Below are 144,179 nucleotides of genomic sequence, written 5' to 3'. Positions count from 1 at the left end.
ATCTGAAGTTACAACTTCAGATCTTGGCTTATACCCTAGAAAATGACTTTATAATCCAACCAAGAACCCTAATCTCCAACCAAGGAGGTCTAGAACGAAATAGAAAGAGGATAATAGCTGGATACCTTCCAAAGAGATGAAAAATGGAGTAGATCCGGATTTCCCCCAAGCTCCTTGCTTCAAACCACTTGCTTCCAAGCTCTTTTCACCAAAATCCCTTTCCAAGGCTTCAAACACACAATGCACACGCACACACACGTATTAGGGTTTGATAAGAGACTGCAAAGAGGCTAAAAGAGGCTTGTGTTCCCTTAAATAGGGTGCACAACCCCGGAATTTAGGGTTTTAGCTGCCAACTCCTACTCGCCGAGTCCCAATATGGACTCGTCGAGTAGGTCACTTAACCCGTGATCCTTCCCACTGCTACTCGACGATCAGATCCACCGACTCGTCGAGTAGGGATTAACCCTAAAACTCGCATTTAGACAATACCTGAGAATTTGGGGCGTTACAGATGAGACTAAGAAAAATGTAAGCCTGAAATATAAAATATAAAGTGGTGTGTGACTAAAGGAAAATATAAGTACAAGCGATAAATTGAAAGTAAATATAGGCAACAGTAATTAGTTAAATATTGTATAGACACAAAAGTGGTGAAAGCATACATTAGAAATAAAGTAGGTAGCAAATACTAGAAATATAAGCTGAAAGTAAAGGGGAGAGTAAGTAAAAACTACGAGGCTAACTCGAGCTATGTAAAAGAAGGTAGTATTTATACAAGTCCATTACATTGATTTCAAGCCTCCAAACCCTCCGTTATGCTATTGGTAAGAGCCAACTTCTTCAAAAGAACCTATCTTTATCTTTTCATCTCCTTCTTCGACATCTGCTCCTCCTCGTATGATCAAAAATTACCATCTCCACCCTCTAATTGTAGTATTGGTTGTCTCATATGGACATGCCAAAATACCACGATCTTCATCCCTTTATTTCTCTTGTGACTAGTGCCACCCCTACCTACATTACTCCATTACCCTTAATTTATTTCATAAACCAATCATAAAATAGGTGTCATATCCTTAACGTATAACCTCAAACGACATTTCCACTTCCTCCTAGAATGGTCTCTCCTCCTTTCCTCAAGGACCCTAATAGTCTCCACCTTCCTAACTGTAGCATTTCAATTATGCATATTATAATCTTTATTACCTTATTTTTCAGTGACTCATGTCACTCTCTAACTTATTTTATATAATTTTATTTGTTGTTCAACATTTTCTTACTTTCATTCGTCTTAACATTCTCATTTATGCAACCTTCATATTTATGTCACGTCCATTCTTTGTCGACAAACAATCGAATCAACATAACATAGTTGGACTAACTTCTATCATGTAGAATTTACCTTTCAAGGGTTTATCCACTTTAAGAATCCCGCTCTCCACCTTCTTGCCACTTTTTACTCTAGTTGGTGCCTTTTACATTAAACACTCTAATTCATAAAACATAGTTTCCCCTACATAAAAGTCAAGGTATGCCCATGCATGCCCTAAAATAAGTTATTGTAGTGTAAAAAATGGATAACTATATTAAAATTTGTTATATTAGTAATCTCTTAAAAAAGCTGAAAGTAGTTTGTCACATGGGTTTTATGTATAATCCAACAAAATAAAGTAATAAAATTGGACCAAATATAAAAACAAAGGATGTATAGATGGTAGTAAGGTTTGTGTCCTCTGCGATAATACGGATGAATCTATCACATGCCAACCGTATGACATCTTAAGATCAAATATAGGAAAGATATAACATGAGATGTTCATCAAATTAAAATAGTAAGAGCAATATTCGACTTCAAGTCTTTTTTATCTTGATGTGTTTGTTACACTTTGATAAAATATTAGAATTGTCAAGTCTCGGATTTGAACCGGTACTAAGACATGGTGATAAGTTTAAACAAATCTATTATTTGCCAAATTGTTTAACCAAAATAATATCTTTAGTCAAACCTAATATTGTCAATCAAATTCAAACATACTCTTAAATTCATTTACAAGAAATTGCCTTAAGTTTTGCAAGTTTTCCAATAGTGCTCGACCCTTTCATAAGATTGAAGGGTTTTTAAACACCCAATACATGTTTACAATGAAAAAAATACTCAATATTGGATTCACATTCATCATTTGTTGTTATTTTGGTCCTAAAGTAATTACGACTTTTAGAAGCACAATAACATTGCATGATAATTTCCTACTATAAATGGTTAATTCATGTTGAGAGTCAAATTTATTGTGTCTGTCTTTGCGAATGTCTATATACGAGTATATGTTGATTTTCAAAAAACACATTATATCTATTTAAGTAATATTTTATTTCACATTATATTTTGTATATGTTTCGAAGTAATTAAGCCCCATACTAAGTTGCTCCTTCGTAAACCTTCATTACATGTGTTATAGCATGAATGTGTGGTTGATACTTTAATCTCCAAAAATATTTTTCCAGTTGAGATAATATGGAGTAATATGCTCCACATGCCTTCTCATGATAATGAAATTTGTCACAGCTAGCTCCTTTTTCTAACTATGTATATAGGTGGTGTGACCTTAGGATCATGTGTACAAAAAACCGTTATTCCTTGCACTATAATACTTTGTTGTCTCTGGTTTCCTTTGTTCATATTCATCATGAATATTATAGCATGCTGAAATAAGAGAATTATTGAAAAGGTATATCTTCTTGTTGATTATTATTTAGTAATTCATTTGCCATTGTTAACTGGTTTGTGTCCCATCAATTGGTATCAAAGCATGAATCAAATTTTCTTATGGGAATTCTGATCTGTTTGTAATCCTTGAATACCAAGTTTCATTCCGATTTCATTTCATCTATTCCCTGAAACGGTTATTGATTACTCAAACATCATGTTCAATTATGGAAAATTTTAATCAACAAGTTATTCACCTCAACTACTCCAACAAATGTCGGGTGACTATGGTGACTCGGTAGAAAGAATGGAAGACTATCTCTACGCCATTGATGAAGATGTATGGATATCAGTGAAGCATGGTCCTAAGTCCTCACATTCCTGTAATTGTAACTCGATTTGGTATTGGTGATGTTGATACTGAAGCTGAAAAATCTCTCACATCTGCAAATAAGAAGAGATTGAAAACGAACTTAAAACTAAGCATGAACTTTGTTATGGTATACCTCCAAACATCAATTCTAAATTGAAAATTTGTGTTTTTGATTATGATATGTCGAATAAGCTTAAGGATCTATATGAAGGAACTAAGAAACATAAGAAATCACGAATGGCTAGTTATTTAACTGAATTTCGTGAGTTTCGTAAAATACCAAACGAATCACTTGAAAGTGCTTATAAATGTTTCACTCTCATGGTAACTAATATGGAATCTCATGAAGTTATCAAAAGTTAGCAGGAGATTAACATAACCTTTATGTCATCAATACATAAAGGAATGGAAACTTACAACCTCTATTATCAAGAGTCGTGAAAGAGTTGATTCCTACACTCTAACTGATTTATTTGATGTTTTGAAAACTCATGAAGAATATATCATAGAGCCTAAGAAACATGAAATCATTCGGTGGACCACCCATTGCTTTCAAAAACATGTGCCCTTTGGATTTGATGGCACTTCAACCGGGGGTCGAAACAAAATCTTTCTAGTTCTGCTAGCCTCTTACTTAAGCTGTGAAAAAAGAATTGTTTTTTGCTAGCTTTAGTCTAAAACTAGACTATCTCATTAAACGTCGAATATCCCTATGATGCTAGCCAGTGAAAAAGGAAGGAACTTTGGGCAGGTTCGGATCACTTACAATACATGGCTCTACAAAGGAAGGACTTGGGTTAGGAGCGTTTTCAATATGATTCTTTTCCTATATTTGTTCGATGAGAAATGCGAGTTTGTTTTGTCCACTTTCTCCATCCCCCTCTATAAAAATGAAAAAAAAAAGTAATGGAATTACTTCTTATTTGTGTTAGATGAAGAAGTCGTGAATGTAGTCTCTGATGATGAAGAACACGCACTCTATGTCAACAATAACAAAGCGAAAAAAGTTTTACAAGAAACCATCCTTAAAATTTTGTGAAGCTAATTAATACTAATGGTGAAAAGTCCTTCGCAAAAGAATGGATGCCAAATCCAACTTAAAAAGCAAAAACTCAAGGAGTTAAGTTTGAAAGCGAAAAGAAGAAATTGGTTAGTGACTCTAGTTTTGATTGTAGTTGTTACAATGGGAAAAATTGTTTCGCAAAAGATTCTATGCTCAAGAAAAGATAAACAAAATAGGAACATTCAAGGATGAAGTTAACAATGTTGAAAAGTTAACTGAAATTCGTTAGTTGAAGAAAAAAGCTAAAGATTTTTCTCTTCTTGCACGAGAAGATGATTGCAAAGGTACTCAAGTATGGTCTTCAGGTTTTGATGATAAAGAAATGCAACGACCAACTCATGGAGCGTTCACGGAAACTCATGATGGAAATGTCGCATCAGACAAAGGTGGATCGTTCTGCAAAAACCAAAGGAACAATCACTTAATAGATAATCTATATTCTCATTGCAAATAATATTCCTATTCCTAAATATAAATATGATACTTCTAAATTTGAAAAAGATTGCACAGTCTTGAGTCAGGAACTAATATTTGCGAATAAGAAGACTTATAAGGCACAAGAGAGATTAGAAGAGTTTCAAGCTGCGATTGATAAAAGGGATCTGAAAATTAAAAGTCTAAAGAGAGATGTAGTAAAATTAGATAGTGATAAAATCTTAGTGAGGAGGGAAAATCTTAAGTTGATAAAATAGAGAAATGTTTTTTGTAATACAACTAACAGATTGTACTCTCTTTTAAAATATTTTTATCATTCAAATGAGATTGTTGGGGTGTAAAGCTTTCCATGGAGGATGGTAGGAAGATTCCATTTCCATTTGGAGATTCCTTTAGGGCTTGGAGCGACCATTATATATATATATATATATATATATATATATATATATATGTGGTTAAGTTCAAATAAGAACACTATTTAATGTGAGAACGTGAGAACATTATTTTATGTTACTATTCAACTATGAATTTTGTATATATACAACGATATGGTATTATTCTGTAACGCCTGTAGATCCGGGCTAGTTATTTTAGAGGCAATAAGTGTCGCAAAATGAATTTTCGGCAAAAAAATTATTTATAATAAATAGTCTTAACCAAGTTGTAGAATATGTCTCAAGGTTTCCGTACGTATAAAGAACGCCGAAATCCGAGTTATAACGAAGAAGTTATGGCCCGTCGAAGTTTTACGGCAAAACCGGCACGACACCGGGAAGCGTAAATAGTAAATTTACGATGGAGCGATTTCTATCCTTAGTGATCTAAACCATAGTTGTAGTATACGTTAAACCGAGAATATCCATAAAAAGAACGCCCAAATCTGACTTCGTATGACGAAGTTATGATTTTTTTAAGATTTGGCTTAGCAGTGCACGGCCCGAAACTTGAATTTTAGTTTGAGCGGTTTTTGAGTTGAATATCTAATTAATAGGAACTCAACGATAAAAAGATAGACGAAAACGGATTTCGTATGAAGAAGTTACGAATTCTTCGCGGTTATTTAACAGTCTAAACGCCTCCTACTGTTAAATTTGAGATCGGTCGAGAATTACCCAACGGAGTCTAAATGAAAGTTGTAGATCTTGATTTTACCGACGCGTTGAGAAAAACAACGTCGAAAACGGAGCACGTATGCGAGAGTTATGATTTTTCTAAGTTTGAAGGCTGATACGCGATAGGGGTGACGTGGCACCACCAGAATTGGACACGTGGCACCACCAGAAGGCTGCCACATGCCCCAACTCGGTGAGTAGGTCCTCTTACTCAGTGAGTCCATCAGGAATTCAGCCTATAAATAGAGGTTTCGGGTTCCTCCATTTCCCACACCTTTCCCCACTTCTTTCTCTCTCTAAACTCTCTCTCTCTCTCTCTCTCTATCTAAGCCTCCCTAACCCCCCCCCCCCCCCAAGCCTAGGGTAACTCCCTAGCACGAGGCGGAAGCCCCGGAGCGCCCGATGGATCCGAGAAAAGATCCTTTTGGCTGAGGAACGCTTCTCCAGCGAAGTCTGGTTTTGCGAAAAACCCGTTGTAAGTGAGTTACGTCTAAGTTATTTTTAATATAGCTTCTAATTAGTTATAGTAATGTTATTAGGACCTTATAATAAGTATTTGGGCTATTATTATGGGTTATATAAGTATCATTTAATGCTTATATAATAGTAATAATAGCTAGACTATTAATTAGTCTCGGTGAATATTAGACTAAACTCTAGTGGTAATGATACTAGGTTTGTCCGAGGAAAATATTTTAAGAGTAACGAAGTGCTGTCCGAGTACCGAGTCACCACCTTACCAAGTGAGTGCATAGTTACTTTCATCTTACACATAGATATGAAGTATTTAATATAAATTACGTGCTATGTGTGCATATTGTCTGAATACTTGCTGTCTATGCTGGGTGAGAGATTTTTATACATGTTTTAAATGTTTTAAACTGTATACGTATTTTTATATCTACAAAATATGTTGGGTAAAACATGGGTAGATGAAGGACGAGGGGTGAAAGCTGAAATAGAGGAATATTAGTGGTATGGACCTAGTTCCCTATAGGTGAACATTGGCAGCAATGGACCTAGTACCCTATAGATGAGCACTGGCAGCTGCGCCACAACCTGTAGATGTTGTTGATCTACGATAAACATCCTAGCAGTTGCGCTCTAAGGATAATATCAGCAGCTGCGCCTAATAGTGAACATTATAACCTTGACAGCAGCGTCTAAAGGACAATACCGGCAGAAGCGCCTCATATAGAATGTCACAACTATGGCAGGTGCGCCTATGTGATAGAACTAGCAGCTGTGTCATTGACAACGATGGACTTCGTACCTATTCCTTAGGAAAATCCTTAGGAATGAATGAACGAGAAATAACCGATTCTTAGGGTAGATCCTTAAGATTAAAGAAGATAATGGGGATGGGTAATTGGGTTAAATGTTTGATGATTAAACATAATAATTATATTATTGTGGGTTGAAAACCCTATGTACTCACCAGGTTTCCCAACCTGACCCACTTAGTTTATTTGTATCACAGGTGTCGATACGAAGCTACTTTACACTGAGAGATTTAAAAGAGATGTAGATCACTAGTGTAAATAAATGTAAGTTCTTTTTATGCTTATGTTTCTGTATTGACGATGACATCCCAAATGTTTTAAATGAATAAAAATACATTTCTTCGGAAATGCTTTGATAATGAAATTATCATGTTTTTCTGGGAACAAATTCTGCAGCGTTTTTATTGAAAGAGTTACTCTGATTTTTATAAAGCATAAACAAAAATCGGTCTTTTCTAGCCGTGAAAATGGGGATGTCACAGTTGGTATCAGAGCATTAGTTTAAGCGAACTAGGAATATGGATTTATTTCTAGACTTAAACTTAGAATGCTAAGCAATGATGGTGAGGAGTGTGTCTTAGGTAATACACCTGAATAGACACAAGCACTAGCTTATTTAGGGAAAATGTCTAACATGCTTTTATGTGCTAAATGATTTATGATGCTTTATGATGCTAAATGTATAATCGGATCTATGGTCTGTTGCCGACCGGATCTGGAAATTTTATGTGCTCAGGTTTCTAAACGTTTAATTACGATATTAGAATTGGCATGTAACCTTTCGGAGTAATAAGGAGGATTACACGTCTAAATCTTCTCTATCTATATTCTCGTCTTGATGCACTGAACGCATGCTTCTGTGAACGTAACATCATGGTGAAGGCTGGTAGCAAATTGTGTAAATGGTGGAAATGAAAAGGCTTATGATAGTATATGACATCTATCGGAAGATATCGTAAGAGTGGTATCTTTCCTTTAAAATATGTATGGTAAAATAACAGTGTGTTTAGAAGAGTACGGTACGTCCAAAGTACACCTTCAATCGGCGGGATGATGGAACGATTGGTGTAATTCCTGAAGTTGTCCCATCGTATGGAGTTTCCACAGCCAACCGAGTTGAAGTAGAATTAATGATTGAACGTACGCATGGAAGAAGTCCTAGTAGAGTCTAGGGAAATTTTTATGATTGTTTGGACTCATTTATATGTGTTAAAAAATGTTTTTTTGTGATAGTGACTTGGAAAACTGCGAGACAATACTTGGGACGAGTATGAGTAGGTGTGAATGGTAGTAGAGGCCTATACTACCGGAAGCACAGGACTCGCACTTGGATCAGGGAAAGTCACAAGGTTACCAAGAAGCTAGTAATTGATTTCATTTTATTCAAGTATGTCGTTACCATTGTTTCGGTAATGACTAAGAAGATTATTGTTATCCCGACCCTAGTGGTCATATCACATTGAGTCCGACTACGATGAGTAGGTTACGTGGTTCAGAGAACCAAGTTTGATGTAGCGTCCGACTTAAACCAAACGATTGAAATCAAAGCGATCAATAGAAGTATCGTGCTCGTTGTTAAAGAAGTTGGTAGCTAGAAATGCTACATGTTAAAATGTGATTATATCACATTAGACCATGAAGGAAGGCATATTCCATTCCGGAATTTGACTCTAAGAGACATGAGTCTAAGCGTTGCTACATACGATGATAGGTCATTAGAATATGACACATCGGTCAATTGTAGTAATCAAATTAACTTATCCTAAGTTTGTTAAGAAGAAGAAGGAGTCTCTGATAAAGAATGAGGTTGTGACACGAAGGTCATGATTGAAAGTCTAACAAGCAGGTGCAAGACCGAGCACCGCCTGCAGTCAAGGAGTCCAAGAGTTAAATACTCGTTCGAAGCAACATAGAAGTTACAATTATTACCTAGGATGAAGAGATAACGTATGGAGTCATTATACTGCCCTGTTTCGTTGATGATTCCGGGACGTAATCATCCTAAGGGGAGATAATTGTAACGCCCGCAGATCCGGGCTAGTTATTTTAGAGGCAATAAGTGTCGCAAAACGACTTTTCGGAAAAATATTATTTATAATAAATAGTCTTAACCAAATTTTAGAATATGTCTCAAGGTTTCCGTACGTATAAAGAACGCCAAAATCCGAGTTATAACGAAGAAGTTATGGCCCGTTGAAGTTTTACGGCAAAACCGGCACGACACCGGGAAGCGTAAATAGTAAATTTACGATGGAGCGATTTCTAGCCTTAGTGATCTAAACCAAAGTTGTAGTATACGTTAAACTGAGAATATCCATAAAAAGAACGCCCAAATCTGACTTCGTATGACGAAGTTATGATTTTTTTAAGATTTAGCTTAGCAGTGCACGACCCGAAACTCGAATTTTAGTTCTAGTGGTTTTTGGCTTACGAGACCTAAATGAGAGTTGAATATCTCATTAATAGGAACTCAACGGTAAAAAGATAGACGAAAACGGATTCCGTATGAAGAAGTTACGAATTCTTCGCGGTTATTTAACAGTCTAAACGCCTCCTACTATTAAATTTGAGATCGGTCGAGAATTAGCCGACGGAGTCTAAATGAAAGTTGTAGATCTTGATTTTGCCTACGCGTTGAGAAAAAGAACATCGAAAACGGAGCTCGTATGCGAGAGTTATGATTTTTCTAAGTTTGAAGGCTGATACGCGATAGGGGTGACGTGGCACCACCAGAAGGCTGCCACATGCCCCAACTCGGCGAGTAGGTCCTCCTACTCGGTGAGTCCATCAGGAATTCAGCCTATAAATAGAGGTTTCGGGTTCCTCCATTTCCCACACCTTTCCCCACTTCTTTCTCTCTCTAAACTCTCTCTCTAAGCCTCCCTAACCCCCCAAAGCCTAGGGTAACTCCCTAGCACGAGGCAGAAGCCCCGGAGCGCCCGACGGCTCCGAGAAAAGAGCCTTTCGGCTTAGGAACGCTTCTCCAGCGAATCCTGGTTTTGCGAAAAACTCGTTGTAAGTGAGTTACGTCTAAGTTATTTTTAATATAACTTCTAATTAATTATAGTAATGTTATTAGGACCTTATACTAAGTAATTGGGCTATTATTATGAGTTATATAAGTATCATTTAATGCTTATATAATAGTAATAATAGCTAGACTATTAATTAGTCTCGGTGAATATTAGACTAAACTCTAGTGGTAATGATACTAGGTTTGTCCGAGGAAAATATTTTAAGAGTAACGAAGTGTTGTCCGAGTACCGAGTCACCACCTTACCAAGTGAGTGCATAGTTACTTTCATCTTACACATAGATATGAAGTATTTAATATAAATTACGTGCTATGTGTGCATATTGTCTGAATACTTGCTGTCTATGCTGGGTGAGAGATTTTTATACATGTTTTAAATGTTTTAAACTGTATACGTATTTTTATATCTACAAAATATGTTGGGTAAAACATGGGTAGATGAAGGACGAGGGGTGAAAGCTGAAATAGAGGAATATTAGTGGTATAGACCTAGTTCCCTATAGGTGAACATTGGCAGCAATGGACCTAGTACCCTATAGATGAGCACTGGCAGCTGCACCACAACCTGTAGATGTTGTTGATCTACGATAAACATCCTAGCAGTTGCGCTCTAAGGATAATATCAGCAGTTGCGCCTAATAGTGAACATTATAACCTTGACAGCAGCGTCTAAAGGACAATACCGGCAGAAGCGCCTCATATAGAATGTCACAACTATGGCAGGTGCGCCTATGTGATAGAACTAGCAGCTGTGTCATTGACAACGATGGACTTCGTACCTATTCCTTAGGAAAATCCTTAGGAATGAATGAACGAGAAATAACCGATTCTTAGGGTAGATCCTTAAGATTAAAGAAGATAATGGGGATGGGTAATTGGGTTAAATGTTTGATGATTAAACATAATAATTATATTATTGTGGGTTGAAAACCCTATGTACTCACCAGGTTTCCCAACCTGACCCACTTAGTTTATTTGTATCACAGGTGTCGATACGAAGCTACTTTACACTGAGAGATTTAAAAGAGATGTAGATCACTAGTGTAAATAAATGTAAGTTCTTTTTATGTTTATGTTTCTGTATTGACGATGACATCCCAAATGTTTTAAATGAATAAAAATACATTTCTTCGGAAATGCTTTGATAATGAAATTATCATGTTTTTCTGGGAACAAATTCTGCAACGTTTTTATTGAAAGAAATACTCTGATTTTTATAAAGCATAAACAAAAATCGGTCTTTTCTGGCTGTGAAAATGGGGATGTCACATATTCATCAACAAATATACGAACAATCACACATTAATATTCACATTAAAATTTTGTATGTACAACTTTATGACATTATTCATCACCGAATATATGAACAATCACATATTTAACATTCACATTAGAATTTACTAAATTACTACATATATATATATATATATATATATATATATATATATATATATTTTATAGTAGAATAGCAATATAAAATTGAATATATTCATATTATAATTACTACAATACTATACATATTAAATTCATAGTAGAATAGTAACATAAAATAGCGTTCTCACATTCTCACATTAAATAGTATTCTTATTTGAACTTAACTATATATATATATATATATATATATATATATATATATATATATATATATATATATATATATATATATATCTCATTAGAGGAGGTGTGCACATATATGTAGTCATTGTGAGTTGAGAGTTGAGCATTGTAAATAGCTAGGATCATATTTTTATTCTTTTTCTCCTCTTAATAAACGACTATCATGTTTAGCACCAAAACTCATCTTGTTGATTTGTGATTATTCTTATTTTGCATTATGCCAAACCCGAATTTCTCGATCCAACAACTCATGTACGCAAATAATCATTGATTTTAATTGAAACAAACATGCATTACCAATTCCAACAATAATCCAAGAACATAAACATAAAAATAAAAACAAACAAGAAGAAATTTAGACCTATAGTCGAATTTCTAGGGTTTTAGTTGATCATGATCTGCTAAACCCAATTACAAGATAAAATAAGGATTAAAACAAGAATTTAAGATTTATAGAGCATAAATTACTTCCTCTAAGTGTTTCTAATAAAAACATTTTGTAAGAAGAATTCCCTTACTTCTTCACAATTACCCCTAAAAATAACACCTCATTTTCTTTTTGGACGTCTGAGAAACTTCCCTAAGGAGGTACTAGGAAGATGATGTGATGAGAAAGATCGAAGGAATAAAGGTTGTGATGGTTTTGACATATCCAAACGAGTCGACCAACATATAAAATCAGGAGGGTGAAGTTAACTCTTTCTGAGGACGTCGCACTAAATAATAGTGGTTAGACACTTAAGATTTGAGTAGCAAAGAAGCATAAATGAATAGTTGCATATAAATAGGGTAGCGGATTAGCACATGTTACAATTTTCTTTTTTATGTATGAGTTTTGAGTATATCATCTGTTTGCACATGTGTCCCTCTTTACTTTTTTGCTCTCTTGTTGTTATATTTGTCTTGTTGTTCTATTGTTTATATTTGTATAGCACACATGAGTTTTGTTGCTTTTTTTTCTTTATTTCTTGTTTTTTGCGCAAACATTTTTATTGTTAGATGTCTTCAATGGAAATAGGTTACCCTCAGTTGGAAGTAAGACTATAAATCTAAGGGATTTTGTTGGATTTAGATATTTTTTGGGGTTGAATTCTAAAAAATAGACAAAAAAATTGAATTTTCAGGTATAGACATGGATTCCAAAAAAATAAACAAAAAAAATCGAATTTTCAGTTATAGACATGGATTCCACGGAGGTGGGCTCCAAAGGATCCACAGAATGAGTATAAGTTCTGAGGAATCGATATGGCAAAAAAAATTATCTTAAGAACAATTCCGCAGAGCTACCTCTGAGGAATGAACTTTTGCTCACCGGAATGAGTATAAACTCCGAAGAGTCAATGTGGAAAAAAAAACTTGAAGAACCATTCTGTGGAGCTACCTCCGAAGAATGATAACTCATTCCTCGGAGGTAGCTCTGCGGAATGGTTCTTCAGATTTTATTTTTTTCCCACATCGATTCCTCAGAGATTAAGTCGATTACTCGAAGCCCTCGGAGCTCACCTCCACGGAATTCATGTTTATACCTAAAAATTCGATTAGCTCACCTCCACAAAATTCATGTTTATACCTAAAAATTCAATTTTTATGTCTATTTTTTGGAATTAACCCAAAAAAAATATCTATATCCGGCAAAATCATTAAATCTAACGTTCCCTTATCATGTTTCTAATACGGGAATTGCATATTATTATTGTATTTTTTAGGATAAAAGGAGTATTATGAAACGAATGATAAATATAGGGGGTATTTATGTCCTTATTTTAAATTAGAAGGGTATATCGGAGAAAGTGAATATAGGTTTTAGCCTCTTTCCCCAAACAACTTTTAACGAGCACGGTTGATTTTGCCCTCTTTGCCGCTCGCTCCGTTGTGCTCCGGTGCGGTAGTTTCCGGTGGCCGCTTAGGAAAATAGTAGTATAGTTTCAATGGCGAAGATAACGTTAGGCTGCGAACCAGTTATCGGATCACTGATCCCGTCGAAGAAGAGGGATTATAGAGTCACCAACAGGCTACAAGAAGGCAAGCGCCCAATTTACGCCGTCGTTTTCAACTTCATCGACTCTCGTTATTACAATGTATTCGCCACTGTCGGTGGTAATCGCGTAAGAGTTTCATGTGTCCTTTCTCTGTTATCGTTAGTTTACTGAAAACTTTCCAATTAGATTGCGACTTTCAGTTTTTTCCTTTAGAAATCGACACTGAAGCTAGGTGGATGAAAATGTGATTAATTCACGATTATTTGGTAAAGTAGGCTTTCGATTAGGTCTAAATTGCGGAATGAGCATAGATTAGCTGAAAGGGATCCATTAAACGAAACAGACAAACAGTTAACTAAATCTATAGTCGTTGTGATGTTATACATTTCCAGCTACTTCTGATTTCTTCTGTACTTGTTATATGATTAAACGAAGATGTTTATATTTTTAGGTTACTGTATACCAATGCCTTGAAGGTGGCGTTATTGCTGTACTACAATCCTACATTGATGAAGATGTAAGATTAAACATATTCTATATTAAAATCTTATCTTTTTAGTGGGAGGTATTTAAGCATATATGAACAAAACCTGGATTTCCATGTGCATTCTAGATCAGAAGGACGAGTCTTTCTACACTGTGAGCTGGGCATGTGATGCTGATGGGACACCATTGTTAGTTGCTGGAGGAATCAATGGTATAATCCGTGTCATTGATGCTGGCAATGAGAAGATACACAAGGTTAACTTCTTTCAATTTGATAATGATGGCATTTTTTTCTTTATTCTGTAATTGTAATTTGTGACCCTATAATCATTGTTATTTCCCGCAGAGTTTTGTTGGCCATGGAGATTCAGTAAATGAAATCAGAACACAAGCATTAAGACCTTCTCTTGTGCTTTCTGCAAGTAAAGTAAGCATGATTCCAAATTTACAGTTTGGGTCCTCTAAAGTATATTCAAAACTGATTTTTATTTTCTGAGTTTGAATAGGATGAATCTGTTCGCTTGTGGAATGTTCAAACTGGAATATGTATTTTGATATTTGCTGGAGCTGGTGGTCATCGCAATGAAGTGTTAAGTGTGGTTAGTGTAGACTTGTTATCTCATTTCCATTCAATGAACACTTCAAATCATTTATTAAGTATATATTTTTTTTTAATATTTGTTTCAGGATTTTCATCCTTCAGATATATATCGTATTGCCAGTTGTGGTATGGATAACACTGTAAAGATCTGGTCAATGAAAGGTAGAGTCTTTTGTTAATTGTGTTTTTCTACAAAATGTGTGAAGTAGTAAATGTTTATCTTTTATTGAGTTTGTTGCAGAGTTTTGGACATATGTTGAGAGGTCTTTTACATGGGAGGGATCTCCTTCACAATTTCCTACAAAATATGTGCAGTTTCCGGTTAGATTTTTTTTTTTTAATTTTTTTATTGATTAGTTTCTTTTGTGAAATGAACATTTGTCCCTTTTTTAATCCAAGGTCAACATTTCTTTAGGTGTTAATTGCTTCAATCCATACAAATTATGTCGACTGCAATAGGTGGCTAGGTGATTTCATATTATCTAAGGTAACTGTCTATACCTCATACATATTTATTGTTTCTATATAAAGTTGATTTATTTATTTATTGTTTTTTTGTAGAGTGTTGATAATGAGTTTGTATTGTGGGAGCCAAAGATGAAAGAGCAATCTCCAGGAGAGGTTTGATACCATATAATTTACTTATATTACTTGATTTTTAAGGGTGAAGAAAGAAAAAATGGTGATAAATTATAATTAATTTTCAGGGCACAGTAGATATCCTTCAGAAATATCCTGTCCCTGAATGTGACATTTGGTTTATAAAGCTTTCGTGTGATTTCCATTACAATGCAGCAGCAATAGGTAACTATGAATTAAATTATGATGTCTCTAAAAAATAAGAATTGATCATGTAATAATATAAAAAGTTCATTCTAGTAATGGTGTATGTAATGAATGTTGAACAGGCAACAGAGAAGGGAAAATTTTTGTATGGGAATTGCAGACTAGTCCACCTTCTCTCATTGCAAGGTTTGCTTTCTTAGTTTCTAAAATCATCATCTAAAGAGTAAAGAGTAAAGATTGATTTGATTAATTTTCAGGTTATCCCATGTTCAATCCAAATCTCCAATCAGGCAAACTGCCATGTCCTTTGATGGCAGGTATAAAACTATAAATCTTTCTTCCTGTTTTTTTTTTTTTTACTTTTAACTTTTAAGTGATGTGTAGAGCATTATTATTTATTACCTTTGATGATGTTGAGATATGTTTATGTTTCAGCACAATACTGAGTTGCTGTGAAGATGGCACCATTTGGCGGTGGGATACAGTTGCGACATCATAACCTTATTTAAATCTATCCGGCTATACTGTTTGTACCTTGTCTTGTATAGTGATTGCTTGTGCTTCATCGAGTTATGTAGAAGAATGCATCATCTATTTTTTGTATTTGGTTTCTTCAACAATCATAGAGTTGGACTTGGATCTGTAGCGGACTATATATACATAAATAGAATAGAGAAAACTGCAAATTTGGTCCCTTAACTTTCAATTTTGCATAGAAGGTCCTTATGGGCATGTTTCATTGTGGTTTTGGTATCTAGTTTTAACCCCCATCTAATTTCTCTGTTAAATGTTATGAAATGACGAATTTGCCGGCTTTTGGTAACCATGAGAGAGGGAAGAGATGAGTTTCTTAAAGGGCAGCATGATATCTTTTGGTGACCACTAGAAGTTGGTACTCGGAGAAATCTTCAATAAAGAGAAGTTTAACCCATCTTCCAAAACACCATCAAATCCCCTGTTAAAAGCTCAGTGAACTATAACCTAATTTTTCTTTAGCATTTGCTGAAACCCAAAAATTGAAGATGGAATCAGGTTAATAAAACCTTCAGAAACTATTCTAACCTATTGTAGGGATCCAATGCTAAACTGATTTCCCTAAATCTGAAAACAGAAACTAAGCAACGTCCTAGAAATTCCACCAAGACAACAAATCAATGTTGCTCTATAAGGTCTTTTTCTTTTCCTCTTTATTCTGATTAAGAAACAACCTCAAACTTCAAATTCAAACATCCATATGAGAAGAATGATGGATGAACTCGAGCCTCTAGGGAAATTCATTTGGGTCAAGAATGGAGCAAGGAGAAACCTGAAGGGGATGCATGGATGAAAAAACAATTGATGGGTATTGTTGATTTGAGGTTTTAGCGATTCTTAGAGAACAAGAGCTTTCATAAGATCTTTATATAGTGATGATGTGCATGGGTCATCTTCATCTTGTTCTGGGTACTCTCCAGTCTCCACATCATTTTATTTGTCACATCATATGATATGTCATCTCAACATCATTCCATATTTGCTAGTAAATACCCACCATATCACCACTGCTTTAATTTATAGGATAAGTTTGCATTAAATATTGTATAACCATGACATTACTCCTCCACGGGGTGTTACTTTATGTTGTCATCTCCACATTCTGGCCACATCTGAGGTGGTGTTTTGGCATTGAGGGTGGCTGAGGATTATGTATCCATATCTATAGTCTTATTAATAAAGTGATGTGACTCAAGGTAAGTAGAAGGGAGATGTGGGGTGGGTCCCACTTAGTAATTCTACCTAATAAATAAAAGTTTTTTTTGTCGTTATCATCTAATTGAATATGCCACATGTCATTTTTTAAATTTTTTCAATTTCATTTAAATCCATTTCGCAAATTGTGGTTTTTTCGGCTTTGTTATTAAATTATAAAAAAAAATTTAATCCAAAAATACAATAAAGAAAATAAGGAAATTTAAATGTCTATAAATTCTCATGTAATTTGTCAATTAATATATTAAATTCAATTTAAATTCAAATCAACCTTCTTAATTGAAAAACATAATTTTCAACCAATTCATTTTTAATTCACAATAATTTACAGAATCCTTGCAAAAATTGATTCATTCACGGCTAATATTGATATTCTTTCTAAATTTAGTTTTGTAAATTATTAAACATGTAATGCTTAACAAAATATATTAATTTTAGAAAAAAAAAACCATGTATTATACAGGCCTCACACCTAGTAGACAAATAAATTATATATATATATATATATATATATATATATATATATATATATATATATATATATATATATATATATATATATATATATATATATATATATATGTGTGTGTGTGGGTGTGTGTGTGTGCACGTGCGTGCGAGCGACCGACGGTAAAATCCTCATTTCATAAAATTTGACAAACAAATTAGATGAGAGTTAAAACCATGGACCCAAAACCACAACACAACATACCCATAAGGACCTTCTATGCAAAATTGAAAGTTTAGGGACTTGAACGCCATATTTTTGACAAAAACATAGACCAAATTTGTAGTTTTTTCTCTGTATAATATAAACACATAGTAAACAACTTTATCCAGTAGTGCGCAAATGCAAGCAACTATGTGGTGAATAAAGTGTTTTTTTCATACAAAATTTCGGACCAGCTGACTTTGGTACATGTGCTGGTAAATAATAATAATAATAATATATGTAAAGACTATTATATACACAAAAGAATGCATATATCTAGGAAGAGGGAGAGGGAGAGACCATACAATACCGAAATTGTACAACCACGGCAATAATGTAGAAGGTGGAATTAGAGTTGAGTCTGCAACTTGGCCAATAATTTCTGCATACTCTCGAGTTTCAGAGTGAGTTCTTGTACACTGTGAAGGTGTGGCTTGGTGGACTCAGAAGTGCTTAAGTTAGCAGCAAGAGCTGTGCAATTGGTGTGTGTATCTAATAATGCCACTTCAAGTGAACTTAAAGTTGAACCCAAGGATGTACTACGTTTGTCATCTGAAGCCAATAAGGAAGATGGACTCAAGCCAACAACACTAGAAGAGCCATTACTATTTGCTGAAAAGATCTTGTCAAACCCTTCACTTCCTACAAGTTTTCAGTTGGATAAGTTCCACATCATATATATAGCTAATAAGGCCATGTTTCTTTGTAAAAAAGGACTTAATGGGAAAAAGTGACTTTTCCCGGACTTTCTCTATTAAGTCCATGTCAACTTAATAGATTAAGGGGTTGCTTCTTTTTGACTTAATGATATAAATAGGTTAAGCACTTAACACGTGGCTTAATGTGTCAAGAGACTTTAACCGTTTAGCTATTTGTCTTTTTTATTTTATTTTTCCACCTGATTCATCTCATGTTAGAATTGATGAATATTGCGAAAAAAGAATTTGGAATATAAAGATAAAATGGTCATTTGACTCATCCAGACATGTATTCAGACTAGAAAAGAAAGAAATATTTACCAAGATTACTTAGTTGATCCATTGCTGTCTGACCAATCGATCCTTCTAACTTCAACACACGCAAAACCCCAGCAGTTATTCGCCCCATGGAATCAACTTCTGACTTGCATAACTTAGCAACATGTTGCAACTCATCCTTGGTTACAATTGCCTCGACCTACAATTATAAATTACCAAATTACCCACCCATCATCAATATAGATATATGCTCTTGATTGTACAAACTAGAAATTATAGCTACAAGTAAAATTACCGGATGTTTCACAGAAAATTTCAAACTTTCCACCACCCAATTAATCACCCCATTAACACCATCATCTTCAGATAACACTATGTCAGCTTCAAGATCCACCCCACCATGTGGCTCAACCCTTTCCTTGTGCCCATTTGAAGGTACAACTCCTTTATGCTGCTGCTGTGGTTTCAACGTCTTTAACCCTTCCACACCAACCTACATCAATTTCCAATTTTATATATAATATCTGTGAGCAAACAACATAATTATAGTAAATAGCAAATTAGATTTTTGGTCCTTGAGTTTAGTTAGTTTTTTTTTTCAATTTTTTTGGTCCCTTAAGGTTGTCTCTTGCAATTTGGTTCCTTATCTGAGGTTTTTGTAAAGTTTTTAGTCCCTATTCCAAGCAAAACGACTATACCAGTTTTTGGACCAAAATTGTGAAATCAACTTTGAGACCAAAAAGTCATTTTACTTGGAACAGGGACCAATATTGTAAGAGAACTTTTTGAGACCAAATTTGTAGATATCACCTATAGACAAATTACATTTTTAGGCCCTTGAATATAGCTGATTTTTTCAATTTTGATCCCTAAAAGTTGTCTTGGCATTTTGGTCCTACCTTGAGGTTTTTGTAACGTTTTTGCTCCCTCAAATAAGTACGAAAACTGAAATATAAACTTTTTGGGACCAAAAATGCAAAAACTACCTATACTCAGGTACCAAAAATGTAATTTACTGTTACAATAATGACAAAAATACCCACCGTCACTGACTCAATAGGATGTTTCGAGTTATTCTTCCCATTTACTAAGCGACTTTTCCTGCTGTTTGCTTTAACTTTAAAACTCTCGAAAGTTGTATGCCATGATCCCTCTTCTCTATTGAAAAACAAACTTTCTGCCACGTCAGCACCCTCCAACGCAAATAACCAGTCCTTCAATTCCAGCAATACGTCCACGTCATCAGGCGTACCCAACTGCAAATAACCGCTATCCTTCTCCTCTATGCTTTTATGCGATGATGGTTTGAAAAGTTTTGAAAATGGGCCCGCAGACAAACGGTCCAAACCTTCAGAAAGCCCAACCCCCGGCCCACCATCCGGTCCTAAAATCCCAAACCGGTGGAGTAGCGATTCGGTGTAATTCATCCCACCGGCTAAACGTACACCCGCGACACAAGCGGATAAACTTACACTATGACACTCTGTGTCTTGTGCGTTATATGGAATAACATGCACCATTCGTAAATTCAAAAACGGTTGATTATTCCTTCCTTTTTGCACCCAAAAAACAGGTCTTAATTTAGGGAGACAAAATTCTTTACCATTTGAATTTATTAAATTCGTCTCAAAAGTTTCAGCACAGTCCACCTGGACTTTGTCCCAGCGTAAAATTGACGAAATTGCCATTGCACCACCGAGGGTTCTATGTGTAACTTCCATGAAAAGATCTTCTCCAAAAAACTGAACCAAGGGCATTATTTCTTGAATGGAAGATTCTAGAAAAGTTAGCTTTAGGTTTTTAACAGCTAAACTAACAGCAGTATCACCAGGAACTTTTTCGATTAAATTTCCATCACTTTTCACCGCTTTTTTCCGTTTACTTTTTCCAACCATGGCCATCTTCTCACTGACTATACCGAAATACGTGTATAGATCCAATACAAAAAACAGTTGGTCAACAGAAGTGTTTGACTGATATTGTTCACACGCGATTCCTACTCTAACAACGCCACCTGGCGGCGGGACGTCTGTTAAAGGGGTCCCGTCTGCTGTTACCATTGCAACCTGAATGCAAGCGTCTTTCACTTCTACACATGTCAATTCCGAAGATTGGAGACCGGAATCGTTGATTACATTCCTGTTACGTGTTTCTAGAGATAAATTAAGAACGGAAGCGCCACCTGTCCATTTTTTCTGGCTGGCATCGATTGGTTGGCCTTTCCATAGACAGAAACATGCAGGATCTTTGTCGAGATTGAGTAGCTTGAGGCGCAAGGAAGGTGACTCGTGAAAAAATAGGTTTTCAATATGAAGTTTTGCTCCAGTGAAGGAGTTATCAAATGAAGGATTATTAGATTTTTGATTTTCGAGTGGAATTGTGATGTCTATTCCTTTGATGTTTAGTTCAAGGGAGTTGATAGAGAAATCCAGTGAAATGTCACCGGAATTAACCATGATTCCATCAGCTAGTAAAGATGATATTCTTAGACACGACTCCTCTTGAAGATGTATCTAAAAACAAGACATAGTAAAGTAAAAAGAAACAATTCAGAGAGTAGCAATGCATTTGCATTTCCTTAAAAATAATAGCAATGTATTTTATCTTTTACTATAATAGCAACATACTTACATTTTGCTACCAATATGGGCATTGTAATTTATTTGCTACATATTGTCATTATTGGGAAGAAATGTAAGTACGTTGCTATTATGAGTTTTAAATTGTTTCTACATTGCTATCATCAGTTGCATATTGCTATTATGGGTAAAGAAATGTTAATATTTATATTTAAATTATCAATTGGAAGTACCATAAGAGGCTGGCAATCAATGACAGTTTGTGTAGAAAAGGAAGGTGGGGTGGGTGAGGGCAAAAACTGGAGGCAATGGAGGGAAATTAATGGAACACGATCGCTTAATTTCCATTGGTCATCTCCTAATGGATATATTGGAGGACAGAAATTCTTTCCTGGTTAAATAAAAATGGGAGATATCAAATTTTATATAGTGTATGAATATGAGAATATCAATAAATAATACGTTTTGTTTTTCTATTATTTATACCAAAATCTGGAATGCTTAGTGGTTCCTCTGCAGCATCATTCATTGATGGTTGTACTAATGCACATGGTGGGCGAGAGGAAGTATCCCTGAATTTTATCCCAGATAAATAAAATTGTAAGGTTTTTTTTCTGACAATTGTATGAAAATAACTATAAAAAAACAAACCATAGTATAACTATACCGCAGAAATAGTCCACCTATCATGACCCGCGTTAAACATTTGGTGATTTCTCCATCAGAAAGGCTTGACTGAAAGACCAAATTGAATTTAAAATGTGAATGAGGGAGATAGAACAGAGAGAGAAACAGCAAAGAACATAATCTTTTTGAGTGTCATTGAGAGATACCCGAGAAAAGAGAAGTGATTGCATCAAAAGGTCTAACTGGAAATCTGCAAAGTAAATTAGAATCATTAGCCAGCTATTTATCATCATGTACATCTTTTTTTCTAGTTGAGTTGGAAATTAAAAACTTTGTCCTTGTGGTTTGTTAAAAGTTACGAATTGTGTCCCTTGTAAGAATTTTAAGCTTTTTGTCCCTAAAAAAGATGCGTTTGTATCCCTTTTCTTCTCTGGCCAATGTAAAATGACTATTTTGCACTTATGTGACATTGTTTTTTATTATTATTTGTATATTATTTACATTATAAAAAGTTTTAGAAAAAATTTAAAAATCATATAAGGGCAACTTAATCATTTTATATTGAAGGGACGAGACGGGATACAAATGCATCTTTTAGGGATGAAAAAGGTTAAAAATTCTGGCAAGGGACCCAATCCTTAACCACAGGAAAATTTAGCAAGTTACTCAAGTTATTATCAGAGATTGACAATGGTTGGGTTTAGGTTGATATAAACATGTTGAAAATTTTCCAACACAACCAAACTTGCTAAAACAAACAGGTTGATATTTTCAACCCAACCAGTCTATTAGATAAACGGGTTGACCCATTTACTTTTTCTTTCCAACCACATATATTATATCATATATGTTAGATAAACAAGTTAGCCAGGGACCTGGGTTGACCCATTTAGATATCAAACTTTACATAAAAATAAAAAATAAAAAGTTCAAACTTTGTTAAATAAGTTAGAAGCCCAAACATTCTATAAAATTTAAAAAGAAACACAACTCGAGATTACTTGTCCAAAGTGGGGTAATTGGTTTAGGGTTTTGTAATTGTTAAATTTTATATATATATATATATATATATATATATATATATATATATATATATATATATATATATATAGGGTTAGGTTATTTTGTTTTCACTATTTATTGTGTGCATGTATGATTGATTCTGGACCAATCATTTTAGTTATTTTAAGAAAGTAATTAATGCATATTACATGTTGAAGATATAACAGATATTAATTACATCTTCAGCATTTAATATACATTAACTACTTTCTTAAAATAACTAAAATGATTGGTCCATAATTAATCATACATGCACACAATAGATAGTGAAAACATTTGAACCTAAATCTATATATATATATATATATATATATATATATATATATATATATATATATATATATATATATATATATATATATAAACAGATTGGCGGGTAGATTTCAGAAAGGAAAAAAAAAAGAACCCTAACCCAACCTATTTAATTAAATAGGTTTAAAATCTCAACCCAACATGCTAATTTCAGGCTGTGTCGATTTTATCCAGCTCTAGTTATTCTACAATGAAGGGTTGTATATAAGTGTAAGAAGTCAACAAACCAGTATCTTTGATGCAAAAGAATATATGGTCCACCATAATGGAGACTAGCGTACGCCCTGCAGCTTCAGCTGATCGCTGCCATAAGAGAGAGTTGCTTGTAAACAATTTGTAAACTATGTAACAAGGTTAACAATTGAAGAAAAAAAAATCAAACCTCTTGAGCATTTGGATTCACGTCTCCTCTATTCAGACAAACATACAATCCCGTAAAAAAACGAAGAAGAGCGCGAAGTCCTGTTCAAGTTAAATTGTTTTATTCAAAATATGGTTCAAAACATAGTAACAGATTATCAACAAAGACTAAAACCAACCTGGTTCACTCAAAGCTGGGCACACGGCTTCAGGGATATGTAGTTGGAGTTCCAATCCTAATGGACTGTTAAGGTCTGTTCTTTGTATGGTAATCTGAATATAGAATCAAAGATTAGCCACATCTCAAATGCAATTCATAGATAATCAGCTAAGAAGATTAAGTTTGTATTACATAAGCTTCTCCAGAAATTCCTTCAAGAAACCGCTCCCCACCAAAAAAAACTCGCTTTGCACCATCATCATCTTTAAATGCACCTTCAGAAAATGCTGCAAACATATCAGGGTGAGGCAGGAGGTCGATTGATAGATGCTCCCATTCAAGCTTCTGGTAAACCAAAAAACAAGTATCATAAGTACTAATATGAGCAATTGAACATCACCTAAAATATCAAAAACAATACAAATGAACAACAGTTTGAAAAGAAATGGTAAAAGGAGAAATTACTTTGAACACGTAGATGAATTTCTTGTCATTTGAGAAGTCTCTGGCTTCCTTAAGGTTTACAGCCTGATACACGGGTAATCTCCAATCAATTATTTAATGTATCAAAGAAACTAAATCATCAAAATGAATTGGGTTTATAAGATAACCTGCCAGTTCTCATTTGTGGTATAAAGCAAGAGGTTGCGGATAGTAATAGATGCCATTGGTGATGCCCTGGTTAGTGAGAACACATATACAGAAGAAGAAATGATAATGTGTAAGCAAGTAAGCAACAAGCAGATTATCATAGAAATTAGAAAGGATATTAGTGAGAGGGATGCTTAAATTGGAAATGTACCAAGTTGCCCCTCCACGACGTCTAGCACCTCCATGAGTTTCAAGTAAAAGGTTGACAGTCCTTATTTCTAATGTCATTCCATCTGCAATCTGATAAAAGCAAGTTGTCACTTGTCAGTGCTAGAATCCATGAAGTCTTAAAGAAATAGTTAAGAGCTACAACTTAACCCTACAAAGATGAAACCCAGATTACAAGTATGACCCAAGCTCATAAACCAGGGTTGTTAAGTGCAAAGCATAATAGTTGAATGCAAAAGACAAGAGATTTTTCAAAAAAGCTAACAGACAATGGAAAATAATGTGATAGCTGTCAATATTGCAGTAAGAAAGCACAAAGGCACACGTACAATTCACTACCAGCTAGAAGAAAGTAGCTTCCTACCATTGAAAGAATGACCTCTGCAAACCAACACCCACATATTTAAAACTGGAACCTCCTTTACTATGTTGGAAATTAAAAAAATAATAATAATAAGCTTCATGAAGATAGTGGTTGCAAGTCTTTATCAACTGGTTCTCAAATAGTAACATTCTCAAGATACAATATTTTGTGCAGCTCCATGTAGCTAGAAGTCATTTACTTTTACTTATATTCACTTGACTTCCTATATGTTCTTCCTTTGACTGCTTCACTTAATTAGCATGGGATATGAAAGCTTAAATAACACAATCAAATTGCTCCATTGAAGTGACATACTACTATTTTTTGGTTTTGCTAATCTCAGGAGTAGATGGATATTCTTTTCCCCTCTAATTAGCCATAACATTCTATTATGCAAGCCTATGTTCAGATATCATGTTAATTCAAACTGTCTAAAAACATAATTCAATTAGCTCACAACCCCAGTAAAGAGCTACAAACTGCATTGTAAGAAGAGACTAACCTTGTCTGCGAATCCATATCCACTGCCTTTTGCAGGACTGGATGGTGTTTGTGCACTTCAAGAAATAAACAGAGAGATTAGCAAGTTAGGAATTGTAGTGGTACTTAAAACAACTTTGTTGTGACTTTTAGGTTCCAAACTAATAGTTACCTGTCTGTGCTCTTATATGCATCCAAATCATCATTTTCTTCCAATACCAAATCAAGCTTATCGATTTGCACAACAATAGGATCAACTTGTACATTGCTCAAATAAGGAAGCTTAGAAACAAATCACCAGATAAAATTAGATAGTGTACAGAAATCAAATCTAGCAGAAGATATCACCAACAGCAATCCTTCCAAATAAATTCAGATGGCAAGTTATTAAATATAAGTTGAAGAACAAGCTACGTACTATAATTTCTAACTTCCCGACTTTCGCGGTTGTAACATTCAAAGCCGGAGGCAATCCAAGACTCGCGTGTAACGCATCACCGTTTATATCTATCAAAATCAAATTCGTCACTCAAATTGTACCACATTCTCGGATCGAAGCACCAAAATTACTAACATAATACCGAAATCGAAGTACCAAACCTACTAATACAACACGGAATTCTCTGATCAGAGCATCAAAAAAGCTTATACAACCTTAATACATTTGCGTCCAAATCAAGCAAGTTGCTAAATGCTAACCTAAATTGGAGAGCTGAACAGTCCGTCCTTGTAACTTGAACTGATCTCTAGTGAAGGATTTAAGCCAGTACTTAAGAGTATACTCCAGCGCCCTCGCGAGTATCGACTCCATGTATTTCTATAGGAAGAACTTCCACAGATCGGATGATACGCCGTCGACGCCGCCGTAATAGAGCGTGACAAAGCCACAGATGTGGTTCAAAGGTGGTGAGGAATGAGGGGAAAGTGAAAAGTGAATCTCATGGATTGTGGTGATGATGAATGGGAATTAAAGGTGATGAAATGAAGTGAGAATGATGGGTTTAAAGGACGTGCGTTACGGGATCTCGGGGTGCCGTCAGCAGCTGGTATTTGACAGTCAGGAGATGGATGATCTGTCGACGTCTTTGGTCTCTTGGGGGTCTAAATCACTTTTTTCATCCTACGATTTTTTTTTTAATTTATTTATTTTACATGTAGTAAAAAGTAAAAACTTATATTTTATTAACATATATTTCAAAGTATGTATTTTTTGGTAGTATTATATTCTCCTCTAGATTTTATAGGTTTTTTTATAAATTTTATTTTTAATCATATATATATAATTATATCTAACATCACATCATACGTATAATAAACATAGATTTTGTAGATTTTTTTGTAAATTTATGAATTTATTTTCTAGAGGCATTTAAGATAGTTTAAAACATGAAAACAATTATTAATAAGAGTTATCTTAGCAAATACGAAATGTAAGAAAAAGAAATGAAAAGTTATGATTGTTTATAAATGTGTATGAACACATGATTGATAAATCGTTTTCCAATGTGTAGCAAATACGTTGATTAGTTGTATTACCGGAAGATGTACTATTTTTTCTTCATTTTAGAAGAGTCTACACACACTACTCTACTCCTAAATTTATATTTTTCTACTTGAACCCCTAACCTATTGATGAGGTTCAGTTATCTGTCAACTTATGATACCATTATGATAAATAACATTTAAGAGAGGAGAGTGATTGCAGCTGGCTCACGATAGTTTAAGGGGTTTACGAAATAATGGCCTCAAACACTATAGGACAGAATAATGGCCTCGAACAATAAGGCAAAGTGGTGATTAATTTTTTGGATGCCAAACGGTTCTTTTCGGCCTTTTGACAGACGAAATAATGGCGTCAAACCTTTATCTCAGAAGCATCATTTCTGATTTTTTTTTTCTTTTCTTTCAAAATTTTATCGTTTTATTAATTTTCTAAAATTACATTATATAAAAGTCCACTTTTACTTATTATTTCATATATAAAAGTCGGCCAGTCTATAATTTATTATTTCATTGTATAAAAACCATTGCAACGGACGACCAACAGTTTATTTCGGTGAACATTCTCCGACAGTGATTATTTTTTCTTTTGATTGATGGTTTCGGATTAAGAACAAAAATGTTGCAACATAGGTTTTTAAAAGAAACTCACAAAAGAGTAAATATACCAAATTGTCCATCATTTGATCCCAAACGATCATCACCGTGAAGCATAATTTTATTATTTTGAATGCTAAAAAAATTATTTTCTATGTGTATGCATAAAATTAATATGATATATGTACAAAGGATTAAAACAAAAGAAAAAACTAAAGGCAAAACATAAAAAACCATAATATATTTTTAGTTTGTCATCCTAATATTTCTCAAGTCTTTGTACTTTTTACCTCTAATAATTACACACTTATGTTTTTTTATCCTAGTAAGTGTATAAATGGATACAATACAATGGGATAACATCCTATAAATTGAGGAATGAGCTCATAAAGCTATAGTATCACTATATTATACCTGAAAATAGACAAAAAAGAAAACAACTGATAATTAGAACAATCTCATATGCTTATAAATATAATTATAACAGATTTGATATCACAAAGTGCTCTATCTACGTGGGAAAACTTTCATTTTATTGTACTATCCTAAAGCAATGACTGCAATTCATGGTTCTGATTCTAAAGATACATGAATTTTACTTCATTAGTTTTCAAGGGACTCTACTTGTTGGAAAACTTGGCAACATGTCAAGTTACCTGCATAAAGTATCAAAGATGGACTTAAAGAAGACATGATTACTTTTTTAAAGCCAACAACTAAAAAAAGCCCTAAAGAACAATGGTGATAGAAAACTACATACAATAAAGTGGTTTTCGGTTGTTGTTCGATCACATTTAACCAAAGATTATTTCAGCCATTTCGTTTGAACACCTAGAGTGCATGCATGTTCAGTAACCTACCAAAAAAATAACAAATCAAAGGTTCTTAATCCCATAAAACCACTAAAAAGGCATAAATGAATCAATGAGGTTACCAGTTAAATTGTAAAGAAAACAAAAACTAAAAGGGCATCTTGAACTTTTTAACAACCTTGTAAAAAAAGCATCCCTTAAAATTTTTAGCAGCCCTTTTCGAAGTTTTTAGGTTAGATTTAGAATCAAATCCCAAACAAATTATATTTGTAGTTCATAACAAAGGAAAATCTCATGGTGGTGGTAGTGATATACATGATAAAGAAAAATGAAGCTCATTGATAATAAATTTGAGAAGAATATTGAAAGAATTCACTAAATGTAACCGTAATTAAAGAGGTCAGTTACATTCGTTGCAGTCCTTTCTGCACCATCTTCAAGCCATAACCTATAACTGTAACGTAACATAATTATAGAAAAAAATTAAACTGTAAAATCAAGCTACAAATATAATTCGTTTAGGAGATGGTGACCAGCACAAACCCGTCTTCTATATGATAAGAGAAAGTTGAACTTTGAAGCAAAATTATTAAAAAAATAAAAAATAAAAAAAATAAAAAAAAAACTGTAAACATGAGACCCAACTTCTAAATTTTGAACTTTGAAACACATAAAAGTTATCTTAGAGAAAATTGAAGCTATGACACTGGAGATAATAGGTAGAGATGGTGATCGGCATAGACTCGTCTTCTATATGATCAGATAAGAGATATAAATGGTAACGGGTTCTGCAAAACCAAAACATATACATGAGTGATGAAAGCTTGATGAAGATTTGATGACTTTAAACCAGAAAACATGTTTGCATATTTTAATCTTCATCTTCATTTAGGAAATCAAAACACAAAAAAGCAATGGAAAAAAGAAAGGAAAAAATGAAGTTCCAACCAGGCAAATCAAAAACCAAAATCGATGAGAAATAAAAAATAAATAAAACAGAAAGACACTTACACGTTTAACTTTTGGTCTTCACTTGTACCTATATAATCGAATTATCTGCATCAAATCTGCAACAATTGAAATGGTGTTAATACAACAAATAAGTTAACAAAATTTTAAAATAATTATAGAGATTTAGTGTGTATCACCTATATCCACCTAAAATGACAATCAAATGTTTCTTAAAGATGAAACATGACAAATCCATCTAAAGTGGTGCATTGTAGTGGTAAAGGATAGGGTTTCTACAGGTAAGTTGATGATGCAATGGTAGTAGTGATCGCTTTACGGTGGTGGTGCACGGAGAGAGACGCTGGCTTTGGGTGGGAGGCATCGACCAATTCCATCTAAAGTCTAATGGTTAAGGTACATTTTGTAAACATAGTGTATTTTAAATTAGAGATAGATGACAATAAAAAAAGAAAAATCAAACCTTTTATGAAGAAAGGAGGAGAGGTGGGCGGTACGTTAGTAGTGGCGAGCATTGACGGTCAGGTGGTGCGCTGGTTGTGGCGACTGTCGATGGTGGTGAGAAGTGGTGGTTCAAGGATTAATTTGAGAGAAGAAGGTCGGCAGAAGTATTGAGTTGTGATCAGTGGTTGTTTTAGGTAGATGGGAGAGGATAATCTTGGTTTTACCTTTTGAATTATGGAAATAGGGATGAGAAAGACTACAGGGGAGAATTTGTGTATTTGAGGGGGTGGAGGGGCGGTGAAAAGAGAAGGAAAATAGTGGTGGTAGTGGTAGTTGCGTTAGTTTATGAAGAGAATGATGAAAAGCAGTGAATTAGACTGTTTATGTCTAAGGTGTTTGGAGAGGCGATGTCGGTTTTTTATATGTAAGTTTAGTTCGATTAAGATGAGATGACAGCGGATAAGCTGTGAATCTGGCAAGGTAGGTATATAATACCCAATCCCTGACGGTAAACTTTGACTGATTCATGAATGTGAGTTAGATGGAATAAGGATTGTTGACCGATAAGATTTCAATGCATAAATTTATTGTACATATTGCAGAAAGGTTTGTACGATTTAAAATTTAGCATTTGACCAAAAATGTTTTATAAGGTAATATATATATATATATATATATATATATATATATATATATATATATAACATCATATCTTTGCTCACAAAAAAATTATATATTAAGACAAATAAAAATAAAATCATACATATTTAATTATTTTTAAAACAATATATGTCATATATCTTAGCATCCACTATATGAGCTCTATAAGATTTATTTTAAACAATAAACTTTTAAATTTTGATAAAGCTATAAGAAAAGTTTTTTGCAAATTATTTGTTAATTAAAAAGTTCTTTTCATGAGTTTTTCAATAATTATGTGGGTATGATATGTTTTTAACCAATTATAAATCGATAACTTATAAAAACAAGTGGAATCCCTACAAACTTTTGATTTTTTTTAAATGTCTCTTACCTCTCTTTTTAGTATTTTAGGAGCTTAAAGTCCACTTTTATCAGGTGACAAAAAACATTTCTGACAAAATAAAAGAGTAAATCGCTAATCTTTTGGCTAGTTACAAAAGTTATGTGCCACATTCGGTAAGGACGGTGCCATCTCATTAATAGAGAGTGGGATGTGAAATCTATAAGATAATAAATTTTCATGATCTATTAATAATCTCCTATTACTCATCTGAAACAAAACCCTTCTCATCTCCTTCTTTTAGCTTGTTAAGCTTTCAGGATGGCACAATAACTTAAGGTCGATCTTCATTTCCAAGGGATGTTAATCGGGAACCTATTTTGTTACTTTGATTGTATATGTAATGTATTCGAGGATGTCGATTTTGTTGAGATGGTCCTAAAAAAATGCATTGGATTTCTTGAACGATTTAATCAATAGACGTGTGAGAAGTTGTATTATTGTTTGACAGAAGTAAGGCGCGTGAATGATTGAGGTTAATTGTAACACTCGAAATTCAGGTATGTTACCTTTTAGCCCTTGGGTTAAAATTTATTTTGCATGAGAGGCCCTTCCATACGTTGGCCGTACATATGTGTAAGCTTAATGTACATGGGTGTTATGAACACGGACTTCAACCATTTACGCTGGGCGTACTAAGGTGTACGCGGGGCGTACGTGGCTAGAGACAAAAACCTTATCTTATAGAATGAGCCCTATTTAGGCTCACTTATGACATTTGGACCTCACCCTTATCAGCCTCCATTTCTTGTTATCGTCCCTTAAACCCTAATTTGCTAGTGAGTGTGATCTTTGAGCTTTAAAGTGTCTTTGGTGGCCATTTTAGTGAGTTTATAAGAAGAAGAGCTTGGTGTGCAAAACTTGGACGTGGTTGAGCTTCTAGACCCTGCATCTACATCATCTTAGAGAGCTTTTGGATGTAAAAATTTCAGAACTTGCTAATCTTTTTGCTAATTTGAGTTAGGGTTTAGTAGTGAGTTCATTTTTGGTCCATGGATCCTTTTTTGTGAGTTTGAGAAACTCTATAGGCTAGAAACGTTAGATTTGGGTCCCTTTGGTGTGTTAGAAGCATAAAAATGCTATCTTGATGGTTGTTATGGCACCATGCATGGGTTTAAGTTCTTAAAGTGAGTCTTAATGGACAAACTGGGATGTTGGGCTCCCATGAAGCATGCAAAGGCATAAAGTTGCCAAGTATATGTCCTATGACCTTTAAAATGTCCAAGATATGGAATTTAACGAAGTAGCTACATGGATTAAGCTCTTAATGGTTGGTTATGCTTAGCAGCCTTGTACGCTGGGCGTACTAGGATGTACGTTGCGCGTATTGCCTTTAGACCGAGTACACTAAGCGTACCGATGGTGTACGTCCTCTAGGCTGATGGGTCAAGTTTTGTGTAACATCCGGATTCCCAGGTATCCTATTTTGTTCTTTATTTTTGGGAATTGTGAGGAGACTCGGTGAGTTGGCGTCTAAACTCGCCGAGTATGGTCGCGGATTCGTATGCGAGTTCATAGCTGGACTCGGCGAGTTCATGAGTGGACTCGGCGAGTCCATGTTGTTTAATGAAACCCTAATTTCTAGGGTTTGAGACCTATTTAAAGGCCCTTAGGGCCGTCATTTGTGGCCATCAACCCCCAGAGAGAAACCCTAAGAGATCTAGAGCGTTTGTGAGGAAGGGGAGGCCATTCTTGATCCTTTTGTGGGTGTTTTTGCAAGAAGGAAGTGACCAAGGCAAGAGGAGGCTGAAGGAGGTGCGATTTTGGTGATTTTTGAGTTCATAAAGATCGTATTGAGGTCTTTTTCTCGGACCTTCTTCAGTTTTGGTGTTGATTTTTAGTGTTAGGGTTTTCTAACCCTTTTAGAGGTTGAATAAGTGGAGCATGTGGTCCCTTCTCGAGTTTATGTCTTGGATCTGGACCCAAAGAGGTCCAGAGACCTTAACCCTTGAAGCTTTATGAGTCATTTTGGGAGCCATGAGCTTGGGATGTCATTTTTGGGGCTAAATCACCAAGTTAGGCCATTTTGATGTTGTATGAGTGTCAAGGTCTGAACTTTACGTGATTATCATGCTTGGGAAGGCCAGATCTATGAATGTATGGAACAGATTTGACCTCGGGGGGCCTACGGAGTTTGTGCATGGCATGAACTCGCCGAGTCCGAAGAACAGACTCGGCGAGTAGGATGAGGGTTTCCCGTAAGTCACTCGGTGAGTAGACTTGCCGAGTTGGGGAATAACTCGGTGAGTCAAGGAGAGTTAGGGGGACTGGAGTTTGAGGCGGAACTCGCCGAGTTGTTCTTGAGACTCGGCAAGTTGAGTCGAGGTGGCCCCACGATTCATGACAGGTGTGGCTCGTCGATTCAGGGGAAGTACTCGACGTGCCAAGAAAGGGTCTAAGAGAGTCAGTGGACACATGTAGACTCGCCGAGTCGCCTTAGTGCACTCGACGAGTCAGGTCAAAGTTTGACCGTTGACTTTGCTGACTTTTAGGGTTGAGTATAGTTGTATTTATGAGAGTATTTACTTATGTGATTAGGCGAAAGCTAGATCACATTTCTACCGAGTCAGAGAATTACCGAGACACCGAGGTGAGTCTTCTCACTATACGTTACCTAGAGTGGTATTATGTGTGGAACAGAGGGTCTTAGGTGTTATGTATGAGATTATGTGCTATGTGTTATATGTATGTTGTATGATGTTATAGACCGGACCGAAGGGTCCAACGATACAGACCGGACCTGTGGGCCCAACGAGCTATGACCGGACCAGAGGATTGAATGAGCTACGGGACTGAAGGGTCCCGCTGAGACACATCGACCGGGGGGTCGTATTATAGCCTCGAGTGGCGTATGTGATGTATGCGGTATTTTAGGGAACTCACTAAGCATTTATGCTTACAGTTGTTGTGTTATGTGTTTCAGGTACCAGTGATGAACGCGGGAAGGCGCCGGCATGATTCGTACACACACATTGGAGTTTATATATATTATGATCTTGGGGTTTTGTACCGATACAATGTTGATACAATGTTTTTAAAATGATTGTGAACGATATTTATGGTTTTTCAAAAGTGAAAAATTATTCAAATTTTTACGGTGTTACATTTTGGGATTTTGGGACTCTTGGGCGTTATCTAGTGTTGGGCCATGGCCCGTTTAGGATAGGTGAGCTCAATTTTCTTTCGTGGACCTTTTGTGTCATGGATTGGACCTTAGGTGGCATTGTTGTACCTTTTAGGCCTTATAGCCTGTTATTGATTTTATACCAAGGGTAGTTGGGCCCATTAAAGGAGAAAGACCTTTGGGCCTTATTTGAAGAGTTTGGACTTAGGGATTTTGGGCTCATGATTGGGTTTGTATCATAAATTTAATTAGGGTAAATTGTATATTTACAATGTGAGATATTTGGACCGGTAGTCGAGCAGTTATTATTTATCAGTATTATGAGGTGAGTCTTCTCACTATATCAATGGGTCGAAGGCACTAATGTCGGCCCATTACTTGACATATGGATTGACAGTTGTTTATATATTTAATTGTCTGAAGACCCCGGGGTAGCCAGTAGCACTTGTACGAAGACCATTAGGGTAGCCCATGGTATTCCAGGTAAAGACCATGGGGGTAGCCCATGGCAACTACATGTATATCATATGGTATTCTGTGGTTGTATGTTATGTGGTATTTTGGGAACTCACAAGGCTTTTGCTTACAGTTTATTTAGGTGTTTTCATGTTGCAACATCCCAAAATCATGACCAAAAATCTCATTTTTAATTATTAAATAAACCATAGTTATCAAAATCATTTCATCCAAAAACATAAATCATCGTATCAAATCAGAGTATCATATCGAAACACATGTCAAAATATCAGAGTAAAACATCCCAGGCTAAACAAATGGTGTATGCACTGCAGTCATCCCGAGCTCTTCCCCTTGCTACCGGAAGTACCTAAAACCAAAACTGAAAACTGTAAGCACGAAGCTTAGTGAGTTCTCCATACTGCCACATACCACACATATAATCACATATATTGGGCCCCTGCCCCCTTCATCGGGCCCCACCCGACAAGGTGATAGTGTCCAACATCAGGCCCAACTGGCATTGAGCTCCGTTCAATGTACATATATGTTTCTCCCACGCCCCGCCTGTCATTGGGCCCCGCTCGCTATACACATACAAATAATATCATATAATCTTACTAGAACATAAAGAATCATACGCAGTACTACATGTTCCAGTCCTAAGGCCTCGCCCCTACTCTACTAATGATGAGATATGGAACCCAGTCCACACTTAGCTAGTGATGAGATACGATATCCCGTCCACACTCACCTCCCTACCAGGCACATACAAGTATCACATAGACCACAAGTATAACTAAATATACATACATTCCTTGGGTACCACCCAACATCAAACCGTAGTCTAAAAACATACATATAAGCATTCCTCGGGCCCCGCCTGGCAGCGGATAGTAATCCGGAACATAAAAATGCAAACACATGCAAGAATCACGAAGACATCAAGCATACAAACATTCCTCGGGCACCGCCCGACATCAGACCAAAATCTGAAAAACTTATAAACGTACATCAGGCATCGCCCAACATCGAACCTTGGTTCGGAACATACTAACATAATATACGGGCCAACATTGGTGCCTTCGACCAGTTCACACAGGAGGAAACTCACCTCAAATGTCGGATGATAGCTAAACCGTTTATGCCCATAATCAGGTCTACTCACTCCCTGAATCACAACAACCCCTTAGCTACCATTTCATGCTCATACCCTTTTTTAGGGTCTACTATGGTCAAAAATTCAAGTCCAGGTCAAGGTCAAATTCAATGCTCCGAGTTGACTTGTAACGCCCGTAGATCAGGGCTAGTCAATTTAGAGACGATAAGCGTCAAAAACGAATTTTGATGGAAGATTATTTAGAAGGAGTAATCTTAACTAAGTTTTAGTATATGTTACAAGGATTCTCTAGATAAAAAGAGCGCCAAAATTCGAGTTGTAACGAAGAAGTTATGATCTGTCGAAGTTTCAAGACAGAAACGGCGCGACATAGCGCGACTTAAATAGTGAATTTATGTTAGAGCGATATTTGACCTTAGCGATCTAAATGAAAGTCGTAGAATACGTTAAACCGAGAGTGTGCATAAAAAGAACATCCAAATCTAACTTCGTATGAGGAAGTTATGATTTTTCTAAGTTTCAGCTTAGCAGTATGCAGCTTGAAGTTCGATTTTGCGATAGAGTGAGTTCTAGCTGAAACAATCTAAACGAGAATCGAAGATCTCATTTATAGTAGTGCAACGGTGAAAAGACAGTCGAAAACGGACGTCGGATGAAGGAGTTATGAATTTCTAACGGAGTCATTCTGTCCCGGCCTACTAAAAATAATATATTAAAAATAAAGTCAAAATTAGTCAATGTATTCTAAACGAGAGTTGTAGATCACAATCTTACCTACGCGTGGATATAAATAACATCGAAAACAGAGTTCGTATGCAAAAGTTATGAATTTCTGAAGTTCGGGGCGCGAAACCCCAAGACTGTCGGAGACCACGACGTGGCATGAATTCTGACACTTTCTGAAGCCTGACAGAGAAAGTGTACCGATGACTCATGCAATGACGTTTATGCCCAAGATGTGGGAGTACTATTCACGAAGTGAAAATCAAGAAAACAACCCTATAAATAGATTTGAAGGGGGTAGCCGTTTGTGGTTGCCAAATCTCTTCTCTCTCACCTGTATTACATCGATTTACGTGCAAAGAAGTACCCCCAAAGCCCCGGTATCATCTCGAGACCCGAAGCGAGTCCCGAAGCCCAAAAATCCGAGAAGAAAAGAGTTTCCGAGCCGAAGCTCTACCCACGAGAAGCCCGGTGTGTGAAGATATCCCAGTTTCATAAGAGAATTTCTACTCGAAGAATCGTAGTGTTGCCCGAGCATCGTCTAATCAAGTGAGTGTATAGTCCCTTTCATAAACACAATTTAATACAAGTATTGTCTTAATGTATTAAGTTTATGTTTTGGGTGAGTGTGTAGTCACTCTCTTCTAACACATAAATATGAAGTATTTGCTATGAAATACATGTTATGTGTTTATATATTGTTGTTTATTTAAGATGAGTGTGGAATGGATGTTTTATATAGTTTTTAAATGAGTAAAACTGTATATGTATTTTATATCTACAAATATGTTGGGTAAAACATGGGTAAATGAGATAGTTGGTATGTGATAAAATGATGATGTAAATGTTGATGTATGAAAGATGATTAAGAATGATATTGGCAGATGCACCAATTAGAGAATGTCATAATACTAGCAGACGCGCTTAAGAATAATATTGGTAGATGCACCAAATAGAGAATATCATAATACTAGCAGATGTGCTTATAGGATAATCCTGGCAGATGCGCTTATAGAATAATGTCGGTAGATGCGCCTAAAAGAGAATGTCATAAACCTGGCAGTCGCGCCTCATAGTGTATGACGCAATCCTGGCAGAGGCGCTTAAATGATGATGTTGGTAGATGCGCCTTATGTAGCAATGGGTTTTGTGCCAATTCCTTAGGTAAATCCTTAGGAATGAATGAATGAAGGATAGTTGATTCATAGGTTAAAACCTTAAGAAATAAAGAAGATAGTGAGGATGGGTAATCGGGTTGATTGTTTGATAATTAAATATAATAATTATATTATTGCGGGTTGAAAACCCTATATGCTCACCAGGCTCCCAAGCCTGACCCACTAAGTTTTCTTTGCATTACAGGTAATGGCACCAGACTATAAGTTGGTGGACTTGACGAGAGATTTTGGATTATAGATCAGTAGTTATAAATAACTGTTGTAAGGTCTATTTTATACTGTTTATGCTTTTGGTCTATATCGGAACATGACATCCCGAGATTTTGTTATTTAATGAAAATACATTTCTTTAAAGAAATGCTTTGATAAATTCTTATCACGTTTTGTTTTGTGGAACAAATTCCATAATTGTTTTCTTTAAAAGATTACTCTGATTTATAAAACAAAGCATAAACAAATCGATCTTTTCTGGCCGTGAAATTGGGGATGTCACAGTTGGCGGTCTTGATCCATTAAGCCCCTAAACTTCTACTAAAACACACCAACATACATATATGATGTCCTAAGGTGGACAAATAACGTAATTTTCCAACTTTACGTACATGCATGCTAGAAACACCCTCAAATGTCCATTTTTGGCTTCACAATGAATATATTGCAAGAATCAAGGTTGTCAAGATCGGGATCCTACCTAGGATCGTTTTTGAGTTTGCAACATCGGAATCGTAAGATCGGGATCGGGATCCTAAGATCCCACAAAATAAAATATAATTTTAATTTATAATTTTTAATCATGAAAAATATTTCAAACATTTAATTTTTTGTTCAAAAGTTATAAAAACTTCAAAATATTAGTAATAAGCCACAATACAAAATGAGAAATGATAAATTGGTAAATCATAATAGACATAAAGTGGTAAAACAATTCATACGCAAAAAAAAATCAAGGGAAGGTAGGATCAGATCGGATCTCGATCCTATGATCCTACCTACGATCTTACGATCCTACCCCAAATATGATCTTTTTACGATTTGGATCGTTTTAAATACCTAGGATCATAGGATCGTATGATCCTACGATCAGGATCGCGATTTTGACAACCATGGCATGAATAGGACATGGAGGCCATTAAAGTTTACAACTTTAAACCTCGACAGGTCATATAGGGGTCAGATCTACCTCGTTAAGCCCTAGAAACCTCTTCTTTTCGGACCATTTGATCAAATCCCCAAAACTCAAGCTAAAACTTTAAGAAAAGAGATCTAGTAAGCTATATGCCAAGGTGACGACTTTATACCTCAAAGGTGCAACTCTTGATGAAGGGTTTCTGGATCTGTAGTCACTACTCCAAGCTAAGTGCTTCCCTCTTCAAGTCTCCTTCAATAATCACCAACAAATACTCTTTATGAACTTACAACACTCAAAATGGCCTTAAGTTTTCGAGATTTAGGGTTAGGGCCTTGGAGTCTGGAAATGAGGCCAAAACCCTAGAGCTTAAGTTGTTTAAATAAGGTGCAAATCCCGGAAATTAGGGTTTCCCAAAACCCGTCCAACTCGTCGAGTTGTGCCTCTCCAACTCGTCGAGTTGATTCCCAAATGCACGTTGAGTTCTCCCACTGAACTCGACGAGTTGTCCTGATTTCTTTTTCCTTATTTGGCCTTTTAGGTTATGGGTGTTACACAAGTACTTCTGGTACTAAAGGGAATGACCCGACTTGATGGCGCAACAGTCACACTCCAAAATTTTCCGCAATTATTGATATTGATACTCTGATATTTTGACATCATATGATGTAATGTATTTTTGGAAACAAATTATGATTGTAATCCTATTTTAAAAGTGAAAAATTTTATCAGGTTTTGGGGCTGTCACATTAATTTCTATTGAGCTTGAATATGTTAAGTTCATCGACATTCTGTATGGTTGTAGAGTTCAACTGCTGATGTATATGGATCATTTGGGAACTAATTTGCAAGTATGGTTTGATGAAGACAAAAGAGGAAGTTATTAGTTACGAGGACAACATTTAGGTGTAGTACATATGTATGGAGAAATGCATGACGTGTAACACTCGTTTTCCAGAGCGGGACAGCTAAAGACTTAACGAGATCAAAGATGGGATTTTTGGGAAAAACCTTGTGTCACGATGGGGGACATGGGTTACCACGACGTGGCAATATCTGTATAAGCACACATCAATCTTGATCGCCATGACGTGATAAGCTTATAGTCACAACGTGGTGGCCGTCTAATGGCTTAACCCTAATTTTGGGGTTTGTACCCTATATTTAAGGAAAGTAAGGGATATGGTTTGCACACCCTTAGTCTCCACCACTCCCCTCCCTACCTCTAAGGAACCCTAGCTTTCATTTTGACCTTGTGATCTCTTTGTAGAGATTTTATCCCTTGAAGGAGAAGGAGATGGTGTGTTTGTTAGTTGGAAGAGTGTATCCCTTTAGATCTTGCACCTCCTACATATTGTGGAGTCTGAGAAGGTATAAAGCTTCCATATTTTTGGTTATCTCTTCATAAATCTAGGATTTATTGCATTTATTGGCTCATTTTCAAGTTGGGTTAGTTAAATGAGATCAAGTTTTTAACTTTATAACTTATCTTGGTCCCTATATCTTTTGGATCTGAAGTTTGATTATTGAGCTCCATGCGTGAGATTTTGGTTGTATTTCTCCATTTTGACTTAGTTTAAGTTCTATAATTTTAAAACAAAAATCAAAAGTTTGTAGGGATATAACCTTGTACCTAGTTTGCCCACTATGCTCCTCATTTTCCAGTCCCAACACAATGAAGGAGTGAGCTCAAGCTTTTATTAGGATAATAATCTTAAAAATAGAAGTTTAATCGTCTGGCTCAAACCTCACCCTAAGAAACAAATTCTTATGTCAGATCGAACCAAGTGTCTCGATTTCAGATTTAATGGTATTATGCGAACAACTTCAACTACTGATTTAAAATTTTGAAACAATTGTATTATGTGAAAATTTTCAACAAATTAGATGGTCAAACGTGAACATAAAATATTTGTCTAGATGTGAACAAAACCAATAGTTCGTTATCCTCCTAGTTAGTTATCGTTGTCACGTATATATCATGCAAGCTGTAACTTTGCTACAACAAGTTATAATGGTCATATATGAACACTGATGGGTTTTGAGCAATACATCATTACTATGGTGTACATGAAAACCCTAATAACTTTGGATCTAGTTTGTCTAATGAACATGCCATTGATTATCCAAAGCCATAAACCCTAGATCTAATAAACTATAACTGAAATTAGGGTTTAGATCTTACATTTGATTGATATATAGCAATAACAATCAATCATTGGCTTCAGAAAGCTTAGTGCCTCAAGTGTTGCACCTCTAATGGAGTCACAAACACCACTAAGCAATTGGATGAAGGAGAGAATAGAGGAGAGGCACCAAAAACGGCTGGAAACCCTAATCCAAGTGTTCACCACGTTTTTGGGTCTCAAGGGGTCTTTATATAGGTAGACAATTAGGGTTATCTAACAAGGAAACCCTAATTTGACTGCTTAAGCACTAAGCAGCCCATGGACCCCTTCTGGAACATGCCTTGGACGATTTCTAATGGGCTTCCCCATAAAATTCATCCAACCTATTATTCCAAGGTGACCCATAGTCCAATTGCAATTATCTTATAATTACAATTCTAGTCCCATAATTTTAATTAATCTCTTTTAGCCACAAAATTATTTCTTAACTAATATTAATTAAACATTATGATTTCTACTTTAGTATATTATTCTCATAATATATTAATAAATCATAATTAAACATTTCTCTCCTTAATTCATCCTACATATTGTTATGGTGAAGGCAACCCAAAAGGACCATGCTCATAATCGGGTCAAGTACATACCAAAATAGTTTTGGGATTAGACACTAATCCAACAATCACCCACTTGGATAAGTCTAATAACTATTTTGTATAACTTCAGAACCTGATTAGAAATCATAGTTTTCAAAAGCCGATGTCAACTCTGATCTTATCAGATATGTGTGTCCTTTAGATAAGTGATCATATATTCCTCCATTCTCAAGATATCGTATAGACACAAGACATGAATTTCGATCATTCTCTCTATACTATTTCCCGACTTCCGATTTAAGACGACTTACAACATACTACAATTGAACACATCAACTTAGTCCTGGATTGGCCAAGCGCTTAGGTATCATCATTAAATCATCGAGGGGCCCATAAATATCGCTTTTATCCCACTTTGGGCAAAAGGAATGGATAAAATTCGACTCAAATGCTCGCTTGCATTTACTAATCAAATCACACACAACAATAAGTTTTATAACATCAAGTTACTGATGCATCTACTTATTATCAACGTGCAACCGACCAACAAATAACAAATTATACGTCTCGGTTTCAAGAATATACAATATTATCGACTCACAATCACTCGCGATATAAACCATGAAGTGATTCACGTGAGCGTGGGTTTAATCCAATACTCTAATCTTATCAAAGCACTCATGAACTCTGCAACAAACTTGTGCTATGTCTAAACTCTTCAGACAATCTACATACTCTTCATGACAGTCTTCCTTCATACCTATTTCCAACGTATGACCGACTGTGGAGGTTCAAATAACCCAGTTATTCTGGAAGTCAAAACATGCAAAACTAAAACACAATAATAATACTTAATCCTTTATGGCCCTCAAACTTTTGAGTGTAAATAAATCGCTTTTATTTAAACACCATATTGATTACTTATTATTTATCATTTAATGTTTCGGATAATCAACTTATTACTTGAATTACAACAACAATTGTCCCATGCTCCAAGCATGCACACTTTGTTTCCTATGGCCCATGCTTTGTGTAATATATCAATTGAAAACATTTCCAATGAAACTCATTTCACAATTCCCAATTCTTATCATTAGTGTAAGAATACAAGGTTCATGCCACTATTATAATATGCTAGATTCTAACATTTTATGCAACAACCCTTCCGTAAAGTCATAGCACAAAAGTCACCAAGACTTGGCCAATCAAATCATAAGGGTCTCTGTAACGCTCTGAAAATTTCAACCAATTTAAACTTTTCAAAAACAACTCATATTCATTAAGTTATTACAAAAAGGTTTTCAATACTTTTATTATCAGAGTATTCCCCAGAACCATATCATAAAACATAAACATGAGGAGTGGTACGATTACGCCTTTGCCTTGCCACGGTCTCCTGAAGTACCTGAAACATAAAACCACAACTGTAAGCCCAAAAGCTTAGTGAGATACCCCCAATATACCAACCACAATACCACACATAACATCTCATAACAAGAACAGAACAGCCAAGCACTTCGGGTCTACTGTGTGATTGGTCCGCCACACCGGGCGTACAGTCCACCTGGTCCTCCCTCCGAGTCTAGCCATATACATCGAGTCTGCAGTGTGGTTGGTCTGCCCGCACAGGGCCTTCAACCCACCTGGTCCACTCTCTGAGTCTACAGTATGACTGGTCCGTCCGCACCGGGCCTTCAGTCGGCCTGGTCCACTCTCCGAGCCTCGGCACGTCTGGTCCGCCCTCTTGGGGCCTGCAGCCTATTTGGACCGCTTTCTGGCCCTTCGGAATATATGGTCTTCCCTGGGTATGTTGGCCTACAACACAAAGTAGGACCCGCCTCAACCCAACCCCAGTCAACCAACCATGTGCACATAAACATATAATCATATAGCAATTCACAATTAATCAACCAATCTAGCAGATCACATATATAACACATCCCTACCAGGATACCGACCTAACCGGTCACTAGCATAGCATCATCCTATTACCCAGGATACCGACCCTAACCAGGTCTCGAACATATACCATCCTAACTTCCAGGATGCAACATGGCAAAGCAATAACATAACAAACATCTACCCGAATTTCCATCCGATAAAGGGCCGGTCTTGGTGTCGTAGACCCTGTCGATATAGTGAGGATGACTCACCTCGCAACTGCTGACTGAAGAGATAAGATCATGCTGCTCCAACCTCTGACACGAACTTCACCACTTGTCAATACCAAATAACCAAAACCAATAATTACCAAAATACCCCTGGAAGTCAAACTGGTCAACCCTTGGTCAAAGTCAAAGTCCTCAGTCAAAGTCAAACTTCCTGACTGACTCTACTCGCCGAGTCAACACACTGACTCGTCAAGTCCCCATGCTCTGAAAACTCCCATATCGCGATTCAACTCGCCGAGTCGCCCCAAGACTCGCCGAGTCCAACAACTCTGAATCCCTTCACGCTCAACTCACCGAGTCATCCCTCGACTCGCCGATTCACCGTTCAACCCGAAAAGGTTAGGACTCCTCGACCAGACTCGCCGAGTCCAAGGCAACATTCAACAGACTCCCCGAGTTGTTCTTCCAACTCCTCGAGTTCCTGCCTATCTTCATCCAACTCGCCGAGTCCACCTATGCGACTTGCCGAGTATCTCCAGCTCTTAACCCATGCAGTGGCTTTCTAAGCCATGTTGGGGCTCAAATCCATAGATCTATCCTTCTACAAGCTATCCCTCACGTAAAGTTGCAAACTTTACGTGATATCAAGGAGATATAAACTCGAAACCCACTAGGGCTTGGTTTTAGACAAAAGGGGCTTCACCAATCATCCAAGGACTGAAACTTTATGAACTTAGGACTCAAAAGAGGTTCAGATCTGAAGTTTCGGCTTCAGATCTAGCTTCTATAACAATTCCCTTAACCAAGGAAAACCCTAGCCTCCACATATGAATGATTCTAAAAGAAAAGGTCAAGGTAACAACTTAATACCACACAAATGTGCCCCAAACTGGAGTGGGTTCTGGATCCACACGAAATCCTTGGTGGTTGCCTCTTGCTCTTTAAGTCTCCTCCACCAAATTCACTTCTTAAAGCTCCAAACACTCTCCAAGATCTCACTCACGACTATTAGGGTTTCTAAGACTCAAAGGGAATGTAAAGAGGCTGAAGAGAGGGTATTATGTTCTTTATAAATGCCACAAACTCCGGATTAGGGTTTTTCTCATTCAACACCAACTCGCCGAGTCCAGCCTCCGACTCGCCGAGTTGGTCACTTAACGAGTGACCAGAATCGCGACTCGACTCGCTGAGTCTATCCATCGACTCGCCGAGTCGCCCTTCCTTATTTACACTAAGAACCCTGAACTTGCACTTCTAAACTCGGGGTGTTACAATTCTCCCCCACTTAAATTAGGCTTCGTCCTCGAAGCCTGCTGTAACACACAATTCCCGATAATACTCCCACAATGCACCTCCTGGTATCGACCGACCTAGGTTCCTCCGATCGCTGCTATCGAACCTCTATAAAGTCCAACTCTTCCCTCCCAGAGTTTCGACAACTGATTCAAGCCGACCACCGGCTTCTTTCTCTGATAAAAACCCTCATTAACGAATGATCACCCGATGATACTTTCATCACTCCAAAACACCACAATCACTTGACTCTTACTAAGCTAGACATCACCCTGAATCACCGGGTCCTGACTCGGTACCAAGCTGCTACCCCTTTACTCAACTGGCATATCCTTTATCAAATTCACTTTTGGGACTTATCCCGCTTTCCTTTCCGAATCCAACTTATTTCTTTTCGATCTGATAGGATGGCACATCCTTCAACTCCTGAGCAACTCTCATGAGCTCCCCTTGCAATCACATACGCATGTTGAATCTGCTCTAACATCCTCGGGGTGGAAAACCCGACACACTGACGATACCTCTAGACATTCCTGGGATGAATTACGACTACATACATCACCTCCTGATCACAACCATACAGAAAATCCAAGGCTCCCTCCTTGCATCCCTTCCGAACTCCTCTGGTTCTATACTACCGGAAATCCTTCCACAACCTCAACAGACACCCAACCCGTATGTGTTTCCATACCATTGGTACAATCCCAATACTTACTACCAGTAGCTGAAGCACCATCAATAATCCACTTATTCCACTTCCTCCTCTTTTTGAAGTAACCACGATCCTTCCGGAGTTACATGCCTTTCCTTTCCAGGAAATCCACTCATCAACCCTTACCGTGTCGGCACGTGCCACTAAGCTACACTTCACTCTACATTATCCATGTAGAGCAACTGCTATCCTCGAACTTCCATATACTCTAAATCTGCTCGCAATGACTCTCAGGTCCATGCACTACTTTCCACTAACATGATCAATACTTGGGGCCAGACCATATCAATTATCACCCCCTGGTAACGCTTTTCCTCATTCTCCTCGTACCGAACCACTAACACATACAGAGTCTTCAACATGACTAGACCGCCTTACCAGGCCTTCAGCCTATCTGGACCACTCTTGGAACCTTCAGCATATCTGGACCGCCCTCCTGGGCCTTCAGCATGTCTGGACCGTTCCCCGAGCCTTCGATCTGACTGGTACGCCCACATGCCTTCAGTCTCCCCGAACCGCTCAGACTATCATACATCATCCCAAACTATCCTTCCTAGGAATCTCTCCCGTACATACTGTTCTATCCCTCTAGGGGTTCCGAACTCTAACTTCATCCTACCTACTCAGATCCCAGCCTAATCCTAGGCCTTACAACAACCAATCACCTTTTCCGCAAACCTTGGTCTGTATCCCGCCCTATTTGCCTGTCACTCACTCATACCAGCCCACACTCTTGGCTGACTGAAACACTGCCGAATCTCAATGGCTAATCAACCTCTAATGCTTGTCGGTCCTCCTGAGAAATTTCCAATTCTCCCCACTTAGAACACTGACTTCCAACCACCAGTGACTTAACTGGCATAAAACAATCATCCTTGCTCAACATACTCCTCGTATCCACGAACTGGTTTCCTCCGAAACGAGCAATCTCCACAAAAATCATTTTCCGGCATCGCACCTCATGAACTCTAAAGGAGTTCGACTTTCTGCTGAACACTTCTCAAAACACAATTGCTATAACCCGAAAACAAGACCGTATAACCAAAATCTGACTATCAATCCCTTGGATGCTAACCGCCTACAACTCCTAGTTACTAACACTCCCAATACCAAAACCCTCGATCATACGATAACTGATGGGTTTTGGCCATAAGAACATCCTATGTGCTCATGCAAACCCTAATGCTTGGATCTAGGTTTCTTTATTGTACATGCAATTCATCCAAGACTTTAAAACCCTAGATCTAGCATACAATTAATCATATTAACTTATGAATGGGGTTTAGATCTTACCTTGATTGTTATGTAGCAATAACAATCTCAAATTCTCCTTGTACTGACTTTAGAAAGCTTAGAGTCACAAATGTCACTCCTCTAATGGCTTACAAACACCAAGAGCAAGAGGATGAAGAATAAGGAGAGAGGAGACACCCAAAAACGGCTGGAAACCCTAATCAATTAGTTCACCACGTTTTTGAGTCTCAAGGGTCCTTTAAATAGTGAGTCTATTATGGTTATCAAACAAGGAAACCCTAATTTGACTGCTTACGCCCTAAGCAACCCATGGACTCCCTCCTTAGAGGCCTAGGATGATTTCTAATGGGTTTCCCCATAGAATTCGTCCACCCCTCTAATATGGAGTCCATTAGCCCAATATTCAACTATCACACAATTGGCAGTTCTAGTCCCTTAAGTTTAATTAATGTCTTTTAGCCACAAACTTAATTCTTATTAATTCTTGACTAATATTAATTAAACAATATGATTTCTCATTTAATATATTATTCTCATAATATATTAATAAATCATAATTAATCCTCTCTCTCCATCATTCATCCTATCAAGTTGCTTTGGTGATGGCAACCCAAAAGGACCATGCACCATCAGGTCAAGTACATACCAAAATAGTTATGAACTTAGACACTAATCCAACAGTCTCCCACTTGGATAAGTCTAATAACTATTATGCGTATGACTTCAGATCCAGATCTGCAATCGTAGTTTTCAAAAGTCGCTGTCAACTCTGATCTTATCAGATATGCGTGTCCTTTAGATAAGGGATCATATATTCCTCCATTCTAGATATCGTATAGATATAAGACATGAATTCTAATCATTCTCTCTATACTATTTCCCGACTTCCAATTTATGACGACTAACAACAGATTACAATTGATCACATCAAATTAGTCCTGGCTTGGCCAAGCGCTTAGGTGCCATCACTAAATCATCGAGGGGCCTAAAGATATCGCTTTTATCCTACTTTGGATAAAAGGAACGGATAAACTTTGACGCAATGCTCACTTGCACTCACTTACCGAATCACACACAACAATATGTTTTACAACACCAAGTTACTGGTGTGTTTACATATTATCAATGTGCAACCGACTCGCAAGATACAACTCACACATCTCGGTTTCAAGAATATAAGATATTATCGTCTCACCAATCATTCGTGATATAATTCATGAAGTGATCCAAGTGAGGTGGGTTTAATTCAATGCTCAAATCATATTCATAAGCACTCATGAACGTTGTAGCAAACATTTGCTTATGTCTAATACACTTTAGACAATCCACACACCAATTCATGACAGTCTTCATTCATACCTACTTCCAAAATATGAACGACTGTGGTCCGTTCGAATAATTTGATTGTTCTGAACCAATTTAATTATTCAGGAAGTCAAAACATGCAAAGTGAAACACAAGAATAATACTAATCCTATATGGTCCCAAACCCTTGAGTATAAATAAAACACCTTTTATTTATCACCATATCGATTACCCATTATTTGTTGTTTCAGGTAATCAACTTCTTACTTGAATTTTTTTACTACACTTGTCCCATGCTCTTAGCATGCACACAATGTTTGCCTATGGTCCTTACTTTGTGAAATAGATCAAATGAACACATTTCCAATCATACTCATTTCACAACTCCCAATCCCTATCACAAGTGTAAGAATATCAAATTCTTGTTACTTATGCTAGATTCTAACATTTTATGCAATGATTCTTTTGTAAAGTCATAGCTCAAAATCATCAAGACTTGGCCAATCTCTATAAGAAACAATTCTATAGATATGATGTCTCTCACTCAAAGTACATTCCTTTTAACATCCTTTCTTGCATAAAAGTTTCTAATCTAGATATAGATTCTCAATATCCAACTCCCAATATGGAACCATTTACATATTTTCCATATGACAACTCATTCTTAATAGAATCTTATCTATTCAAAATAATGTCAATATGGTCCATCCAATACCATACTTCCAACTACCCACAAGCGACCAATCCTCAGCGAGCTTTGGATCGTCCTTTGATAGTTGTTTAATTATCTTAGTCAAAACCGATTGTTGTCATTTTTCCCTCTAAATGCGTCAGACATTTGGAAAATTTTAGAATGGTCAAATATTATAGCACTTGCAATCGATCCTATACCCGAAGCATATGGGACACGATGCATAATGTCTTACATAAAGATACGATACTTTATCAATCTTCTGCCATAATATTTAATGTGTCACGTTCTCACAATTCGAACTATGAAGAGGGATGCCATAATCATAATCGAAATTTTGAGAACGCACTATGTATCCTTGACTAAATTTATTAACATTTCACAACCTAAGCCTTTATATTTGAAATGAAGCATAATATTCTCTCCCTTAATTATAGCAAAACAACTTTTCAAACCTTACGACTTTGCAAGGTATAACTCTTGTTTTCTATAATTAATATTGCTAACTTGCAATACTTACCTTAGTAATCATACAAGCACAACATTTATGCTCCCATTGTCATGATGATTATTGTCATATAAGCATAACACTTATGCTCCCACTAGCTTTGACATGTATTCAGAAACAACTTAACTTCCGGAAAACAATACCTATTGAATTTCTTAAGTTCATATTTCTAATACCTAATGCTTTGATAATCTTTTATCTAAGCTTCTCAAGCTTATACACCTTTGACTTAGATAGTTCATATGTGTGTCTAAACAATTTAGACTAATTGCCAAATCTCACAATTCGAATCATGGAAAGGGATACCGTAACCATAATCGAATTTAAGAATGCAGTTTTCACAATCACTATCTTCTTAAAATCTCTCTTAGTGAAAGCATTTCCTCACAATCATTTTCATGAAGGACGGAATCTTATGACACTTATATTTTAATGGTGTATGTGTTCCTATCCATGAGAATTTGTCAAAACAAAAGTTTGCGACAAATCCAAACTCATATGGACCGAACTCTTAATCTTGATTTCTTGCCTTATGGTAACACGAGTGCCCACCATGTCTTCCAAGCAGTTAAGCAGCTCACCCTTTCCTATCAATGTACTTTTCATTGATCAGGGTGCTTGCCTTTTATGCGTTCAAATGAGAACTCATAGAACTCATATGCATAATTAACTCGATTGGAACAGCACAAAAACAAGATAGTGTCAACACGATAGGTCGTAAACCTCAAGTCGTGTGCTAGTGATGATTGATAAGGTTTATTATTGATTAGTTCTTGAACTTTTCAAGATCATTAAGACTCCCACTGACTCCTTGACATATAAGATTCTCTTGTCAAGAAACATTTCTTGACAAACAAATATTCAAGAGTTAGTGTAGCTTTTATCAAGACAAAACACTTCACAAATTGGTCCTCGTTGGTCTTTGTCTAATCCAAGACATCACAACTTACCAATTTCAAATATGCAAGAATAAGAAAGCCTTTTTTCCAAATCTACATTTGATGAATGTTATAAACCTTCTTAAGACTTGTCACTCAATGTCATAATCTTTACTCTAAGACTTGTTTTGGAACGAAGTATGATTGACTTTTTGATTTAACCATTTCTTCAATTCTTGATTCCTCTTCTCAGACATACAATTGTACTAAGACTCACTTAGAGGATCAATTGAGATATTCTTCTTAATCATTAAGACTTATCATAAAACATAATAAATGGTACTCTCCCTTCTTCTTAGAATAGAGAAACTTTTATCTTTCTGCCTACTTGATTCTTCTTATTCGTTCTGTTATTGACTTAAACTCTTTCAATAAATTAAGAATTACACTTAATCTTATAAGTATAATCATATTTACTAAAACTTTTAGTAAATCATGACAAATATCTTTGTTACTCTTGTGGTGGACTTGATCAATACATAACTTTGTGTACTAGATCTCTTAGTCCTTCACTTGACACTTTATCAATGAATTAGTCTAATTTCCAAATATGAAATTTCTCATTCATCGTGCAACCAAGTTGCATGATTCCAAGAAACTCTCCCTATTTGGTAAACTCTCGACATTTCCACAAATAACATAATTAAGAATCAAATCCATTATTGCTAATAATAAAAACCTTCAAACATCAATTTTTCATGCATGCCATTGTAAGGATAAATAAACAAAATTTTATTTTATTGCGGAAGAATTTGTCCTTACAATGCAATTCTTTGAAAAACTATGCTAATACATATTTCTTAGCAATCTTATTCTAACTCCAAGTAGTAGCTCAAGAATCTAATCTTCAAGTAATACGAACGAAATCCATTTCTTCACGATTAGATTCCGCTCACTTCTTCCCTTAAGCTTCCTCTCTTTTCTTTGATCCTACAAAACATCGAAATGTAATCTTATCACATCATGTATTAAGAATCTAGAATAGGAACTTAAAAGAGTTAGCTAATGGATTTTACCTAAAGTAGAGCCATATGCTTCGACTCTCCCATCTCTTAGATATCTTAGGTAAATAGGGAAGCTTCGTCTCTAATGCCCCTTCTCTTGGCAATAAAAGCAAATTGACTCTTTTGGAATAGCACATGGAACTACTTCAGACTTTGCCTTTCTCTTATGATCAAACTCTTCGATCATGGCATGTCTTTTGTTGCCATTGCCTATATCCATAGAGGTCTGGAAGGCAGATTCACCAATCAACTTTGCTTTTCCAGTACGCCAAACCATCACTGATTCAGCAGCAATAAGCATATAGGTGAGATCTATAAGGGTCACGTCGTGGTTCATCATATAGTACTCTCTTATGAACTCACTATATGAGTTAGGAAGCGACTGAAGAACCCAGTCAACAGCCAGCTCCTCACAGACAACGGATCCCAACATTCTTAACCTATCAATGTGTGACTTCATCTCTAGGACGTGTGCACACACCGACTTTCCTTCTTCATGTTTACTTGCCAAAAGGGCTTGAGTGAGCTTGAACTTTTCAAGCCATCGAACTTGTGGGTTAGGGAGAATAATTGGAGGAGGTGGAGGAAGTGAAGCATGATCTCTTGTTCCTTGATCGAATCCTAATGGGTTTTGGCCATAAGAACATCCTATGTGCTCATGCAAACCCTAATGCTTGGATATAGGTTTCTCTATTGTACATGCAATTCATCTAAGACTTTAAAACCCTAGATCTAGCATACAATTAATCATATTAACTTATGAATGGGGTTTAGATCTTACCTTGATTGTTATGTAGCAATAACAATCTCAAATCCTCCTTGTAATGACTTTAGAGAGCTTAGAGTCACAAGTGTCACTCCTCTAATGGCTTACAAACACCAAGAGCAAGAGGATGAAGAATAAGGAGAGAAGAGACACCCAAAAATGGCTGGAAACCCTAATCAATTAGTTCACCATGTTTTTGAGTCTCAAGGGTCCTTTAAATAGTGAGTCTATTAGGGTTATCAAACAAGGAAACCCTAATTTGACTGCTTAGGCCCTAAGCAACCCATTGACTCCCTCCTTAGAGGCCTAGGACGATTTCTAATGGGTTTCCCCATAGAATTCGTCCACCCCTCTAATATGGAGTCCATTAGCCCAATATTCAACTATCACACAATTGACAGTTCTAGTCCCTTAAGTTTAATTAATGTCTTTTAGCCACAAACTTAATTCTTATTAATTCTTGACTAATATTAATTAAACAACATGATTTCTCCTTTAATATACTATTCTCATAATATATTAATAAATCATAATTAATCCTCTTTATCCATAATTCATCCTATCAAGTTGCTTTGGTGAAGGCAACCCAAAAGGACCATGCACAATTGGGTCAAGTACATACCAAAATAGTTATGAACTTAGACACTAATCCAACAATAACCAACAAAAAGGACGAACGAATACAATACCATGAATCATGCGAACAAGACTAGCCGATATACAATGCTCTATCATAACCACAAGGTAACAAGATATCAAGAAGGAAACATACTCGCAGCTGCATCTGGCTCTGTCCTGGCCTCCCCTGCTGTGAGCTGAAAAACATGCCCCTGAGCCCTCGGGGGCTCCGCTCCACCCTGACCTCCACCCGTAATCCTCAAAGTGGCCGGTGCTGGAGCCTGCACCGGTCCTACAGTAAGCTGCGGACAGTTGGCCCTCATGTGACCAACCTGATGGCACTGATAACAAATCCTCATATCCTGAACTAGGGTTGACTGACGACAATCCCTCGCATAATGCCCCTCCCTCCCGCACTTACGGCACGTACCACCGGACCTACAAACTCCGGTGTGACCCTTCCCGCACTTCCCACAAGTGCGGCTGCTCTGATCTCCCAACCTAGAATCAACGGTCTTGGACCATTTCGCCGCCTGCTGCGACTGCGCTGGGGCCTGCCTCTGCTCCTTCCACTGCAACTCAATCTCAGACTCACACCGCCTGGCGGCTTCCTGTAACTCTAACAAGGTATCACGTCTCTGAGTGGACACAAACTGCCTGATGTCCCTCTTGAGCATACTCAGATATCGGGACATCTAAGCCTGCTCTGAAGCAAACTCCGGGCAAAACATCGCCCTCTCAGTGAACATCCTGGTGATCTCCGTCACCGACTCTGTATCCTGCTTTAGCTCCAAAAACTCCTGAGCCAATCTTTCCCGCTCCACCCGCGGAACATAACGAGTATTGAACATGTCTCGGAACCGATCCCAAGTAACCGCAGCCCGCTACGCATCAGAATAAGATCTCGTAGTCAACCTCCACCAATACTTCGCCCCGAGCCTTAACAGGTTCATAGCACACCTCACCCTTTGATCAGCAGGGCATGAACACGTGAAGAAACACACCTCCACGTCTGACAACCATCTCATAGCAACAACCGGATCCTGAACTCCATCGAAGGTAGGGGGCTTCGTATTATCGAAGTCCCGATACTGAAAACCTCCTCCTGCCGTTGCTAGATTCAAAAAATTTATGCAACGATCCTTTCGTAAAGTCATAGCACAAAAGTCACCAAGACTTGGCCAATCAAATCATAAGGGTCTCTAAAACGCTCTAAAAATTTCAACTAATTTAAACTTTTCAAAAACAACTCATATTCATTAATTTATTACAAAAAGGTTTTCAATACTTTTATTATCAGAGTATTCCCCAGAACTATATCATAAAACATAAACATGAGGAGCGGTATGATTACGCCTTTGCCTTGCCACGGTCTCCTGAAGTACCTGAAACATAAAACCACAACTATAAGCCCAAAAGCTTAGTGAGATACCCCCAATATACCAACCACAATACCACACATATCATATCATAACCAGAACAGAACAACCAATCACTTCGGGTCTACTATGTGACTGGTCCGCCACACCGGGCGTACAGTCTACCTGGTCCTCCCTCCCAGTCTAGCCATATACATCGAGTCTGCAGTGTGGTTGGTCCGTCCGCATAGGGCCTTCAACCCACCTGGTCCACTCTCTGAGTCTACAGTATGATTGGTCCGTCCGCACCAGGCCTTCAGTCGGCCTGGTCCACTCTCCGAGCCTCGGCACGTCTGGTCCGCCCTCTTGGGGCCTGCAGCTTATCCGGACCGCTCTCTGGCCCTTCGGAATATATGGTCCGCCCTGGGTATGTTGGCCTACAACACAAAGCAGGACCCGCCTCAACCCAACCCCAGTCAACCAACCATGTGCACATAAACATATAATCATATAGCAATTCACAATTAATCAACCAATCTAGCAGATCACATATATAGCACATCCCTACCAGGATACCGACCTAACCGGTCACTAGCATAGCATCATCCTATTACCCAGGATACCGACCCTAACCAGGTCTCGAACATATACCATCCTAACTTCCAGGATGCAACATGGCAAAACAATAACATAACAAACATCTACCCGGATTTCCATCCGATAAAGGGCTGGTCTTGGTGTCGTAGACCCTGTCGATATAGTGAGGATGACTCACCTCGCAACTGCTGACTGAAGAGATAAGATCACGCTGCTCCAACCTCCGACACGAACTTCACCACTGGTCAATACCAAATAACCAAAACCAATAATTACCAAAATACCCCTGGAAGTCAAATTGGTCAACCCTTGATCAAAGTCAAAGTCCTCAGTCAAAGTCAAACTTCATGACCGACTCTACTCGCCGAGTCAACACGCTGACTCATCGAGTCCCCATGCTCTGAAAACTCCCATATCGCGACTCAACTCGCCGACTCGCCCCAAGACTCACCGAGTCATCCCTCAACTCGCCGATTTACCGTTCAACCCGAAAAGGTTAGGACTCCTCGACCAGACTCGTCGAGTTGTTCTTCCAACTCGTCGAGTTCCTGCCTATCTTCATCCAACTCGCCGAGTCCACCCATGCGACTCGCCGAGTATCTCCAGCTCTTAACCCATGCAGTGACTTTCTAAGCCATGCTGGGGCTCAAATCCATAGATCTATCCTTCTACAAGCTATCCCTCACGTAAAGTTGCAAACTTTACGTGATATCAAGGAGATATAAACTCAAAACACACTAGGGCTTGGGTTTTAGAAAAAAGGGGCTTCACCAATCTTCCAAGGACTGAAACTTTATGAACTTAGGACTCAAAAGAAGTTCAGATATGAAGTTTCAGCTTCAGATCTAGCTTCTACAACAATTCCCTTAACCAAGGAAAACCCTAGCCCCCACATATGAATGATTCTACAAGAAAAGGTCAAGTTAACAGCTTAATACCTCACAAATGTGCCCCAAACTGGAGTGGGTTCTGGATCCACACGAAATCCTTGATGGTTGCCTCTTGCTCTTCTAGTCTCCTCCACCAAATTCACTTTTCAAAGCTCCAAACACTCTCTAAGCTCTCACTAACGGCTATTAGGGTTTCTGGGACTCAACGAGAATGTAAAGAGGCTGAAGAGAGGGTATTATGTTCTTTATATATGGCACAAACTCCGGATTAGGGTTTTTCTCATTCCAGCACCAATTCGCCGAGTCCAGCCTCCGACTTGCCGAGTTGGTCACTTAACGCGTGACCAGAATCGCGACTCGAATCGTCGAGTCTATCCATCGACTCGCCGAGTCGCCCTTCCTTATTTACACTAAGAACCCTGAACTTGCACTTCTGAACTCGGGGTGTTACAATCTCTATCATAAACTGTTACAAAACAATTCTATAGATATAATGTCTCTCACTCAAAGTACATTCCTTTGAACATCCTTTTTGCATAAAATTTTCTAACCTAGACATAGACTCTCAATATTCAACTCCCAATATGGAAACATTTCCATATTTGCCATATGACAACTCATTCTTAACAGATTCTTATCTATTCATAATAATGTCGATATGGTCTATCCAATACCATACTTCCAACTACTCACAAGCAACCAATCGTCAGTGAAATTTGGATCGTCCTTTGATAGTTGTTTAATTATTTTAGCCAAAAGCGATTCTAGTCCTTTTTCCCTCTTAATCCTTTGGAAAATTTTAGAATCATCAAATATTATAGCATTTGCAATCGAACCTATACCCGAAGCGTATGGGACACGATGCATAATGTCTTACATAAAGATACAATACTTTATCAATCTTCTCTCATAATATTTTATGTGTCACGTTCTCACAATTTGAACTATGAAGAGGGATGCCGTAATCATAATCGAAATTTGAGAACACACTATGTATCCTTTGACTAAATTTATTAAAATTTCTCAATCTTAGCTTTAGATTTTGAAACGAAGTATAATATTCTCTCCCTTAATTATAGCAAAACAACTTTTCAACCCCTACAACTTTGCAAAGTGAATCTTTGTTTTCTATAATTAATATTGCTAACTTGCAATACTTGCCTTAATAATCATATAAGCATAACATTTATGCTCCCACTATCATGATGATTATTATCATACAAGCATAACACTTATGCTCCCACTAGCTTTGACATATATTCAGAAAACAGTTGAACTTCCATAAAACAATACCTATTGAATTTCTGAAGTTCATATTTCTAATAGCAGATGTTTCGATAAGCCTTTATCTAAGCTTCTGAAACTTATACACCTTTGCCTTAGAAAGCTCACATGTGTGTCTTGACAAATTCAGAACTTATGTTACTAAGTCCCAAATGTTTAGACTAATTGCTAAATCTCATAATTTGAATTATGGAAAGGGATGTCATAACCATAATCGAATTTGAAGATACAATTTTCACAATTGCTATCTTCTTAAAATCTCTCTTAGTGAAAGCATTTCATCACAGTCATTTTCATGAAGGAGGGAATCTTATGACACTTAGATTTTATGGTGTATGTGTTCCTATCCCTGTGAATTTGCCAAAACCAAAGTTTGCGACAAATCCAAACTCATATGGAATGAACTTTCTTAATCATGATTTCTTGCCTCATGGTAACATGAATGCCCACCATGTCTTCTAAGCAACTCACCCTTTCATATCAATGTACTTTCGATTGATCAAGGTGCTTTGTCTTTATGCATTCAAATGAGAACTCATAGAACTCACATGCATAATTAACTCAAATTGGAATGGCACATAAACAAAATAATGTCAACACGATGGTTGTAAACCTCAAGTCGTGTGCTAGTGATGATCGATAAGGTTTATTCTTGAAACCTTTTTCAAGATCATTAAAACTCCCACTAACTCCTTGACATATAAGATTCTCTTGTCAATAAACTTTTCTAGACAAAACAAATATTCAAGAGTTAGTGTAGTTCTTATCAAGACAAAACACTTCACATAATTGGTCCTCGTTGGTAGTTGGTCTTTGTCTTATCCAAGACAACACAACTTACCAATTTTAAATGTGCAAGAATAAGAAAACTTTTCCAAATTCCACATTTGTTGAGTGTTATAAACCTTCTCAAGACTTGTCACTCAATTCATAATCTTGGAATATAACTCTAAGACTTGATATTAGAATGAAGTATGATTGACTTCTTGATTTTAACCATTTCCACAGTTCTTGATTCCTCTTCCTAGACATACAAATGCACTAAGACTCACTTAGAGGATCAATTGAGATATGTTTCTTAATCATTAAGACTTATCATAAAACACAATAAAATGCACTCTCACTTCTTCTTTGAATGGAGAAACTTTTATCTTTCTGCCTACTTGATTCTTCTTATTCGTTCTGCTATTCATTGAAACTCTTTCAATCAACTCATAATTACATTTAATCTTATAGGTATAATCATATTTACTAAACTTTAGTAAATCACGACGAATATCTTTATCACTCTTGTGGTGGACTTGATCAACGTACAATCTTGTGTACTCGATCTCCTAGTCCTTCACTTGACATTCTGTCAAATAATTAGTCTAATTTCCAAATATGAAATTTCTCATTCATCACACAACCAAGTTGTATGATTCTAAGTTTCTATCCAATTGAAACTTGGGCGATGAGTGTGACATCCCCAAAATCACGGCCAGAAAAGACCGGTTTGTTTATGCTTTGTTTAAAAATCAGAGTTACATTTTAAATGAAAGTATTGCGGAATTTGTCCCAAAACAAAAATATGATAAAGATTTATCAAAAGCATTTCCATAGAAATGTATTTCATTAAAAGACTCGGGATGTCATGTTCGTACAGATCAAAAGCATAAACAGTACAATATAAGCCTTACTACATTGTTTCATATCTACAGGCCTATATCCGTAATCCCTAGTCCAAAACATCACACCTATGCTCATGCGCCACTACCTGTAATACATAAAACTGAGTGGGTCAGGCTTGGGAGCCTGGTGAGCACATAGGGTTTTCAACCCACAATAAATAAGTTTATTAATTTCATCGATCAACAATAACCCGATTACCCGTTCCCGTTATCCTCACTTTACGTCCCTAAACACCTATCATAAGGGACCTAGCCTAAGGATCATCATCGGAACGGACACTACTGCTAAGGGGATTCCTCAGCAATAAATGTCCTAAAGGCAACCATGTGGGGGATGGAGTACACCGGTGAACATATCGTTCACAAACACCTACAGGTTGCGAGCCTGCTAGTGTTCCACTGGACTGTCTAGAAGAGTCCGTGGTCGTCATCCATACTCCGCTAGATGACAGAATCAACAACATCAACATCGAGGCCTCTCATCATTTTATCACACATCACCTATTGCATCTACCCATGTTTTACCCCAACATTTTTGTAGATATAAAATACATATACAGTTTAAATCATTGAAAACATGTATAACAACGTTCATCTAGCATAGATAGCAAGTATTCAGATAATATGCACACATAGCACGTAATTTATATAAAATACTTCATATCTATGTGTAAGTTGAAAGTAACTATGCACTCACCTGTTAAGGTGATGATTCCAAAATCGGGCAGCGCTTGCTTCTAACGATTCTATTTTCCTTCGACGAAACCTAGCATTATTATCGCTAAATTTTAGTCTAATATTTACCGTGACCAACTATTAGTCTTAGTATTATTATTATTATATAAGCGTTAAACAATATTTTCCAACCACTATGTACAGACAGGGGCCAGACATAAAACACCGGAGGGCAGGACCATTTTGGCATATAGCACTTCTGAAATCCAACAACCCTATGCGGCCCTTTAAACCAGATTCCCCGTACCGCGAGTAGTTAAAAAAATATTATAACGACACTTATATAAGTTATAATAATAGCTCAAATATTTATTATAAGTTCATAATAACAATACTAATTTTAAATATAAGCTATATTAAAATAAGATAAACATAACTTACTTACAAGGGGGTTTTAGCTAGGAGTCGGGCTCTGCAGGGGCAGAACTTCGTCGCTGAATCTTTCTAAGAAAGATTCGTGCAGCGCTTCAGCGCTCACCTTACTATACTAAGCTACAGAAAGAGAAGTCGAATCACGAGGGACCGAAATGTTCGGGGGATAAGGAGAGAAAGACTCTTGAATCAAGAGAATGGTGCAAGAAATATGAGAGCCCAAGGCTCTTATTTATACTAATTGAATTTTCAAAAACTACCCTCCATAATTACTTAATGACCTTTTAGTTATATAAAAAACTAAACACCCCTCTATAATACTATTATAAATGGATTTAATGATATTTGTACTAAACTAATGTCGAAAGAACTCAACATTAGTCTTATAATGACTGCATCGTCGATACCTTTCTAATGATATATACATATGTATATATATGTGTACGTATACATGATTTATACTTTATTTTAATACGTAAATATGCTATTATAATTTGTAACTCGTTCATACGAACTCCGTTTTTGACGTTCTTTATATCCACGCGTAGGTGAAGACGTACTCTACAACTTTCGTTTAGACTCCGTCGGCTAATTTTGACTTTATTTTTAAAGTTATATTTTTAACAAGCCGGGACAGGATTGGTCTGTTTAAAATCTCATAACTTCTTCATACGAAGTCAGATTTGGGCGTTCTTTTTATCGATGTTCTTAGTTTAACATATTCTACGACTTTCGTTTAGATCATTAAGGCTAAATCTCGCTCTAACGTAAATTCACTATTCACGCTTCCCGGTGCCGTGCCGGTTTTGCCGTAAAACTTCGACGGGTCATAACTTCTTCGTTATAACTCGGATTTCGGCGTTCTTTATATGTACGGAAACCTTGAGACATATTCTACAACTTTATGTAGAGATATCGGGTTTATCTCACACTTTAATTTTGACGCTTATTTTTATTATTTATTAATTATACATTTATAATTAAATTATAAGCACATAAATACACATAATTCACATAATACTCAAATATTTCATCTTTATTACTTCAAAAGAGTTACAAGAGTTGACCTAGACTATTACATTGACAAAAATGCTTAGCCCTGAAACCCGGACGTTACAATGAGAAACTCTCCCTGTTTGGTAAATTCTCGACATTTCCACAAATAACATAATTAAGAATCAAATCTATTATTGTTAATAATAGAAACATTCAAACATCAATTTTTCATACACACCATTGCAAGGATAAATAAATAAGATAAAATCAAAATTCATTTCATTGTGGAAAAATTTGTCATTACAATGCAATTCAATTGAAAAACTATGTTATTACATATTTCTTAGCAATCTATTATAACTCCAAGTAGTAGCTTAAGAATCTAATCTTCAAGCAATGCGATCGAAATCCATTTCTTCATGATTAGATTCATCTCACTTCTTCCCTTAAGCTTCCTCTCTTTTCTTCGATCCTACAAAACATCAAAATATAATCTTATCACATCATGTATTAAGAATCTAGAATAGGAACTTAAAAAGAGTTAGTTAATGGATTTTACCTGAAGTAGAGCCATACGTCTTGACTCTGTCATCTCTTAGATCTCTCAGGTCAATAGGGCAGCTTCGTCTCCAATGCCCCTTCTCTTGGCAATAAAAGCAAATGGACTCCTTTGGAATGACACAAGGAACTATCTCAGAATTTAGCTTTTCTGGATCTCCAATGTCACCATTTTCAATGTCCATTGAAGTTTGAGAGTTTGATTCACCAGACAAATTTGCTTGACCAGCTCGCCAAATCATCGCTGATTCGGCAGCTATAAGCAAATAGGTCAAATCAATGAGGGTCACGTTGTGATCCATCATATAGTACTCTCTAGCGAACTCACTATATGATTCAGGAAGTGATTGAAGAACCCAGTCAACAACCAACTCACCTGAAATCTCGACACCCAACATCCTTAACCTATTAATGTGTGACTTCATCTCTAAGACGTGTGCACACACAGGTTTCCCATCTTCATGTTTACTTGCCAAAAGGCTTGAGTGACCTTGAACTTTTCAAGCCTTCGAACTTGTGGGTCAGGGAGAATAATTGGAGGAGGTGGAGGAAGTGAAGCATGATTTCTTGTTCCTCGATCATATCGTGTAACATCATCTTCATTTGGAAAGCTTGTTCCATGGGATTTGGGAATACCATTGTTAGATTCAGACATCTACAAAACGGGAGATATTCAAGTCAAGTTGATTAGAATCCTTGATGTAACACCCAAATAATACATCAAGGCTAGGATCCAACACAATACTCTACAACCTAACAGAGGGATGTCGTAATCTAGTTGCAGAATATTTGAAGGTAGGTAAATGACGATTACCAATTTCCACCATGAAAAACGAAAAGGAAGTTTAAGTTTTAAATGAATTGAAACTCCTAGATCTTTTGAGATTCATTGAACTTTTCAATGGCATGTTTAATCTCGATTATGCCCTTCTATTTGTAACTGGGATGCCGAGGATCACAAATAAGGTGTGAATAACCATACAAATGTACTTGGTGCCCTCATGTTACCATCACTTAATCAATGTGCCGGTTAGCCACACACGCTCCATTGATCTGTGACAAACATCGAGTCACCATTCGCTACCAATGTCATCCCCAAATTAGTGTGTTGGTTAACCATACACGCTCCACTGACGTTCGACAAGGGTACGAAGTGTAATTCCATGGATTAGCATACAATTTCACATTTTGCCTAAAGTAACTATGATTTGGGAATTTGTAAAAGCATTTAGTTACTTTGTACTTCATTATACTTATGATGGAAGGTTTTTATCCTATCCTACCCGTTCGGCTAACGACCCTCCACTAGTCAAGAGTGCGGTGGGTAAGAGTGGCTACCCATTCAATCGCCGTTTTATAGGCAATCTCCTCAAACATCCCTTATAGACCAGCTTCGTGAATGAGGCCTACTAACGGTAAAACTGACTCTTTACTCATATATATATATATATATATATATATATATATATATATATATATATATGATATTAGACTTTTAATGTTACATATATATATAGTATAGGGTGTATTTTACACTTTTTAAAATATTAGGTGGTCTAATTTAATAAATTATACTTTTAATTAACTGTAAACCAAAACTTTATGGGTTTATTAAATCTCTTTTAATTATACACCTTAATTAATTAATAAAACCATAAGGGTGTAATTTGACCTTTTCAAAATACTAGGGTTTTAGAATTTAACATTTAAATATTAAACTTTTAATCAACTTTTAAATTCCAAAACTTGATGGCAAGTTTTGAAACATTTCAAAACATTAGGGTTTAGAATTTAAATATATTTCAAAATCAAACTTTTAATCAAAAATTTTAAATTCCAAAACTTGAGGGAAAGTTTTGAAACTTTTCAAAACATTAGGGTTTAACTATTTAAATTTCAAAACCAAAAACTTTTAAGCTCAAATTTAAACTATGAAACCTAAAGGGTTAATTTGAAACTTTTTCAAACTATATCAAGAACATTCTAGATCAAAAATTCAAATAAGACAATTAACAATTAATTGGTGGTTATCTAATTTTTGACCCAGCCTAATTTCTTGCAAGATAATACACAAAATAATTCAAATAATTAAATTTAATCATATAAGGAAGTAATTATTCAATTAATATGAAATTATCTTTTATTTTGGCAAAGATAATCACCTAATATCATAAAAATCTGATTTCTATCAATAAAAAACGTTTTGGTAATTATCCCATAGCAAAAAAAAAATCCCGAAATCTGCTCCATCTTACTCTCTGACTCGTCGAGTTCACTATGGACTCGACGAGTCACCTAGTTGACTCGGCGAGTCAAGTCGAAAAACGTCAAAAAAAAATGATTTTCAGCCAAAATTCGATCAAATAAGCATCAAATTCACTAACAAACAGCCTTAGGCTCTGATACCACTGATGGGTTTTGAGCAATACATCATTCCTATGGTGTACATGCAAACCTTAATAGTTTTGGATCTAGTTTGTCTAATGAACATGCAATTGATTATCCAAATCCATAAACCGTAGATCTAATAAACTATAACTGAAATTAGGGTTTAGATCTTACCTTTGATTGATATATAGCAATAACAATCAATCACTGGCTTCAGAAAGCTTAGTGCCTCAAGTGCTGCACCTCTAATGGAGTCACAAACACCACTAAGCAATTGGATGATGGAGAGAAGAGAGGAGAGGCACAAAAAACGGCTGGAAACTCTAATCCAAGTGTTCACCACGTTTCTGGAACATGCCTTTGACGATTTCTAATGGGCTTCCCCATAGAATTCGTCCAACCTATTATTCCAAGGTGACCCATAGTTCAATTGCAATTATCTTATAATTACAATTCTAGTCCCCTAAGTTTAATTAATCTCTTTTAGCCACAAAATTAATTCTTAATTAATTCTTGACTAATATTAATTAAACATTATGATTTCTACTTTAGTATATTATTCTCATAATATATTAATAAATCATAATTAAACATTTATCTCCTTAATTCATCCTAGATATTGCTATGGTGAAGGCAACCCAAAAGGACCATGCTCATAATCGGGTCAAATACATACCAAAATAGTTATGGACTTAGACACTAATCCAACAAACACGTCTAACAAGTTTGTTATCTGGACGTGTAAAAATAACGAAAAAAATGTAATTACTTTGATCCGTCAGTTCCTTTCTCGTAAATTATCTTATCAACTTATGGATTTTTTTTTCTAATAAATAAAGTAATATAAATACTTTTTGCAAAAACTCTTTTTAATTCTTTATTTCTTTCTTCAGCTAAACACTTTTAGAAAGGAAAATGTTCTTTAAGATGAGCAAATCCCAAACAAAACCTTTCGTGTAATCCTTGAACACGATCAATAGTGATAACTCTTCATCGCACAAACTTTCGGTTCTTAATCCTCTCCCATGGCGATCTGCCATGTTTTCATCTACAATTTCATGGATTTCTTTCAATGGATTGCTCTTGCTCCATGGAAATAAAAAATTATTGTTTTTGTGGGAAGCTCGGGTTCCATAATTACAGGTAAATCATACTATTGCCCCATTTGTATTCCTGAAATCCAACCAAGATTTAAAAAAGGTAGCTCACTATGTCAAGAATCGAGCATACTTTTCAAAATTAATCTACCTTCAGGGAAAATCATTCATGCAACATGTACTTTATTAGCGACTGAATTGTGTGAGTAGCATAGTTTGGGTAAACCCGTGTGTAATTGTGTCAAATTATAGAAATGAGATTCTAGAGAAGTTTCTGTTTATGTTTAGCCACAAATCACAATCGTAACCAATCATATACCTATGTTGATAATTAGGTAATTCTCCACTTATTTCAACAATTAGTTGTCTTGCATAAAACCTTAAAATCATATCACTTTGTACAAAAAGTTGATTGTTTTGATCCTAACTATTAGAATGATAATCAATTTTACATAACACCCTAAAAAGATAAGTTTAATCACATTCAAACATCTCCTAGGATTGAAAAACATTGATTTGCTTGTGTATGCTCAATCTGTTGATTGTCAAGTTTTCCAACTATGCACAACCATAGCAATTACCTTTTTAATTAGGAGATGTACTGGAACACAAAATGATGATTATTATTATTTTATATTTTTATCTACATTAACTTTTTTTTTTCAGAACATGGATGAGTTGATGGGCATACATTGGCTTCCATGTGGATTGATGCATATATTCCAGTCACAAAGAAGTTTTTCAATACCAATTGCTTCTTTGCATATTTGCAAAGATGCAGTTTCTGTTCCTCAAGGGTCACTCCTAATGCCACATAGGAGATAATGTAAGCTTTTCCATTCCAAAGATATGATTTTTTTATTTGGGGAAGGGGGGGGGGGGGCTGTTAGTCTGACTATGTAAGAGGATAATAGCTCATTATAATAGTTTGAACGGATTAGAGATGAATACCCTTCCATAAGTTTGACACGTGAGAGTACGTATTTGGTAAGAATACACATAAAGAAAACGTGAACATGTAACTCAAGTACTCAACAAAAACAAGTCAAAGTACATAAATCCATGGCTTTTTCTGACTCGGTTATATAACTTTTTATAGAGATGTGGACACGTGGATTATGAAGCGGTGTGAAATTACTTTATGCATTCATGAAGCATTTATAAACACAACTAAGGAAGCAAATGTGCTTAGTGATCTCCGCTTCTCTTAGGAAGTAAGAGGAGAATAGCCGAATTCTTCATCGGGTAAGTTGTTTGATTCTTTGTTCTTAGGTTCTGATACTGATCTTGCTTTTTTAGTAGACAATAGTTGATTGATATCTAACAATTGCACAAACTTTTTACTTGATTGAAATTGAAATTTGATAAGAAATTGATGATGATCATGGGGTTAGCCAACTGTGATCACATATATTGTTCTTGAATCTTGAGTCATTTTTGGTTCTTGAATTAGAATCTTTGTATGCTTGATTAATTAATTTGCAAATCTATATACTTTTAAATTTGGGAATTTCTTGATTTGGAACAAAATTGATGATGATCAAGTGGTTAATTTGGTTGAAATCGTTGTCATCGACGAGAATTGAAAATTCATTTCCACATTGACAAATGCATGCGATTTTCGAACCCCTTATACATAAAACACAAAAAAATTGCTTTTTTTTGGGACATACATTGGTTTCTCAATTATAATTGCAGATGATGTATTATCATAGGATTGAGTGCATAATTATGCAATCTCTCTTCACTTTTTTTTAACAATTGACACAACAAAATGGTTTCTGACACGAATTGTGCAACCATGTTTCAAATTTTTACCTGTTTATGCAACAAAACGGTTTTTGACACGAAATGCACTCATGTTTCAATTTGTTGCTAAAATTATGCACGCGTTAATTTTCATCGCAACCCATTGGTAAAAATTTGGTTACAAAAGGAAACATTATTGCATAAATGGTAAAAAGACAAAAAAAAAAAAAAAACAGATAATTCACTAAAAAAATAGAACAAGACGAAGTAAACACAAGCTTATTATTTTAGTTTTCAGTAAAAACTGTTAATACATGAGAATTATCTTAATTTTCAACATATTTAATCAATTAGTAGATAAAAGTCATAAAACAACATCTTTTTGGATAATTTTTTGTTCGTTTAACTTTTATATATAAAGAACCAGGCTGAACATATATAAACTAAACCTTCAATTTTTCAAAACGGTTTGTTTTTTTCCTTTATTTTTCAGCCTTTTTGCATACAACTTCTCCAAGTTGACATGAATTCTATTATAAATTCATAACATTATTTAGTTTTTCTACTTAAAATCATCAACTTCAAATATAGTATTGATATGTATTCATTTATTGCAGATGAAATATTGGTAAAACTGTTGATAATCCTTTCTCTACAATGATTGAGTTATTCAGTAAGCTAAAGCGACCTTTCAATGGTATTTGGGATGCTGTGGAGTCCAACAAGGTAGCCTTTGAGTCCATATTACTCAGGCTTCCTGTGAAAAGCATATTAATCTTCAAATCCGTTTCAAAGCTCTGGTATAATCTAATGTCCAAAAAGTCTTTCATCTTATCACATAGACATTTCTCCAAACAAAACCCTAAATTTTTCGTCTTCTATGCTCCCGATGAAGACCTTGAAGACAACATACTTCATGAAATGCATCTAATGGAACCCAATGGGGCCTACACCGAATCCTACACAATTCCCATTTTTAAAACCTTACAATTACATCACCCAATTTTAATCGCCTCTTTCAATGGTCTAATATGCTTCATGAATGATATGACTCCATACGAATCATCATATGACATGTCATTACACATCTGCAACCCTGCCACCCGTGAAGTCCTAACCCTCCCCAAAAGCCACCTGTCATATGACATACCGATTTTCGGGGTCTTGTATTCGAACAATTTCCATATTTACAAAATCTTTAAGTTTTTTAGTGACCCTGTTGATCCCGAAAAGGGTTATGCACAATGTGAAGTGTACTCTTCAAAAACAGGAGAATGGAAACTAATCCCGCGTATCACTTTGCGTCCTTTAATAAATTTTACCCTTTCATTGGCATCAAATCATGTTTGTGTAAATGAAAAGTTATATTGGTTTGTCTCTCAAGATTTTGATGAGGGTTTTGAATATCCGACTTTGATACTTATGGTTGATATGGACGATAATTTCCATGAAATCGAGATTCCAAATGGTTCTGAAACCGCGTTCTTGATTGAGTTTTGGGGTAGGCTTTGTTTTGTGGATTGGACAAAGTCGAAGTTTTATATTTGGCTTTTTAATGAGATGAATGAAGGTTGGTGTTTGTTGGAGATAGTGAAATTTCCTGTTGATTGGATGGAAGTTGCTTATTTTGACTCGGTGGCTGCATGTGAGGATGAAATATTGTTTGTTTATAAAGATGTTAAGGGTTTGAGACATGAGATATTGTATGATGTGGTCCATAGTACATGGAAAGAATTCCGTATAGCTGAGGATGATAAAGATAAAGCAATTGTTGTGTTTCCGTTCTTTGAAACTCTCCTTCCGTGTAGTAAGTATCATGGAAAAAATATGTTTATCTATTTATTATTTATTATTATATTCTACTTTCGTTTATTCCTATTGCGACATTATGCTTTGAAAAATCATGCCAAAGTATAGTTGTGTAAGTTCAAATAAGAATAAAAATTGAAAGTACAGTGATATAATTGGGAAGATTATTTTAAATGCAGTATGCATTGATAAGAAAAAGATTGAAAGTATAATGTTGTAATAGAAAGAAATGAAAGTAGGATACTATAATAAACAAATAAATGGAAGTACGTTGCTGCATCTTGCTTTTAGCCTTATTTGTTTAATATAACATCTTGCTTCCCCTTCTTTTTATCATAAGGTTACTTTATATAATTTAATGGAAGTAGAACGCTATAATACACAAATAAATGAAATCAAGATGTTCTTTCTCTCATTTATTAGTTTTACTTGTACTCATGAATCACTAGAATTAGTTTCAAATAGTCTATATTTCAGCTCCTAACCTTTTCATTGGTACTTTTACAGAAAGCCACTGGTAATAAAGAGCAAAAAGGCAAATACTTGTTACAACATGGTAAGGTTTACTCTTTTATGAATTATGGCCATAACAAGTCATGAAGAACATTATCAAATGTTAAAAGACTCTTTACAAAGACTTTTCTTTCCGAATCCTTGCAAAATTAAGGTGTTTTGGTGCATTGGGTTGCTTTGTTAGACATGACATGACATGACATGAGTTTTTATGGTTTTAGATCCGCAGGAAGGAATATGCAACTGGGATCTGGTTCAGGTGTCTGAGTGGTGGTGGTTTTCTTAAAAAACTGTGTGTGAAGTGTGAATTGTAAACTCTGTTTCTGTTGTTTGGTTTGTTTGAACCTCTTTGACTGTGTGGTTTGTGAACTCCTCAATTGTGTGGTTTGTGAACTCTGTGTGTTTTGTGTGCTATAAACTTGAACTTGATAACTATTTGCTATTTGTGTGGTTTGGTGTTGGTTTTTTCTGTCTGTTGAAGTGATGTCAACATGCTTAGCTTGAGTGCTTGACTGTAGAATTTTACACATACTCTTCTGGTGCTGGGTCCTACTTTAGCAAAACTATTAAATCTTGTTTGTGCATCTGTAGTTGTTGTGTCGTGGAGTCTGATCTTCTTTTTGACCTAATTGTCGATACCAAAATTTCCCAATGTCTGAGGTGCACAGTCCAGAAGGTTTCTGTTGATGCCGTTTTTTTACTTGGCCCACGAGCATTTTTTAGGGCAATTTGTGATTATAAATGATTGTTCCTATGTAGTTCGTGAGTTAATTGGTCGATCACTCTAATTGTGATTGAGAACCATGTTTAAACCGGCTCCTTTATTTTTCTTCACATCCTTATCATGTGTTGTTTGTTATCGATATGATCCATCATTGATCCAACAGTGGTGGTGTTTAAAATTTGATATCCGGAAATTTTGTAGAATTACATTCAATATCCGAAGAAATTTTGGATATTTTGTAATTTTCTTGGATATGGATTGGTATATTGAAAACTAAAATACGTTGTTTTTATTTTATTTTATTTTATTTTTTATTTTTAGTATTTAAAACTAGCTAAATATTTAGCTCAAGTAGCATAAACAATAAAATAACTAAACATAAAAATCAAATGTTTCAAACCACACAAATAAACTAATCAAACGAGCTTTAAAAATATAAGACTTACTATGGACTTTTGGTTGAAGGAAAGTTAGAAATGCCCCTAACATACTTCCATAGTTGCTGTCGTGACAATATTAATGTAATATACATGACAACTAACACATTCCAGCACCAACATACCGAACACGTTGACCTAGATATCCACTTGTTTGGGACAAAGTTGTAGTCGGACATGTTCGGATTCTACATGTTCCATCATAGTACCAATATGTTGATATTTTCACTAAGGGGCCGACTTCTTTGTTACATATATTTGTTCTAGTTTGAGTGTTGGCGAGCCTTCTGCTTAAATTGTGATGGCATATTAATAGCCAGTGACAGACATTAGTGGAGCTCGGGGGTCCCGAGCTACTACTCTAATTTCGGCAATTAGTATATTTTTTTTTTGTTTTTCTATTAGGCGCAACGTCTTGAAATACGAATGTTACGACTAATTTAGATTTGTCAGATTCTTTTTAGTGTCATCACTAGTCAAACTTTCTGTGTCCGTCACTGTTAATAGCTATTATAAGGGTATATGTGTACGTTAGGCTGAGCCCATACATCTCTGCATATATTTGTGATTGTTTATCATAATGAACATAAATAATTATTCAGATCCATAATAACAATGTATTTATATTTTTTATATAATAAAGACATATATGCATTCTTTACCCATAATAACATCTTAATTACAAATTCATTATTTATAATAACAAATTACTAAACAATTTAGTTGATAACAAAAATATATAACAAATAAAGTATAATTATCCATATTAGCAACAAAATACAAATATTTATTATGGGTGAAAAAATCGATGTACTTTCTTATTTGAATTCCTATGGTTTGTACATATTATTTTTTTTGAATTTTTTTTAAAAATGATTATCTACAATTTCCCCTTAAATGATTCTTATTTCTTAGTATACCATAATAAAATCATTATTATAGAAATACATATTGATTATAATAATTAGTTTTTAATAATTATTCGATCTTTCAATTTCCAAACACGAGCAACTTCATGCAAAGAACATTGCTTCTGTATTTTAAAAATCTATTAAAAAACAAATATAAAAGTGGCGTTTACTTTTTCAATGCTATTTTATTTACTTTGAAAATCAAAAAAAAAAAAAAAGCTTAAAACTGGCACCAAATTTCATTTAATTTGACAAGGACACAATTGATTGTCATGATCTTGACAAATGACAACTAATTTGGTCTATATTATATAATTAATATGAATTATATTGTCTCAAAATTCACAACATGTTATTAGTGATTTTAAAATTAAATATACATAAAAAAAATCATTTTTTTACAAGTAATCTCCATAAAATAACGGACAAATACGGCCCAGCCCACAGATATTTAAAAGTTTAAACCGACGGACTTTTAACATTTTTGGACATTTCGTTATGGCGCGCTGCTTGCTGTTACCGCCATTTTTGTGAAGGATTCAAGACGTACTGGTGAAGTTCTCTTTCCGAATTGCATAATCACTTTGATTTCAATTCCGATTGCTTTGTTTTTGTTTGATTTCATTGCTATAATCGAATGATTTGAATCGGTATATTGTTTCTTCATCGAAGGAAGTTAACGAGGGGATACGTACTAGGGTTAAGTTTTCGATATAGAAAGTTTCAGTTGGTATGGTATACAGCGATAGGAATCAGGAGAGATTATGCTTTTTGCATAATTGCATTCTTGTTGATATACTTGGAATACATGATTCTTTTTGGGTCTAGATTTAATCGTTTTCGAAAACGATCTGAAATAAGAACAAAATTCTCATCGTTGCAAACAAGAGATTCACATGATTTGATTCCACACTTGCTCTTGAAGCAAACAATACGTGGACTTCATGATCTAAGATCCATAGTACTTTACAATATTAAGTTTAATTAGCAAAGCTATTTTGGATTTCCCAAAGCACTAACCTAGGATTCCTGTGATTTGCTTCCTCTTGAGAAACGCCAATGTATTTGTTTTTTAGAATCATAACAAAAATATGTGTTTATGGAAGGATGTGTTCTTTTTTTACCTTATCGATACTGAACAAATAGCTCCTAGTTTTGTCAGATAGTTTTTCCCAGTCTTTACTTAAGGCTTGGATTGCTATTAGCTTATAGCCACAAATGAAATCAAATTGATCTCTCTCCCTCTCTCTCTCTCTCTCTCTCTCTCTCTCTCTCTCCATTTCTCCCCATGGACGCCCTAACTTCTGCTGTTATTGAAGGTGCCAAATCAATCTTTAAGTTAAGTCTTTCAGGAATCAAGACCATTTCCAAATATGAAGAAAACATCTGTGAACTCCAGGAAGAGATTTCATACCTCAGGAACAAAAAGATTTTGATTGAAGAAGAGGTCTCCATAGCCATAATGGATGGAAAAACTCCAAAACAGCAAGTAACAGAATGGTTAAGGAAGGTTTCTCGAGCTGAAGATGCTGTAAGGCCACTGTTACAGATGCTACAGACGCCTGATCAACATATTGATGGCAGGAGCTTCAAGATGCTGCAACAATACCAGCAGTCACGGAGAGTAGCAAACAAACTCGAGCATGTGAAAGAGCTCAATTCTACTTATTTTGAAACCGTTGCCCCTGAAAAAAGCTCTCCAATAAAAGCTATGGAGGAAATGCAAGTCTCATCTCTTTTTGGGCAGCAGGCAGCTTCAGATATGATGAAGCTTCTTGAAATCTTGAACAGTGATGATAACAAAAGGATTGGTGTGTGGGGGAAAGGTGGCATAGGGAAGACAACTTCTGTCAAGAACTTGATCAATCACTTGTGCAATTCCTCTCCAAATTCTTTTAATATCGTGATCTGGGTTCAAGTCTCGAGGGACTTGAATTTGAGCATGATTCAGACTCAGATTGCCGAGAGACTTCATTTAAAAGTGGAAGCAGGAGACACCACTCACAGTTTAGCCAACAGAATTCTTCGAAGACTGAAGATGAGGGTGGAAGCTACCAGACGGAAGATCCTTTTAGTCCTTGATGATGTCTGGGAAAAGATCGACTTAGATGCTGTGGGTATTCCTTCAAGGGATTCCTGCTGTAAAATCCTTTTAACCACTCGATCTTTCGATGTCTGTAGGGACATGTCTGTTGATGCTCCTTTTCAGTTAAATCTCATGAGTGAAGATGATGCTTGGAATCTTTTCGTTCAAAGTGCTGGATCTGTACTTTATCTAGATGGGATACAATCTCCTGCAAGGAAGATCGTGGCAAGCTGTCGTGGACTCCCATTGGCTATAAAGACTCTTGGAAAATCCCTGAGGGACACACCACAGACTGCCATCTGGCGAAACACGTATCTTAGGTGGCGATGCTCATCACCTTTGTTCAAGAACATTGAAAAAGAAGTCTTTAGGCCTTTAGCACTGAGTTACCATTCTTTACCAAGTAAGATTCTCCAACAATGCTTTCTGTTTTGCTCTTTATATCCAGCAAGCTTCTCGATAGATGTTGTTGAATTAATCCAATGTTGGGTGTCCGATGGGTTAATCCATGAGAATCAAACTGTTGAAGAAGCATTTAATTATGGGGTTGCTTTGATTGAACACCTCAAGGATTCTTGCTTACTTGATCAAGATGGAGGACAAGGAACTGTGAAGATGCATGATGTTTTTCGTGATTTGGCCATACTTTTATCTCAGAATGAAGAATTGTTTGGGTTTCATTGTCAATCAAGTCTTCCATTTAACCAGATGCCAAAAGAATCTTCCAGAAGGGTATCTTTAATCGGTTGCAAAATCTATAGGTTGCAAGAGTATCCTGTATATTCCAATCTCACTGTTTTGTTTCTCCAAGGTAACCCTATAAAGATCATCCCAGATGACTACTTTCTCAATCTCAAGTCTCTAAGGGTACTGAATTTAAGCAAAACCGAAATTACATCTTTGCCCTCGTCTTTTCTTTGCTTGGTCGAATTACGTTCTCTTTATCTCAGAGGCTGTTTTTCTTTAACGAAACTACCTTCTCTTGAACCTCTTTGTAAACTCATTGTTCTTGACCTTTCTAGCACTCCAATAAGAGAGCTTCCAGAAGGTTTAGGAAGTTTATGTCGTTTGAGAGAATTAAACCTCTCGTACACTCGTTTGTTGAAGAAAATTGCTTCCGGAAGCATTTCAGGGTTATCAAGTCTTGAGACTCTAGACATGTCTTTCAGTGCTTATAACTGGAACCCTAAAATGAGTTCGTGTCATCAAAATGCAACATTTGATGAGTTGCTATCGTTGGACCGCCTTTCGGTTTTAAAAATAAGGCTTGACTCGGTTGACTCGCTCGCATCTGCATCTTCTTGGATCAAGAAATTAAGAAAGTTTGATATTCAAATCAGTCCAAACGACTCGAATTTTGATGCTCAATCCAATGAAAAAAGATTGGTTCTCAGAGGAGTTGATCTCCTTCAAGAACACCTTCAAAGTCTTCTACACAACACGACTTCCCTCAGCTTGTTAACATGTGAAGGCATGGCCCAAAGACACTGGCTTAGCTTATCATCGCTGATGTCACTCACTATATCCAATTGTAGTGGTATAAGAATTTTGATAAGTCAAGAAAAAAGTTCGCATGCAATGTTCCCAAATCTACAACACTTGGTTCTCGATCATTTGAAAAATTTGGAAACTATTGTTGAAGGGATACTCTCGAGAGGGATTTGCCTTAGCAATTTGAAGACAATTCAAGTTCTTGATTGCCCGAAGCTAAAAGGAACCATTTCTTATGCAATGCTTAGACATGTTAAAAAGCTTGAGGAAATTAAGGTGAGTGGTTGTGAGAATATGTGTAGGGTTATTGAATCAGGGGGACAAAAGAAGAAAAATCTTCCGGTTTTGAGGGTGATTGAGGTAAAGAACATGGTGAAATTAAGGACAATATGTGATGGGATGTGGGTTTGTCCAGTGTTGCAGCAGATTGAAGTTTCTCATTGCTTTGAGTTGAAGAAGCTTCCTATTTCAGTTGGGGATTCGTGTAGTTTGAAAGAGATTAGAGGTGATGTTAAGTGGTGGAATAATTTGATATGGGAGAATCATGATGATAAGAGCTTCTTTCTGAAACACTTTCAAGCCTACTCTAGGGAGGACTGCTTAAAAAGACAAAAATACAAGTAAGAACATCATGTTTTGTGGATAAACTGTCGTATACATAAGCTCTGTATTTTTTTTTGGTAGAATGAATACACCGTCCGAGTGAGAGTAAATGACCAATTTACCCTCTTTCATTCCAAAGAACAATTTTAACAATATTCATCATTGTTTAATAAATAAAATCATAAATATCAACCAAGAAAGAATTGAGTGGAATATGGCAAAAGGCAAAGCAAGACGATTTTGTTAGTGAAGGTGACATTCTATTTCCAGGCAAGTGCTAATAAAAGCACAACCCACAATCACATAGACGAATTTGTTGAATAATAGGAAAAGGGATGAGACACTAAAAGTAACATATGTTTATTAATTTCCCAAGACATCATTTTCCTTAAGTTAACAACCAAAGAACATATGAGCTATTGAAATGGAAATTTCAATACCACTTTCCACTAGAAATTGACACCTATGTTTCTAGGAAATTCCAATAAAAGAATAGGCGGGTCTAATCATCTCCACCCCTACTATCATAATATTAATTTATGTTATGAAAGTAATATTTATTATATTTAAATACTAATAAAGTTAAAAGTTAAGGGTGGTGTGGTGAACTAGACCAAAGTGGGAAGTATTTTGTAATGGCATTATTGTTTAAAGTATATAATCACACCATACCTTGAAGCAATGAGGATATTTGTTTCAGAAAAATCATCCAATTTTCACACACTGCATTTATATCTCAATCAAATAAATTCAAAGAGTTGTAGATTCCAAACCAATATTGACTTCCAAACATGTCGTTTTATTCTATCATTTGTGTGTATTTAACTCTATTAAATTGGCCTGAATTTCAGGCCAATCACATTTCATGAAGACCAAGACATGTAGTTATCATTCAAAATCCACAATTTCCATAACCTTCGATTTATGTAAAGATGTAACATATATGGTTCCCCTTTTACTTGTTTATCTTACATGTGATCCGTAAACATCACGCGTGGAAACACATGGCATAATTTAAACAACTTTTGATGAATGAAGAGTAAATCTTATGGCTAGTTAGATATATCATTTACATGATGATAAAAACATAGCCCCATTCTTACAAAAAACGACGAAAGAACTTGAATTTTAGTGTTACATGTTTTCTCTTTTATTCGTATTTTCTCTCTTGCATAATATATGGTTTTTAGTAGATACATTATCTGGACTTTTTTCTCTTTTAGTGTCGATCGGATATCATATGCCATCAAATTCTTTCTTGACAAATTGGCCACCAAACGAGCTTCATTACCAAACAGTCATATTACATATGGATGGAATTCCAAAATGCAGCTTTATCGTTATGTTTTTTACATACCACACTTAACATCCAAAATATATACAGTTTCAAATATTTACCCTTTTATTGAATCAATAATTTAAAAAAAAAAATTGTCAGGGAGATTTTGTCCTAGAGAGTTTAATAGTTTTGTAAAAAAAATGTCATGAAGATTACATACATACACATATGCATGCATAGAGAGACTTACAAAAAATAAGATAATAATGTGGGCACCTATAGAATATAGACACTCAATAACTATTCATCACATTGTAGAAAAAAAATTATGTGGAGGGAGGGGTTGGGTTGGGTTGAGTAGTTGGCCATCAAAATATATAAACAATAAATGAAACGAAAACAATATGGGTAATTTAGTCATTTATGTATGTTAGTGACCAAAATCAAATCAAAACAAAACAACATGGTGGTTATTTGAAATATTTATTGACGGGTTTGAGATCGGTAAAACTAGAGGGAGTGGTGTCATTTGCTACAATATTTTTGTTTGTCATGTAGGCATCACTTCATTTTTGTCAAATTTCTTCAATATCTTTTCATTTAGAAGGGGTATTTATAAAAATTCTGAATTAAAAAAATTAAAAAATATAGCTGTTTGGATTGGCTGGTCAAAGAGAGGGAAGGCTCTAGAACTCGTTGTTGATGATGAGGTTTCAACTTGGCATGCCGAGGTCAAGACCCAATGTTTATTGAGTCCGTCTCAACAATGCTAAGGACATATCCATTATTTTTTATCCTTTATTTCTTTCTTGAACTGTCATCTAATAGCTAATGTTTTAGCTATTAATTAGTTTTGTCAAACATAATCATACACCTTACTAGATCCTCCTTTGATAAATATGGATAGAAAACATATATTAGGAAGAAACACATGAAACATTTTATAAATTACTGGTTGAAATTTGATAAATATGGATAGAAAACATATATTAGGAAGAAACACATGAATCATTTTATAAATTACTGGTTGAAAGGTTGAATCTTGTAAGTATTTACAACTTTAGATAAAGATAATATAAAAAATGAATTTTGAGTAAGAAATAAAATGAATATAAATCAAAACGATCAATTTTAAGTGCATGGTAAAATAGTTGGTTAGATCCATCTAGAGGTGCACATCAAGAACCTGTTTTTTAAAGACTGAAAAAAAAAACTAGACTAATTTTTTTGAGAATTGGTTAGGTTAAAGAATAGGCTTTTATAAAAAAGCAGAAAACAGACTTTTTCTCGGTTTTTCTAAAATAACCGAACTGAAACATTTTTAACTAAAAAACGATTTTACAGCAATTTCACTTTTAAAAAACCGAAAATGTCAAACGAATATAACCAAAACCGATCTAAAAAAACCAATTTAAAAAATAAAATAGAAAAAGTTTAAAACCAATCCACCATCTAACTTTACCAAGCCTAGCCCAAATGAATCAAATAATTAAATCTCAAGTACACGACCCAATTAGTAGTCAACACGTTCATGGAAGTGTCATTTTCTCATTTAGGAGATGTGTTTACGTCGCCCAAAAATAGAAAAATATATATCACGTATTTTAACTTTTAAATATTTGGATGGTAAATAACTTTAAAGCCAAACCATCACCAAACTACACCCTTCTTTTTATTTTTCTACTCTTCAACTGTTGAATCAAATAATATATTTTAAGAGACATATTTTAAATGATCTTTTTTCACTTACGTAAACTTTTATCCATATTAATTAAGATGAAAGCATAGTTTAACTACAACAACTGTCAACTAATAGCTTATACATTTTTAAATCCATCGTTCTATAAAACTTAAACCCTTTTTATATTTTGCACTTTTAAGGATACATTTTATGTAGTAAAGTATCTAAAATATATGCTTTAAAGTTTTAACCATAAAACATACTCTATGTAATTATTGTTTAAAAGCATCTTAAAGTCTATATACACACACCCTATTCAAATCACGTGTCATATTCCTCCAAACACCCTTCCCTCTCTTCACAACAAAATAAAATAAATTTAAATAAATAAGATTATGAAAATTTCCATAAAAATCACTTTACTTTTTTTTTTTTCCGGTTTAACCATTAAAACAATTTTTTCCAGTTTAACCACTGACAATTTGTTTTAATTTTCAGAAAACCCATTTCATAAAATATTAGATTCTAAAAAATCTCTACTATTTGAAACTTTGATTTGTTTCATCTTTAACAAAAAAAAAAAAGGTTATTAACGTATTGTGAATGTTGATAACGGATATATAATTTCAAAAAACTTAAAAAGAATATATTATAATAAAAAAGGAAAAAAAAACACTAAAGCTTAAGCAATGTGAAGGTTAGGTAGAAGATGGGAAAACCTCAACAACATTGAATATAGGAATAAAGCATCCCCTTCAATTTCCAAACCATCTTCTCCCATATCTACCCAAAACATAGTATTACCAAAATCGTATCACGTTAAATCATATCAGAAGAAGGTTTCAATTTTACGTATATATTTAGGGTTGGGTTTCTTGTTTTAGTGTGTCTGATAAACAAAAAAATGCAGTTACATATATCTCCAAGTTTGCGACACGTTACACTGTTGCCAGGGAAAGGTGTGAGAGAGTTTATAAAAGTTAAGGTTGGGTCTCGAAGGTTGTCTTACAAGATATTGTTTTATTCGCTTTTGTTGTTCATATTTCTTCTTAGATTCATCTATGTGTTAAGTACAGTTGACACCATTGATGATGAAACCAAATGTTCCAATATTGGTATGTATATGCATATTTTAATATGTTATTATTTAGCGTATTACTTCTTAGATATAAATTGTTTGATTTCTTGATTATTTGGTATGTAGGTTGTAAGGGAGAAAAACTAGCATCGGGTGTTTTAAGGGGGAGAAGCCTTCGATTGAATTCAGCTGTAATATACCAAACATCCAATGTTTTTTATTTGAATTCTGAGAATTTTGAGACTAAAATGTTTTTTTTTTCCTTTTTAATCTGAGAAGGTACCAGAAGTGATATATGAAATCTTGGAGGACCAGTCTAGCGAAGATGAGATAGTGGGAGGGCCTGATATTCCTCAGAGTTTGGAAGAATTTGTTGATAGTATGAAAGGCAGCAAAAGACTAGACGCAAAGACATTTGCCATCAAGCTCAAGTCCATGGTATCCTCCTCCCCATTTCTCTTCTATAACACACACACACACACAAATACATAATATACTTAGTATTTTGTGATTATATCATTATAAATTTTGACAGTGTAAAAAACCATTTTCTCAAGTTACTTAGTTTTGAGAAAGGCCAAAAATACATAAAATAAAAAAAAAACACAAACACTTTGACAATAATGTCAACCAGCCATTGAATTATTCTTTTTTAGTTAACTGAAGAATATGAGTTTGTTTTATAAATAGCATAAAGAAAATGTAAGATCATCATTAACATGTAAAACTATTTTTTCACCCAAATGGTGTGATAATTTATATAAACAATATTTTATTTTTAACTACGTACACAATTTTTTAGACAAAAAAATTCCAAGTGTATATAAATATAAATTATTTTATTTGTAACTTAACCGAATAAATTATCCATCTATATGATTAATTAATATCATTTTTATATATAACATAACATAAAAAAACATTTCATTTAAACTATAACTGTAACTAAATTAACTATAAACTCAAATTTAAAATATTAAAATTATACACATGAAAATTTAACATAATATTCAATGTAACAATAAGAAATAACATAAAAGTCAGATTTACTGTTGGGTTGAAAATAATTTAAAATTATAATCGTTCCAAAATAGTAGTTAAAGTTAAATGGTTTTTATGTGTTTTTAGGTAACACTTCTTGAAAAGAGGACTAGAACAGCCAAAATCCAAGAATACCTCTACAGACACGTGGCATCCAGTAGCATACCCAAACAACTCCACTGCCTCTCCCTCCGCCTAGCCCACGAACACGCCACCAATGCAAACTCCCGCCTCCAGCTCCCTTTACCGGAGCTAGTCCCCACCCTCGTCAACAACTCCTACTTCCACTTCGTTCTTGCCTCCGACAACATCCTCGCCGCCTCCGTCGTAGCAACGTCTCTCGTTTACAACTCTTTACGTCCTGAAACGGTAGTCCTTCACATAATCACCGACAGAAAGACGTTCGCTCCGATGCAGGCGTGGTTCTCCTTGCATCCTTTGTCTCCGGCGGTGATTGAAGTCAAGGCGTTGCATCATTTCGATTGGTTCGCAAAAGGAAAGGTTCCGGTTTTGGAGGCCATGGAGAAGGATCAAAAAATTAGGGCTCAGTTTAGAGGTGGCTCATCCGCCATTGTTGCTAATAACACCGAGAAACCTTACGTCATCGCCGCAAAGTTGCAAGCTATGAGCCCTAAGTACAATTCCGTGATGAATCACGTTCGGATTTATCTCCCACAGGTGAATATTAAGAAATTCGTGTAAAATCGAGTTTAATCGATCGACGCTCATCGGATCTGGTTTTGTAGATGTTTCCGAGTCTAAACAAGGTGGTGTTCCTAGACGACGACCTGGTGGTTCAGTCAGATCTATCGCCGTTGTTTGAGATTGAGATGAACGGAAAAGTGAACGGAGCGGTTGAAACATGTCACGGCGGCGATAAGTTCGTGATGTCGAAGCGATTCAAAAGCTACCTAAACTTTTCTCATCCATTAATATCGAAGAATTTTGACGCAAACGAATGTGCTTGGGCCTATGGGATGAACATTTTCGATCTGGAAGCTTGGAGAAAGACGAACATAAGCGAGAACTACCATTACTGGCTCGAAGAGGTAAGTGATTCAACACAGATCATGAACACACACACACACACACGATCTAAGTATCTAATTTTTTATATTTCGAATGCAGAATTTGAAATCGGATCTAAGTTTATGGCAGCTAGGAACGTTACCTCCAGGTTTGATCGCGTTTCATGGACATGTGCAAGTTATCGATCCATTCTGGCATATGTTGGGCCTCGGCTACCAGGAGAATTCAACCATGGCAGATGTTGAACGTGCTGCTGTTGTTCATTTTAATGGCAGAGCGAAACCTTGGTTAGATATAGCGTTTCCACAGCTTCGTAAACTATGGACTAAATATGTCGACTTCTCAGATAAGTTCATCAAGTCCTGCCACATCAGACCATAGGCCACAACAATCGCAAATCTTCATGGGCTTTTTTTTGTATTATATATATACACATAAGGCTTTGTATATTTGGTTCGCGATTTAATGAAAACATATGGATTCTTTTCAAGGAGGCATTTCATCGAACAGTTTGGAGTGCAAGATGTGAACACAAATCACACACATAAACGGTTAAATTATAATAATAGTGTGTTTGATCGTAGTTATACAAACAGAAACCTAATACAGTGTCATAGATCAATGACAACCTGCCTGAACATACATGTAATGATCGCCGGAATTAGGCCACCGGAGGGTGGAGGACATGATCTTGTGAGGTGTCAACAGCAGCAGGCGGCATGAATTGCCACATCGCCATGCCTGGGTAACTAATCATGGGAACCAACTTATTGGCTCCATATGCAGCAGCAGGGATTGCAGGTGGATGATGATGAGCCATTGGCATGAAGCTTGGTTGTGCGTTCATGGTGTCTAGTTGTTGCTCAAGCTTCTCTTTCTCTATCTTCAACCTCTGCTTCTCATCACGAAGCTCGTTCTTTTCAGTCTACAAACAAACACCAATTCAAAAAAAATGAAATCACAACGCACAAATTATTGAATATATATTTAAAAATAGAAAGATTAAATAAATACCTTGAGCTCTTTGATTTTCTCTTGAAGATCAGAACTAGAATCTTTCAACTTCTGTGCTTCTTTTCGTAATTGAGTGACTGTTCGAACAGCATCAACTAAAATTGCAGCTTTATCTATTTTAGGTGGTCTTCCGGGTTCCAGAATTGAAGCCAATTCAAGAAACCTAAAATAGTAAAATGTAAGTGATAATTGATGAGAGGACTAAAGAGGACACGTGGCAGAAAAAATAAATTGTACTTGTCATTAAGTTTATCTCTTCTCAATTTCTCTCGACATGCTTTGCTACTTGTACCACTGCAAGATTCAGATCTTCCCCTATCAAAGTAACAAATTTTGTTTATAAATCTAACAGAAAAAAATGAAGAACACATCTTTTCACAGCCTTCGTGTATATGAACTTAAAGAAGGAAGAAATAATTACCGTTTTTTGGATCTGGAGTCATTATGGCTGTCTGAATCCACAGTTGAGCCATCAAGATCCAAACTAGAAGCAATTTGAGCAAACAATATGAATTAATGGAGGAAACAGTAAAATAGTTGAGAAACATCAATCAAAGTCCTTTTATCTCCTATAAATTGCATCTAATTCAACAGAAGAAGCCAAATTAGTGAAAATTGGATTTGGTCAACGCCATTAAAGCTCTACCACCAACCACTCCAAGGTACTGATACGGTTGTCAATGTTTTCCACCACAAATTCATGAATCTATATAAAGCATCTATTGGACCAAAAGTAGGGCAAACAACAGAGGAGACCTAGAATTCTGCTAAAGGAAGAGAAAAGGCATAAACGATGCCCTAGATACGTTGTATGATTAAGCTGTAACTGTGTAACATCTACTAACACCCCCAATTTCGCTAAATCATTCTCTAGTTCTCCGTAGTTGCTCTATGGAACTACTTGGATTCCTCCATATCATACATCAAAATATGAAAGGTTTTTATAGCTCATACATTTGATTGAGCAATCAATGTTTCTGATATAATTAGGTCGATTTTGATGATAAGTGCATTAAACAAAAGAAGAGAAGAGAGTACCTAGGGTTTGATGAGGAACCGTTTAAGGTCGCTTGAATTGGCCAACTGAATCCAGAAACAGGAAGGGTGTAATTAGCATCAGGTACAGCAATATCATCAATCAATCCGTATTCGTAGATCCAATTGGTGTTTTCCGGGGAAACCATTGCCGGAATATAAACAAATTGAAGATTTCCCGATGGAGGTTATGGTGGAAAGGAAGAACACAAATGGGGTTTGGGTGTTATTGTGTAGAGATGGGAGAGAGAAAATGGAGATTTGAAAGGGAATAATTGGTTGATTGGTGGTGTTGCTGTGTTGGGGTTCTTTTAGATTTTATTTTATTATTCGTCCACTAGATGAGAGTGGTTCAGCGTCATTGAGCAGACTTTGTTTTTATTTTAAAGTATATACTTTAAAATAAATGTTGAAAAATTATTAAAAAAATCAAAATATATTATGTTGTTATTTTATTTATATATTTATTTACAAAATAAACCTTTTAACACTTATTCTAAAATAATTTTTGCATCAAATAAAGAAATGATTACAATAAGTAATAATGTATTCTATTTTTTTAATATTGTTATATTTAAAATTTTTATTTTCTATTAAATCATTATAGTTTGAGCTTTTGGTTTAGTTATAGAAATATCACTTAAATGCAAATTATTTTTTTTTAATATTCTTTAAGTTTATTATCTTAATAGTTTTGGAAGTCATTTAAAAAAATTATGGATTAAATAATTTTTATAACTTTTTTTTTGTTTTGTTTTAAGGGCTTATTTAACCCACTAAATTATTAAAAAGGCTTATTTTATAGATATTTTTTTGGGACGGTAAATCTAATTCTTTTCTAAACTACTCAAAATTTCATTTTATGTTTCAAAAAAACTTGAACCATTACCTAAAAAAAATTATCTTATATCATTGGGCTAGAAATCCTTTGATATTAATAAAATTACTATATGTTTTAATAAATACTAAAAAGATATAAATATCTAACAAATGGAATTTATTAAATTAAGCAAGTGCTTATTTAATTCATATGTTTTTCTTATAATAAGGCGATTACATCATGACGCATCAAAAGTCTCAAAGAGATTAAGAAACAAATATATAGAAATCAAATGTATATACTTGATTAAGTTATCATCTTGTTATTAAATATGTTTCAAATAGATTTTAAACATATTTATAATGGAAAACTATGCATACAAATTTTAAGGTAATTTCAATCGATTTGTATTGATGTTAAATACATGCCATTATGGTATAGATTTCCATTGTATAATATGTTCATTGAAAAAACTATGGATATAATACACTTATAAATAAAAAATTACATTGTTATTGCATGTATTTAACATCATTACAAATTGATTGAAAAGACGTTGAAATTGCATTTGTTATATGCATAATTTTCCATTAAAATATTTTAATCTATTTAAACATATTATGCTTGAAAGTTGAAACTTCTAATAAGATGATAACTTAATCAAGTCTATACATTTGATTTCTTTATCTTCGTTTCTTAATCTCTTTGAGACTTTTAATGCATCATGATGTCATCACCTTATTATAAGAAAAAACATATGAACTAAACTAACACTTGCTTAATTTAAGAAATCCCATTTGTTCGATCCCTCAACCCTTTAAGTTTTCCTCTTTATTTATTTATTTATATATGTATTTTGTGAAATGGTAAAAGGGTAGAATCGTCCATAATTTTCCCTAGTGGGAAATCGGCCAAATTAGAGCATCTAGCTGCAAGAAATCGTGATTAACCTTCAGACTTCACCATGACGTTCGCCTTGATTTGTTGTAATTTTCTCCAGATTGCATTGAAACTTCTGCTATATATCACAGTGAGTGTTTCATTGAAAAGGGTTATCTATGGGGTAAAATATCATGGACACACAGACAGTTATCCCAACTCCTTATAGAAATTGTTCCATTTGTGAATACTGAATTACGTCCTTTTGGTAGTTTGAACAAGATGAGTGAGATTAATTGATAGCTTCAGGCATCTTCAGTCATCATGGAGTTCACCTGAAAAGATGTAACACTAGCATACAAATACTAAAAGAAACACACACTGTAAGGTCAAACCTTGAAATATGATGATGTTTGAAACAAATCTCAGCATCAGCGTATATCTCAGTATCAGCATCAGCGTTTGAGCAGCTCAGCGTGTTTAGTTTATTCAGTGCATTGTAACAGATTTTGTATTTATCTTGTTTCTATAGTTAGCGTAAATTAGTTAGCTGGCATATCCCTGATTTGTAGGGATTGTCTAGAATAGCAGTATATAATCTTTTGTATAGGTTTGTGAATGGTTACGCCTTTCACAAACCCTAATCGCTGCTTTGTGCACACGATAATCTCTTTGTGAGATTATCTTTCTTAGTGAAAGTTTTTCTTCGTGAATTCCTCTTATTCTCATTTACTGTCATTGTTTGATAAATTGTTTGATCTAAAGGTCTTTTCACACACCAAGTTTTATACCCCCTCAACCCCAAACTTTCACACGAAAGAGAACAACATGAAAAGAACCTAATTGCAGTCAATTCCTAACATATGTCTACCCTATGAAAAAGACTCACACCATCTTTTTTTTTCAGATGTAAATTCTAAGTTTGCATTTGGTTGTGGTTCAAGGTGTAGAGAAACTCTTTGTCCTCAAGTCCTTGCAACAAAGAAGACCCTCTCTCTTTCTAAAAGACTCGTTTCAAGGAAAGAAAAGAATAAACTCACTAGCTCAGGGTGGTTTTATTATTTTTAGGAGTGCGATTAATTTGGAAAAGTTGAAATGATTTGGTGTTCAGGAGGAAAAGGTACTCTTCGTTAAAAGTAGCGGACGAGATTCAGTAAGTTTAGTTGTGTTTAACTCGGTCTATTATAAATATTTTTATAAATTTATTTGTTGGTTTGATTTGTGTATTTTCTCATTTATTGGTAGTAACTTGTAATGTTTATGCTCTTGTTTAGTTAGTTTCTTGCTAGTCTTTTAATGTATTTGTAGTTTAAAAAAAAAAAACATACCAATCACTCATTTTAATCCGATAAGCATTTGAAAAAAAAAACTTTTATTATGTATGCATTTATTAAATACTAAGAGAGTATGAGTATGATGGTCGAACAAACGGTGCTTATTAAATTAAGCAAACTCAAATGGTATTTATTAACTTAAGCAAGTGTTGGTTAATACTTAATTCATTTTTTTTTCTTATAATAAGGTGATGACATGAGTCTCAAACAGATTAAGATGAAGATAAGAAATCATATGTATAGATTTGATCAAAGCATTTACATTATTTATTAGATTATTTAATTTATATTTTCAAGGTTTCATAACTATGATTCGCCAAATCATTGATGTCTATATACTAAATCCTTCTTTTAGATAACCTTTGCAAAATAGAAGAACTTCTTGAAATGTTCAAGGAAAAAACTTGTTCTTCTTCTATAAAAAAATCTTAAATATTTTCAATAGCATCCTAATCTATTCAAAAACTTTCAAGCATAGCATGTTCTAAATAGATTTTAAACCTTTTTATAATAGAAAGTCATGCATCTTTGCAATATACTGTTTAGAAAAACTTCATATTTCGGAAATTATGGGCATTAAATGGATGGATTAATATTATAAAAGTCTTAAATTTTTAATCCATAATTGAAAAAAGCCCTAATATTTTTTTTTTATTATTGGTATGACCACAACTTTTTCACAAAATTATTACTCTAGCCCACTTAACGAGTTTTATGGTTAACTTGGTTAAATTTTTTTCAAAATCAGAACTAAAAGGTTCAAATTTAGTTCCCGAGGTTTGCAAAAAATTATATCACATGGCTTTTTAACTTTATTTTTCGTTTTTTGTATACTTTATTTATTTTCGGTTTTTTTATAAATATATATACATTTTTATTTGCTTTTTCTATATACTTTATTTATTTTCATTTTTTAACTTTATTTTTCAACAATTTGATTTTTTTTTACCTTTTGTTTTCTATTTTATAGTGTATATAGAGTATATTAGAGTTTTTTTAGTTATTTTTTATATTTCTTTTCGTATTATATTTTAATTTTTTCATCTTTATATTGTTTTCTTATTTGTTTTCCAATTATTTGTTTTTATTCTTTGTATTTCAAAACACGAATATATCCTTGCAATGTAGATTCAACAGGAAATGTTAGCTTGGATATCTTGGAAGAAAATAGTTGGAGTCATGCTTTAACAATTTCAAAGGTGCTACTTGCTTTGAGATCAATCTTCACTAACCCTAACCCTTGTATGTATTTGTAACACCCGGATTCCCAGGTATGATATTTGTTCCTTCATTTTTGGGTTTTGTGGGGGAACTCGGCGAGTTGGCGTCTAGACTCGCCGAGTATGGTCGCGGATTTGCACGCGGGTTCACAGCTGGACTCGGCGAGTTCTCGAGTGGACTCGGCGAGTCCACGCTGTTTAATGAAACCCTAATTTCCAGTGTTTGAGACCTATTTAAAGGGCCTTATGGCCGTCATTTGCGGCCACCAACCCTAGAGAGAAACCCTAAGTGAGATCTAGAGCATTTGTGTGTAAGGAGAGGCAAATCTTGAACTTTTGTGAGTGTTTTTGCAAAAGGGAAGTGTTCAAGACAAGAGGAGGCTGAAGGAGGTGCGTTTTTGGTGGTTTTGAGCTCATAGAGACTGCATTGAGGTATTATTCTCGGACCTTCTTCAGTTTTGGTGTTGATTCTTAATGTTAGGGTTTTCTAACCCTTTTAGAGGATGATTAAGTGGTGCATTTGGTCCCTTCTCGAGTTTGTGTGCTGGATCTGGACCCAAAGAGGTCCAGAGACCTTAACCCTTGGAGCTTTATGAGTCTTTGATGTGCACGAAAGTACCCACTAATTTTAATATTTATAACCTAACAAACTTAGACTATCTATGCACTTATAGGCAGTGTACCTAGTCAGATTACAGTATAGCTTAGGTAAGTCGGGTGTCGATCACAGAGAACGGTAGATTAATTTAATATATTTGGTTATAGGTTACAGGTCACACTAAAATAACAAAGAAAATGGTTTAATAAATCTCAAAACTAACAAATAACAACTTTCGATAAATTAACAGGAAAGCACATCTCTTCAGGTACTTTGATTTAGATAAATTACACCTTAAAAACATAGACTATTGCATACACAAATTCATTTATTCATGTTCACCGATTCCTAAAATGATTAGATCCGCATTCACTATAACTAATCCTTTAGCAAACAAGTCAATTTAAACAGTGATCAATTGATTAAACTAACATGCTTCCTAGTGTTCAGTTCGTATCGAGCAAGACTTGTAAATATAGTTAATCGAATTACTAACTCAATTTAACCTCTTGTTGATGGTCATCAAACAAGGCTCACACATTAACTTACTTATTCTCAAGTTAATCCTAGTTTCACATTCGTTATTCCTAGACTTATAATCTTGATGGTCATCAAAAATCATAAGAGACAAGCAATCAAGCAGATGTTCATGCAACTCAATTCACTTAACAATTAACAGAAAATAATCATCACTAACACATAAGGATCTTTTAACAAGCTTGGCAAGATAAATTAAACACAAACAAACGATTCAATATAGCAATTAGTCTAATAATCAAAGCTTCATTCAATCATAAACACAAAGTAAAAGGTTTTTACACCCAAATCAGAAACTAAATACAAAAAAGTACCACAATGGAATGCTAAACATGGTCACGTTAGCAATCCATATGATTACCGACACGTATCTGCTCTCCAACCCTTCCGATCTCCGCTCCCGTTAGCTTAACGGCCTTCCGGCCGCCTTCTAGACCCTCAAAACGGCAGCTATCAAGTTTAATATCGACTAAACTAAGTTGGAAGTCGAATCCCCCCTCCTAGTTAGCTGAAAATCGACTTTTATAATCTTTGTAGCCGACCTAAGTACGCTGGGCGTACATAGGATTACGCGGTGCGTACATAGGATTACTACGCGATTGAAGTTATCTGAGGCCACCCAGTACGCGGCGCGTACCATTTAATTACGCGGGGCGTACGTCGCTTTTGGGCTCTACGCTGGGCGTACTGCGACTTTACGCGGGGCGTAATCCACTTCTTCAGCATATTTAATTTCTTTTAGCTCCTAAGTCCGGTTTCCGCTTCAGTCTTTTCTTTTGTGCTTTATTGACAACGAATAGCTGCAAAACATAATTCAAAGTATTATGAGTACTTTTTAGTTCTAAAATAGAATAAATAAGGCCAAAATATTAAGATAAAGTGCATAAAAATATATATAAAAATACACATATCAGTCTTTTGGGGAGTATTGAGCTTGGAATGTCATTTTTGGGGCTAAATCACCATCTTGGACCATTTCTATGTTATATGGGCGTCAAGGTCCGAACTTTACGTGATTATCATGCTTGGGGAGGCTAGATCTATGATTGTATGGAACAGATCTGACCTCAGAAGTGGTTTTGAGTTTGTGCATGGCATGAACTCGCCGATTCCGAAGAACAGACTCGGCGAGTAGTATGAAGGTTGCCCGTAATCACTCAGTGAGTGGACTTGTCGAGTTGAGGGAATGACTCGGTGAGTCAGGGGGTTTAAGTTCAAGTTGGAACTTGCTGAGTTGTTCTTGAGACTCGGCGAGTTGAGTCGTGGTGGCCCCGCGATTCATGCCAGATGGAACTCATCGAGTCAGGGAGGTACTTGGCGTGCCAAAAGAGGATCTAAGAGAGTCAGTGGACACGTGTAGACTCATCGAGTCGCCCTAGTGCACTCACCGAGTCGGGTCAAAGTTGACCGTAGACCTTGTTGACTTTTAGGGTTGAGTACAGTTGTATTTATGGGAGTATTATTTTATGTGATTAGGCGGAGGCTAGGTCACACTTCTTCCGAGTCAGATATTTACCGAGACATCGAGGTGAGTCTTCTCACTATACGTTATCTAGAGTAGTATGCTATGTGGACCAGAGGGTCTTATATGCTATGTGTTATGTGTATGTTGTATGATGTTATAGACCGGACCGAAAGGTCCAACGATATAGACCGGGCCGGATGGCCCAACGAGCTATGACCGGACCAGAGGGTCCAACGAGCTACGGGACTGGAGGGTCCCGCTGAGACACATCGACCGGAGGGTCGTATTATAGCCTCGAGTGGCGTATGTGTTGTATGCGGTATTTTGGGGAACTCACTAAGCAATTATGCTTACAGTTGTTGTGTTATGTGTTTCAGGTACTAGTGATGAGCGCGGGAAGGCGCCGACATGATTCGTACACACACACGCATTGGAGTTTTTGTAGAGATTCTGGGGAGATACTTTGTGATAATAACTTTTGATACAATGTGTTTGACTTTATCTATGAATGAATGAATGTTTTAAAAATGAAAAATTATTTTGAAAATTTGTGTCGTTACAGTATTTCATTCTTTTTGTTATAGTTTAATCCTTGAATTCCCTATCTGAATTGTTATATTATAATCTTTTAGCATCTTTCATGTTAAGTGTCGGTTTTTCTTGTATATTACATTGTAAAATGGCTTAGGAAGTGCATGCTTTTTAAATTAGGAAGATTTTCAAAATACTCGGTCCATATAAGTTAAAAATACAATAATAATAATAATAATAATAATAATAACAATAAAAACAAATAATTGGAAAACAAATAAGAAAAAAAATAAAAAGATGAAAAATTTAAAATATAATACGAAAAAAAATATGAAAAAAAACCAAAAAAAACTCTAATATACTCTATATATACACTATAAAATAGAAAACAAAAGGTAAATAAATCAAATTGATGAAAAATAAAGTTAAAAAATGAAAATAAATAAAGTATATACAAAAAAGAAAATAAAAAATGTATATATATTTATAAAAAAAACCGAAAATAGATAAAATATACAAAAAACAAAAAATAAAGTTAAAAAATCATGTGGTGTAACTTTTTCTAAACCTTAGGGACCAAATATGAACTTTTAGGACTGATTTTGCAAAAAAAAAAATAACCAAGTTAACCATGAAACTCGTTAAATGGGTTAGAGTGATAATTTTGTGAGAAAGTTGTGGCCATAGCAATAATAAAAAAAAATATTAGGGCTTTTTTCAATTACGGGTTAAAAATTTAGGACTTTTATAATATTAACCCTTAAATGGATCAAGTTAGGACCCTAGAATTATAGGGTTTTGGTTTGAGACCCAATTAGGTGTGGAATATATTAGTGGGGCGATCCAAGCTTTCAATTTATGTTTTGGGAGTCCATGGGTATATTAGTAATGGTGATGTGTCAGACATTTTCTTGATTTAAGGATTTAAGTTCGGAATGTTTTAAGTCGAAGGAGATTTTATGGAATTGTAGGATCTTTCATTACCTCTCTGAGCATATAAAGAACGCCGAAAATGGATTTGGGACGCTTAAGTTATGGTATTTGGAAGTTTGAATGTGGTAGAGTTTGGCTTATACGCTAGGCGTACAAGGCATGTACGTACGTTGGCGTACATGGCTTAAATGATCGCGCTGATTCACCCTAGTACGTTGGGCATACCTGGAGTATGCTAGGCGTATGCATCGCATGGTCAAACCCTAATTTTTGGGTCTTGGACCCTATTCAAAGGCCTTAATCTCTTGGAAACCCTTCTTACCTTCAACCTCCACCCTTTAAAGTAGTTCCCTCAAAACCCTAGCCCCATTTGTGAGATTCTTGAGCCTTTGAGTGTTTTGGATTGACCTTGGTGCATCTTGGAAAAGAAGGAGCTCATTGGAGAAGTGTTGGTTGTCTTGGAGCTTGTAGATCCAGACCTTGTTCACCTTGATCTTTCTTCTGGAGGTATAACGCTTCAATCTTGATGATCTTTATCATGGATCTTGTTTTAGGTTATGATATGAGATTTTTTTGGTCCCTTGGGTTGGATCTTGTGAGTAGAAGTTACTCCAGAACCTTTGAGTGTCATTTATAGTCGTTTTGAGGTTATTAAGTTATAAACATCGAATCTTGATGGGTATACATCTTCCATGCATGAGTTAGTGACCTTTTGGTGAAGTTATGAATTTAGGGCTTTGGTTTGGACTCCATTAAGCCATGAAAAGTCATAAAGTCGGGAACTTTATGACTTAAGACATCCCTTAAAGGTTAAATCTGTGATTTGGACGAATTAGTCATTAAGCATTAAGAGCTTAAGGTTGTTTTGGCTTCTGCTGGAGTATGTTGGGCGTACCTTTTTGGTACACTGCACGTAACGGTTTCGACCTAATTCCCCTTCTTCGATCGAGTAGTACATTGGGCGTACTGGTTTGGTATGCGGGGCGTACTTACCAGAAGGTCTTCGGGGGCCATTTTGGGCCTTGAGTCATTTGGATTTTGGGTCATGAATTGTTAGGTTAAGTGTGGGAAGGGTAAAATGGTCTTTTACACCCCTTAGCATGATAAAATATGATTGGACCTTTGATGATGGGTCATTACCCTGATTATTGATTAGGATTAATATTAGATATGTTCAGTGTGAGAAACCATGGTAGCAACAACTCAAGTGTGAGATTTATTAACATCAGATTGAGGTGAGTCTCTTCACCGTATTTGTGGGTCGAAGGCACCAATGTCGGCCCACTGGATTATGTTTGTAGGATGATGGTTGTCTTTGTGACACTTGTTGATATGTCTGTATGTGCTTGTTGTCTTTGTGACTCATGCTTATATGTTTGTATGCTTATGTATATGGGGCGATACGAAACAGACATAGCTACAAGCTATTATATAGAGTCATTATGGGCTCGTGGTTGATACAGACCCGACATAGCTACAAGCTGTTACATAGAGTCATTATGGACTCGGGGTTGATACAGACCCGACACAGCCATGTGCTGTTATATTTGTATATATGTTGTATGTGGTATTGTGAGGAACTCATTAAGCTTTATGCTTACAGTTTTATGGTTATGGTTTCAGGTATTTCCAGTTTAGAAGAGAAGGGTCTGGCATGACTACACAACATCCCCCACAGTTTTATTTCGCAGTAGTTGTTTATGACTTTTACTTTGATGTTTAAATATTATTTTTCACTTTGAATGTTTTTTGGGAACAAACTGTTGTATGGATTAATGTTTTAAAAACGAAATTTTCTCCATGGATTTTCTAGATGTTACACAAGAAATGTAATTTCAAAGTAATTTTAATCAATTTGTATTGATGCTAAATACAAACATTTTTTTTGAAGCAGCCAACCATTAATAAAAAGGGAGAAAACGAACTAGCAATAGCTAGAACGAATATTATAAAGAGTTTAGAGGGTTTTTAACACAACTAAGTCTATTTATATTACATTTAGGAATTCCTATTGACATACCAATTAATGGAAAATTGATGAATAGAATCAACGATCTCACTTTGTTTCATCGTACCACCCGAAAAAACTGTATCATTTCTAAAACTCCAAATATATGCATTCCAAGTTCGTACAACTACCTCTCATTTAAGAAACAAATGTTCTAAATTTTCAACCTCCAATTCGCAAATATGACACATAATCGAAGAAACTTCTAACCCCAATTTTGAGAGATTGAGTAACATGGAAATTTTATTTCTCAAAACCCGCCAAATCAAGGTATTGACATTTCTTATAACAAAAGCATTACATCTAGTCACCATACCCGAATTTGGAAGAATAATGCCATCAATCCATCTTCGAGTGGTGCTCAATGTAAAGACGCCATCATTACTAATCGTCCCACCCAACTATCACTTTTATCATTGAGTGTCACCTTCGATAAATAATCAAGTAACCTCGTGTACTGTAGCATTTCGATACCACCTCTTAAAGGACGTCTCCAATTCCAACGCAACCCTCCATCTTTCATACGGTTTTCAATAGTACAATCTTTTTCAAGATCAAGTTAAAAAACTCTAGGAAAACGTTTATCTAAAGTACTATCACCCATCCAAGTTTCCTTCCAAAAAAAGAGTATTCCTTCCATTTCCCACAATCCTCTGTACTGAGTTCACCGCCACACCTTTTCCATGAAACCGAAAACATGAAGCAAGAATTCTAGCCCATGGACCGCCACCACTCCAAGTACATTTAGATTGATCAAATCCTCAGGTTTCACCATATAATTGTTTAATGACTTAAAACCAAAGAGCATTTTGTTCCGTATAAAACCGTTATCGTCATTTCAGAAGTAAAGAAAAATTTAAGGAAACCAAGCTTCCAATATCCAATCCACCATGTTTCTTATCCGCCAACACTTGATCCCAAGCTATCCAATGCAATTTTCGATTATTATTAGTGCCACCTCAAAAAAATTGACTTCTAAGAGCTTTCAATTCCTTAGCTACTTGCACTGACATTAAAACAAAGACATAAAAAACATACTCATAGATCCCAAGACCGATTTCAAAAGTAACGACCTCCCCCCATTGGAAAGTGTAGAGACTTTCCAGAAAGATAATTTTTTCAAGAATTTATCCTAAATCGTTTTACAACCAATCACTCTGGAGATATTCTATCCCACAGGAAGCCTCAAGTAAGTAGAAGGGAATCTACCAGCTCAACACCCAACCAAATGAGCATACTGCTCAATTTCTTCAAGAGGAACATAATATGTGTATTGCATCAATATGCTTTTTTTTTTATCTTATTTTACAAGAAATTCAATTTCAAAGTAATTTTAATCAATTTGTATTGATGTTAAATACAAAAAATGACAATGTAATTTTTATTAATGTGTATTATGTCAATAGTTTTATTAACATATTTTACATTGAAATATCAATACATTAGAGCACCAAGAGCCATGGGTGTAAGTTACTTGCAAATTACAACCTATATCAAGTTGGATTAACATGACGAGTATTGTAAATGTGAGAACAAATTTGGAGTGTTCGGATTGAAAGAATCAAATGATTCTGTTGAGAATCTAAACTTTTCTAAAATAAATAGATTTTTTATGGAAAAAATATTATTTGTAATCTCATCATAAACAATGATTCTTTCAATCTGAAGTTGCATAGTCGTTCTTACATTCACAATACTCATCATTCCTTAATTTTATTTTGAAGATCAGAACTGGGATGTTTAAGCTTTTGTGCTTCTATTCGTAATTGAGTCAGCATTTGAACAGCATCGGCCAAAACAACGGATTTGTCCACTGTGGGTGCCCTTCTAGGCTCAAGCATCGAAGACAATTTAAGAAACCTAAAATGAAAGTGGTGATTTATAATACATGAGAGGAAAAAATAAAAAGGACATGTGGCAACATAGCGTATTCGTGGTTTTCCTAAGGTGGGGGCCTAGTGATTAGTTATAAGACTAAAATCTGACTCCATTGGATGAAAATGGTCTAGAATCCAAAGTAATCCAAATTTACCGATATAAAATACAGTTTACAGAATTATAACTATAAGTTCACTAAGTCATTGGGAAATTATAAGAATGAAACAATAATGACCATTTTAAACATGAACTTTGAAAATTTTAGATTTTTGTCATTTTGTGGTTCAAACTTTAAAATTTGCAAGTTTACCGGATATTAGTACTAAGGACCAATTATTGAAAATTTCACATGAAACAGGTACCCAACAACTTGACAAAATCATCCAGACGTTCAATAGCATCACATATTATGGTTTATAAAATTTCAATACAAAACTTATTTTTTATAACATATTGTACAAAAAAAATCAACTCAACTAAAAAAATAAACTAAGCAGAAGAGATGTACGGATGTACCTATGAGGTGTATCAATTTGGTGAGCCTTATATGCGGAGTAGAGAGTCGAAGAGCTGTGTGGTGTTGATTTACACGTTTCTTTTACTTTTGATTTGTCCTTGTGCTATGTATGCATCAAAATGACGATTAATTGGTTATATGATTGGTTAAGTCTTAATTTTTTCTTTTTAGTTTAATAACTATTTATGTAATTTAATAACATATATGTATTGAAAAATTATATAAAAAATCAAAATTCATGATTTTTAAATTCTTATAAATAGAATATATACTATTGATATATTTTTTTATGTATATATGAAACTCTCATATCAAATATATTTTTAGTTGTATTAGTTTATAAATGATAATAAAAAAATAATAAATAAATAAATAAAAGATTTTGGTTCGTTGTATTTTAAATTAAAAAAAAAAAAAAAAAAAAGATTGTAGGTTTGTGATAAAAGTAGTCTTTAAGCCCATTACCTGTAGAAATTTTGGAGGGTTTGAGGGCCTTCGCCCCCTACGGTTATCCCTCCTTCCCCTATCAAAGTAACAAGTTTATAAATCTAACAAAAAAATAAAAAATAAAAAAAACTTTTCGCAACCATTATACAAATGCATATGAACTTAAGAAGGAAGAAATAATTACCTGTTTTTTGATATGGAATCATTATGATCATCTGAATCCACAGTTGAGCCATCAAGATCCAAACTAGAAGCAAAAAATGTGAATTAATGTAGGAAACAGTAAAAGAGTTTTGAAGAAAGTGAAGCATCGATCAATGCCCTTTTATCTCCCATAAATTGCTTCCAACGTCAACAGAAAAAGAAGACAAATTAATGGAAATAATGACACTTGTTAACGAGTACAGATTTGGTCAACGCCATTAAAGCTCAACCACCTACCATTACAAGATACTCATACGATTACCAAGCTTTTTTTCACCACAAATCCAGGAATCTATATGAAGCATCTATTGAACCAAAATTAAGGCAAAAGTAAGAGAAAAAGCATAAACGCCACACTAAATACGTTGTTTGATTAAGTTGCAACATCTCACATCCCCGATTTTGGTAAATCATGCTCTAGTTCTACGTAGTCTTTCTATGGAAAAACTTTGGTTCCTCCATATCATACATCAAAACATGACAAAGTTTATTATAGCTCATAAATTTGATGAGCAATATCAATGTTTTTGATGCGACGTATATTAAGCAGAAGAGGATATGAGCGTACCTAGGGTTCGATGAAGAACCGTTTAAGGTCGCTTGAATTGGCCAACTGAATCCAGAATCAGGAACGGTGTAATAAACATCAGGTACAACAATATCATCAATCAATCCGACTTCGTAGATCCAATTGGTATTTTCCGGGAAAACCATTGCCGGAACATAAAACGAATTGAAGATTTCCCGGTGCTTGAAGAAAAAGGCATTTGGGAGTTTAAATTACTTTGATTTAATGCTTTTAATAAGTCCAATCAAATATTTGCTAAAGTCAAAACAAATATTTATTTATTTTAAAAATTATAAAAAATAGACAAAATTACAAAAATGATCCCTATGGTTTGCCAAAAGTCACAGAGTTAGTCCCTGCTAATTTTTTTTGACGAACATGGTCCCTGTGGTTTCCAAAACTTGCATCAATGGCCCTTTTTGTTGACGCCGTTACTGTTCATCCGTTAGTGTAAGAGTATTTTGGTATTTTCAAGTAGCAGAGACTGGGTTTGTGACTATGGGTAAACCATAGGGACCATTTATGTATTTTTTTCTATATTTTATGTTTATGAGTTTGTAACTTTTCCACCCATTTACTTTTTAAAATAGCACTTTGAACCCTTCACTTTGAACTTTGAAAAATGTTACTTTCACCCCTGTATTTTCTAAATTTTCATGTTTAACCCCGTATTATATATATAATTTGTTTTTTATTAATAACTTTTGTTCGCTAACCTAAAAATACTATTTTTACGTGCTTATTTTCATATATTTGTTGATATAATTTAAGGTGATCAACGTTTCGACTATAATTTAGAACTTTCTTTCGTTATTTTTTTTTAAAGTTACACGGTTTTTTTTATAAAATTGTCGGTTTAAATTCGAGCTTATTTTTCGACGTAGTTTTTTTTTTAACTTTATGTACGTTTCCTACGTATGAGACGGGTCATATATAATAACTTTCGTTTTTTAATTTTAAAAAATATATTATATTTGATATTGTCGATGTTTTGATGTATTTTTTATACATTTTGTGCTTAATTTTATATACATTCCTACGTATCATTCGGGTCATATATAATAACTTTCGTTTGTTAGCTTAAAAAAATGTAGTATATTCGAGTTTGTCTATGTTTCGACCTAACTTTTGTTTCATGTTTTTTACGTATCAATATAGATTCGAGTTCGTCTATATTTCGACGTAATTTTTTTTATGTTTCGTGCTTATTTTTATGTATGTGTTTTTTTCATTCATGTTTTTTTACGTCAAAATGCAACTTTTATGACTATAATCACCAAAATTCAACTTACAAAATTCAAGCTTATAATTACGCTTTTATCTATTATATGTGAACAAACTTATACGTAGGAACATACATAAAATAAGCACCAAAACGTACAAAAAAATTAAATCAAAGCATAAAAAATAAAGAAAAAGAAAATCTCAAATTTATATCAGCACGTGTATAAAAATAAGTAAGATTTTTTTAAGTTAACGAACGAAAGTTTAAATAATAAAAAATATATAATATGTGACCCTAGTCATAAGTAGGAAACGTACAGAAAATAAAGCACGAAAACGTTAAAAAAATATGTTTCAGAAAATGTTTTGGTCTTATTTTATGTATGTTTCTACCTATAAGTTTGTTCACATATAATAGATAAAACCGTAATTATAAGCTTGAATTTTGTAAGTTGAATTTTGGTGATTATAGTCATAAAAGTTGCATTTCGACGTAAAAAAACATGAATGAAAAAAACACGTACATAAAAATAAGCACGAAACATAAAAAAAAAAAAATTACGTCGAAATATAGACGAGCTCGAATCTATATTGATACGTAAAAAACATGAAACAAAAGTTAGGTCGAAACATAGACAAACTCGAATATACTACATTTTTTTAAGCTAACAAACGAAATTTATTATATATAACCCGAATGATACGTAGTAATGTATATAAAATTAAACACAAAATGTATAAAAAAATACATCAAAACATAGACAATCTCGAATATCATCTTTTTTTTAAAATTAACAAACGAAAGTTATTATATATGACCCGTCTCATACGTAGGAAACGTACATAAAGTTAAAAAAAAAAAAAAAAAAAAAAAAAAAAAAAAAAAAACTACGTTGAAAAATAAGCTCGAATTTAAACCGACAATTTTATAAAAAAAACCGTGTAACTTTAAAAAAAATAACGAAAGAAAGTTCTAAATTATAGTCGAAACGTTGATCACCTTGAATTATACCGATAAACATATAAAAATAAACACGTAAAAATAGTTTTTTTAGGTTAGCGAACAAAAATTATTAATAAAAAACAAATTATATATAATACGGGGTTAAATACGAAAATTTAGAAAATAGAGGGGTGAAAGTAACATTTTTCAAAGTTCAAAGTGAAGGGTTCAAAGTGATATTTTAAAAATTAAATGGGTGGAAAAGTCACCAACTCATAAACATAAAATATAGAAAAAAAATACATAAATGGTCCCTATGGTTTACCCATAGTCACAAACTCAGTCCTTGCTACTTGAAAAGACCAAAATACCCTTACACTAACGGATGAACAGTAACGGCGTCAGCAAAAAGGGCCATTGATGCAAGTTTTGGAAACCACAGGGACCATGTTCGTCAAAAAAAATTAGCAGGGACTGATTTTGTGATTTTTGGTAAACCATAGGGACCATTTTTGTAATTTTGTCTAAAAAATATAAAGTCTATTTCATTAATATGTATCATTCTTAACAAATGAGATTTTTTTTTTCTACATGTATATACTTTTCAAATAAATGAAACTTAAAAATGATACGTGTCATTTTTTAAAATGTCTCTTTGACAAGTGTTATTTTTCTATGATTATTATTATTATTATTTTGTAACAAATCAAATTCAATTCAAATTTTGTAAATACAAAATCATATCCTAATAACATTATTGTGTTTATTTTGCTTAACAAATTAATTTATAATTACTTACAACCGACAATATCTTGGTTTTTTTACATTTGTTATTTTTTTATCTTTATAAAAATTTTAAATATATTGACCGTAGTTTCCTCGGGTTATAACCTAGTGTGTGTGTGTGTGTGTATATATATATATATATATATATATATATATATATATATATATATATATGTATGTATAGGACACCTAAAAGGTTGAGAACGCGAGAACAAAGTATATTCAGTTGTGATTCCATGTATTCATTTGTGGAGAAATGATAATTTTTTACGCCTTTAATTTCAATTGAAGAGAATAAGCAATACAAGTTCATCCAAATTAAAAGTTTATCATTTCTCCACAAATGAATAAATGGAATCACAAATTAATATACTTTGTTCTCACCTTCTCAACCTTTTTGGTTTTCTCATTTGATCATATATATATATATATATATATATATATATATATATATATATATATATATATGAGAAATTATGGTTTTTAATTCTCTACAAAAAAAATATAATGTTGGCATAAAATATATTCTTTTAAAAAAAATAAAAATATAGAGAAGTGAAAGATGACCATTTTCTACATAACTAGGGAGCAAACCTACAAATAGACAAAACTCATGTGTCAAAAGTCTGAAACCAAAAAACTGTACGGATAACATATGACAATATATTGTAGGGACGTGGGGGCGTAATCTGCAAATTTTCTATTAGGTAAAATTATTTTTGTAATTTTTTAAACACATGGACCGTTTCTGTAAAAAAAATGCATAATGACGTTTTCTGTAAATTATGGGAACAATTTTTGTAATTTAGTTGCTACACAGGGGTCAAACCTGCCAACATACGAAAATATTAAACATATAGATTATTTTTGTATTTAGGAAAAAAAAAAAAAAAAAAAAAAAAAAGAAAGAACTTTATAAGGACCGTTACTATACATTACAAAATTATATGGACTAAATATGCTAAAATCCAAAACCTTTATGGCAAAACTTTAAAACTAAAAACATTGAAGGGGCTGCAAACAAAAGTGAAGGGGCTGTACAAAAGTGATTAAAATGGCTAAGCAACATTAATTAAAGTGTTAAGTTTTGGTGGATGAATGACTTTTTACTTTTCCTTGTTTGCAGCCCCCATAGGAGTAATTGAAGAACTAGAAATGATTCAAAGGCAGTTCCTATGGTGGGGGTGCAGAAAAGGTAGCAGTTCATTGGGTTTCATGGGACAGGCTGAAGGCTCCAAAAGACGTTGGAGGGGCAGGGTTGGGCTCTTTAAGGAACTTAAACTTGGCGTTATTAGCAAAATGGTGGTGGAAGTACAAAACAAGTCCCCAATCTTTTTGGGCTCGAATTATCAGGGGTATTCATAATCATTCAAATCGACCTTGGTATTGTTTTTCAAAGCGTAATTCGAGTGGGGTCTGGTCAGGCATTGACAGAGTGAAGAATGGGCTTTGGAAACTAAACATGGAGGCGACGGATATCTTATATTCTAATGACGGGGGAAATACATGGAGGTCCGAGTTTGTGGTTGATGAAATTTTTAATGTGGCGAAACTTCGGTGTAGATTGGATAAAGCATCACACCCGATCAGCGATGGGGATTTTTGGTGGCTAAATTCCGCCCCGAAAAAAGTGGTGAGTTTTATATGGAGGGCCAAACAGGGACGGATTCCATCGGCAAAGGCATTACAAAGGAGAAACATCCCAGTCTCTTCCATAATCTGTGATTGGTGCAGGAACAATGAGGAAACGGTCAACCACATCCTCACATCTTGTTCATTGGCGAGAGATACTATAAATATGGTGTTTAATTGGTGTGGCCTTCCCACCAAACAGTTTACAGAAGTAAATGAAGTGCTAGCCTTCGCTCGGAATTGGGGGCATTGCCCTAAAAAGAAAGAGTTGTTGTCTTGTGTTGTATATGGAACATTATGGAGTCTTTGGAAGGATAGAAATGATCGAATATTCAGAGGTGTGATTTCGGAAAAGGCGAAGATTGTGGACATTATTAAAGCTACGGTTTTCACGTGGAGAAAATATAGGAAGAATAGAGGTACTGGAGATGATTGGTTTAAGTGGTGGTTTTCGCCCTTATGTTGTTCTTAATTTTGTATGCTTTTATGTATCGTGTACTTTTGGCCCTAACACCTTGCTAGGATCCATATTTTAATATATTTGCCGGTTCCAAAAAAATATTAATTAAAGTGTTAATTTGAGGATTATCATAATTAAATATAATAAATATTAATTATAAATAATATTATTTATAATTAATGTATTTTATATTTAATTATGGTAATATTACACATAATTAATATTTATCGAATGGTAACATTTTTTATAATAAATACTTCAATTAATGTTTTTTATATGTGTTCTTAGGACACATATTAAAAAATCATTTTAATATATATAATAATGTTAGTGTGAGGGAGAACAAGGAAAGCATATACTTATAATTTTTTTGTTATAACCAATTCAAAGGTTATGCAAGTAAATCGTCGATTGTATATTATAAACATAAAAAAGGGTGTACCATATGCATTGACTATTGTATATTTTGTTTGCATATAGAAACCATAAATCAGGTTATTCAGGCTACCGCAAATCCAAATAAACGCACAAAATTATTGTCCATAAATAAAACATCACAATACGTAAAAAAAAACATTAATTACCATTAAGTTTATTAAATAAAATAACAATTATACCCTTTTATTGTATTGAATTTCATGATAATGAAGGATATTTTGATAAAAATTATATTTATTTATTTTTAAAAATAAACTATTATTTTGAAACGAACCAAAAAAGAAACATGAACTACTAATATGAAACGAAAGGAATATAATTTCCAAGTTAACCCAATTTAATTTTTAAACCTGACCCTATTTAGCTAATTCGAGTTCGGATCGGGTTAATCGGGTAAGGGCTTTTGATCCCAATGAAAACCACCAAATTACCGATCAATATCTCCGACTATCAAGTTTTTTATCAAATCAACAAGTACAAATCTCGTGCTTTCAATACATCTATCTATCCATCTTTCACTGTTACAAGCCATGTATCTTTTTCCCCTATACACGTTACTACAGGCATACTGTTAAAACTTACAACGGGATTTCGATTCTAGGTTAATAATTACGAATCCCGTGTTCAATTCAAATCCAGTGTTAACAATACAGAGTTACAAACAACAGACAGACTTATCCATAACTTAGTCGAGGCTCCAAATATCTCATAGAAGTTTGGCGTCGAGGGATGCTTATCTCACACGCATTCACTCTTGCAGCAAATCGAAGAGAACAAAGTGACTCATTAACAGAGGATGGTGCCGGGGACACGTTTACCACCATTAACGTCTTTGAATCGCCACCTAAACAAGGCTGTTTTCACAATTGAAGAGAATTGTAAGTTCAAATTTTAGACCTAAGATTTGTTAAATTTTTTGATTTTATTGAAATGTACCTGAAGAAGATACGTAAGTTTTGAATTCCTGTAAGGTATATGTTCTTCCTTCTTAGCTAGTGCAAATATTACATCAGTCAACGATGACAAACTTTTGTTGATGGCCTAATTTTATTCAAAGTAAGAATTAGTAAATTAGAAACAAATAATTGCAATTTTTGTTACATTTGCATATATCCTGTGGGATCAACAAGGCAGATGCATACCTGAGTTTCTTTTAGACGATCCCCAGTGGATCCACTCTTGGAAAGACGTTCACTACCCGCAAGATCAATAAGGTTGAGAACCCCTTGTACATGTTGCTCCATGGTCTAAAAAAGTCAACCAAGAGCTCATCATCAGCAAGACAACAAGGGTATTTTGGTCCATATATACATACACCCAAAAATGACAATATTATCCTTACCTCATTAACTCCCGATATCCTTAAGGTGAATACAAAATGGCTTCTTGACGACTGCTCGTTCATTTGAGTCTTGCCCACAGACCTAAATCGAAAAGAAGCTATTTCAAAATCCATATTCTTTCACAAAATTTTAATTTTATTTTTTTATTTTTTTTAATATCTATATACCTGCTTTGTGCAGCGCGATTTAACAAAAACGCGACTTCTTTACTACTACGAACATCCACAATCGTCAAATCCGCAACATTCGTGTTCCCATTTGAATCATGTTTGATTGCATATTGTTGTTTATTACCACTATCCGTGGAACAAGATTTGTTTGATGATAACAAATCACGGATTGTTTCGTTGTATATCTCCAACATCGAGACCTACACAACAAATTGCAATGTTTGTTTCATTGACATTATTAGTCTCGCTCAGAATACAATGCAAGTCTGACACAGTGCAATGAGCAAAAAAGAAGGAAAATTAGAGATTTGAGATTCAATATCAAACCTGCATTTCGTATTTCCACCCTTGTTCTTTAAGCTTTTCTCGAGCATCAAATATTTGTTCTAATGAACGGGGGATTAATCCTTTATCATCGTAGCTTCCTGGTGTCCCCATCATTGTATGTGTTTTCCCGGATCCGGTTTGACCATAAGCAAAGATGCAAACCTACAAATCAAAAAATAATATAGTAACCTTTTTCTTAATCCTAAATTACAAACAATTTTGTAAAACTAGTAATATTTCTATAAGAGAGGGAAAAAATTAAAACAATTTTTGAAAGATTAATTTTTGTAAATATTATGTAAAAGAGTAATATATTTTAAATATAAAGAACTGAACATTATATAAAGATGTCCATTTCATCAATTAGGTCATTACATCAATTAATTGTTCAAAGAATGAAAATTGGTCAAACACTCGCAAAATGATTATTTGATTATTACAACTTCAAACAACATAAATATATCCAAGCACCACCTTTGGAAGCTCATTTTGTTACTCTTAATTATTTGATTCTAATTAACTTTTCGAACGCCCTTTTATTAAATTTTTTACCAACATACTTGGCTTTTTGTTGCAAAGCAACAAAATCTTGACGAATATACTCTTTACACTATAGCAAGAATGAGCAAAATTAGGACATATTGTGAACATGTAAATGCAAAAAGAACCAAATGACCATAATAAAATTCACTTATTCTTGCATAAGATAGTAACAAATTCTTAAAGGGTACCTAAATTTTAAGGACGATGGGGAAAATAAGCAATTATTACCTTATAACCATCAAGTGCACTTTGTACAAGTTGTGATATCTCTACAAACACCTCCTCTTGTGACGATTGAGGCGTAAACACCTTGTCAAACATGAACGGATGCGTTTGCCCTTTTTCAAAAAATAAAAGGAAAATTATATAAGAGACAAAGGCAAGATAAAAATAAAAAAAAAATACGCAAAGAGATTCATATTTCTTCAACCAATTAAAAAAAATATACCTTGTTGAACCACTTCAATGCCTCGACCAAGAGCTTCAGTTGTTGTTGGAAAAGAAATAGTCTTTGTTACACTGTCAATACCATCATCCGACAAGAAGGGTCGCACCCTGCAGAAAACTCGAATGTTTCCTTTTAATTCCTGTCACAAAAAAGGACAAGTTTGTCTGGATCAATTATGTTAAAAAGTATTTCAAAAAGCAAGTTGCAAAAAAGCCAATACTTAATGAAGAAAGCCTATTTTCCATGACTTTATCTGCTAAGTCGTTATTTTTGTATTAGTAAAATAGAAACTCATATATAACTAACCAGTATCGTATTATGCATTTTTTTCCGTAAGGCTTCTCCTTCAATAACTTTCGATTCTGCCTCCACTAGACGGATTTGTAACTCTGAATTAACTTTTTTTTGTTCTTCATATCCTATTCTTGTCTCCACTGATGATAAATCAGATATCTACAACCAAAAGAATCAAATATTAAACCTTGTTTTCTAATTAAAAGTCGTCTGGTTAAATATTTGATAAATTTTTTGAGAAAATAACATCCCACTTGATGCAAAATGGAAAGGAAACCATAGATTGGAAAAAGTTAGGACTAAATGGAAATCCTCTTTTGCGTTTTCCCTCCCTTTTAAGTTTGAAGCGGTTAATCAAGGAAAAAAGTAGTTGCAAAAAATGACCAAAATGACCCTCTTTTTGACTTTTTAGACAAATGATCAAAATAGTACATCTTTTTGTCTCAATGGGACAACTTTTAAATCATTTTTTGCTGAAAATAAGTTCATATATTGCAAACTTGTTCATATATTGTGAAATACATAAGTTTTCATTCAAATTTTCTTTTGAAGATTTTTTTTTGTGGTGGGTAATATTCAAAAAGCAATTTCTCAGCAAAAAGTGATTTCAAAGTGGTCTCATTGCGAACATTTGTGTAAAAAGTCCAAAATGGTTATTTTGTTTCCCCATTTTGGTCATTTTTTGTGATTTTGTCAAAATTGTAACACTTATATGTAGCTTACTCTATTAAATCACTAGGTGTGAGACCCATGTATTACATGGGTGTATTTAAAACAATTAAATATATATATATATATATATATATATATATATATATATATATATATATATATATATATATATATATATATATATAAACATTTTGAATTTATAAGAAATATAAAATTATAAGGAAAGTCTATTAATAGAATTGATATGCATTTATTATTAAATTTAAATACCATATGGAATTAATAAAATAGGAAAACTATAAAATTACATGTGGAATAAAAATTAATTTAAAATAACCACAAAATGACATGTGGCAAAATGAATGTGAGTGTGACAAGTGGCAAAAAAAAACCTTCATTTACTAGAGAGGATTATGTTGCATTAAGTAATTGAAACACTCATACATATAGTCAAAAAGAATACCTCCAAACTTTTCTGAGCAGTTGCGAGTTCCTCTTGCAATCTTCTTATTGTTTCACTTTGTAAAGTGCACGTAGCCTAAAAGAACACAAATGTCAACTATTTCAGAAATTATAACTTATAAAATCTATAAGAAGCACAAAGGGTATCTAAAAAACATAAATAACAACCATTTTACAAATTATAACTTATAAAACTTATAAAAGAAAAACACAATAAGTATCTAATAACCTCGAGCTCAACCGATCTTGATGTTAATGTACCCAATTCAGCCGCAGATTTTCCAGTGCACTCTTTATATTGCAACACTTCAGCTGTTAAATCTTGAACTAATGCCAGCTGGCGATCACGATCATCTCTCACTTGTTGCAAATCCCCTCTTAAACATCCAACTTCTGTCACTAATCCATCTTTTAGCTTCATTGTCTCTTCTAAACTCGCCTAAAGTGATAAAGTTTTATCAGCAAACAATCATTAGAAGATTTAAAGAAGAAATTAAGTCAAGAATTTGATTGACTTACTTTGGTATTAGTCAACTGTTCTTGTTGCGCATCATGGTAGCCTCTTAAATTGCTTAAATTTTCAGTCAAAGCAGCCTTTTCTCTTTCAACGTTCTTAAGTGTTTCACTGGTTTGATTAAGCTCTGTTTGCAGCTTACTGTTGTATTGTTGTAAACTTGTGTTGTATTCTTGTAGCCTTTTATACATGTCGTTGAGTGATATTATCTAGGAAAAAAAAAGGAATCGATTTTGGTAAGCAGACATTATCAAATCTTAGATAGAATTTTTTTTAAGTTATAACCTTTTGATTTGCACTTGAACTCTCTCTAAGAGCTTTTTCAAGATCTTCAGTCAGGGAGGCTTGTGATCGCTCAGCTGATAATCTAGCGTCTTTTTCCGTCATTAATGTTTGGATTGCAGCCTGAAATTAAGATCGACCAATCGACAATATATTCTCAAGAATTTGAAATGATTTTGGTGTAGATTTGGATCGTACCAATTTGTCGGTTTCTTCTTTCGTGAATTTTTCTTGTAAAGTGGCGTAATTTGTTTGTAGTTCCATGATTATAGAGTTTAGCTCTTCTTCCTTTGCGTTCATAAGCATTTCTGGAAACCAGTTGGATAAAAGATAGAATCAAATAAGGTAAATTTAAATATCGAAAACAGAAAGATTAAGGTTAAATATCTATATACCCATATCGTTGGATTTCTTTTCTGCTGATTCAAACATCTTTTTGAGTTTTTCATGCTCTAATGAAAGCTCCCCTTCAAATTCTTGAAACCATCTTACACACATCCTGAGCTTCTTTATATACTCCATCATTATCTCGCATTTTTCCTAAAAATCCACAAAATTAATATTGATCCCAATGAGAAAAAACACACACTTCATACAAGAAGAACAAGAACAAGAAAGAACCTTGAGATTGAATTTATCTTTAGTTCTGATCTTCATATTCAACAATGCTTCAACTTCTTCTCGTGTAAACTCAATCCCTCCACAATCCGACCCAGCAATGCTTCCGGGTCCGGACCGGGTACCCGGATCTTGTCCGCCATTGACGACCGAAAAAGCTTGTCGTGGTGTAACTGGTGTTCTACTACCATTAGCCGTTCCCACCATTTTTGTCAACCCTTTTCCGCCGCTCAGATCTTTAACACAGTCTCATCAAAACCCGAAAAAAAGGCTGTTTAGATCTTCTTCTTCTTCTATGTTTTTGAACACCCAGAAAAATATAATAAAACCCCAAAAAAGAAAGGGTAAAAAACAAATTGCCAGACAAAGAAAAAGGGTTTTGTAACTGAGAAACAAGGGAGGAGCTTGTGCTTGTGCTTGTGCTTGTGGTGGTGGGTCCGTGAATTGGAATCAAAGCTATCATCAGTTTGCAATCAGAGCCGTTGCTTTAATTTTCAGGAAGGGTATGATGCTGATGATGGGAGTATCAGAGAGAGAAATTGTTTTCTAGCTTTCTTTATTGTCAAATTTAAAAAAGTATTTAAAGAAATTCAAGAGAGAAGATAAATATTAAAAAAAAAATTGAATTTTTAACCACCCTTGGGTCTGGTGAATGTGGTGTTAGGTGTGGCTTGACTGCCCTAGGCTATTAAATTAAGGAGTGAGGTAAATTGAGTCGATGAAAAATAAGTGTGTAAAGCCTTGGACAAATAGTTTGAAGAGAAAATGACAAAAATAACCAATTACATTAATTGCATTATAAAAATAGCAAAAAAAAATCGAGATTACATATTTAGCCACCTATTTCGCAGATGAGAAGGTCCCATCTGCGAAATGGGCATCTCATCTGCGAATGTACAAATGTCTGAAGCACAGTTGTGCTTCAGGCACTTGTACATTTGCAGATGAGATGCCCATTTCGCAGATGGGACCTTCTCATCTGCGAAATGGGTGATTTTTAGGTATAAAAACGTTTTTTTTTTTTTTTTCATTTTCACCATTCTCTACACAAAAACTCTCTCTAACTTTGGGCTTCTCTCGGAATTTTGGCTAGTTTTTGAAGAAAATGGAGGATTATGTCAACAATCTCGCAAATATGGTTAGATTTTAACTCTTTTAATGTTTAAAGTTATTTTTTTTTTAAAGTTAATTTTGTTGTGTTTGATAGTTTTAGTATATTTTTAGTATACTTGAAGTTTAAATGCAAGTAGAGACAAGTAGAGACTGCGTAGATAATGTGACTGCGTAGATAATGTTTACAATTTGTTATTTTTGTAGTTTTTTTAGTTGTTGTATAACCTGAAATCTTGTAAATTTTTATCCTATAATTGTTTATATAAACTGCAAAATAGTTGTTTGTATATATATTTATCGTATAACATTTGTATAAGTTGAAAATTTGTCGTATATATATTGTTAGAAATTGTTTTTATTTGTTGTATAAGTTGAAAATTTTGTATAAAGTAGTCGTATAACTTGCAAAATTGTTAGTTTGGTTGTCGTTTTATTTTTAAATTTTTTTGTTTATATGGTTATATAATGTTAGTTTTAATTAGAAAGATAAAAATTGTTTATATATTTGTCGTTTAAGTTGAAAATTTGTTTAAGTTGAAAATATGTTTAAGTTGAAAATATTTATATAATTATGTATGATATTGCTTTCTATCGTAAATATATTTGTTGTATAACTTGGAAAATTGTTTATATATGTGTATGTTATTGTTTTTTATCGGGGAAATATATATATATTAGTAATTAAGAAAGTATTTGCAGTTCGTAATCATATATTTAAAAAAAAAAAAATTTAGTTATCTAATTTGTTTTTGTGTTTTTTTTTTGCAGCATGATTTTAGTTTAATGAATACGAAAGTCTTTGCGAACCTAAAAGGCTCTGGCGGTAACATATGGGAAGTCTTTGAAGTTTTAGATGATGCCCGACGTGCTATTTTCAGAAATACCGTCTTTGGCTATTTTATTGATGTCCCTCGTTTACAAGGGGACGCTTTATTGTTTCATAAAATGTTCCTTCATCAGATCCGGCCGGACCCTGTTTTATCTCCAGATGGAATAAAACGTTTATATTTTCGAGTAGGCAATACCAAAATGGTTTATGGGCCGGAAGAGTTTTGTTTGATTACCGGCTTCAATTTTGGGGAGTATCCAAAAAACATTGGGAGAAAAGGGTCGGAAAAATTAATAAGCAGTAAAAAAAGATGTTTACTGCGTGAACGGCTATTTCCGGACCATACTAATAGTTCGGTGAAAATCGGCGACCTGAAAAGTTTACTTTTAAATCAAACATTCCTAGCACTTGACGACCTTGATGCAGTTAGAGTATGTTTGATATACATTTTGTGTGAAGGTTTTTTGGGCAAAGAAGTTAACGATCGGGTGCCACAAGATTGGTTTTATTTGGCTGAGAATTTGGATCTCTGGAATAGGTATATTTTCTTTACGTTAAAAGTTCTATTTTATTAAAGTTATAATTTATATAATAATCAATTTTGTTTTTTTTTGTTTTGTTAGCTTCGCTTGGGGTAGCTATCTATGAGATTTTACTTATGTTGACCTTGAGGATACGTGGAATAAGATACATCATTATTTATCACTTCCTGAGCGTGGTCAAACTTTAAAGTATTCCGTCTCAGGATTTACGGCTCCAATTAGGGTATAAAAATTTTATTATATTTAAATTGTTTTATTGTTATATTTTTTATTTTAATTTTAACTTTTATTACTGTTATTGTACAAAATTGTAGATATGGATATATGAGATGATTCCGGCTGTTCGTGCATGTGGATTTGCATTGAGAAAAAATAAAGACTTGCCTCGGATGAAAAGATGGAGCGGAACAAAAAAAATTGAAATGGGTTGACGTGAACAAGATTTGGTCAAAGATGCAGGTTTAAAAATATTTCGTTTATTATTAATAAAGTTGATTATTATAGTTTTATATGCATTTTTAATATGTTTAATTTTTTAGGAGGGGCTACCACCAAGACAAAACATGTTACCGGGTGATGGTGAGATGACATCTTTTTATTATATGTCATTTCAAGAGTATGTATATGGTGAAGGGAAAGCAGTTCCATCCCCAGTACGGGACCATTTTAGGAGACAAGACGAATCTTCGTCTAGTATGTCGTCCAGTGGTCGCTCTCATGGTAGAGGTCGGGGCAGTGGGAAACACAAGCTAGACGAGTTGTTGAAACGGGTACATGCACTGGAGCAGCATGTGTTTATGAATCAACAAAAACCTACAGAGGTTTTTTATGAAGAAGTGAATAATGAACAATTTTGGAACGACATTATTTTTGAGGAACCGACAGTGTCACAAAGAAATTATGATGAACAGGTTAGTTACACGCTACATTATTTATTAAATTTTATTAACATATATGAATATCTGTGTTCATATTTTATATTTGAAAATATAGGTTGTGCAAGATGAAGTGATGAATAAAACCAATTCAACTCAAAATGTTTTTGGTGATACTCAAGACGACAAGGTTGTTATAGATGTTACCTTTACGATTTTAATAATTACTTTTTAATAAAGTGTCTTTCGTTATTAAGTAAAAAGTTATATTTTTAATGTAGGTGTTGGAGGAGAGTAATCAGTATGCGGGGAACAAATTTGATGATGATGTGTTTGATGTAAACAATTATAGTGAAGTTAAAGAGGTTATTATATAGTTACATTAATATTAATATTTTGTTTATTTAGATATTATTGGTTATTAAATTATGTGTATTTCGTTATTAAGTATAAAGTATTATCTTTAATGTAGGAGTGGGAGGAGAGGAATGACAATGCAGGGAACAAATTTGATGATGATGTGCCGGATGAAGACGAACTTATAATAATGGGAAATGTAGATTATTTTCATGATGATGATGATGACAAAGAAGTTACACCCGATAAACCTAGGAGTCGAAAACCATCACAATTTTTATGCACTCCTTACACCGAGTATTCGTTTTATTTATAAACTGATGATTTTATGTTTATGTGAATTATCTGAAAGATATACATTTAAACATTTGAATATTGTTTTTAGTTGCACACGACACCGAAACAAAAAAGAAGAACAAAAAAGAAGGTTGGTATGAAATCAACAAGCCCCGTTCCTCCTCCAGTTTTTGGTGTTGCTCATGACTTCTCCATGTTGCGCCTGCAACCTTACGTAGCAGGCGGTGAGGATGTCATCCAAAATTATGTATTGCATTCATACGATGTGCAACATCGTTTGTTTAATTTCGTGTTAGATAGAGATTTTTAGAGCTCATTGTTTGGGCATACACACGACGGATGGTTGGAGTCAGCGGTAAATAAATTGTTAATTAATTCTTTTAAAAGTTAATTGTTTTTTAGTCAATAACAAAAGTATCATGTGTGCAGCATATAACCATTTGGTACCGAGTTTTGATGGAGAGATGGTTTGAGAGCGACCGACATACAATAATGCCTCCAAATTTTTTTGTTTCTCATGCTTTGGAAGAAGGACAGGACTGGAGGGCGTTTATGGCTGGTATTGCTACATACCCCAACTTCATGGTTGCTTGGTGGGATGTTGATACGGTAAACTTAATAGTTTATATTGAAAATAATATCGTTTTTTTGTTATGTTTTTGTATTGTGATGTAAATAAACATAAATTTATTTTCTGATCCTTATACAGGTCTTATTGTCGATTCATTCATCCCCTAATCATTGACTATTTGGGGAACTACGATTAGCGTCAATGGAAGTGCATATTTATGACAGTCTTGGTAGAGGTGCTTATGAAAAATTCCAATCCGAAGGAATCTTTTCCAAATTTGAACGTCGGGTGGCAAATTATTTGGACAAGATTAAGTATTGGGCGCGGAGGAACATCCCAAGGATTCCATTAAATATGCAATTCATTTATGAAGAAAACGTTCCCCAACAAAGTAGTCATTTGGGAGATTGCGGTGTTTTTCTTTGTATGTTTATGGAGCAATTGGTTTCAGGTCAACCAATACGTGTTCTTATTGACCCAAAGAACGCAGCTTTAGAGTTCCGTCTCCGGATGGCAAAAATTATTTGGGGGTCTAGTCTTGCTCCTCTGTAGTTGGATTATATAAATGTATATACAAATTAATGTTGGATTTCATTATTAGTTTATCTTTAGAGTTTACTCAACGGATGACAAAAAATATAACGTTACGACAATTACAACAATTTAATGACCTACTAATTACTTATCAATAAATTCAACATAAGAACGACCACAACATTTGTTTTAACGTTACAAATACAACAATTTATTGACCTAACAACTTCAAAACCATAAAAACAATATTGAAAAGCTTACAACTTGTAAACAAGAACTGCCAAGAACAACACCCAACTACAAACCAACGCTATCTTTAACTTCTTATTTTCTGATTGAAAGAGCTTATTAGAGTTAGCTACTTTAGCTATTACCATAGAAGATTGGTCCTTCTCTTCATCAACCCAACTGATAAACCCGCATTTTGGTCCCTGTTAAATTTAATATCCACAGTAAGAAAATAAATTTGTGTCATGTAAACACGAGGGTTTAAATTTGAATGACGGTAAGAACATGATACCAAATACGGGCAAGCGTAGAACAATCTTCCTGGGTTTTTAGCTGTACCCGAAATCCTAACGATATGTTCTCCTCCACAATTGCAGTATGCCATTAGCCTTCTTATTCTTTTAAATCGGAGTTACTTTCTCAGTTAAATTTTTTCATAATGAGTGACACCCATTTATAGAATAAATCATATTACGGATAATTCTTTTTGACTATGAAATAAACTGGTTTGACTATGAATTCAAAAAGTTCAACTATGGAATGCAGACAAGTACATTCTGTAGTATTGTCATGTCGGTCAGTGAAATTTGACTATGAAATGAACTGGTTTGACTATGAATTCAAAATGTTCAACTATGAAATGCAGACAAGTACATTCTGTAGTATTGTCATGTCGGTCAGTGAAATTTGACTATGAAATGAACTGGTTTGACTATGAATTCAAAATGTTCAACTATGAAATGCAGACAAGTACATTCTGTAGTATTGTCATGTCGGTCAGTGAAATTTGACTATGAAATGAACTGGTTTGACTATGAATTCAAAATGTTCAACTACGAATTTAAAGGGTTAAACTATGAATTTTGATCAGTAGAGATACAATATCTTCTATTTATAATTCCATTTGTGTGATCATTGTAGAGCACAATTATCGGTATTGAAAATGAGTAGTCACAGCCAAAGAACCTTTTCTCAACTACCAATTTTCTTGCATAACCTTCAAAGAACAAATCCTAATACCTTCACAGCCATTAAGAAAACCGATAACAACCGCTTTCAATTCTGTTTTGTGGCTTTAGGTTGCGTGGTATAACATACTTCTTTTATTGAGTTATACAATATTTCATGGTAATGTATGTCGATTAATTCTTACATAACACTAATATGTGTTCGTTTTTATGTAGATTCGTACCTTCCTTAGGTGCATGATACCGCTAATATATGTGGGTTATTTACCCCTTCTTGGGAGCTTTCTGACAACAATGTACTTCGCAGTGGCTTTAGATGGAAATCATGAGCCACTACTCTTAGCACTTGGTTTGGGAACCTTACAGTGTGAAGAATCATGGAGATGGTTCATGATGAGGTTAAGAGATTGTTTAGGTGAGGACACAGAGGTTGGTTTCATAAGCAACATGTGTGATAACATAGACTTTGGTGTTGACAGTGCCTACCCGGATTCCTATCATGGATATTGTCCTAAAGATATAGCTCGAAAGATACGTGAGTCTATCGGACATAACAATACGGAAGTCGAATCGTTGTTTTGGAAGTCATGCAATGCATATAGCGTTGATGATTTTTACTTGTGTTTCGAAAGGTTGCAAAGTACATGTAGGCAACCACCTTTCTGCACCTTGCTTATGAGTCCAATTTACTACCGATTTCAAAATGGACAAGAGCATTTTTCCCAAAAATACGTTACAATGTTAAATCGATTGACGTCCCTGAAATTTTGCAAATTATATCCTCACGTGAGTTTCCTATAACAACGATAATTGAGTTAACCACCACGTCGATAAAATCAAAGTATGCTGAACGGGCCGAACTGGCTGGTAAGGGAGATTGTTATATTTTGTTTTTTTTTTATTGTCATGCGATTTTTATTAAAATATCAAATTTTACAGGGAGGTTGTCTGGTGGGTTGACCCCTTACGTTGAGAGTAAGGTTCAAAAAAGTCTCAGCAAGTCTTACAATTGTAATGCAAAACGTTTGTATGGGGATACATTTGAAGTCCATGACACTTTTGCCACCAGCAACGTACAACTTGAACGAAGGGTATGTAGTTGTGGTAAATGGCAAAAAAGCGGTATACCATGTGGCCACGCTATAGCATGTCTAAGAACCCATACATCTGAGTCCATTCAGAGAATGGTTGAATACAAGTTCACTAATTATGTGTATCGAGTTGCATATGGATCTGAGTTGGTGAATGGTATACCATCATATGAGCATTGGGAAATACCAAATGAAACGGTGGTCCTGTTACCTCCCTCAATGCAGTAGTTATTCATGTAGCACATTTATGTTTTATGTAGTATTATGTATTAGTTTTTTATGTACTCCGTTTTTATTTTTTTGCTGTGTTACGTATTAGTTATCCATGTACCCAGTTTATTTTTTATGTCGTATTATGTGTTAGTTATTTATGTACCCCGGTTTTATTTTATTGCTTTCTAAATATTGGCTATTGAGGGAACAACATACATTAAAAGAAATGGACGTTTATTAAATAGTAACGACTAGACACATACAACAACAAGCAACTTAAATAACGAAAAACAATTAACTTAACCAACATGCATATTAAAAATAAGGGACATTCTTTAAAACATTCCATGCATCTAAGTGGGTAAACTCGCTACCATCGTATTGAAAGCGGTATAGTTCCAAAGCCACCTGCCGTAGAATGTCTTCATCCGTATTTGCATGTTCGTTATCCAACTCGTTATAAATACGTTGAAATTGTTTCACCTTCATTTTCATATCCAGAAACTTCGCTTTGACATCTCTTCTTCTTCGATATTGAGTGCGGTTCATTAAATGGTGAAACAAATGACAGACACGAGACCAAAATGATCCGACACGAACTTGTGGGGGACCCGGTGGAAAATCCACCTCTACAGTTGTAATCCAAGCTTGAACCAAAGCGACCTCCTCTGCGTTCCTCCATATACGTGGTGAGTCCATAATTGCAAGGAGGGAAGTAATAGAATACAATTACAACGGATATTGAAATCTATTTATAACGACTCCTTACTTTCCTGGTGCAATGAGTTGTCAACTCAAACAGCAATGTATTGTGTTGTCATTCAACCGGGGATGAATTGTCAACTCGAACAGTGATCTGTTGTGTTATAAGTATAGTACACTGCATTCGTCAGTTAATTTTGACTATGAATTGTAGACATATTAGAAGTTTGGACTGCGATTTTGTGTAGAAACTACTATAAATTGACCCTAAGTTACATGCAAAACGTTATTAAATTAACCAATATAGTTGTTCAAATATTGTTTTTTAGATTCTACCCTCTTTGTTTCAATCCAAATGACTTCTATATCATGGAGAAATGAAGAGTTCTTGGTTCTTACACATGCTTATATTCATGTGTACGAGACAAGCAAGTTGAATGATCCAATGTTTTGGAGCCGTCTAACAAATATTTTCAATGCTGAAAACCGAATGGCTACAAGAAACGATCGTGACGAACTAGACATCTTAGCAAGATGGTATGAAATGAAAACCGAAGTTCTATTATTCAACGATCTTTATACCAAAATTGACGACACCCGTTTAAATGCTACTGAGGATGTCATCTTGGAAGCTGCTAAGGAGGAATACAAGTCATTAAGTAACGGGTTGGAATTCCAGTTTGAAGCCCCTTGGAATATTTTGAAATATATCCAGTTTGTTTAAAATCTATTTTAGTTTATTATTTGAGTACTAGGTTATTTTCATGTACTAGGTTATTTTCATGTATTTCTTATGTATTTCGTATGTATTTCGTTTGTTTAAAATCTATTTTAGTTTATTATGTGAGTACTAGGTTATTTTCATGTATTTCGTATGTAATTCGTATGTATTTCATATGTTTAAAATATATATTTTAGTTTAGTATGTGAGAAACTCGTATGATTAAGTTGAGTTAATATATTTTAGTTTATTATGTGAGAAACTCGTATGATTAACTTGGGTTAATAAATGGCCATTGCATTAGTTATCAAAATATATTAGAATACATTAGTAACAAGATTCCATGAACCATTAAAACATCACAACAATTACATGAAAAAAACGACATAATACGATCAAAGCATTAGCGTAAAACACAAGTCCATGGCTTATTCTTAACACAAATTAGAGCGGTCTACTTGAAATACTGTTTATCTCTAACAACCTTCCAAACTTCCTCATATTCGAAGTCTCTGCCTTCATGCTCAAAGATGTAAAACTCTGTAACAACTTCCAAGAACTCTTCTTCGTCACGACAACGAACATTGTTACGTTTCGCATAACTACATGCTCGATTGAACCATGTCACTTCCTCCTTTACATCCGTCCACTTAGTAACAACATCTGATTTTTCTCTTTTTTGCCCTTCTCCCATCTCATGGTTAAACAAAGATGTGATGCGACTCCATTCATCACCAATTAGGCAATGCGGGGGAGCAAGTAACGGTTCACCATCCTTAACACTTAGCCAGCACCGTGTTAGAACTAACACCTCGTTTGTCGTCCATGGCCTTTCAGAATTGGAACCAGGTACTTCATTCGAAGAACTTGCTGCATTCGACGACATTTCTAATAATGGGAATTCGTTTCGTTTAGGTGATTTGGGTGTTTGGTTTATAGATCTTAAACATCTATTTATATAAATAAATAGACTATGAAATAATACTTTGACTACGAAATGGTTATATTTGGACTACGAATTTCAGCTTTATGCAGTGTTTTGTCATGTCAAACTATCATTTATCTCTTGTCACTAAAGGGACCCACTGGGATGTGCAGGTTACTACAGTGACTTGTCATTACTGTCTAGTCATTTCAAAGTTGGACTTCTCATTACTGTCTAGTATGTATAAATACCACTTATTGCTCCAGTTTAATACAACATCGATTTTATTATGAGTTCCTCACACAAATTCGAAATTTGCTCATGCAACGAAGTAGATTGTTACTACTGTGATTCGGTAGACCCTTTTTTTACACCCTCTTCAGCCGGGTCATATATGTCACATGAAAATTTTGAAGAATTAAAGAAGGCTGAAGCACAACAAGAAGAGGACAAAGAGTCATCCCGACTTCTCACTCAACTTGCTAATGATATAGGTTCGTAATGCAAACAAGCTGAAGAATGGATTGACCTCAATAAAAACAAAATCAAAGAGCATAAAGATTGGATAAAAAAGAGTAAGAAGGCAATCAAAACGACTGAAAAACGGCTTGCTGAGAAGGATGAGCAGTTGATACACATTATGGTAAAAAAGGATCGTTTCGAAGACAAAATGAGAATTAGGGATGACTATATAACAATGGAGAAAGAGAAGTACCCGTTGCAGTTCCCTGAGTTTAAAAATTAGTTATAAAGTTATTGTAATATTATCATGAAACAGATTAGGTTGCCAAAGGATCGTTTGTTGTTTTTTTTAAATAACATGTTGTAACTGTTAAAATAAATCTGCAAACTATATTTTATAATATAAAGGCTTCATTCATTGTTATAATCAACAAACTTAACTAAAATATGAAAGCATACCAATGTCTTGTAAGAGTTAATAAAAATATTACAATACATAATAAGCTAACAACTCGTCATTACTCTTAATTTCAAGGTTGTTTTATATCAAAATCAGCGTTATGGGTTTGTGAGCAACCCGCTGAACCACCAATATTATATGCCATTTCTGCAGTAGAAATTATGTGACCTGCTCTGCTACCAGACGCCCTTCCAGTACAATTATTTCTCGTGTGTCCTAGTTGACCACATGTAGAACACTCTTTTATAATTGGACCCTCGCCTTGGGATGGAATGCGGTCTGTGTTTCTTGGCCTGCCTGGCTGACGTTTATCCATTATAGGTGGCTTAACAATCATCAAATCATCGGGGATCTCCCATTCGGATGGCTTCGGCAGAGGGTTTATTGATTCCTCATATGTTTTCCTCAGTGTTTCGGTAAAGTAAGCATTTAATGCAAACCTCGAGCAGTCTTGGTAATTGTTCACTGTTAAACATCTTATGACATGACCACAAGGTATCCCATCAAGTTTCCAATGCCTACATGTACATGTCATATGTTGAAAATCAACAATCACATTTTGTGCCCCCTTTTTGACCTCGCATTTCGTATTTAAGATCATGCGAACATCCCATTTGGTAAAATTTTTCTTGTTTTCTTTTACAACTTCATCCGCCCAAGGGGTAAGTGTTGTTGTTGCTTCCGCTAAAAAAACAGCCAAAATGAAGAAGTTAAAATCAATAACATCGAAACTAATAAAACATTAATATTACAAATTTACGTAATACCTGCAAAGTTACGTCTTTGAAACCACCATTGTTGCATTGTAGCACGAAAAAAATCAATCAACATAAGTATTGGCACCTTACGTGCGTGTCTAGATAATGCATTTATAGACTCCGCACTGTTGGACGACATAAGATTGTATCGGTTCCCTTTAAAATGTGCCCTTGACCAGGTTTCTGGATTTATACTTTTTAAGTACTCCCATACTGGTTCTTTTGTCTTTTTCATAACATCCATGGCAGCATCAAAAGCATCAACTGTGTACGCCCTACACGCCTCCCAAAAAATTCCTTTAACCGTCTTACTCTTGCCGAATCTAGATACTATGTTGAAATACAAATGGACACCACATATTCCATGATGAGCGTGAGGAAAAATGTTGGCAACGGATGTTGCTATAGATGGAGACCTATCAGATATAATTGTAAGCTCCTGCATATTTCCTATGCAATCACGTAGTTTTTGAAAAAACCATGTCCAAGAATCAGTACACTCATTTTTGCGTATACCATATGCAACCGGTAATATTTGATTTTGTCCGTCCTTAGTAACTGCAAGTAGCATGGTACCTTTGAACTCGCCCTTTAGGTGAGCTCCATCTACTACTAGGGTCGGCTTACAAAAATTGACAAAAGCTTGTACCTACAATACATTGTATATTTATTCAAATACACCAAAATAAATATTAAAAAAAATTAGAACATGATAATACTAACCGAGCAACCGAGTGCGACGTACAAAAACTCAAACCGATCATCAGCATCTGTTTTAATATGTGTGACAGTACCCGGATTATGTTTGGCCAAGTTGTGACAATACGCCGGAAGTTTGGTAAAAGAATCCTCTTTCGTACCCCTTAACGACAACAATGCATATTGCTTCGCACGCCATGCCTGATGGTATGAGATATTGATATTCAATTGAGCATTCATATCATTAACAATTTCTTTTCCCCGATAAACTCTACTATAGTCTTCAGCCAAAACATCAGCAACATATTCACCCAAAACATATTTGTTTGCTTGTCGATGATTAGGTTGCAACAATGTTGAAGAACATGTGTGTACATCAACAAATTTATTCACTTAGAAAAGTCCATCAGTATTTTTAATTGTTTTTGCTCTTAGTAACCAAGAACAATTTTTCGAAACACACACAGCTTCATACCTTGATTTGGTGGATCTACTTGTCCTCGTGTGGAAACCTTCTAGAAGACATTTTTTACCAATACACCTCTTTAAAAGTTCTTTGTTTTTAAATATACTCTCACATTGAATCTTTTGAAGATTAATGTCTACCATCTGTGTTGGGATATCTTCATTATTATCAACTGGCCATGCTGGTACAGGGGGCATACCGTGAAAAAGGTTATCGGGATACTTAGCTTTAACTTCATCACCCAACCCATCTCTATCGGAATTACTTTGTAGCTCGGTTATATCTAAACATACATCACCAACATCAACATAATGCCCGTAAACATGATTTTTTTCATTTTTTTGAATTGAAGTTTTTTTCTTTTTAGTTTTATCTACCACACGCCTATTCATAAGTTTAACTTCTTGTTCGGCAACATCATCACAACGACCACCAACATGATTAAGATATGTACCAACATCATCATCACCAACATACTTGTAATTCTCGGGATCCACATATTGAATAGGTGAATAACTAACATTAACATTTTCAGCAACACTGTGAAACTGAGGTACACTAGGAGTATTGAAAGTACCTATCGGATCGTTGCTCCCTTTAAAACTGCATAAATTACCAACAACTTCGTTTCCAATTTCACCGCCCCCATTAACCTCCTCAACTTCATCAACCACCACAAACACTTTCACAGCCCTTCCTCCACTACATTTGATTACGTTTATCAACATTCTAACATCCACGTCTTCAACTATAGCTATATAATAATTTAATTCAGGATGGTGGAAACCAAGACTAATTCTATATTTGTCTAACAAACCAATTTTGCTTCTTACCATAGATACAAAATCACTATAACTAATATACTCAGAAAATATCAAAGCAAGTTCAGAAATACCTCCCTGTGGACATATGTATTCCAGATTAGTTCCATTAACTTGCCATCTCCCACCGGTTACAAGACAAACCAAATATTCAATCATTTTTTGAGCAAATTGTAGAGATAGAGAGTATTTCACAAACCAAATAACAACCAAAATGATATTTTTTCTACAAAAGTTTTTATATAGCAAAGCCCATTTCGTAGTCAAACCAATTCATTTCGTAGTCAACCTTAAAAAAAATAAAAAAAAAATAAAAAAAAATAAAAAAAATTGCATCATTTCGCAGATAGGATCAAAGGATTTCGCAGATGGGACCTATTCCATCTGCGAAATTACCCCTATTTTTACCGAAAAAATTAAAAAAAAAAAAAAATTCTCATCTGCGAATGTACAAGTGCCTGAAGCACAACTGTGCTTCAGGCACTTGTACATTCGCAGATGAGATGCCCATTTCGCAGATGTCATATCAGAGTACAATCCCAGAAAACACCATGCGGAAAAATCATATGTGTGTGTGATGTCATGCTACACCGCCGGCTCCTTCCCCTTAGACGAAGAGGTACCTGAAACCAAAAACTGAAACTGTAAGCACAAAGCTTAGTGAGTTCCCCCATCATACGACATACCATACTATACCATCGGTATCTTTCAACCGATAATCATCATCGGTATCTTTCAACCGGTAATTGTCATCGGTATCTTTCAACCGGTACTCATCATCGGTATCTTTCAACCGGTAACTGGGGACTATTCCACCCCTTACCACTAGCATACAATAGCAAGATACAAGCACACATCCAGACATATCCGGGTACTGACCTACCCCTTGGTCCTAAGGACCACTATCAGGGAAACTATCCCTATCATGTAACATATCATACAGATATAACTCATAACCAAACGCACACCAAACCAAGATAAATTATCACAAAGACAATTATCCTCTAAAAACTCCTCAATGGTGGGCCGGCATTGTGGCCTTAGACCCACCCTTATTGGAAGGTAACTCACCTCGTATCTGCTAAACTGTGCGGGAATCCTCTGACTGCTGCCACTGCTGCTCCGGAAGTCCTCCGGCTAAAATTCCCACAAAACACTTAGTCAGAATCTGACATCTACCCTTAGGATAAAATGACCATTTTACCCCTTGACCAAGTCAAAGTCAAAGTCAACTTCCAGTTAACCTGACTCGCCGAGTCGACTCATCAACTCGCCGAGTTGACTCATCAACTCGCCGAGTTGACTCATCAACTCGCCGAGTCCCTATCCTTCCATCAGACCTCATACCCGTCTCTACTCGTCGAGTTAGGTGATGACTCGACGAGTTTTCCTTCTAAATGAACACCGACTGAATCTACATCCGACTCGTCGAGTTGTATGAACAACTCGTCGAGTTCATCATCAACTGATACTCATGTCCTGACTTGACTCGCCGAGTTGTATGAACAACTTGCCTAGTTACTCTTCATCTTATGAACACGTTCTGTCCTTGACTCGCCGAGTTGATGAACAACTCGTCGAGTCCCATGAAGATTGTCTTGGACCCGCCGAGTCCGTTCATGCACTCGCCGAGTACCATGAATTCCCAGAACACTTTGCTTAGTCCAGAACGTTGGGTCACTCCCCGGGACTCCTAAAACCCTTCCACACTCAACTGGTCCTTATGACCTTCACTGATATGGGACCAAAACCCTTGGACTCGCCGAGTCCAGGAATGGACTTGCCGAGTCTATCATATTCCTTACTAAGAACTTCGATTTCTGATGTACAACACTTAACCAAATGATAGATCCAGGCCCCTAAACTCGATCTAGCACGTAAAGTTACAAACTTTACATGCATGCATGGGACATTAGAGCTTAAAAAGGCTCTAAAATGGTTCTTTTGTTGCATGGGCCTTCCTTGGTACAAAAAGCAACCTAGATCTGACTTGTGGCTCATAAAATGACATGATACAGAAGCCCAAACCCCCAACCATGTTTGCAAACATGGTTGGCCGTCAAAAATGGCTTATAAAAGCCCTAAATCACCCCAAGGAGGGATCTAACAAAAGAATGAGCAATGTTCAGACTTTATACCTTCCAAAGACTGAAATGATGAACCAAACTTGAATCCTTCAGTTCCCTCTTGATCCTTCTATGCTCTTCCTTCTTCCTTGAGATCAAAACTCACAAGAATCACTCAAAAAGCCTTAGATCTTCACAAAAACGGCTAGGGTTTGCTATGAGGAGTGTTTGGGAGCATAAAGGGAAGAAGAGGCTGCATAAGGTCGTTTAAATAGGGTGCAAACCCCTGGATTAGGGTTTTTGTCTAAACAGCGGCTACTCGCCGAGTCCGGGACTCGATTCGCCGAGTCCGCAGCTTAAACCCCGCGCCTCATCCCGCTTCTACTCGATGAGTCCGTCCTTCGACTCACCGAGTCCAAGGCCAAAAATGCAAAAATAATGAAGGTTTAATAACAGAATACATACCAAGAACCAGATGCTACACATAAGCATAAACATAGTCATTACACACCTTACAACATCTTATTATATTAATGGCCTACATCTCCTCGAATCTTTCGTCGGATCCAAACATCATTATCTATGTACATTTATATCGCTACTTGTGATACAAAGAAACTGGGTGTGTTAGGTTGGGAAGCCTGGTGAATACATAGGTTTTCAACCCACAATATAATTAATTTGTTTAATTATCTATTACACATAAAAAAAATTAACTCGGTTACTCATCCCCGTTTTCTTATATATTCATCTCTAAGGACCTATTCTAAGGATCATCACGAACATCGAGTAGACAATACTACTTCAGGGCTTCCTCCATAATTCATGTTAGTAAGGAATAGAGTACATCGTATGAACACGTAGTTCTATGTGTTCCACTGGACTGTATAGAATAGTCTGTGGTCATCATCTATACTCTGTTAAATGACCACATCGTTAGTATAATAGTATTATTAAAGTCGTTGCCTATTATCATCATTTTCATCTCCCATCGTACTATAATAGTCATGGCCTCTTATCATCATTTTCATCTCTCATCACCCTTTACTACCCAATATATTATAAGTATGAAAATACATATACGGTTGAATCAAAATCATCTCAAAGTTTCATATTAACACATAATATCTTAATCATAGATAAAATAACACATATAACATTTAATTGTCTAAATACTCCATACATATGTGTAAGCTGAAAGTAATTATACACTCACTTATTAAAGTGGATGATTTGTGATTTAGGAAGAGCTTAGCCTAACGCCCTAGCTTTTCCTTTGATATGACATATGTATGATTATCTCTAAGTCTTAGTCTTTATATTCCTTGCGACTATAATAACGATAGTCTAGATTCCTCAATAATCTCATTGGATACTGATCTACAACTGATAAGGAGCAACCAAGTAAGTGTTGGGTTTTGAGCATAACAAACAAAAACCTATGTGTGCATGCAACCCTAATTCTTAGATCTATGTTTTTTCTAATTGAACATACAACTTTTGAACATCAAATGGAAAACCCTAGGAGATCTATATTATTTTCGAAAATCATAACCATGGTTAGTAAACATACATTTGATTTTTATGTAGCAATAATAATGAAAATCCAAGTCTTCTTGAAACCTTTAGAGCACGCGTCAAAAGTGTCACGCCTCTATTAGATCACACCCAAACAAGCAAGAGGACGAGAGAGGAGAGAGAAGGAGGGAGCTTGAGATTTTTTACTATCCTTCTAGGGTTTCAGGTGGCGAAAAATTACAAGGTTAAGGGGTCTATTTATAGTGCAGATAGGATGTCCTGGATAACCCTAATTTGAATAGAATATTATTAATTCAAATTAGGTAATTATCCACCTCCTTAATTGTGACAACCGTCAATTTTCAGTCAAGTCAAAGTCAACGAAAGTCAACAAGTCAAACCGGTCCACTCATTTTGCCGTAAGTGCTAGAGCTTATGATAAGTAACTCCTAAACAACTCTTTATTCTAACGAGAGATCCTAAATCAAAAAGTGCGTACACCTAGATCTCCTTAACCTAAAACGATGGTACGTGGAGAGCCAAACTGATAAAACAATGTTACATACTCATCGGGAGTATGCAAGATCCCTAAACAGGGCTTAACGGGGTTTACGGACCTTGCAGTGCGTAGCCGGACACTCAAAAAGGACACCAATGAAACCTCTCTCAATCGTTTTCACTCTATCTCTTCTTATGTCAAATCTCTCTAAGTATGTGAAATCTCTCCTACATATCTCTTTGTATGTGAAATCTCTCCAAGTATGTCAAATCTCTCCCATATCTCTCTAAGTATGTGAAATCTCTCCCACATATCTCTTTGTATGTGAAATCTCTCCAAGTATGTCAAATCTCTCCCAAATCTCTCTCGGTATGTGAAATCTCTCCCACATATCTCTTTGTATGTGAAATCTCTCCAAGTATGTCAAATCTCTCCCAAATCTCTCTAAGTATGTGAAATCTCTCCCACATATCTCTTTGTATGTGAAATCTCTCCAAGTATGTCAAATCTCTCCCAAATCTCTCTAAGTATGTGAAATCTCTCCCACATATCTCTTTGTATGTGAAATCTCTCCAAGTATGTCAAATCTCTCCCAAATCTCTCTAAGTATGTGAAATCTCTCCCACATATCTCTTTGTATGTGAAATCTCTCCAAGTATGTCAAATCTCTCCCAAATCTCTCTAAGTATGTGAAATCTCTCCCACATATCTCTTTGTATGTGAAATCTCTCCAAGAATGTCAAATCTCTCCCAAATCTCTCTAAGTATGTGGAATCTCTCTCAAATCTCTCTCGAAATCTCTCCCAACTTTCTATAATCACTCGGGGCATCCCGACCCTCGAATTTGGCGAAAATAGCCCAAAAACGGAAGTCTACGCGAAAAACGGACTTAAGGAAACGAACCCTCCGAACCGAAAATACTATTCATGAACCGAACCGAAAGTACTATTCATGAAGGTCCGAACCGAAAGTACTATTCATGAAGGTCCGAACCGAGAGTACTGTTCATGAACCGAACCGAGGTGTTGACTTATGAGCCGAACCGAGACTACTGTTCATCCGAGCCGAACATCGCATAAGAGGAGGAACCGAACCCGAAGGTACTGTTCATTACTGTTCACAACAGTTCCTTCGGTTCTGGCTTCCCTTCGGACCGAACCGCCTGACTTCGCTTCTGACTTCTCTTCGGACCGAGCCTCGGACCAATCCTTGCTTCGCTTCTCGCTTCTAGCTCGCGTCTCTCGCCTCCGAACCCTGCACCTGTCTGACCGAACTTCGGCCTAGGGACCGAACCTCGGCCTAGGTCCGAAGGGTCTCGCTGGAAAGCTCATTTTTCACCCGGTTTCGCGTAATTTTGCGTTTAAGACCCGTTTTTAATTGTTTTAACATGAGATTTTCACCCAAAACTTTATTTTAAATTATAAGACCCCTAAATTAATGATTTAATCACATTTTAAGGATAAAACCTTATCTAAAAAGGAGTTGGTAAAGTACAAAGGTGGAGTGTTGACCTTACTTTAGTTTATGACGCAAGCAACCCCCATACCCACTCCATGACAACCCACACTCCTTTCCACCATACATTGTACCTTTTACCTCCCTCACAAGCCATCCCCACGTTTTTGAGAGCTGGATAATCATCCTCTCTCCTCATTTTCTCTCATTTGCTCTCATTTCACAAGAAGATCAAACTCTTTTCTCTCTCACTTTCTCTCTCTAGAAATTCGAGATTCAAGGGCTGATCTTGAGTTTTTCCTCCACATTTGGTAAGCATAATCCATTCTCTTTATGATTATCTCAATTATTTCCACTCAAATCATGGATATCTTACACAAACTCCAATATATTTGTGTTAGAGCTTCGAATCTTCAAGGTGAGTTCATATCTTGGGTTGAACACTTCTCTTCTTCAACACTTATCTACTGAAATCACACAAGGTGAGTTCATACCCCTACATTTTCATGTTTTCTCAAATTTTTAGGGGGGGGGGGGGGAATACAAGTTAAAATACTTAGAACATAACTACATTTTTCTAACAGCTTTCATCAGAAAAGTTTCACTCCATTCACGGACTGTTTTGGACATCTTAAACATTTTTGTTTTCAAAACTGTTTTAGGTGCATGTAGTTACACTTCTTAGCTTTAAAATGACTACTTGCACATCTCCATACGATTTTTCTACAATTTATGGTGATTTTTACAAAACTGCCTATCATTTCAAACATCAATCCGGACCAGTCTGTGATTATGGACTTTTTCACCCAAGTTAAAGGTCATTAAAAATTATAATAAAAATTATGAACAAACTAGACTTATTTTCCAAACTCTCAGAAGTTACAGAACTTGATTTGGACATTTTATGATTTTTCTACAATTTTTCCAATAACAGTTACAGAAAATGTTATTAACAGAAAAACACTATAAATTTCATTTCACCTTGTAACATGTTGAGCAAGGTATACATCGTTATATGGTTATGTGTAGTTTCAATATATGACAAATTTTGTATTCTTACATAGACATACATCAGAAAACAAATGGATTTACACCTCCACAAGCATGGGAAATATATAAATGATATTACGAGGCTATATCCATTATAAATATAAACATTGGTAAATTATGACAAGAAGGGCCTATGCTCACTACCCATACAAACAATTGATAAACTATAATAGGTATAGTTTAGGGTTACTTATATAACAAACACATTATTAAAGGTTTTACACATACAAAAGATTTACTGCCACTATGGACAATTAAGATAAACTATAATAAGTATAGTTAAGCCATTATACCCCCGTAAACGAACGCACTAGTTATAGTCGGTATAGTTATGGTAAATACATATCACAAACAAAGTAATAAACTATAATAGGTATAGTTTATGTTTCATCTACCCTAGGAACTTAATTACAAGAAAGGAATTCACCATCACCTTGATAAGCTATTCATATGCATAGTTCAGGTTCACTAATCTCTATCACTCCCCGGTGAACTATGATATGTGTAGGTTACACTCACCATCACCATCACCTTGATAAGCTATTCATATGCATAGTTCAGGTTCACTAATCTCTATCACTCCCCGGTGAACTATGATATGTATAGGTTACACTCACCATCACCATTACTTGATAAGCTATTCATATGCATAGTTCAGGTTCACTAATCTCTATCACTCCCCGGTGAACTATGATATGTATAGGTTACACTCACCATCACCACCACTTTGATAGGCTATCATATGCATGGTTCAGGTTCACTAATCCCTATTACTCCCCGGTGAACTATGATATGTATAGGTTATATTCACAATAGATTTTCGTATCGTTAGACTTCAACTATAATCGTTGAGCGTATATGCTTGAGTCATACAAGAATTTAGTCTGGATTGGCTTGGAATTGGTGGTGCCCGCCTCATCTCCTGTTCCTTGTTTGGTTGTGGACCTAGGGCGGACCCATTACATTCGACGTTTTATCTAACGTAAATCTTATATAACTTATATATGCTGGACGATTATAGGGGAAATCTGCGGGTCAATCTAGAATACATCAACGCATCATATAGGATTATTCTGTTTACACTTAACTAAGAAAATATTGGATTTTCTAGAGATCAAACTCTATTGACTTTAAAAAGGAAAACGGTTTCTACTCCAAACAAAACTCTTATGAACTCACCAACTTAATTGTTGACACTTTTCAAAACTACTTGTATTCTCAGGAAATCAGTGAAACAGGAAAACTTCAGCGCTTTGAGGATGGGACGTTAAACCGTCAACAATTTATTTTTGTCATCATATTGTAATTGATTTTGAAACATGTAAACATATACTTTGATGTAACTTTTTCAATTATATTTATGATGGTTGTATTTACTTTTAGCACTATTATACACGTTGTTGTGATACTGTACATGAAGTCCTCCACCCCTGGACGTTTCCGCCATCCTTGGTTTGGGGGTGTGACATTAATTATCCACATGGGATATGCTAGAAACCCTAGAATATCCTTAGGAAAACCGTCCACCTCCTTCCCTAGGAAAGTTCTGAAATCTCTTGCTCAACTATTGAACAATTGTATTTTAGCCCTTACACTTATAATTAATTCTTTTAATCCCAAAATTAATTCCAATTAATTTCTGATTAAATATTAATTAAATATCACAATTTCTTATTAATATATTATTATCATAATAGATTAACAAATTATTTATTTCAATTTATTAATCAAATAATAAATTCAACCTCTCTCCAAAAGTCATCCTGTTTAGTTGCTAGTTTTGAGGGCAACCCAAAAAGATTGTGCAACCATGAATTCAAGTATATATCAATTATAGTTATGAGCTTAGACACCTAATTCAACAGTCGCCCACTTGGATAAGTGTAATAACTATAGTTTCCAAAATAACTTCAAAAATGATTAGCAAATTGTAGCTCTCAAAGTAGCTGATGAACTCTGTTCCAGTCAGTTACGTGTTCTAAGAGAAGTCATCATGTAATCCTCTGTTCTGCAAGATATCATGTGGACAAACGACATGGAACATAACAAATCTCATTGTCCAATTCTTTGTTTCCCGATTTCTGATTTGTAATGACTAATGACAAAGAACTATTAATTGAACACATCAATTTAGTCATGGTCGGGCCCGACACTATAAGTCAACACCAAATCATCGAGGGGCCCAAGATATCGCTTTCCCGTTAGAGCAAAAGGAACAGATAAAATTTGACTTATATGTTTGTGCTATTTACTCACTGAATCATGCACAACAATACGTTTTATAACATCAATTTACTGATGCGTTTACGCGTCATCAATGCACAACTAATTTCTAAACAACGACTCATATATCTCCGTTTAAAGATTATAAGATATTAGCATCTCAGAGTTACTCATGATAAATTCCATGAAGTAATTCTCTGAGTGTGGGTTAATCCAATACTTAAATCATCATTTTAAAGTACTCGTGAATATTGCAGCAAAGCCATTGCTATGTCTAAAACTCTTTAGACAATGTACAATCCAATTCATGACAGTCTTGATTCACTACTTCCAAAAGTATGATCGGCTATGGATGTTTGAATAATCCAATTATTCGGGAAGAAAAACATGCAAAATGAAACACAAAAATAAAAAATTTACAAAAGATAGTAAACAATACTCATAAATAAATCTTCATTATTTATTCATCAAATGTTAATTATAGTTAGTTTGTTACAAGTTTCTAAATATTTATCTAACTACTAAAATTAATATCATCTTTCAGACCAATGCTCCTTGCGTGTTGAACGTGCTTAACCCTACTTAGACCCTTTGTGATGGGATCTGCAGGATTCTCTTCTGAAGATACCCTCTTTACGATGAAGTTTCCTTCTACTCTATGTCTTATAAAATGGTATTTTATGTCGATATGGCTTGATCTGCCATGATCTATTGGTTCCTTTGTCAAGGAAACCGCTCCTTCATTATCACGAAAAATCTCCATTGGCTCCTTTATGACTGGCACAACTCTAATGTCTTCGATGAAGCTCTTCAACTATATAGCCTCCTTCGATGCTTCGTTTGCTGCTATTTACTCTGATTCACAGCTAGAATCAACCACGGTCCCCTATTTGGAACTTTTCCAAGTCACTTCTCCTCCATTAAAGGTAAACACCTAGCCAGACAGGGAACGAAAGTTTTCTTTGCCTATCTGAAAGTTGGCGCCACTATACCCAGTTACTCTTAAGTCGTCACTGCCACCAAGCACAAGGACCCAATCCTTAGTTCTTCATAGATACTTAAGAATATTCTTGACCGCTATCCAATGAGCTCTACCCGAATTTCCTTAATATCAGCTAACCATGCTCAAAGTAAAAACCACATCAGGGCGAGTGCATGTCATAACATACATGATCGATCTAACAATGGAAGCATATAGAAATCTACTCATTTCTGCTATCTCTGCATCAGTACTCCGAGTCTTACTCGACTTGGTATTACTCTGGATAGGCAACTCTCCTTTCATGGAATTCCTAATGTTAAACGTTTTAACACTTTATCCAAAAACGTACTTTGACTAAGTCTAATTAGTCTTTTACTCCTGTTTCTCAAAATCCTTATCCCTAGAATATAGGCAACCTCTCCCTAATCCTTCATAGCGAAACATTTTCCAATCCAAGACTTAACTTCTTGCAAAGTTAGAATGTCGTTCCCTATGAGAAGTATAACATCAACATACAATACCAGGAAGGTTAATGTACTCCAACTGTTCTTTGACATATACACAAGATTTAGATTGATTTCTCAAGCTTACACACTCTATTGGGGGTACTTTGTATCCACAAAACCCTCTGGCTGACTCATGTAAACATCCTCAGCCAACTTCCCATTAAGAAAAGCGGTTTTGATATCCATCTGCTAAATTTCATAGTCATGAAACCCAACTTTGGCTAGCATCACCCTAATAGATTTAATCTTAGCTCCTGGTGAGAAGGTCTCATCATAGTCATGTTGGATAAGGTGTCTAAGTCCATAACTTATTTGGTACATACTTGACCCGACCCGGCATGGTCCATTTGGGTTGCACTTCACCCAAACGATTTATGCATAATTTTATGAGAATTGTATACTTACGATTTATTAATATATTATAAGTTATAATATATTAATATGAAGTCATGTTATTTAATTAGTTTTAGTCTTAAATTAATTATGAATTAATTTAGAGATTAAAAAGAAGACTGATTAAAATTATGGGCTATTATATTTTATATAGTGTGGGCTAATACTCATTTGTTAATGGGCTATAAGCTAATATGAAAGTCCATGGAGGATCCATGGAGCTTTTAACCCATGGATCCTTGGAAAGGAAAAGACATGGGTTATTAGGGTTTCACCCTAACCATGCACACTATATAAAGAAGCATATGATGCAAGAAATGTGGCACTTGTAGTGTGAGACTTAGTGGTGGCCGATTCCATAAGAAATTATACTACTCTCTCAAAGTTTTCCAAGTGTTTGTGGTGATTTGTGATTCCATTTGAGGCATTCACACTATTGGTGCTTGGCTCTCAAACTCCAAACAATCAACCATCATCAAAAGGTATGTATTTCTACTAGTACTTTTATGATTCATAATCCTTATGCTATGCTAGTTAGGAAGAAACCTTGGAAGTTATTATTTGCATGTATTTTAGAAGAAAACATAGATCCAAGGTTTATTAGGGTTGCATGAACACTTAGGAAGTGTTAGATTGCTCAAAACCCAACAGTGGTATCAGAGCCTAGGCTTGTTTTCTTGAATACTTGATGCAGATTGCTGAAAATCGAAGTTTATGTGCTGTCTGCACAGCAGACTCGCCGAGTCCATGAAGGGACTTGACGAGTCCAAGACAAAATTCATCCAACTCGGCGAGTTGGTTCATGCACTCGACGAGTTGGAACCCCAAACAACATATCTTCGAGTTTTGGTGCTGGAATTGGTCTAGAATCATTACCTTAAACTGTTTTGGACTCATAAAACCTGTTTTTGATGTGGTAATGATGATGGTGGACCAATTTCAAAGTTATAATCAAAATTTCAAGTTTATATGTGTTCATATGATTCTTGAAATTGTTGATGTGGATGTTCATGTTCATATGAGTTTTGTTAGATCATAGGAATTATTTGCAAATTGTTTGTTAGTTAATTCTTGATCTTAATGTGTTTTAATGGAATTCATAATTTGTCCTCAAGTTATGGAATTCCAAAAGTTTTTTCTTCTAATTTTTTTAAGAAGTCATAAGTTACACTTTAGAAGAGTTTTTCTAATAAATGCTTTTATGGACTTCATAACTTGTCATCAAGTTATGGATTTCCAAGAGACTCTTCATTAAAAGTATTAAACACTTAATTAAAACTCATAAGTTATGAATATCCAAAAGTTTATGAATTGTTCAAAACTTGCCCTCAAGTTTTGGAATTTGTAAAGTCTCACACAAACTTTAATTCCATACCCTATAAGTTTTAAAAGTTAAAATTCTACCCTTATACTATTATAAGATTAATGGTTAATTATTATATATATGTATAAGAACAAGTCGTTTTACCGTTAGTAGACCTCATTCACGAAGCCGGTCTATAAGGTGGGTATAAGGTTGTTGCCTATAAAATGGCAACTTAATGGGTGTCCACTCTCACCCACCGCTTGCTTGACTGGTGGAGGGTCGTTAGCCGAACGGGTAGGACAATGACTTTAAATTCTCATTAAAAGTATGATGAATATTATAAAGTAACTAAATGTTTTATTTGATTCCCAATCTTAGTTACTTTAGAAAAAATGTGAATTTGGTGCTAGCCCATGGAATTCACACTTTGTACCTTACCAAGTCGTTGGTGGAGCGTGTGTGGTTAACCGGCACACTAACTTGGACTAGTAAGGATCACGAAGGGTGACTTAATGTTTGTCATAGATCAATGGAGCGTGTGTGGTTAACTGGCACATTGATTAGGTGATAATATTAAGGGTACCAAGTGAATTGGTATGGTTATTCACAACTTGTTTTGTGATCCTCGACATCCCAGTCACAAAATTTGAGAGGGCACACTCGAGATTGAAACATGCCATTGAAAAGTTCAATGAATCTCAAAAGATCTAGGAATTTTAAATCCAATTAAAACCTAATAAATTATTTCGTTTTTCATGGTGGAAATTGGTGAATCGCCATTCGCCTACCTTCAAATATTTTATAGTTTGGATTACGGCATCCCTCTTCCAAATTATAAAATATTGTGTTGGGTCCTAGCCTTAATATTTCATATTGGGTGTTATATTAAGGATTTTGAATCAACTAACTTGATTTTCTCCCATTATAGATGTTTGGTTCAGACAACTATGATCTTCCCAAATCTCTTGAAGATGGTGTCCCTCAACATCATGCTTCACTTCCTCCACCTCCTCCAATTATTCTCCCTCACCCACAAGTTCTTGAAAAGTTTAAAGTCACTCAATCCCTATTGGCAAGCATAGTCTATGTGTGCTCACATCTTGGAGATAAAGTCACATATTGACAAGTCGGGAGAGTTGGGTGTCAAAGTCCCGTGAAAGTTGGATGTTCAATCACTTTCTTAGTAACATAGTGAGTCTCTTTGGGACTACTATGAGATGGACTATGACATGACCCTTAATGATGTTATCTATTTGCTTGGTGTTGTGGAATTAGCAATGATTTGGAACACCAGTAAAGCAAATTTGATTAAAAGAACAACTTCCCAAGTCTTAAATGGACATTGACAATGGTAGCATTGGATATCTAGAAAAGGATCTCTCTTCCCAATGGAAAGGGATCGGCTATAGTCAACTCGGTTGACCAAATAGTAAAGAGACAGGCAAATCTGAGATAGTCTCATGTGCCATTACCAAAGGGTCCATGTGTTTTGTTGCCAAAGGAAGGGGCATTGGTTGCAAAACTGCTCTATTCACCTGAAAGGTCATAAGGTTGATCAAGTCAAGAGGTTTGACTCTACTTCGGGTAAAGTCCACTGTCTAACTCTATTAAGTTCCTATTTGGAGATTCTTATTACATAATGTGAATGGGTCACATGTTGATGTTCTTAAGAATCAAAGAAAAGATAGGAAGCTTAAAGTAAGTATATGTTGATTCTGATTGCAAAGGTGGGTTTCGATTGCATGGTTCGGCAAACAGAATTTTGAGCTGTTGCTTAAGAGTTATAATGTATTGCTTATGAATAGATAACAACAAGGTTTTCATGTGGATTGTAGGGATAAGTTTTTCCGCAAAGTTTTAAAATAAAAGAAAAAAAGGGTTTTAATTTTATTTATTTTAAAAATATCCTTACAATGGCATCTGTGGAAAATTGTTGCTTATATGTTTCCAGTAATAGCAATATTGGAAAGTGGATTTGATTCTTTCATTTGTGGTAGTGTTTGAATTTACCAAATGAAGAAAGTTTTTCATCACCCAAGTTTCAATTGGACAGAAACTTGGAATCATACAAGTTGTATTGTATGATGAATGAGAATTTTCATCTTTGAAAATTTAGACTAATTCTTTAATCACATGTATATGTGAGTCAATTGAAGGACTAAGGAATTAGGTACACTGGGTGTGCGCTGGTCAAGGTCCACCACAAAGATTGATTTGTCATGATTTACTAAAGATTAGTAAATGTGATTATACTTATAAGGTTAAGTGTAATTCTGTAACATTGGAAAGGTTACAATGTATGACAAAACAAATGAGAAGAATCAAATTAGGCAGAAAGATAAAAGTTTCTCAAATCTGAAAGGATGGGAGAGTACTTTAGTATCGTATTTCATGATCATCTTAATGATTATGAAACCATATCACAAATTCATACTCTAAGGACGTCTTAGTGCATTGTTATGGCTAAGAAGAGAGGTCATGAATTGTTGGATTGGTTAAGATCGAGAAGACGAGTCATACTTCGTTCCAAAACAATTCTTAGAGTCATACTCCAAGATTGTAACATTGAGTGACATAAAGTAAGGTTTAAAACACTTATCAAATGTAGTGTAGAATGTTTCTACCCTTGTACATTTGAGATTGGTAAGTTGTGATGTCTTGGATGAGACAAAGACCAACTAAGACCAATTGTGTGAAGTGTTAGTCTTGATAAGAATCCGCACTATCCCTTGAATATTTGTTTTGTCAAGGAATGGTTCTTGACTGGGGAAACTTATATATCAAGGGGACAGTGGGAGCCTTAAAGATCCCGAAAGAGTTTCAAGATTTAATCAAGAGTAAAACCTGTAATTTATCACTAGCACACGACTTAAGGTTTGCAACCTATCGTGTTGACATAATTCTTGTTTCTGTACCTACTTCAAATAAGTTGAATTTGCATGTGAGTTATCAGAGTTCAACTTGGAAGCATTGGTGGGCCTTGTGCTACCAAGGTGACAAGAAACTAAGATTGAACAAGTTTAATCCATGTAAGGCTGAATTTGTCACTAACCTTATCTTGTGATTATGATTTTGACAAATTCACATGGATAGGAACTCATACACTTTAAAATCTAAGTGTCATAAGGTTTCTCTCCGATTCATGAAAATGATGGTGAGGAAACGCTTTCACTAAGTAGATTTTACGTAGATATCAATTGTGTTATTTGCATTTTCAAAAGTCGTTAGTGGAGCGTGTGTGGTTTACCGGCACACTAATATGGACTTGTGAGAAATGGCAAAGGTCTAAGAAATTGAGACTATGATTACGGCATCCCTTTTCATAGTTCTTGAAATTGGTTAGACACACATGTGAGCTATCTATGAAAGGGTGTATGAATCTAAATTTCAGAAGTCCAGCAGATTTCTGGAAATATGTCAGAGCTAGTGGGAGCATAAGTGTTATGCTGATAATCATCATATTAGTGGGAGCATGATTATTACGTTTAGTGTTGCAAGTTAGCAATGTTAATTATAGAAAACAAAGTTTCAATTCGTGAAGTTGCAGGGGTTGAAAAGTTGTTTTGCTATAATTAAGGGAGAGGAAATTATACTTCATTTCAATTCTAGAAGCTTAGATTGAGATTTTAATCATCTTTAGTCAAGGACATATATATGAATTTTATGTCTGAATGGTTCGACTTAAGGAAATTCTATATATATTGCGTTCTCAAAATTCAATTATGACTACGGCATCCCTCTTCATAGTTAAATTTTGAAAACATGGCAAATAAAAAAAAATATTGTAGCAAAAGACTGGTCTAGTATCATGTCTTTATGTCAAACATCATGAATCGTGTCCCATATGCTTCGGATATAGGATCGATTGCATGTGCTATAATATTCATCTTTTCTAAATTTACCAAATGCTTAAGGCATTGAGAAGGGAAAAGTCTAGAACTGGATATGACTAAAGTGATTAAGCAATTGTCGAGGACAAATCTGAGGTTCGCCAAAGATTGGTTGCTCAGGGACAGTTGGAAGTATGATGTAAGTTGTCGGAAAGGACCATATTGACATATTCTGAAAAGAAGTAACTCTTGTTCGGAAGTGATAGTCAAAATGGGACTATGGAAATGTCTCCATAGGTGGAAGTTATTCAATATATGTAAGATTAGAAAACCTTACTGCAAGAAGGATGTTCAAAGCAATGTACTTTGAATATGAGACTTCCGTTCCATAGAAGTGACCTTCTTTAGAATACTCTGTAATGACTGGTGACAAGGTTTTGGTGACTTTGTGCATAATCATTACAAGAGGAACATTGCATAAAAGTTTAAAATCTAACAGTTTTTTTGGTAAACGATAGGAATCGGGGATTCTCACATTTACAATAAGGATTTGGGATTGTGAAATGAGTATCATTGGAATCATGTTCAATTGATCTACATCACAATGTAAGGATCATAGACAAACATAGTGTGCATACTTGGAGTATGGCATAACTATTGTTTAGAAAAACAAAGTGTACATGCTAGGAGCATAGGAAGACTGTTTTTTTATTCAAGTCTTAAGTTGATTGTTTGAAACATTATACAATGAATAATGTGTATTCAGTATGGTGATAAATAAAAGGTGGTTCTATTTATATTCAAAAGGGTTCTGAGACCATATTGGATTTGATTATTATTGTGTTTCACTTTGCATGTTTTGACTTCCAAAATAACCAGGTTATTCTTTCCGAATGACTATGTAATTTAAACACTCCACAGTCGTTCATATGTTGGAAGTAGGTATGAATCAAGACTGTCATGAATCGAGTTTGTAGATGGCTAAATGGGTTTAGTCATAGCAATGGTTGCTACAATATTCATGAGTGCTCATAAGTTATGAGTATTGGAATAAACCCACGCTCACTTGTATCACTTCATGGAATTTATCTCGAGTGATCGTGAGACGGCAATATCATATAAATCTTCAAACCTAGAGATATGAGTTGTTACCTATGAGTTGGTTGTGCATTGATTGCACGTAAACACATCAGTAACTTGATGTTATAAAACGTGCCTTTGTGTACAATTCAACAAGTAGTAGAACAAGCATATGAGTCGAAGTTTATCTGTTCCTTCTAGAAATAGAAGCGATATCTGGGCCCCTCGATGATTTTGTTGTGACCTATGTACCGGCCGGTCAGAACTAAATTGATGTGTTCGATTAAGTTCTTTGTCAAACAAATCGGAAATCGGGAAACAAATTGCTGGACAATAAGTACGACGTTGTTCCATGTATTTGTCCGGCTGATATCATGAGAACAGAGGATTATATGATCACTTATCTAAAATGTCACTTCATAGTTCAACAGAGTTTTTGAGAGCTACGATTGCTAGCTGGTTCCTGAAGTAACATACGCAAATATAGTTATTAGACTTATCCAAGTGGGAGTCTGTTGGATAAGGTGTCTAAGTCCATAACTTATTTGGTACATACTTGACCCGACCCGGCATGGTCCATTTGGGTTGCACTTCACCCAAACGATTTATGGATAATTTTATGAGAATTGTATACTTACGATTTATTAATATATTATAAGTTATAATATATTAATATGAAGTCATGTTATTTAATTAGTTTTAGTCTTAAATTAATTATGAATTAATTTAGAGATTAAAAAGAAGACTGATTAAAATTATGGGCTATTATATTTTATATAGTGTGGGCTAATACTCATTTGTTAATGGGATAAGCTAATATGAAAGTCCATGGAGGATCCATGGAGCTTTTAACCCATGGATCCTTGGAAAGGAAAAGACATGGGTTATTAGGGTTTCACCCTAACCATGCACACTATATAAAGAAGCATATGATGCAAGAAATGTGGCACTTGTAGTGTGAGACTTAGTGGTGGCCGATTCCATAAGAAATTATACTACTCTCTCAAAGTTTTCCAAGTGTTTGTGGTGATTTGTGATTCCATTTGAGGCATTCACACTATTGGTGCTTGGCTCTCAAACTCCAAACAATCAACCATCATCAAAAGGTATGTATTTCTACTAGTACTTTTATGATTCATAATCCTTATGCTATGCTAGTTAGGAAGAAACCTTGGAAGTTATTATTTGCATGTATTTTAGAAGAAAACTGAAACAACCCAAAAATACCACCCAAAAGACATGGCATAGCATAACACATATCAATTATTATAATCACATATACTGCATACTGCATCGGAACAGAGTCCGGAACACATAATACAAACATGCTTGAATCACAAAGACATCAAGCACTCTAACTACTGCATCGGACCAAAGTCCGGGACTACTGCTAACTAAACGGGCCGGCATTGTGGCCGTAGACCCATTCCTACTGAAAGGAGACTCACCTCGTGAACTGGTTGCTGTGTGAATGGCTCTGGAAGCTAACTTCTGCTGCTCCGGTAACTCCCCGGCTACAAGTCCATAAACACACTCAATCAAATGCTAAACACTGCACTGGGGTAAAATGACTCTTTTACCCTTGGTCAAAGTCAACTCTCTCGGTTAAAGTCAACCCACAGTTGACCTGACTCGCTGAGTTGGGCCGCCAACTCGCCGAGTCTCTAGTCTCACTTCTCAACCCTACTCGTGGCTACTCGTCGAGTATGGCGTCGACTCGACGAGTACCCTCTTGATCCAAGAACTCAGACAATCTTCATCCGACTCGCCGAATCATATGAACAACTCGACGAGTTGTTCTTGAGCTAAGAAGATTGCCTTGGACTCGCCGAGTTATATGAACAACTCGTCGAGTCCCTCCATTATTGAGTCTGCTCTCCAACTCACCGAGTCCACTCTACTACTCACAGGCTTCCACTCGTCATCACTCAAAAAGGGGAAAAACGGGACTCGCGACTTGACTCGCCGAGTCATAGCCATGCAGCTACTCTAAACTCGATTCTGCTTGAATCCAGCGGCTGAAACTTATAGATCTGGGCTTCCTTAACTCGATTAGCACGTAAAGATTTTATCTTTACGTGCCCAAAAGCGACCAAGAAGATAATACGGCTCAAAAAGCATAATAAAGGCTAGATCTAGGGTTCTTATGCAAGGCATCTCCAAAAAGGCAACAGATCCGGGCTCTACAACTCCTAAATGAACAGATCTAGGGATATCTCGTCCCATTAAGGCATCCATACAACTATAGGGCTTAGAAAATGCATCAAACTAGTCCTAGAAGAGTTCTAATGAAGATCTAAAGCATAAAACAGAAGGAATCCGAGAAATACCTCAATGAACTCTGATTTTGCCCTTGGATCTTTGCTCCACACCTCTTCTCTTTGCTCCTTTCTTCTTCTTCTTCTTCAAGCCTTCAAAATCCACACAAAAGCACTTAAAGCAAATAAGGGATGGATTAGGGTTTTCTCACAGCTCTCTGAGGGTGAAGGAGGCGAGTTTGGGGCACAAAGCATTGCTTAAATAGTGAGCAACCCGGGGATTTAGGGTTTCTTCCAGACAGGCAGACTCGCCGAGTCCCGAATATGGACTCGCCGAGTCGCCTACTAACACGTGCTCGAAAACTCGACCCTACTCGACGAGTCAGGCCATAGACTCGCCGAGTCCCATAATAAAACTTCTAAATAAATGCCACGGGGACAACATACCAGAGACGGGGCGTTACAAAAACATAGATCCAAGGTTTATTAGGGTTGCATGCACACTTAGGAAGTGTTAGATTGCTCAAAACCCAACAAGTCAATCCATGGGGTTTGTGTAAAGCCATTCGCAACCAGTCGAGCCTTGAAAGTGTGTACATTTCCATCCATGTCAGATATTTTTCTTGAAGATCCATTTGCACCCAACTATCTTACGACCTGGTACATTGTCAACCAAATTCCAAACTTGGTTGTCATACATTGACTTGATCTCATTGTCTATTGCGTCTTTCCATTTGGTAGACTCGGTGCCCACCTTTGCTTCCTTGTAGTTAAAAGGTTCATCCAAATTTACCAGTGTACTATCACTGATAAACATATCATCATCTGTAGTAATATGGAAACCATAAAACTCAGGTGGCATTCTAACTCTACTAGAACACCTAAGATGTAATGACTCGTCAGTTGGTTCAACTGAAATTTCTTCCTCGGGTTGAGCCCTAGCATTTTCAGAGGTTCATTCATTGTTTGACTCTTGAATCTCTTCAAGATCAAATGTACTCCCACTGTCTTCTTTGCATGAGTTCCCTCTCGCGAAATACTCCCCTTCGCGCTACAAAAACCACGTTGTCAACGGGTTTGTAGAACAAATATCCAAAGGACTTTTGTGGGTAACCGACAAAAACACTTCTCTCACTTCGTGGTTTAATCTTGTCATGAGTCTCTCATCTAACGAAAGCTTCACAACCCCAAACCTTGATACATGCTAACGATGGAACCTTCACTGTCCACATTTCGTGAGGTGTTTTGGCAACCTTTTTAGTTGGGACACAATTAAGAATGTGGGCAACAGTCTCTAAGGCATACCCCTAGAATGATATTGGAAGTGAAGCTTGACTCATCATGGAACGAACCATGTCCAACAAGGTTCGATTATGCCTCCCAGCTACACTATTAAGTTGTGGTGTCCTGAGAGGTGTCAACTGTGAAACTATTCCACATTCCTTGAGGTAGTCATGGAATTCGATACTAAGATACTCACCACCTCTATCAGATCTGAGCATCTTGATCTTCCAGCCCAATCGATTCTCGACTTCTTGTTTGAACTCCTTGAACTTTTCAAAGGTTTCTGACCTATGCTTGATTAAGAAGATAAAGCCATATCTGCTATAATCATCAGTAAAAGTCACATAGAATCGATTTGCATCCATTGTGGTGGATCTGAAGGCCCACACACATTTGTGTGTATGAGATCCAACAATCCTTCGCCTCTTTCAGAAGAACCAGTTAAAGGTGATTTTTTCATCTTTCGAAGTAAACAAGACTCACACATATCATCCGACTTTAAGTCAAATGATTCCAACACTCCATCCTTTTGGAGTTGAGCGATACGTTTCTTGTTGACATGTACAAGACGACAATGCCATAAGCATGCTTTGTCTAAACCATTAGACGAATCAATTTGTAAAACAATATTACTTAAATTGTCTACAACCATCACGGTTTCATACACGCCATCACAAGGTAAAGCTTCAAAATAAAATACACCATTTTTTAAAAGCAGAAATAGATCCATTTTCAATATTGAAAGAATATCTAAAACCTTGTCTGAATAAAGCATGAAATGAAATGATGTTTCGTGTCATCTCTGATGAGTAACAATAATTAATCAAATCTAAACTTAACCTAATACCAAGCACTAAGTTATAAACTCCAATCTTGGCAACATGTGAAGATCTCTTATGGCCCATGATCAAGTTCATCCTTCCATGCTCTACATCCTCACTTTTTCTTAGCCCCTACAAATCAGAACAAATGTGAAAACCACATCCTGTATCAAGGACCCAAGAATAAGAATATGATGAGTTTTTAGATAAGATAATGTAAATACTTGCCGATGTTAGCTTTACTTTGCCATCCTTTATATCTTGCAAGTATTTCAGGCGGCTTTGTTTCCAAGGCCCTTTCTCGTAGTAGTAAAAGCAAGTAGCCTCTTTCGGATTAGAGGCAGGGGAGCGTCATAATTGGCCTTTCCTTTGGGTCTATTGCTTGAGGACCCAGGTTGGGACTTTCCCTTCCAATTCTGTTTAGGAGGACCTTTCCTTTTCTTCCTTTTTCCTTGCCTAATGCCCAACACAGGAGCAACAACAGGGGCGGAGGCAACACCTTTACCCTTCATTCCTGCTTCAGCAATTCGCAAGAGGTTCTGAAGTTGAGCCAATGTGGTCTCTTGGTTGTTCAGATGATAAGTTGGGATAAACTGATCATAACAACTGGGAAATGAGTGCAAAAATATATCAATAGCCAATTCCTCATCAAAGTTCACATTTAGCTTTAGCAAGCGCTCCACGTATCGTTGCATTCTTTGCACGTGGCTACTGACGGATTCTCCATCTTTCATCTTGATAGTGATGAGGAACTTTACTACCTCATACTTCTCTTGACGAGATCGTTTATGGTACTTTTCCATCAAGTTCTTGTTCACCTCGTATGGCCAGTAATCCTCATATAACCTTTGTACCTCAGGAGTCATAGTCGCCACCATGACGCATGCCACTTTGGTTGCATCATTGTAGTGTTTCCTATTCTCAGCTAGTTCTATGGCAGTAGCTTTGGTTTCATCAATCTCAAGAAGTTCCTTTTCGAGCACATACTCTTTGTGTAACACCCAAAATCAGGAAGGCCAAGAAAGGAAAGGAAACCCTAAGTTAAAGGGCCGACTTGTTGAGT

General features: G+C 35.2%; 12 protein-coding genes and 1 long non-coding RNA gene across 14 annotated transcripts; 8 read left to right on the top strand and 5 right to left on the bottom strand.

Annotated features, from left to right (window-relative positions):
• The first annotated feature begins 13,445 nt into the window (after window positions 1–13,445).
• LOC111896088 (polycomb group protein FIE1) lies at window positions 13,446–16,175 on the top strand. Its single transcript, XM_023892109.3, has 13 exons — window positions 13,446–13,729; window positions 14,055–14,120; window positions 14,222–14,344; window positions 14,436–14,516; window positions 14,596–14,688; window positions 14,777–14,852; window positions 14,932–15,011; window positions 15,106–15,177; window positions 15,252–15,311; window positions 15,398–15,494; window positions 15,599–15,662; window positions 15,734–15,793; window positions 15,912–16,175. The coding sequence occupies exons 1-13, from the start codon at window positions 13,553–13,555 to the stop codon at window positions 15,973–15,975; spliced, it is 1,113 nt and encodes a 370-aa protein (XP_023747877.1). The 5' UTR covers window positions 13,446–13,552; the 3' UTR covers window positions 15,976–16,175.
• Window positions 16,176–18,005: 1,830 nt separating this feature from the next.
• Window positions 18,006–26,746, bottom strand: LOC111896095 (uncharacterized). 2 transcript variants are annotated; one of them, XM_023892117.3, is made up of 19 exons: window positions 26,377–26,746; window positions 26,096–26,184; window positions 25,850–25,959; window positions 25,700–25,754; window positions 24,817–24,905; window positions 24,626–24,692; window positions 24,480–24,542; window positions 24,207–24,359; window positions 24,034–24,127; window positions 23,877–23,956; window positions 23,722–23,797; window positions 22,327–22,370; window positions 22,161–22,228; window positions 21,980–22,065; window positions 21,727–21,884; window positions 19,958–21,427; window positions 19,210–19,407; window positions 18,957–19,113; window positions 18,006–18,579 (listed from the first exon to the last, which is right to left on the bottom strand). In XM_023892117.3, exons 1-19 carry the CDS (start codon window positions 26,486–26,488, stop codon window positions 18,287–18,289), a joined length of 3,462 nt encoding a protein of 1,153 aa, XP_023747885.1. In that variant the 5' UTR covers window positions 26,489–26,746; the 3' UTR covers window positions 18,006–18,286. The 2 variants fall into 2 exon arrangements, with proteins under 2 accessions (XP_023747885.1, XP_023747893.1); XM_023892125.2 differs by lacking the exons at window positions 26,096–26,184; window positions 26,377–26,746 and adding an exon at window positions 25,163–25,214 and having other exon boundaries at window positions 25,850–25,891.
• Window positions 26,747–67,009: 40,263 nt separating this feature from the next.
• Window positions 67,010–68,416, top strand: LOC111896228 (putative F-box protein At3g23960). The gene is made up of 2 exons (XM_042896818.1): window positions 67,010–68,194; window positions 68,376–68,416. The coding sequence occupies exons 1-2, from the start codon at window positions 67,045–67,047 to the stop codon at window positions 68,414–68,416; spliced, it is 1,191 nt and encodes a 396-aa protein (XP_042752752.1). The 5' UTR covers window positions 67,010–67,044.
• A 2,869-nt stretch (window positions 68,417–71,285) lies between these two features.
• Window positions 71,286–75,071, top strand: LOC111896178 (disease resistance protein At4g27190). Its single transcript, XM_023892195.3, has one exon. It carries the CDS (start codon window positions 72,070–72,072, stop codon window positions 74,980–74,982), a length of 2,913 nt encoding a protein of 970 aa, XP_023747963.1. The 5' UTR covers window positions 71,286–72,069; the 3' UTR covers window positions 74,983–75,071.
• Window positions 75,072–78,685: 3,614 nt separating this feature from the next.
• On the top strand, window positions 78,686–81,559 carry LOC111896111 (probable galacturonosyltransferase 12). The gene is made up of 6 exons (XM_023892134.3): window positions 78,686–79,036; window positions 79,126–79,190; window positions 79,279–79,437; window positions 80,128–80,718; window positions 80,787–81,089; window positions 81,169–81,559. Exons 1-6 carry the CDS (start codon window positions 78,826–78,828, stop codon window positions 81,448–81,450), a joined length of 1,611 nt encoding a protein of 536 aa, XP_023747902.1. The 5' UTR covers window positions 78,686–78,825; the 3' UTR covers window positions 81,451–81,559.
• Window positions 81,560–81,595: 36 nt separating this feature from the next.
• On the bottom strand, window positions 81,596–83,420 carry LOC111896122 (transcription factor ILR3). The gene is made up of 5 exons (XM_023892144.3): window positions 83,122–83,420; window positions 82,505–82,567; window positions 82,321–82,398; window positions 82,084–82,246; window positions 81,596–81,994 (listed from the first exon to the last, which is right to left on the bottom strand). Exons 1-5 carry the CDS (start codon window positions 83,265–83,267, stop codon window positions 81,731–81,733), a joined length of 714 nt encoding a protein of 237 aa, XP_023747912.1. The 5' UTR covers window positions 83,268–83,420; the 3' UTR covers window positions 81,596–81,730.
• An 11,381-nt stretch (window positions 83,421–94,801) lies between these two features.
• Window positions 94,802–97,273, bottom strand: LOC111896133 (transcription factor ILR3). The gene is made up of 5 exons (XM_023892154.3): window positions 97,058–97,273; window positions 96,470–96,532; window positions 96,304–96,361; window positions 95,838–95,941; window positions 94,802–95,303 (listed from the first exon to the last, which is right to left on the bottom strand). The coding sequence occupies exons 1-5, from the start codon at window positions 97,201–97,203 to the stop codon at window positions 95,144–95,146; spliced, it is 531 nt and encodes a 176-aa protein (XP_023747922.1). The 5' UTR covers window positions 97,204–97,273; the 3' UTR covers window positions 94,802–95,143.
• Window positions 97,274–101,472: 4,199 nt separating this feature from the next.
• Window positions 101,473–102,114, top strand: LOC111896188 (uncharacterized). Its single transcript, XM_023892204.1, has one exon. The coding sequence runs from the start codon at window positions 101,473–101,475 to the stop codon at window positions 102,112–102,114; it is 642 nt and encodes a 213-aa protein (XP_023747972.1).
• An 853-nt stretch (window positions 102,115–102,967) lies between these two features.
• Window positions 102,968–108,730, bottom strand: LOC111896141 (kinesin-like protein KIN-14N). Its single transcript, XM_023892164.2, has 16 exons — window positions 108,217–108,730; window positions 107,991–108,135; window positions 107,794–107,903; window positions 107,599–107,718; window positions 107,319–107,522; window positions 107,029–107,238; window positions 106,801–106,875; window positions 105,678–105,824; window positions 105,372–105,510; window positions 105,152–105,261; window positions 104,381–104,542; window positions 104,051–104,253; window positions 103,883–103,964; window positions 103,683–103,787; window positions 103,477–103,581; window positions 102,968–103,394 (listed from the first exon to the last, which is right to left on the bottom strand). The coding sequence occupies exons 1-16, from the start codon at window positions 108,418–108,420 to the stop codon at window positions 103,215–103,217; spliced, it is 2,301 nt and encodes a 766-aa protein (XP_023747932.1). The 5' UTR covers window positions 108,421–108,730; the 3' UTR covers window positions 102,968–103,214.
• On the top strand, window positions 103,282–111,212 carry LOC128127082 (uncharacterized). Its single transcript, XM_052765423.1, has 5 exons — window positions 103,282–103,418; window positions 109,307–109,351; window positions 110,095–110,693; window positions 110,779–110,920; window positions 111,012–111,212. Exons 2-4 carry the CDS (start codon window positions 109,319–109,321, stop codon window positions 110,801–110,803), a joined length of 657 nt encoding a protein of 218 aa, XP_052621383.1. The 5' UTR covers window positions 103,282–103,418; window positions 109,307–109,318; the 3' UTR covers window positions 110,804–110,920; window positions 111,012–111,212.
• On the top strand, window positions 111,017–111,709 carry LOC128127402 (uncharacterized). Its single transcript, XM_052765885.1, has 3 exons — window positions 111,017–111,156; window positions 111,237–111,608; window positions 111,701–111,709. The coding sequence occupies exons 1-3, from the start codon at window positions 111,151–111,153 to the stop codon at window positions 111,707–111,709; spliced, it is 387 nt and encodes a 128-aa protein (XP_052621845.1). The 5' UTR covers window positions 111,017–111,150.
• Window positions 111,710–111,727: 18 nt separating this feature from the next.
• On the top strand, window positions 111,728–113,744 carry LOC128127007 (uncharacterized). Its single transcript, XR_008224995.1, has 4 exons — window positions 111,728–111,937; window positions 112,045–112,581; window positions 112,656–112,835; window positions 112,936–113,744. It is a non-coding gene; the product is annotated as an uncharacterized LOC128127007 (long non-coding RNA).
• Window positions 113,745–119,128: 5,384 nt separating this feature from the next.
• LOC128127006 (uncharacterized) lies at window positions 119,129–120,526 on the bottom strand. The gene is made up of 2 exons (XM_052765188.1): window positions 119,869–120,526; window positions 119,129–119,785 (listed from the first exon to the last, which is right to left on the bottom strand). Exons 1-2 carry the CDS (start codon window positions 120,428–120,430, stop codon window positions 119,172–119,174), a joined length of 1,176 nt encoding a protein of 391 aa, XP_052621148.1. The 5' UTR covers window positions 120,431–120,526; the 3' UTR covers window positions 119,129–119,171.
• Between the last annotated feature and the right edge of the window lie 23,653 nt (window positions 120,527–144,179).

Source organism: Lactuca sativa, chromosome 7 (assembly GCF_002870075.4).
Source record: "Lactuca sativa cultivar Salinas chromosome 7, Lsat_Salinas_v11, whole genome shotgun sequence".
NCBI classification, from domain to species: Eukaryota; Viridiplantae; Streptophyta; class Magnoliopsida; order Asterales; family Asteraceae; genus Lactuca; species Lactuca sativa.
Note: the sequence above shows the minus strand (reverse complement) of the source record. Positions and strands in the feature narration are given on the sequence as shown.

Bases quoted from the DNA above. Each gene is read 5' to 3' on its own strand.
- LOC111896088 (XM_023892109.3), top strand. From the start codon at position 13,553: ATGGCGAAGATAACGTTAGGCTGCGAACCAGTTATCGGATCACTGATC. The intron at 15,012-15,105 runs GTTAGATTTTTT...ACATTTCTTTAG, and splicing joins CAAAATATGTGCAGTTTCCG to GTGTTAATTGCTTCAATCCA. The intron at 15,663-15,733 runs GTTTGCTTTCTT...ATTAATTTTCAG, and splicing joins CCACCTTCTCTCATTGCAAG to GTTATCCCATGTTCAATCCA.
- LOC111896095 (XM_023892117.3), bottom strand. From the start codon at position 26,488: ATGGAGTCGATACTCGCGAGGGCGCTGGAGTATACTCTTAAGTACTGG. The intron at 24,906-25,699 runs GTTAGTCTCTTC...TGCTTTTATCAG, and splicing joins GATATGGATTCGCAGACAAG to ATTGCAGATGGAATGACATT. The intron at 23,957-24,033 runs GTTGGTTTTAGT...TAACTTGAACAG, and splicing joins CCCAGCTTTGAGTGAACCAG to GACTTCGCGCTCTTCTTCGT.
- LOC111896228 (XM_042896818.1), top strand. From the start codon at position 67,045: ATGATTGAGTTATTCAGTAAGCTAAAGCGACCTTTCAATGGTATTTGG. The intron at 68,195-68,375 runs GTAAGTATCATG...TTTTAAATGCAG, and splicing joins TGAAACTCTCCTTCCGTGTA to TATGCATTGATAAGAAAAAG.
- LOC111896178 (XM_023892195.3), top strand. From the start codon at position 72,070: ATGGACGCCCTAACTTCTGCTGTTATTGAAGGTGCCAAATCAATCTTT.
- LOC111896111 (XM_023892134.3), top strand. From the start codon at position 78,826: ATGCAGTTACATATATCTCCAAGTTTGCGACACGTTACACTGTTGCCA. The intron at 80,719-80,786 runs GTGAATATTAAG...CTGGTTTTGTAG, and splicing joins TTCGGATTTATCTCCCACAG to ATGTTTCCGAGTCTAAACAA. The intron at 81,090-81,168 runs GTAAGTGATTCA...TTTCGAATGCAG, and splicing joins ACCATTACTGGCTCGAAGAG to AATTTGAAATCGGATCTAAG.
- LOC111896122 (XM_023892144.3), bottom strand. From the start codon at position 83,267: ATGGTTTCCCCGGAAAACACCAATTGGATCTACGAATACGGATTGATT. The intron at 82,568-83,121 runs GTACTCTCTTCT...AATTGCTTCTAG, and splicing joins GGTTCCTCATCAAACCCTAG to TTTGGATCTTGATGGCTCAA. The intron at 82,399-82,504 runs GTAATTATTTCT...TTACTTTGATAG, and splicing joins GACTCCAGATCCAAAAAACG to GGGAAGATCTGAATCTTGCA.
- LOC111896133 (XM_023892154.3), bottom strand. From the start codon at position 97,203: ATGGTTTTCCCGGAAAATACCAATTGGATCTACGAAGTCGGATTGATT. The intron at 95,942-96,303 runs GTAATGGGCTTA...ATGCATACATAG, and splicing joins ACCCTCCAAAATTTCTACAG to CACAAGGACAAATCAAAAGT. The intron at 95,304-95,837 runs GTACATCCGTAC...CTTTCATTTTAG, and splicing joins CAAATTGATACACCTCATAG to GTTTCTTAAATTGTCTTCGA.
- LOC111896188 (XM_023892204.1), top strand. From the start codon at position 101,473: ATGGAGGCGACGGATATCTTATATTCTAATGACGGGGGAAATACATGG.
- LOC111896141 (XM_023892164.2), bottom strand. From the start codon at position 108,420: ATGGTGGGAACGGCTAATGGTAGTAGAACACCAGTTACACCACGACAA. The intron at 107,523-107,598 runs GTTATAACTTAA...TTTTTTTCCTAG, and splicing joins GTTCAAGTGCAAATCAAAAG to ATAATATCACTCAACGACAT. The intron at 106,876-107,028 runs GTTATTAGATAC...GTGTTCTTTTAG, and splicing joins CAAGATCGGTTGAGCTCGAG to GCTACGTGCACTTTACAAAG.
- LOC128127082 (XM_052765423.1), top strand. From the start codon at position 109,319: ATGGAGGATTATGTCAACAATCTCGCAAATATG. The intron at 109,352-110,094 runs GTTAGATTTTAA...TTTTTTTTGCAG, and splicing joins TCAACAATCTCGCAAATATG to CATGATTTTAGTTTAATGAA. The intron at 110,694-110,778 runs GTATATTTTCTT...TTGTTTTGTTAG, and splicing joins AATTTGGATCTCTGGAATAG to CTTCGCTTGGGGTAGCTATC.
- LOC128127006 (XM_052765188.1), bottom strand. From the start codon at position 120,430: ATGCTACTTGCAGTTACTAAGGACGGACAAAATCAAATATTACCGGTT. The intron at 119,786-119,868 runs GTATTACGTAAA...CTGTTTTTTTAG, and splicing joins TCAAAGACGTAACTTTGCAG to CGGAAGCAACAACAACACTT.